At 44.4% G+C, this 144,179-nt stretch overlaps 1 protein-coding gene across 1 annotated transcript; it reads right to left on the reverse strand.

The window, feature by feature from the left end:
• Positions 1-38,839: 38,839 nt before the first annotated feature.
• Positions 38,840-107,414, reverse strand: LOC147725955 (cytochrome c oxidase assembly protein COX18, mitochondrial-like). Its single transcript, XM_086963402.1, has 5 exons — positions 107,248-107,414; positions 45,356-45,519; positions 41,641-41,762; positions 40,984-41,091; positions 38,840-39,142 (listed from the first exon to the last, which is right to left on the reverse strand). The coding sequence occupies exons 1-5, from the start codon at positions 107,412-107,414 to the stop codon at positions 39,101-39,103; spliced, it is 603 nt and encodes a 200-aa protein (XP_086819528.1). The 3' UTR covers positions 38,840-39,100.
• Between the last annotated feature and the right edge of the window lie 36,765 nt (positions 107,415-144,179).

A 144,179-nucleotide genomic window follows, 5' to 3' on the forward strand; every position in this document is an offset into this window, starting at 1 on the left:
TGCCCCACAGGAGCCATTGTGAGTGAACGGGTACGGAAAGAGGGGAAGGGCTCCCTTGTAATTCTGGTAGGGAGGGAGTCGGCCACATATCCAGCAGTCTGTAGCATTGTTAGTCTGATGGGAATGGTGTAACATACTAATGAATGTATTGTTGCGCAGCGCAAGTCTGTAAGAGAGTTCGTGTAGAGGTAACTTGCTAAAAGTGTGTTCAGCAGAGACATTGTAAACAGATTGTTCACGCCTGAAAATAGGCCAATAGATAGGTAGCAGAATGCTAGCAACAATAACTAAAATACTTAGAATAAACATGATTAATAGTGTCACTATACAGTGACTACGGAGTGATTTACAATATGCACTTTTCTTAACTTGTCTCTCTCTCTCTCTATCTCGATCTAGGGGATACATGTCAGAAACTATTTAACCGATTCACCTAGGGGAGGACTTAAACAATTAAACTGTCTGACTTGCTAGATCGGAGTTTCGACCTATACTCCTCTTGGGGAGTTTTGTCTCGTTCGGTAACGGTAAAGTCTTTTGGCTCAACACAGTCTTTGGTGGGGGTGGACGAGTCTCGATCAGGTTTCAGTTCACAAAATTTTTTCACATGACTCGTGTGGACCCACCCCTTTCTCCCTTCGATCTTCACGGCGGTCCTCGTGGTGAGAAGGACGGTCTTCGGTGCTTTCCAGCGGGGCTCCAGCGGACTCTTCCTGTCGAAATTTCGGACCAGTACCAGGTCCCCAGGACGGACCTCGTGTGGCTTTACATCAGTGTTGTCAGGGAAGGCTGCGGCAACCTGTGAACGACATGATTGGAGTGCAGACATCAAGGAAGCAAGGTAATCTGTCAACATGTTACAATCAACATCAGTGATCCTTTTCGGAATGGGCGTCCCCCACATATTCGGTGGTCTGCCAAAAACCACTTCGTACGGGGATAGCCCTGATCTCGAGTGGGCAACCATCCTCATGTAGAATAGTGCCACTGGCAGGGCGACTATCCAGTCGACCCCTTTCTCCTGACATATCTTTGCAAGGCGGATCTTTAGTGTCTGGTTATGCCTTTCTACAAGGCCTGCGGCTTCAGGATGTCGGACACAATGAAATTTCCACTGGTATCCCAGCAGTAAAGAAACCTGCTTCATTAACTCGGACGAGAAGGGTTGTCCGTTATCTGAGTATACGACACGAGGCAAACCGTATCGTGGAAAAAATTCACGAACCAACTGCCTGGCAGTGGTCGGAGCAGTGTAGTCTGGAACTGGGTATGCTTCGGTCCAGCGGGACAGAGCACAAACAACTACAAGAACATACTTGAATCCTCGACAACGGTCCATCTGGATATAATCCATCTGGAGGACTTCAAAAGGGTGATCGGGAGGATGAAATCCACCTTGCTCTACAGGGACGCTTTTACCTGGATTGAACTGACAACAGATCATGCAAGTACGCACTTTCTGTTTTGCTGCTGCTCGTAAGTGTTTATTGTTCCAGAGATTTTGTAAACTGTCTAACATCGCTTTCTCTCCTAGATGTGCTGGGCTATGTGCTGTATTAATCATGACTTGAACCATAGAGTCAGGGAGAAACCATGTAGATTTTCCCTTCGTCATCCAACCTTGATCTGTCTGGATCCCTCCTAGTTCAATCCATTTCTTTATTTCTTCTGGGGTAGCATGTGCCTGAATATCAATTACATCTAGGGCGGGATCCTTGACTGCCATACACTTTGTCGGTACTATTGTCTTTGTCATGTCAGCTGTCTGAGTGTGAGTCAATGCTGTATGTTTCGCTGTCTGATCTGCCAGGTCGTTACCCTGGGAAACAGAATCTGTGACCTTAGTATGTGCTTTACACTTCATGACTGATATGTCCGAGGGCAAATGTATTGCTTCTAGCAGTGCTTGAATGAGGGGACCGTGTTGTATCTTGGCACCATGAGAGGTCAGGAAACCTCGTTCTTGCCATAACATGCCGAAGTCGTGTACGACTCCGAACGCATAACGGGAATCAGTGTATATGTTAAGATTTCTGTTCTTGGCTAGTATACAAGCTCGGGTCAGAGCGATGAGCTCTGCTGTTTGAGCAGACAGTGTGTCAATACGATATGTTTCTTTAACTTCATTTTCAGTGGTCACTGCATATGCGGCCACTAATTCTCCTGTACTTGTTCTCATGCATGAACCGTCCACATAAAGTGTCAGGTCTGGATTTGTCAGTGGGACATCTGTTAAGTCTCGTCGTGGCTTTGTTACTGCATTAATGATTTCTATACAATCATGCGGGCTGGATCTGTCATAATTGTAGGTAACAGTGTTGCGGGGTTCAGAATACTGCAGCGCCTGATTTCTATGTGTGGCTGGAATAACGTTAATTCATAACCTGTCAGTCGTGCTATAGTCAGGTGCTGAGTCTGGGTTCTGTTTAACAGAACCTCTACAGAGTGTGGAACTTGTACTGTTAATTGATGGCCCAAAACAATTGAGTCGCTCTGTCTGATGGCTAACGCTGTTGCTGCTACTGACTTCAAGCACGCAGGGAGTGCCTGGGCTACTGAATCCAATGTACTTGAGAAATAAGCGCAAGGCTTATGTGAACCTGCTTGATCTTGGGTGAGGACAGACAACGCTGTACCATCACGTTCTGTAACAAAAAGTGTAAACGGTTTGCTGTAACATGGTGTCGCTAAAACTGGTGCTTGGCATAAGGCTTTCTTTAATTCTTCAAAAGCTTGTGTGTGTTCCTGATTCCAAGGAAGGGCAGTCGAAGTCGCTGCCTCCTGTGTCGTTAACTGGATGAGTGGTTTAGCTAGAAATGCATATTGAGGAATCCATTGTCTGCAGTACGAGGTGAGGCCTATGAAGGCCCGCACTTCCTTTTGTGTCTGGGGTTGTGGCATATTTACAATTAACTGAATGCGATCGGGAGTGAGCTGTCTCCCCACTTTGGACAGCAAGTGACCCAAGTACACAACTTGCTGAACACAGAATTGTAGCTTCGAAGGAGACACCTTGTGTCCCTTGTCGGCCAGAAAATGTAAAACTGTCAGTGATGCTTGTTCACAATCGGGCTCACCTCGTGCGGTGATCAGTAGATCATCGACGTATTGCAGTAAAGCGGTGTTAACTGGCATTTGAATACAATCTAGTTGTCTTTTCAGTGCTTGACTGTAGATGCTGGGGCTTTCTGTGAATCCTTGAGGTGCGCGTGAAAATTTGAAGCTGCGTCCATTTAAACTGAATCCGAAGAGATATTGGCTCTCTGGATCAATAGGCACGCTGAAGAAGGCGTTCTTGAGGTCAATTACAGTAAAGAACGTTGCTTCTGAATCAATAGCAGTCAATAGGGATGAGATATCGGGGACCACAGGGAACTGTGGTATAATGCATTTGTTCAGTTCTCGAAGATCAATCACCAGCCGATATACTGGCGGTGCATTGGGATCAGCACGTTTAAGAATCGGAATAATCGGTGAATTACAGACATTGGAGTCGGTCTCACTGTCACTCTGCACTCACTCTGCACTCACTGTCACTCTGCACTCACTCTGCACTCTGCATTCACTGTCACTTTGCACTCACTCTCCATTCACTGTCACTCTGCACTCACTCTGCACTCACTCTGCACTCTGCATTCACTCTGCACTCACTGACTCTGCACTCACTCTGCACTCACTGTCTCTGCACTCACTCTGTTGTCACTGTCACTCTGCACTCACTCTGCAGTCACTGTCTCAGAACTCACTCTGCACTCACTGTCACTCTGCACTCACTCTGCATTCAATGTCACTCTGCACTCACTCTGCACTCACTGTCACTCAGCACTCACTGTCACTCTGCACTCACTCTGCACTCACTGTAAGCGAGAAGGATTTAACCCTACAGTCTCTGAACTGCACAATATGCTGTACTGAACTCATATCCCGGCTTCTACTTGACCAAACTGTGTGATCCGCAGCCCATCGATGTACTTGATTACTTTTAATAATTGTCACTCAGTGAAACGATATAATCGTATGTTCTTGAGACACTGTCAAATGTTGAAAAAAAAAATATATATATATTTCAAAGACTTTAAAATGATAGATAGATAGATAGATAGATAGATAGATAGATAGATAGATAGATAGATAGATAGATAGATAGATAGATAGATAGATAGATAGATAGATAGATAGATAGATAGATAGATAGATAGATAGATAGATAGATAGATAGATAGATAGATAGATAGATAGATAGATAGATAGATAGATAGATAGATAGAGGGCGAAAGATAGAGTGAGGGAGATAGATAGATAGATAGATAGATAGATAGATAGATAGATAGATAGATAGATAGATAGATAGATAGATAGATAGATAGATAGATAGATAGATAGATAGATAGATAGATAGAGTGAGGGCGAAAGATAGAGTGAGGGAGATAGATAGATAGATAGATAGATAGATAGATAGATAGATAGATAGATAGATAGATAGATAGATAGATAGATAGATAGATAGATAGATAGATAGAGGGCGAAAGATAGAGTGAGGGAGATAGATAGATAGTGAGGGCCATAGATAGATAGATAGATAGATAGATAGATAGATAGATAGATAGATAGATAGATAGATAGATAGATAGATAGATAGATAGAGTGAGGGTGAAAGATAGAGTGAGGGAGATAGATAGATAGATAGATCGATAGATCGATAGATCGATAGATCGATAGATAGATAGATAGATAGATAGATAGATAGATAGATAGATAGATAGATAGATAGATAGATAGATAGATAGATAGATAGATAGATAGATAGATAGAGGGCGATAGATAGATAGAGGGCGAAAGATAGAGTGAGGGAGATAGATAGATAGATAGATAGTGAGGGCCATAGATAGATAGATAGATAGATAGATAGATAGATAGATAGATAGATAGATAGATAGATAGATAGATAGATAGAGTGAGGGCGAAAGATAGAGTGAGGGAGATAGATAGATAGATAGATAGATAGATAGATAGATAGATAGATAGATAGATAGATAGATAGATAGATAGATAGATAGATAGATAGATAGATAGATAGATAGATAGATAGATAGATAGATAGATAGATAGATAGATAGATAGATAGATAGATAGATAGATAGATAGATAGATAGATAATGTTAAAGTCTTCGATATATGTGTGTGGCGTTTACTGCCTGATTTATATCTCTTGATGGTTCGCATGCGCTTTGGCTCTTGAAGCCAAACTCGACACCTACCTTTGCTCGCCCCAAGCCTGTCACTGTCCCGCCACGTTTCGTGGTGTCTCCTAAGTCCTTGGGTGCACAGGGAATTCACAATACGCCGATTGGCTGCGCTGGTCTTCAGGTAAGGTTTCAACTTCCGGAGCAGGGCACTGAATTCCGATTTGGCACAAGTACCTAATGCACTCCTTAGAGAGCCTGGAGGCACAATAAATCTGGTCAAGCGGTTTGCTAGTTTCAGTGATGGCGAAGCTGCTAACCAAACAAGCAAAAGAATTATCAGCCGACCAAAATGCACTAGTAGTCAAAAACCTACGACATGGCAGCTGGGCTATAAAATCATACGATCCTGGGGTTCTGCTGCGGTATCTTTTGACCCCCTTAAACCTAATAATGAAACGATAGCTAATGAGCCTGCGTTTTGGACTAGTTCCGCTGATGGGGTATTGGTATGGAAGGAGAAACTAAGAGAAGGAGGACAAAAATGGCATCTCTGCAAAACGGGGGGAAAATCAATCATTGAGCCATCGTGTACTCTGTATATGCAAGGAACTGATTGAAGCTGCTGAGAAAATGTTGGTTGCGGCCAATTTGGCGTCTTTTAAATGTGCGAACCTGTCAAAGAGCGCTAGAGGAGTGTTTCAGAGGTGACATCTCGCACCCAGCGGTAGAAGTGGGCGGGGACGGAAGGGCACGGCGTGCCCCTACTTCTAAAAATTATTTCAGTCCGTTCCCCTACTTCTTTCTTTAAATAAAGCATCCCAGGACGGCAAGAATAGTCCTACTTACAACGAGAACTTTTTTTCAGCTTTCAGGGGCTGCTCGCACTTGTCTGTGAACTCCAGAGGCTGCAGCAGCCCCTCCCTGAGCTAGCACAGACTGCGGGCAGGCCCATTGTCATTCCGATTGAGGCTGATTATCCCCTTTGGAATGACAATGCGCCCGCCCGCGCGGCCTGCCTTTAGCATATGCCAGTGAGATCTGATGAGGTGTCTCTGTATCTGGGTGCAGGCCATGGCTCGTTTTGCAACAAATATACGCCAGATAAGAGCTCTGCCAATTGAGGTCAGAGTTCCCAATCTGTCCAACTCCAAGGCTCCTATTCTCTTTAAATAATTAATGATTATAAGCACATTATTTTTTTCTGGCAAGAGCATGTGGGCTGTTGCATATTTTCTCTAGTTTTTCATTTAAACTATTAGCAATTTTAACGTAAGATTAATTGCATCCCAGGAACCAAGTGGCAACCTTGGGTCACACATTTTTCATGTTATCAGAAACAAATAAAAGCACCCCTTCTCTCTTCGATGTATTAACCATATTTTAAAAAAACAATGGGTCTCCAGGTGCACTCTATTCCATTTGTATTTTTAACTAGACCTAAAAACAGTAGTGTCTCGTAAAACCTCCTTAGCCATTAACAGAGAATCAATGGATGTTTAATAGTCGATTTTCAGTGATTTCACACGTTAACTCTTTATAGTGATAAAATATGAGAGTTGTTAAAATGTAAAACAATATCAAAACACTGATTTTACCAGGATTTACGCCATTTCCCATGGATGTGCCCATGAAATGATTACTACAAAAACTTCACATGACTAAGACATAAGAATACAGGAAGTATAAAAGGATTAATCAAGAAATTCAAGTCCTGGCAAGAAACAATGAGTTGTATTTTACTGAGTGATTTATGCCATCTGTTTGCATGTTTCTAACTGCTTTAATGTATAGGGGCATGCTTATCACCTCATTTCATGACTTCCGCAGAATCACTACAAATTAATCCTGTACAAAGGATCCAGTACCTCTATCCGCTGTCAGAAACACAAGTTTTGTTTCTGGGTGATTCATGAATATGTTGCATTTCCTTGCACTCACTGCTTCTTAAACTACTGTTGGTCCTCCCATATGTGACAGAACACACATTTACACTAAGCATAAAGAAGATGTCTTGGATATTGTAAAAGAAGTATGAACTACTTTATGCATCCTCGTGTCCTGCGATGTTATGCAATCTTTTCTTTTCCTTTGTCTATGTAAAGCGCTCTGATACCCACGGGTCTAGCTAGCGCTATATAAAACTTTATAAATAAATAAAATGTACACTCAACTGTGATTGGAACCAAAACAAGGGCTGTTTTCCAATGCATCTTTAAGCAGGCAAGAGATTGCGAGCAAAAAGGGGAATAAATCAACTCATAGCCAAGAACAAATATTGGGAATTTCTGCTGTGTGTATGCTGCTGCTGTGTGTGCTTGGTGTGTCTGTGTGTGTGCTGCGTGCCTTTGTATGTGTGTGTGTTTTTTATTTTGTGTAACGTGATTGCGTGTGTTGTGTTTATATGTGTGCACATTCTTGTTTTTATTGTGGGTGTATTTGCGTTGTTTATGTTGTGCTTTGTGTGTGAGTGTGGATTGTGTGCATTTGTGTGTGTGCGTAGCACATTATACAGCGGTACAAAATGATGTGGGGCTCCTTCTGCCCCCACCTTCCTCTTCACCAGCATCAAGCTATGAGTAATGAACATCAACCAACTTTTGCTCCTTCTGCTCCCAGGGCTCCACTGCTGCCTTCCCTTTTGTGTGGTACAAAAGGGGGTGGTGATGGACGAAGCATCTGAACCAATCAAGCACTCACACCCAGTCAACAGATCTGGGTTTAATCCATCACCGTTCTTTAGCCTACACTGCCACCCCAGTTCAGACATTGCCATATGCAAATCCGTCTGACCCTGTGCCTCATGGGAACAGTCCAGCCCGAACTGCCAAGCCATGCCTTCCCTGGACCGGATTCAAGCTTCGTAGGACCAGTTTCTGGCATTCCAGCCGTCTTCAGCCAGGTTTGCTTGAATCCAGTGGCAAAGTGAGCAAGGGACTCACGTCTGAGCATACCCTGCCAACTTACGGCAAACAAAGGGGAGGAGAGGTGACCGGGGAGGAGAGGTGACCGGGGAGGAGAGGTGACCGGGGAGGAGAGGTGACCGGGCAGGAGAGGTGACCGGGCAGGAGAGGTGACCGGGCAGGAGAGGTGGCCGGGCAGGAGAGGTGGCCGGGCAGGAGAGGTGGCCGGGCAGGAGAGGTGACCGGGCAGGAGAGGCGAAAGGAAAGGAGAGGTGAACGGGCAGGAGCAGTGAACGGGCAGGAGCAGTGAACGGGCAGGAGAAGTGAACAGGCAGGAGCAGTGAACAGGCAGGAGCAGTGAGCGGGCAGGAGCAGTGAGCAGGCAGGAGCAGTGAACGGGCAGGGGAAGTGAACGGGCAGGGGAAGTGAACCGGCAGGGGAAGTGCCGGGGCAGGAGAAATGACAGGGAAGAAGCGGTGATAGAGTAGGAGAAGTGACCGGGCAGGAGAAAGTGACAGGGCAGAAGAAGTGACTTGTACTTATGTTCCTTGCCTATTTATTAGTATACTATTGCATGACATCTACTGATGTGTCTGCAAAGCATACCTGTTGCCCCAAAGTTTTGTCCTGAATTTTGACCCCTTGTCCTGAACTCTTACACTCACCATCCTGAATTTGCACCCATGCTAGTTGGCCACCCTAGTCTGAAGTGCCCACAACCTCCTCCCCCTTCCCTTCTATCTACGGGCACACAAACTAGTTTATTTGAACAAACTGACTACACTGATCTTAGTACCTGTGCGCCCTAAACTGGAAACACATTGAATGACACAAGAGACTTGGGATTAGACAGTGCCGCCAAATCTGGGACTAGTAGAAAGGTCATGAAGAGGCAGAACACACGGCTCCTATTCTAAAGAGCTGGGTGATCCTCTGCCTTGACAAGGCACCGTCTGGGTCATGCTGCTTCCAATCCACTTATGGCAAGCGTGTCTCTGAACCAGCAAGAGGAGAGCTTAGCCTCTGGCACAACACAGGAACCTCTGCCTCAGCAAGGGTTCGGCTGGGAGTTTCCCCGGCCTGGACCCAAACCCATCTCTGCACAATACAACTTCTCTTCAACTCAAAGTCACAGGACTGCAGATGCCATGATTGCATTCTACCTTTACTTCTGTTCTGTTCGGCATGGCCCTAAAAAAAATTCAAAATTGGCTAGAAGTTAAAAAAAACATTATATTGCTTGTTAGAAAGATTATGTTAAAGGTGTAAACTTTAAAACATCTGCCAAAAGATTATGCATAGTTAAGCACAGGCAGGAATTGTACAGGAAGTTCAAAAGGGTAAGTGGTCCTGTGTGAGGGGCCTTATGAATAACATTAATGTGCTTACCTCAGAGGTCTACCCAGATACCTTCTTTTGTGTACCAAACATGCTCATGTGTGTCATTCAGGCAGGAACCCAATTCAAAGGATATTCAGGAAGAATCTGTATCTTACACTAACAGTGATCCATGAAGTTTATATCTAATACGTATACATATCTGCAGTATTGCATTGAAAAAGGTGACTATGCCGGACTGGCCGTTCCAGGCATCAGGCGTTTCCCAGGGCTACTGGAAGGGTAGGGGCCAGTTTAGTTTGGGGGGAACCGGTTTTGTACAAGTGCAGGAGTTTTAAAAACACTGCAAAGTTCTTTGTATATTCAGCAGGTTTTGGTCAACAATACAAGTGCCAAGATAACTTTGGTGATGAATGTACCTGCTGGAGAGAGATGGGAGCGTGTTTTGTCTAGTGGCTGTTTTACTCATCTAAGGTAGCGCAGAGGGGTAATATGCCTGCTGCAAAGAACGTGTACCATGCATATCAAAGAGCAATATGTTATGTGCATAGTTCAGTGGGTACTGCTTTGTGTTCACTTCTCGAATGAAAGGACACTTGAATACATATGACCTGGCAGTTTGGGCTGGACTGGTCCCATTGGGTGCAGGATTAAGACTGATTTGCATATCGCTGGGTCGAAACTGGAATGGCATGGTGAGCAAAAAACAATGGATTTAGCTCCAGATCTCTGTACTGGGGCGAATGTATGATATTGTTCTGCATTCTGTCCATCTTGTTCTTTTTGCTTTTGTCATCCCGAGTGGGACGGGTATGTCCAGACGTGGGTCCTTTGCTCTCCTTGCCACTGGAATCAAGCTATCCTGGCTAATGAGGCCTGGAAGCCCGAAACCAGTCCTAGGATGCTTGATTCCAGTCCAGGGAGGACCTGGCCTGTCAGTTCGGGTTGGACTGTTCCCATTGGGCATAGGATCAAGACTGATATGCATATGGCTGGGTCCAAACTCGAATGGCATGGTGAGCAAAGAAACAATTGATTTAGGCCCAGATCTCTGTACTGGGGTGAATGTATGACATTGTTCTGCATTCTGTCCATCAGTTGTTCTTTTTGCTTTTGTCACCCCAAGTGGGATGGGTATGCCCAGATGTGGGTCTCGTGCTCTCCATGCCACTAGAATCAAGCTATCCTGGCTGATGAGGGCTGAAAGCCCGAAACCGGTCCTAAGATGCTGGTTTCCAGTTCAGGGAGGACCTGGCCTGGCAGTTTGGGCTGGACTGCTCCCATTAGGCGCAGGATCAAGACTGATTTGCATATGTTGCACGCTTTACATAAACCTACATTCTCTATGAGTGTTTGCTTTTTCCTGAATTAAACCTAAAAGAAACATATTTATCCATTGTTTGAATTAAATAACGTTATAAGCTGTATGTGGTCAGTGAAATGCTAAACATACAAAAAATTGGAATGTTTTGCTATTTCTAGCCACACCCCTGACTCCGCCCACTGATCCAATCTTCGGTTATTCCCGCCCCCTGATTCTCCACCCACAGTTCCCCTACTTTTTTTTCCCCACTTCGACCACTGCTCGCACCATCACATTTATGACAGCGGCAGCAACGTTAATGAAGCTCAAAATTTTGCAAGAGACATAGTCTCAAACAAGCATTTGCAATGCAATAGGTCTCGCATTATTTAAGTTTGAGCTATTAGTACTGTAAATGGCAATGTTTTTATTTATGCGCTATTTTAATTTTCCTTGCATAAAAAGGTACATATAAAATATGTGTTGTAGAAAAGTCATTTATGCAGTATTTAAATTTTCTTTGCATAAAAAAGTACATATACAATATTTCTTGTAGAAAAGTTAAACATTTTAATGATGTGCTGCATAATTTAACCAAACATGTTCTATAATTTGATTCTCCGCTGCCGCCTAATTCCACTGGCCCTGGCTACAGTCCATGCCAAGAGGCACCTGGACAGGAAACGAATATTAATCAGCAAGTTTTTTTGGTTGTTGTGCAAATGCTGTCCTCGCCCGCCCATAAAATCCCCATCTGACAAATATCAAAACCACACCAAGGATGGCATTATGCCCACTGGACAGTTCATCACTTTCACTTTCGCAGAAGCTCGAGTCAAATCCGAGCTCATGAAAACAGAACAAAGCACCCACTCTAAATGTTTAAAAGACAAATAAAACGAAAAGCAGCAGACATTTCGCTCTAGGACCAACTGTTTAGACACTGAAGGACATATTTCCAAACTTGCTAAAATCTTACTGTCAATTTCCTGCAGTGATCCACCGGCCAGAACCATTCACCATACCAGCACTATTGATGGTACAATGCATGTTAGAAGTGTTAAAAGATGGTACTCCCCACCCACTTTAAAGTGCGACCCCAACCCAGTCTACTCCCCTTGCTGGTTTCTTTTTCTCCCTCTCCATTCTCGCCTTTCCAATATTCCTAGCCCCCTTCCCCTATGAGCCGCTTAATTTGTAATGTTACACACTCCTGTCGACCCAGCCCCTTTTATTCCACTCTGATTGCAGTTATCGATGTGTGAGCATCTCTCTGTGGCGCTTGATGCTCTGGGATGCTTGGCGTGGAGCTCAGAAGCAGAGAACGCTGCAGGAGTGCGTTACATTGAAGGCAATTAATCCGTTATGGCGCATGTGTGGTACTAGTGGGACTGTCATTTTAAGACTAGAGTACTAGGGTTCTAACCATTCTATCCCCACGATGCTCCTGATCTGACACCCTGTGTGGCCCACTTGCTGACTCTCCATGGATGCCACCCTTCAGGCACTTGCACCTCGTTGTGTGCCCTGCTGAGATGCACCTAAGGAAGATGATGAAATCACCTGGTGGTGGCACCTCGATACTGCGAGGGGATGGTGCAGCTGATCCCCAATGAGCGCCTCAACACAGCAGGAGTCATTTGCCCAATATTTGGATGGGATTGCTATCCGCCATGTTTGTTGTGCTCCACACGGGCAGACTTCAAAAGTGGACAGGTGAGAATGTGAAAGGACTCCCCACGATGCGCAGCCTGGGGCCTGATGAAGTTTACTACAGATGACCTGATATCAGCAGCGAGGGGTGCAGATCGAGCAGCAGACATATCGTCTGGATTGGGTAAATACATGGTAGTTTAACAGAAAGGGACCATTTTTCCCTGAAGAATATTAATGGGTTTGAAGTATGCTTGAGCAGAACTGGGGACATTTAGAGAAGTGCTCTAGCTTGAGGACTAAGCCTTATGGATCCAGGAATGGCTCACATGGTGGAGACACTTTACATCCCCCAGACGGAAGGCTGCCCACCCCGGAGTGAAACGGTCTGATAAGCGCAAGTATTCACTGAACATGGCAGTGGGAAAGCCAAGGCAGAACCGCTTGTAGAGAAAGGAAAAATGTGATGGCTGCTTCAAACCGTGGATTGGCTGTTTCTGAACATGGTTTGAGGAACCTCTGGTTAGCCCTGCATATTCTGGAGACGTGTGGCAGGCCAACCGAAACATGGGTATTCTTTGCTGTAATAAATGAAGGTCGCAGAAACGCCCAGGATAGATTTACAACTTAAGACCCTTCTAAAACACACAGTTCACAGCTTCATTGCAGGTAAGGTTCTGTCTCAGAGGGAGAAGCAAGTGTAGGGACTTGAAGGATTCCGTCCAGTTGCTGTTTTGTGAAAGTTTGTGTTTTGGCTGCAAGAAGCAGGTCTGGGCATTCACAATAGATCGCGATGGGCGGGTGTTGTAAGAGTGGGGGACCTATTGGAAGATATCTTTAAATATCCTACCCTCATTGTAAAATTATTGTTTCTACGTGTGACCCAGCTTGCTTTTAGCTCCTTGGGTGTTTTTGAAGGGTTCAGTCCCTGGTGTCATGTAGACAGGGAAGCAAGGTAGCAGTAGCCTAGATCAAGCATCCCGCCCCATTATCAACAGCTCTCTCCAACAAGGAAGCATACCTGACTCCCTCAAAGTTGGACAAGTCACACCCTTACTAAAGAAACCTACAGCCGACCCCTCTGATCTCCACAATTACCGTCCCATTACCAATATTCCCACTCTCGCCAAACTGCTGGAAAAATGCGCACAACTACAATTGACTAAACACATTGAACAATTTGATCTCCTCAACCCTCACCAGTCAGGCTTCCGAGCAGGACACAGTACAGAAACTGCTATGACTCAAATAATTGACGACGCACTTCAAATGCTAGACCAAAAAGACACCTGCCTCCTCATCCTTCTTGATCTCTCTTCAGCATTCAACACCGTTAAACATGAGAATTTACTAGAACTACTAAACACAAGAATGGGATTATCTGGAACTGTTCTCAAGTGGTTCACTTCCTTTCTTCACAACGGGTCGCAGAAATTCAAGAGCAACAACCTGTTGTCCTCACCAATACCTGTAACGCTAGGCGTCCCCCAAGGATCCTCTCTATCCCCAACTCTGTTCAACCTAGTTATGGAACCTCTCACCACCTTGCTACAAGCATCCAATGTACACTTTCACATGTACGCCGATGACACCCAACTTCATCTCAAATTACAATCCCCCAAAGACATCTTGCTCCTGAACTCAACGATCAGAGGCACCCAATCCTGGCTTGCTGATAATCATCTCAAACTCAATGCCCTGAAAACAGAGTTCCTTCTGATCTCACCTCCAGCGAAGATCTCCACCACTCAAATTTGGCTTAAACACCGCACTCAATGTCCAACCCACCATCGTGGACTCAGCAAAATCTTTAGGCATAACACTCGACACCAATCTCAACATGCAGCAACATATCAGCAAGGCAACAAAGGGAGCGAACTTCCAAATCAATACTCTGAGGAAACTTAAACCCTTCCTCCCAGCCAAAGACTTCCAAACCGCAGTACAAGCACTAGTCATCCCTCGAATAGAATACGGCAGCATCGCCCTCTGCGGACTCCCCCTAACTACAACCGCACCCCTAAGAGCTTCTCTAAACGCTGCAGCGAGACTCATCACTGGGTCAAAAAAGCACTCCCATATTACCCCTGACTTGAAATCCCTAAACTGGCTGCCTTTTGAAGCCAGAATACATCTGAAAATCGCCTGCATGACACACAAGGTGGTACACCTAAACTCACCCGGCTACCTCGCTCAGAAGCTGACAATCTCTGGCGGAGCTAGAAACACTAGAGGCACAAACAATCTTCTGCTGAAACCTCGAAGATTCCGGAAGGACAAAACATAAGCGCTCCTTCTCAGGAATGGCGCCTAGGATCTGGAACTCACTCCTTCCCGAAACCAGGCTTATCTCTTCCACTACACTCTTTAAAAATGAAGTAAAAGCTATCCTCATGGCTAAATACACTTGAACTATTATCTCGAGCTCTGTTAATACTCTGCACCGATCTGTACTACATGTTTGACCCCTTTGCTTATTTGTATTAGTTGTCTTATTACTCACATGATTGGCTTTGCCGCCACCTATTTGTACTGTTAGATCTATTGATTTATCTGTCTGACTATGCTCCCTCATGTACCCCTTCTATGTAAAGCGATCTGATATCTGCAAAGATCTTGTCCGCGCTATATAAAACTTTCAAAATAAATAAATAAATAAATCTTATTAGGTTTCCCACCTTACTTATTTAAGACTGCTAATTCATGCGGGTTCTCCCTCCAGATGTATTGTTAGAGCCTTACAGGGGTCTATGGTATACTGTTGTTACTTGCTTTACCTTTTTATATGAAAATGAAAATGAATTGAACCCAAACAAAGATGTTCAAGGCTGATTTTGGAAGCATGCTTAAATTAAATAAGAAAATATAAGAAGATAATAGAATAACGCGCACACAATAAAAAAAAACTGTGATCTATGTAATTTGAGTTACGCTCACAGTAAAAAAAAAAACCCTATGAGAATCGGTGCTGGGAACGTTTAAGGGGATACTGACCGACAGTGGTAAAATACAATGGATCGTGTTTCAGGTCTTCTGCTGCAGGAGCGACAGAATAATATGGAAAATGTATGTATGCATTGTACTTCTGACAGCGTGCCAGGCCTGCGAGCGCCTCGGTTGTGTTAACTGCACATCTATACCCGCATGATATAACCGGATGGGAGTTAAATAAAAAGTAACATGGATAGAATCATGTGTGTGCATCGCTTCACTCCCTAACCATCAGAAGAAGTGCAGAGATAAAATAATTATCATCTTCTGGTGAATTACACAGCTGACAAAAGACCAAGATATGTAAGAGTACTTGAGAGACGTCATTTAGCTATTCATTCTTTTTCAGGGGATTATAAAAATGTATTTCAAAGAAAAACGGAAACGGCATGCGAAACTGTTAAGACAAAGTAAAAGACATTGCAGTTTCTTACCCTTCAGTGATGAAGCGCTGCATCGAGCTTGGACGCCAGCGATCAAATGCCCAAACAACAAGCATGACAGCAGGATCTGTGAAGCGCGTGCTGCAGTCCGCCGCCGGCCTGCGACCAGGAAGTCAGGCAGGCCGGGCGGGACAACCGGAAACAGGAAGTAGGAGGGCTGGAGCCTACCCCGCCTCCCACGGAAGAGCCGCGATTGTTTGGAGCACCGGAGCAGGCAGGAGCCTACCCTGCGCCCCGGTGCCGAAGAAGGGAGCAAGAGTCCTGCTGCTGGTGAGAGCCGCTGCACCAAGGAAGCCGGTGAGTGGGGCTTCGCCTTGTTGCTGGGCTGCGAGGGCGGGGGGCATGTGTGTGTGTGCGCACATGCGCCGGCGGGCTGTGTATGTGTGTGAGCGTGCGTGTGTGTGTGTATGTGTCTTGGAGTCTGTGTGTATGCGTGTGTGTGACTGTGGGGGGGGGGTTGCCTGTCTGGGTGCCTGCGTGTCTGTGTAAGTGTGAATGCGTGTGCATGCATGCGCGTTAGGCTGACTTGCTGGGAGTATGGGAGGGAAGTGCACGGCGCGGCGCAGGACGGAGCGATCAAATGCCCAAACAACAAGCATGACAGCAGGATCTGTGAAGCGCGTGCTGCAGTCCACCGCCGGCCTGCGACCAGGAAGTCAGGCAGGCCGGGCGGGACAACCGGAAACAGGAAGTAGGAGGGCTGGAGCCTACCCCGCCTCCCACGGAAGAGCCGCGATTGTTTGGAGCACCGGAGCAGGCAGGAGCCTACCCTGCGCCCCGGTGCCGAAGAAGGGAGGAAGAGTCCTGCTGCCGGTAAGAGCCGCTGCACCAAGGAAGCCGGTGACTGGGGCTTCGCCTTGTTGCTGGGCTGCGAGGGTGGGGGGCATGTGTGTGTGCGCGCACATGCGCCGGCGGGCTGTGTATGTGTGTGAGCGTGCGTGTGTGTGTGTATGTGTCTTGGAGTCTGTGTGTATGCGTGTGTGTGACTGTGGGGGGGGGGTTGCCTGTCTGGGTGCCTGCGTGTCCGTGTAAGTGTGAATGCGTGTGCATGCATGTGCGTTAGGCTGACTTGCTGGGAGTGTGGGAGGGAAGTGCACGGCGCGGCGCAGGACGGAACGTGCGCGTTCGCGCACCCAAATCTGCCTTCTAAAGCTTGTGACAGTTTCTTGTCCTCCATTCCCCCGTGTCCGATAGCTATAAGTCTCCGACCCTGGACGCATCCTTCGGATGCGAATTCCAGGGCGAGACCTAAAAAAATGGATTGGGACACTATATTTCAATCGTTGATTGAGCATTTTTACTAAAAATGTTCTTTTCTTTCCTGTTCACATGATTGCAATGATTTTAGGTAATTGTGCAATAAAATGTCTTAATGTAATCAGATTTGGAGAGAAGTTGTTTAACTCGATTATTTCGCCACAGGTTCTATGATCAATAAATGCGAAGATTAATGTGTGCATTTTTGAAAGGCTGTGCTCTTACCTTTAGAAGGCGCTGTCACATGGCCACATGGTGGCGAGGTTGTGACTCGCTCCTTTCGAACGCGTCACAGTGACGTGGATGCTTCTGGATGGAACCTGAAGCACTGTCATTAAACAAGGACATGTTTTGTAACCTTTCATCCTTAGTCGTCTACTCTATCAGACGTGGCCGCTGCACCTGTGCTTTCTGCCTAGGCAGCTGAGAATGTAAAGAGATTTAAACTTCCGCTCAGCGCTCAGAAGCGACATCCTTGCGGTGTAGGCGCTATGTGGCAGGGCACAAATAAACAAACGAACCACCCATGCGCTTAAACGCAAGTAGGTTTGTTTCTGGCAATGTGCGCGTCGTCATAACATTTTCACTTTCAGTCTTCAGGGCTGCAGCAAGAAACAGTATCGTTGGGAAACTATAGAATGTTTAGACGTTCAATGCAGTAATGTACTTATAAATAAAAAATCAGGTGTGTGAAATAAAGTTGGGTTGGGTGTTTCGGTGACATGCTGTGAGATACTGATTTTCTGAGCACAGCTGGACGGGGGGAGGGTGGGGTTCATGCAGATCCTGGGGTCTGCCCAGCCGCTGGTATGCGGCTCCAGATAGAGGCATTCTGGGAAAGCGAGCATTTTGTTATCAAAGGGCAGTCATCATGTCACATGCCTAACTGTCTTCAGAGGAGGCACTCCAAGCAAGGGAGATGCCCTTAGTTAGCTATGGAAAGTAACCCTGCCGCGTGCAGGGAGTGTTTTCTGAGCTCAGCACTTTGACAAAACCTCGGTTACCCAAGGCTAGTGGACAGCGAGCCCAGGGCAGAATCGTGCCGTCTGCCTTAATGTCTACGGATGTGGGCGCTGTGCAAGTTGCGCTGCAGGACAGTGTATCTGGGCGGTAATCACGTCACTTGGTGCAGATCGTTTTTCAGAAGTGATGCTACATGATATCCCACTGTCATTATGCACATGTAAAGCTACAAGGTAATCGCCTATAAGTGACTATCCAATGTGGTAATGTACAGAAGATCGCTTTTCCATACGTCGTAATGTAGAAATGATGCTGCACAGAACACCGATGGACACTTACAGTATGCGCTGGCCTGAGCACTCAGATTACACGCTGCAGACGAACGCGCGCCCGATACATGCAATGCAGAATGGTGAACGCGCTCCCACCATCTGCATTGCATTAGAAGGGCACCCTGACAGCTCCTAATTAAAATTAATGGACTGCCGTGCGCGAAACCGCACAGAAAATGCCAAAAATGACGGACGAAAAAACATATGCCCTATCACATCAAGACTACTAAAAAGACAGCACCGCGAGGACCAATCACCATTCAGATTATAAAAAAAAGCACTGCAAAAGTACGAGCACAGAGAAATTTTTCCAGCACGAGCCAGAAAGCCCGTTACAATACGGCTCGCAGCTCCTCCCCACTTCTGACGAAGTGGTGACGTCGCCGAGCCCGTAAAAAGGAGGAAGGGCAAGATGGGAAAATATCAACAAAGAAGAAATGAAAAAACCTGAGAGAAAGTGGAGGCTGGTGGAAGAAAGGGGCATGTATTATGACAAATGCCTTGGTATTTGGAAACAGGGCATTCAATAACATGGCTCTATGAAAACCTTTGGGCCCTTGCACTCATATTTTTTTACAAAGTAAACACTGCTTTCAGACTATCAAGACGGAAGTTACACTGACATATAGCGGACCTTTAATTACACCTGAACCCTGTTACAAAAATTGTTTAGCATCAGACACAAAACCCCTGTACTGAAATTCCCATAACCGAATGACATTTGCTCAGGCTGTTTTTCTGCTTTTACATTAATTTGTAACTTAACACAAAATATTATGCGCAAGATGGCATGTACTCATTCTACTGTACATGCAATGTTTTCAGAGGTCTCCCCATTAGTGCTCCAAAATACAGCCCGCGCTCCATCATGGTTGGCCTGAACCTGTGACTTTCTCCCAGTCTAGCACAACTAGATGACCATGTGTATGCTTTTAGGTGCTATATTTACCTACAACTTTGAAATTGAACGTCTCCAGTTCTATAGATTGAATTTTGCTGCTCTGGTCTCTATTTATTTATTAACATAATCTATATTTTTGTAAATTTGTTTGCAATTTTTCTTGTGTTGTATTTTCACTTTATTACCATGGGTGTGTTTAATAAATACTTAACATATTACCTCTAAGTGCAGTCTGGCTGTTTTATACCAAGCTATCAGAGGGGTAAACATAGATTGAGTGACTTTTGTTGCTCACCTGGACAAGGATTGTAATGGTTGCTTCAGTAAGTTTTCACCACCCTCAATCAATATTCTAGTTTCTTACACTATATGTTCCCACTCAAAAATTAGCACTTATTAAATGCAAGAAGGTAACCCAATGTTATCCATTGAGAGAGATAGGTCTCACTGTAGTGAAAAACAAATTTGCGAGTTTTCACTACCAGGACATATACAACTTAAAAACACGTCCTATGTTTTAAAAACAATGCCCCTGCCCTGTGGGCTTTGTAGGCCCTACCTTAGGGGTAATAATAATAATAATCCTCATTTGTAAAGCACACAATCACCCGTAAGGGTCTCTAGGCGCTGGGGGCCATCAGGAAGATTAAGCAAGCTATTGCCCAGAGTCACATGGTGCTGGGCTAATCTGCCACCGGTGCCGGGGATCGAACCGTGATCCCCAGATTCCAGAGTCAGTCACCCTAGCCGTGGCGCCACACCTCTTGTATGTATTAAAAATGAAGGTTTAGCCCTGTCAAAAGTTTTATTTTGCCAGGTCGAACTAGCAGTTTTAAAACTGGAACACAGACTGCAGTAGCAGGCCTGAGACATGTTTTAAAGTGCTACTCAAGTGGGTGGCACAATGAGTGCTGCATGCCAACTAGTAGCATTTAATTTATAGTATATTTCTATATTAGGGACATATAAGTAAATTAAATATGCCAATCAGGTGTAAGTGTTCAGTAAAAGGTTGCAGTCTGTCTGGGTCTAGTCTATGTTAAATCAGCAATATTGAGGGCCTTATCTTTTATATCAAACTTACGCCCTCCTTTTCTTTTGCCGGTATGCTGGTTTATAAGACATCGGACTGCTTAATAGCTGTCTTCTAGAGCTATGTGACGTCATCGCCCAATTTAACACGCATGTTCATGTCTTGAATTGCTCTTGGGCGTCCCAGCTAACTCTGACTTTAGCTGGCCTCAACCTAACCCAGTTATTTACCTCCTCTACCCATGGAGCGGGCCATATTTTGGAATTCATCTTCTCATGCATCAACAGTCTGAACTGAGGCCCCCGTACGTCTGCTATGGACGGATCATTTTCTAGTTCCGTTCAGCTTTTGTGACAAGGGCTACCAGTCAATGAATCACAAAATATCGGAAAAGAGGAGGAACTAGAAAGTTACGAAGGAAGCCTATAGGTCTGCCTTTCAAGCGACATTGCCGCACCTTACGGGTAATCCCAACAGCATTTCGATGCGCATTCTTCTATGGATCGCTAATGCTCTGGACAAGCTGGTCTCTCTAAAAACTGTTATTGTCGAGAGCAAAGCCATCTGCCTCTTGGTTCTATGATGAACTTAGAGTAGAGAAAAGCCTATGTAAGAGTCTGGAGCGCAGCAGGAGAAGGTCTTCCGATCCCACAGCCTATAAGGAGGCCCTTAAAATATTTTGCACACATTGGATAAATTGGCCCCTTCACAATTGGCAAATCCAAGCATTAGATAAAGTTGGCCCCATGGTTTACTGATTCCCTGAGGATTGAAAAGACTGCTTGTAGGAAACTGGAACGTAAATGGAGGTCATCAAAAAAGAATGAAGACAGATTACCCTAGAAAAAGGCTCACAGAAGATATTTTGACAACATCAAAGTTGCCAAGAAAGCACATATTATAAACGGCATTGACAATGCAGCTAACACACACAAAGAGTTGCATAAGATCTTAAAGAATTCACTAATCACAAATCTTGTGAGGAATCTACCTTCGCCTCACAAGAATTTTGGTAGAAGATTTGGCACCACATTAAATATTTCATGTAACCAAATGCCTGCCTACAGACTTTAACACAGTGTAATAACAATTGACCCTTAAACGCCTATTGCCATTAATACATGCTTTTCACAATAAGTAGGTCAGCCCTACTGACCTTGTCAGAACATTTCATAATAAATAGATCAAAGCCATAAAATCTGGCAAGACTTTCCTCATGAACCGATGAATCCTTTACCCTTGAATACTCTCTTTACCCACCACCAGTCCAATCAAATACACAAAAACTGGCAACAATCATCCTTACAATTATAACATTACAAATATGCAGAAAATAGAGCTTGCAAACAATATGCATTCCCAGTCAACAGGGCCCAAGAAGAATGATCATATTGAAAACTATTAGGACTTGCCAGAGTGAGAGGCCAAAGTTAAATCCGTTGCCCACTATGGTAATCAGTGAAATTACATGTAACAAAATATCGGTCTTCATCCTGTAACACAATGTGATAACAATTGTTAAAGTCTTACTGGCCTTAAGATACACTTTTCACAATTAACAGACTGGACCAAATGCCATTGACATGTTTTATAAAAAGCAGAAAAGACCTACCAACAGACACACAAAGATAGAAAGGTGTACAAATTACAGTTGGCTAAGCAAAATACTATCTCTCCTAAAACGGCCTAACACGCATTCTCACATAGCAAACCTTCTGCATTCAGGGTTTGTCACACTGGTTGACCAACACCACTGCCAATCATGGTAATCTGTGAGATCCTTGTAGGAAAATACCTATCTGCAGGTTTAAGTAGTAGCAATCCACTCCTAAATACCTATCAACTTCAACATGTGCTATCAAAATTAATATGAAAGGCCTAGCTCCATTATGATAACATTTCATAATAAATAGACCAGGCCTTTAGCCATGAACATTGACGTGCACCATAACCAACTCAGTCCTGCTGTATTAACTCCAAACTTTGCCACAAGCCAAAATGTACAATATAGGCAGTTTTTTTAGTGGAAGCAGATGGCTTCGGCCGCATCAAATGTTGAGCCCAAGAAAACCTACATATGGGTCAAGCCTACACTACTCTCTCAGTGGGACTCTGAAAGCTTTTTTAGGCCTCGCCTAGCGACGCAGCGAATGCGCTGTCGCCTTGGTGAGATCTATTGTCGTCGGTTTGTTGGCCGAAGAGGGACAGGACATGTGCACGCATAGAAAGGACAGGAGTTGTGCACGCGTACAGCGGCGTTAGCACAACTCAGAGGACAGGAGATGTGCACGCATATGGCATGCGGCACATTATCACAATTCCTGCTCCCTCGCTACGCTTCCTCCCTCTCCGCTTTTACTTTGTACCCACCCCCCTCCCGTTGTTCCTGTTCTCCTTCCTCCTCTTTAGTTTGTGCCCACCACCCTCCTGTTGTTCCTGTTCTCCTTCCTCCGCTTTAGTTTGTACCCACCCCCTCCCGTTGTTCGGGTTTTCCTTCTTCCCGCTGTCCCACAATAGTAATAGAACCTTGTGTGAATCACACCAGTCAACCCACCCTGGATGCTCCTGGGTGTCTTGTTTTCAAAAATGTATAGGTGTGCTAGGTTTTACTAGGTGCCGGCTGAGCTAGGGTCCAAAATCCAGCTAGGCACATCGGGAAAAAAGGTCAGTTTTCACTAGAAAAATGCGATATATATCAATGTTGTGTTTCGGGCAGTTTCCTGTCACAGGCACTAGGCCTACCCACACGTTTTTATCGGAAGACTTAAAGGAACACAGAATAGTAGAACACGTGTTATTATCAATTGACTTTCTTTGCATTTCTGCTTTCCAAATGTAAGACAATTTGTAAAAAAGTAATTTTTAAAAATGGCCTATAATTCAGATGTTTGAATGGGTACCTAGAATTTTGGAGATGTGCAAATAACCACTGCTTCTAAACTCTATATTTTGTTCGGATTTCAGAAATATATAGGTTTCCTTGGTGCCTATTTTTCACCCTTTATATTTTACCAAATTAATCGCTATAAACCTAGTACACAATGAAAAACCATTGCAAGACGCAGCTCAGTTATTGGCTCTGGGTTCCTCGGAATTTTTGGTGAACCTACAATTCCTATATATCAGCACAGCCAGAAGGTTCCAGCAGATGTAACTGTATATTGCTTTAAAAAATCTGGCATACTTAGCAGAAGTTACAGGTGAAAATATTGGCACAAACGGCTGTTTTTTTCAACTCATTTTTAATATTTCTTATCATCAACTATTAGTTTCTAGTAAAAAAAAAAAAAAAAAACCTTGAATAATCTACACAAATGACCACTTGCTGAATTCAGAATGTTGTCTACATTTCGGAAATGTATAGCTAACCGTGATCCATTATTGCTTTCACACATTGGAGGGAGCAGCGAAAAAGTTAAGGAAATACCATCCTGTTTTTTAAACTCTCCAGCTGTTGCCTGGAATTCATGGAAGGCAGCATGCAGTGTCTTTGACAACAAGCACCATTTTCAGTATTTTATTGATTTAAAAAATAAATACAGACAGGTTAACCCATTGTTTTCTGTCTCTATTAATATAGAGAATGGGACGGGTAGTGTTAGGTAATAAGTAAGGTGGATAATGAGTAGTGGTATAATATGCATACATCATGTTTACTGTAAACTTTAATGCTGTTCACACGGCTATAAAGGAGGGAAAAAAACCTTAACACAGTCAGTTGCATCAATTGCAGGTGCATCCACCACATATGCTTGTGTATGCAAAATGAAGCAGCGTTTGTTTTTTTTTTTTACTGATCCTAGGTGGATTGGCGCTTCTAGTAATAGCTATATCTAGATAGAGACGTATCATGTGATAGTCTTTTTTCGAAATCTTCTCTCAATATCCGCTTTAGTCGAGCAACGTTCTAGTTCTTTGAAACCGGATGTATTAGTGGTAACCGGAAGTAAATATTTGACGCTCTATGCAAATGCGCTTCAGGGACGGCATTTAAATCCGATCTCATATGGCGGATTTCTCAGAGATCAACTGAGGCGTATGCCCCGATTACCTGTCTCTCTGGATTCAAGCAGGTATTATAGCTGATAATTTGGCTCTATGCTTCATATAAGAGAACTCTAACTGAAATGAGAGAATGTTTTAATTTGGTACATCTCTCTTGGTTTTATTTTATTTTGCTTTGGCTTTAGACTGCTGGCGGTCCTGCCTCCAAGGTGGTCAGGATTACGGCGTAACCTGCAACGCCGCTAATTATTCTAAACAAACGGTTATTTTCGTTTGGGACATACGGCCTGTATTGAATGACTGTAGTAGTAAGGTAATACCTGCAATTTATTTATTCATATGGAAGCATGTTAATCAAAAAGCCATTTTTTTTAACGTCACCAATGTTTTCGTGATGTATAAAGATGTCTTCAATGTTTTCATGAAGTGTAAATCTATCACGATAGGAGGATGTTATTTCTACAACCAATCATCTATGATTCCCTCCATTCGTACATGATAGACCGTTGCCAGTGCATTATAACATCACGTGTGACAAATTATCACGTGTGATGAATTATCTTGTATTTTGCACAGCAAGCATCATAGGAAAGATGTAGATCCACATGTGATACGCATAATTCTCGTTCTTGTGGCAAAATATCTATGTCAGACATGTGTGCGCTATATGTTAATGTGTATAACGGTCACCCAGAAAGGGACACACACTATGCAATGTGCAATATACATTTTAAAGAAGATGCCATTTTTAACGTGGTCATCGGTATATAACATGCTGGCTAAGCTGTAGGAACATGGTTTATTTTATATTCCAGACTGAAGGTTGGCGGTTATGATGGTGAATAATGACGAATCTTGACTCTTTGAAGTAAATTTGGGAGCAACTATTTTTATAAAGGTGTGTGGTATAACGATGTTTAGATCGTATTCGAGCACTACAGATTGGCTCATATTAGAACAGTGTTTTGTTTTTATTCTTCCGATACTTCGATAACCATAAACTGGTATCGCAGTGACAGTTCGGAAATTCTGAGGTTCTCTGTGATCCCATACGAGGTAATCATATGTAAATTACCATCTGGACATAGTAGTTAATATGCATCTATGTCCAGCGCTATCGCACAATATGTGCATAAAATACCTACATGTCTATCGACAATAATAACTACAACATTGTTTAAAAATGAATGTAGCAGGGTCATGGTAGAAATATCCCCCGACTGTATGAGCACAAATTTTAGGAAAAATGCTAAAGACATATATGTGAGAAAGTGTGGCTCAAGTGGTTGGAGCGGCAGACCCTGATGCAGAGGTCTGGCCCGGACCAGGGTTCAATTCCTGCCTCGGTGGGTCTTGGGCTCAAAAATTTCCCGGACCTGACAATTCTTGCCTCAGTGCCTATTCCAATCATGGAGTCCCACTCTGTAACTCTGGGCAGTAGCTTGCTTAATCTCCACAAGGGCCCCTCGCGGCGGGATGCCTGGCTTTCACCTTAGGGATGCCCAGAAAATGGGTTATCGCGCAGGGGAATACCAGGACGGGTTCCCTAAGCAAGTGCCGGGAAACCCACTGTGGGTAGCTGTGCGCTATACAAGCTCAAATACATTTACATATGTATTGTATGACCTATTGATCTAATTATAAAGCGGTTTTGTGCACTTAATGGCAGGTAGTGCGGGGCTGTCCAACTAGATGCCTCTATGTATTTCTTATGATATGTTAATGAGATCAAAGTGTAAAATAGATTTTTGATTGTGAATGGGTATTATAAAGTTTGGAGCATTGAGGATTTGTAAAAGTATAATTCTGGTTCATGATAATGTTTTAAATGAGATTTTGTTAGTTACGTATCTTATGTTGTTCATTGTTCTTTTATTTCAGATATTAAATGTTTATGTGGGATTCAAATATTATATCCTGAAGAAGGTGTTGGCTCTCTAAATACATGCCCACTGAAACGCGTTGATGCATTTTTTGAGTTGCAATACGCTAAGTCTATAAAACAACAACTCTAACTACAAAAGCTACATGTGTTAAGAGTGTGATTGCGTTTTTGACTATTATATTTGCCTCATTATAATAGGAACCATTTATTCCTTACTTCTGTTTCCCACTTTTGTGTTTTTATTTTGTACAACTGTATATTTTTATGTGTATCTTTTTTTTATCAATTAATAATGTAGCGCCAAGTGAGCGCCAAGAAACCGTCTCGGTGTACGTGCGCGGTACAAATTGTTTTACATAACATTTTACATAACATAACATTGTGTTTTTAATATATGCTTGAATTGATTGTACATTTTCTATGAAGTTATTTTTATATTTTCCTCTTTGTTCCTCTTTGAATTTAATGCTGTGTATGCAAGTATAGAAGTTTACCCAAAGGGGAAATCCTGTTTTGACATTTGTCCAAACTGGAAGATCCCGCAGACACTGCTGGGTGCAATAATATCCCTTCACACAGACACTTGGGTGCAGATCAAACTGGGCGACAGCACAAGCCTATCTAGGCGAATTCTAACCAAAAGACTCAAACAGGGTTGTGGGCTTGAGCCGACTCGGTTTAACCTCATATGGCCGACCGGATGCAGACCTTGAACCAAGGCAATGCACCCCCTCCAAGGTTAGGAGGGAAGGCTCTAACCAGCATCCTGTACACAGATTATGTAGTATTAGACAGTGACACGCATGTGGGTATGCAACATCTTTTAAACACTCTTCAAACTAACTGGAAGCAAATCTGGGTAAAACTAAAACAATGTGTATTAAAAGATGAAGTGAAAAACCCCACCACTGGCACTTGGGGAATGACCAGCTACAAGACACAACAAATTACAAATATCTAGGGGTAATATTTGACAATAGAGGCCAGTTTACAAGCCAGCTAGAGTCAATCAAAAGGAAAGGTGCGGCCCTGGTGACGATGCTGAGGCAAATAAAAACTCAGCTCATGGGCCTGAGGCTCTCTCCACTTCTGATTGCGCAAGCCAAATCCTGCCCACGATCACATACAGCAGTGAAGCGTTAAAAGGAAGAGACACACACACACCTTAGACAGCACCTTAATCATTGCTTATAGAATATTGTTTAACATGATCTCAAACGCATCTGCCGCCCAGATTCGGCTGGAATTTGGCCTCATCAAACAGTTAGGAAGGCAGGGGGGTACATAACTTGCTGGCACAAGATCAAGAACGCCACCGCAAACAGTCTAATCATCTACTGTGGCAGGAGCTTAAACAGAGAACAGCGGCTCCAGCAAGCAAACACCTATATCAGTGTCTAAAGAACACCGGCATTAGTCAGGTCTGGGAAATTCCGACCACACATGCAGTCTTGAAGAAAATTGTGGAGAAGACGATAAGGAGTATGGCGCTTGTAGAAGACAAAGTTACCTTAGCGCAGAAAAAATACGCTTGGATGATAATAAACAGCTATGTATCACTAAGGCCACAACCATATTTCAGTGCAGGGTACTCCAGGACCATCAAGGAAAATTTCCTGAAACATCGATTAGGAAAATTGCCAGCTGCTCAGCATTTACCACCATGGCTGCGGGGCCAAAAGTCTCCAAATTGCAGCTAGTATAGTAACGGTGTCGAGGACATGGCTCAATTGATATGTCCCTGCCCCCGCCTAGGAAGAGCATGATCGTGTCTGCTCAAGTTTCATTTTAATCCGCGAGGGATCCAAGCACGGAGGCAAGCTGTGATAGCATGCTTTAACTCAGACGACCCACAGATAAATTGTAAGCTAGTAAATTTCTTAGCACGGATAGACGAGAAGCTGGTCAACTGTGGTTACACCACAGGCAAATGTTAGAACTTCGCTGCTCAGTGGGAAAAACGCATATGATTAACAACCTGTTACAAACCTTTGCACAAACTGGTTGAAGAACAAATCAAGCAAAGGCGCAAGAGGGTCAAACCCAAGGACTCATGAATTTTGTCTAAACTGGGCCTGACAATTTGCACAATAATTTTTTTTAACCATTAAATGTTTTTCTATCTGGTTTTAATTCCTTGTTTTAGTCACACACAAGCTTCATTTTCACACTCTTTTTATGGTAAAATTTGTATCGTTTTTTTCTTTTTTAAATATCTATACTCAGATTTTTAACCATTGCTTACAAAATCCCACCCCCCTCCGTGACGGACAGGTAAATCATACTACACATGGTCATCAAGAGTATTACATTGTAATTTACCATGATTATATAACAATTATATAAAACATTTTCAGCATACATTTCCCAAAATCATGTATATTATTTTGAGATTAAAAGGAAAAGAAAAAAAAAGGAAGTAAAGAGGAAAAGCTACAAAAAGATATCCAGGAAAGCTAGTTAGAAAACCCTAAAGAAAGCTGAGAGCAGGAGGATAGTATCATACCGCTGTATTACTAATTTTGTATGGCGCGCCATTGTGTGAGAAGTCCAGATTCTCAGTCCCCTTTTGCGGCGCGGTTTACCTTTCCGTTTGTAAATGGCCGCCTCAATGTTATGTATGGCCAATAGCCTAGCTAACCACTGTTGAAATGAGGGGGCTATAGGGTCTAACCATGCAGATGCGATGCATAGCCGCAAAACCGCCATTACAACAAAAATGAACTCCTGGCCGCTGCCGGGATTGTCTGGATCGTCTGCCCCAAGTAAGATTACATCGCTTGTCAAAGTGACCTCTCTATAGAGGACGGACGTCAAGAACCTCTCTATATCTTGTTTTAAAAATGTTAGTGCAGAACAAGAGGCGAAGATATGAATAGAGTCGGCATTAAATAATTAAATCTTGAACAGTAAGTCCCTTTGCCAGTTCCCCACTTAGCGATTTTGTCTGGTGTATAGTATAGAAAGAAAAACCAAAGGGGATGATGGACGGAGCGTTGACAATACAAACACTCACCCCCAGTCAACTGATCTGGGTTTAATCCATCACCGTTCTTTAGCTCACTCCGCCACCCCAGTTCAGACATGGCCATATGAAAATCAGTCTGACCCTGTGCCTCATGGGAACAGTCCAGCCCGAACTGCCAAGCCATGTCTTCCCTGGACCAGAATCAAGCTTCCCAGGACCGGTTTCTTGCATTACAGCCGTCTTCATCCGGGCTTGCTTGAATCCAGTGGCAAAGTGAGCAAGGGACTCACATCTGAGCATACCCTGCCAATTTAGGGCAAACAAAGAAAAACCAAAGGTTTTATAAAATTGTGCCTGAAGCTTGGTGGAAATAAGAATAAGAATGCACTAGCTGGTAGGTGTATAAAAATCCCTCGTTTGAAATCTCAAGTTTGCTTTGCCACTTCAGAGATGTTTTATCGAAGTCATCCGGGAATATTGCCATCAAAGAGGCATAGACTCCGCCGATAGTGTGGTCCCTAGAGTGAATAATTATCTCAACCAGGGTTGACTTTTCCCCTAATGTCCTCCCCGGAGGCTTGCGAAGCAAAAAGTCCCTGATTTGAAGATATTTTAAAAAGTCCCGCCGATCTAGATGAAATTCTTCTTTCAGGACTTCGAAGGATTTAATCCAGTGTTGTAAACAGACATCCTAGCTGAGTTATTCCTATCCTGTGCCATTTGTTTATGCAGTTACCCCTGAAAATACTTAGTGGAAGAATTGGATTGTTCATTACAGGAGTATAGTGTGAAATTTGTCCTATTCCTAGTATTTTTTTTACGGCTTTCCATACCTTAAAGCAAATGTACAAAGTCTTGAGTCTAATTTTTTTGTGGTAATTATCATGTACATGCCTCCACAAATAACCTCGGCTAGAGTTCCCCAAAAGCAGCTGAAATATAGATGGTGTGTGTTCATCTGCACTTCTTTCATCTTGTAGTAACTCCCTGCTGTAGAGTAATACGGACGCCCAATAGTACCTTCTTAGGTTGGGGAAAGCTAACCCGCCTCTATCCTTGGGGAGGGGGGATATATATATAGGCTCGCCGGGGTTTGATTTGAGAATTCGAGACAACTGCCCTAAATAAATATAGGATTTTGGGAAAGAAAACCATTTTCACTGCATTTGCTCTTCCGATTAAGGATGGGTGGAGGTTATCTAGGCGTTGTAGATCTTTTTGTATTGAGTCCAACATTGGTTTAACATGAATATCCACCAATTCCTCAAGGTCCGAAGAAATGGTAACTCCCAAGTATGTCGCTTTCCTCACCACTCTAGGATCGTCCATTGCGCTTTTTTGGTTCAGGACAATTTGAGTCTTCCCTTGATTGAGCGCATAGCCAGAAACTAGGCCAAATTTCCTAGCTTCAATCTCGATTGAGTGCACTGCAGTAGTGTCTATAGCAATGTCGTCTGCAAATAGTGGAGAAGTGTGGCTCAGGGGTTAGAGGTGGCAGACCTGGAGCTCGAGTTCGGCCCTGGACCAGGGTTCAATTCCCCGCTTCGGCGGGTCTTGTGCTCAAAATTCCACGGACTCGTTAATTCTCGCTCCGGTGCCTTCTCGACTCACGGGTTCACAATCTGCGACTCTGGGCAATAGCTTGCTTAATCTCCACAACGGCACCTCGCGGTGGGATGCCTGGCTTTCACCTTGTGGATACCCTGCCAGGGTTATCTCACAGGGGAATACCAGGACGGGTTCCCTAAGCAAGCGCTGAGATGCCCCAGGGTAAGTCGTGCGCTATATAAGTTTCATTCATTTCATTTCAAATGCTAATGTTTTTGTGGAGTATCCCTGTAATATGATAGGAGCTATTCTGTTGTTCTTTTCTAGGCAGCGGATAAAAGGATCTATATATATTGCAAAGAGCAGTGGTGAGCATGGGCAGCCCAGGCGTGTTCCTCGGGACATAGCAATTTCCTTACTAATGCGTCCATTAACCAATACTACAGCCTTGGGATTAACATACATTTTTTGTATGGCCTGAATGAAGCTTGTTTGGAATCCTATCATTGCCATTGCTTTCCAGAGAAACTGCCAGGAGAGACTATCGAAAGCCTTCTCTGCGTCCAGAAGGATCAATGCCATAGGGTCTCCTGCAGTCTCCGTTCCGTCAAAGAGCGTGATAACTCTCTGGATGTGATTTATTGTTGATCTCCTAGGAACAAAGCCATGTTGGCTTTTGGCAATCACCTTATGTGTTATAGGTGCAACCCTGTTTGCCAAGATCTTTGAATACATTTTTGAGTCTGCATTGATAAGAGTTATGGGGCGGTATGATCCTAGGTGTTCTGGAGGTTTACTTTGTTTAGGGAAAATAAATTTTTTTAGCGCAGGACCAAGAATTGGGAGGCTGACCCCCAGAGAATATATGTAAAACCAGATCAGTTAAGATATGCTTGCTTTGTTCTAAAAATATACCATAAAACTCAGAAGGAATACTATCTAGTCCAGTGGCTTTCCCTTTTGGAAGACTTTTAACAGCGGTTAGGACTTCTTCTATTCGAGGGGATTCCTCCAATACCTTCTGATCGTTATCCTCTAATGTTACACATTCACCCCTATCTGGATACCTCTCTATTTCAACTACGTCCCCCCTACCATCTTCGGTATATAGATCTCTGTAAAACCGCCAAAAGGCTTCTCTGATATGTTCTGGGTCCCTAATTGTCCAGCCACCCGATCGTTATTTTCCCTGATTAAGTTAGAGTTGGTCTGTTGTCGAATTCGAACAGCTAATTGGTGGCCCACTTGCTCATTAACTTCGTATACTAATTCCTTTCGTGCTGTGGCTTTCCGAATTGCTTTATCTGTAAAGATGTTAGTGATGGTTGCTTTAGCAATTGTACCTGAACTAGGATGCTGGAGATTTCTATGGTTGTGTCTCCTTCACGCGTGACACTGGCCAGTTTTTCTTTTGCTAGCCTAAGTTCATCCTGTAAACTCTGCATGGTATCCCTTACTTGTTTATTTGCACTAAATGAGTACTGAATAGTCTTTCCCAGAATCCCGGCTTTCAAGGTGACACAAACAATATCTATTGAGGTGCTGCCGATATTCTCGTCTAGGAATTTGGGGATCCAATTTCTCATATGGAGAAGGTACTTCGGGTCACTCAATAGAGCTTTTTCGAATGTCCAGAGAGTAGGCTCTAATTTTGCAGATCTAACGGTTAAGGTACACAAAAGGGGATTATGATCAGATAATACTCTGGCATTTTCTCTGTTTGGCAGTTATTTTTAAGTGAATTTGGTAGTAAAATATAAACTATTCTTGCATGTGTGCGGTGTGGATTAGAAAAAAAAGGTATACCCTGAGTCATTGGTACTGGATGTCTGCCAGCTGTCAACAAGTCCATGTACAAGACACATATTTCTTAGGGAGTGATATACCTTTGGTTTGCGCCCCTTGTATACCCAGTCATCTTTCAAAGACCAATGGGCAGGGAGGTTTAAGTTGAAATCCCCACAAACCATTAACGGGAGAGGCTAGTGGGAGAGCTCATTAGAGATTTCATCAAAGACCGCTGGATCGTCTGTATTGCTCCCATATATAGCGCATATCGTCAGTTTTTGGCCTGTTTGATATTGGCATTCAGTAATAGCCCATCGGCCAAATTGGTCAGCTTTAGAATGGCTAAAAACATACCCACTCCCTTTGGACAAAATGCCACCCCCCGTACCCGAGCTCCTTGTGAGGTAGCACACACCAATTTGAACTCTAGGGCATTTAACAGCTGGCTCGGAGATCCTTCGATGTGCGTCTCTTGAATGTATACAATATTCGCCCCCCAATTCCGTAAACCAATTGAGACTGTCTTTTTTTAGGATCATTCAGACCACATATTTAGGGATAGTATTTTTAACCCACCCATTGAATTGAATTGAAAGAAAATTTATAATGCGCAAAACAATAACCCGCAGGTATCAAGGCGCCTAACAAAAGATCAGAGAATGATCAGGAAAAAGACATAAGACCCTAGACATATGCTTGCTGGAAGAGAAGGGTTTTTAAGGCAGTGCGGAAGTTCTGTAAGGACGGGAGAGATCTCAGATCCAGAGGAAGTTTGTTCCACCACTTAGGGGCAAGAGTGGAGAAGGCTCTGCCGCCCCATTTGGCTCTTCGTACACGGGGGGGTGCCAGAAGCAGTTTCCCAGAGGAGCGCAAGTTCCTTTGGGGGACATAGTGGGAGATGATGGATCCTATTCCAGTGTCGCTCTTTTTGGCGATGGCTCTGTAGGTCATACATAGGACCTTAAACCGGATACGATATTCTACCGGCAGCCAGTGCAGCGTTTTCCTGGCTGCAGTGGCCGAAGAGCGTCTGGGGATATCCAGGACAAATCTGGCTATGGCGTTTTGGACTACCTGTAAGCGCTGCAGCTGTCCTTTGTTGAGTCCAGCATACAGCGCGTTACAATAGTCCAGACGTGAGCCGATAAGAGCAACAGCTATTTGTTTTCTTGCCTGGAGGGAAAGATATTTCCTGACCCTTCGTAGGGTGTGAATCAGGCCCCAACAGGTGGAAACGGTTCTGCTCACCTGGCTGCCTAGGTCAAGGGCAGGGTCTATTAGCACCCCGAGATTTTTAGCAGAAGATGTGGGGGAAGGGCATGTTCCAAGAGAGTCAGGCCACCGATTGGCTGACCAGATGTTTTCTTTCCCCCCAAACACCATCACCTCCGTCTTCTCCCCGTTCAGTTTCAGAGAGTTCTGGATCATCCATTTACCAACCGCCTCCATGCAAGATCTAAACTTGGAGGCGATTAGTTCATCTGAATGGGGAAGAGAGACGAGGATTTGAGTGTCGTCTGCGTACGAGACTACCTCCATCCCGAATGATCTTATTAATTTGGCTAGTGGGGTAACATAGATATTAAAAAGGGTCGGGCTGAGTGCTGACCCTTGAGGAACCCCACATAGCACAGGACGGGATGGAGATAGGAACTCCCCAAGCTTGACTCTTTGTTCCCTCCCCGTGAGGAAGGAGGTCAAGAGATCCAGAGCTGTGTTCTTCACCCCCACCTCCCTCAGCCGCGATGTAAGTACTGAGGGGGAGAGGGTGTCGAAAGCCGCAGTTATATTTCTAATGGAGTAGTACCAGAGCTATCAGTGTAATTATGCAGGTTATAACATTGTTTATACCATTTTTACCCTTATACCTCTCCTTCTGTCTTTCTATGTCCCTTAAGTGCTTGTTCCTATTCCTTCTTGACATGAATATTACTAACCTGTCCGTCAGTCCCACTGCCCCCCCCCGCCCTCCCTGAGGTCCTCCCCCCCGCCCACCACCTATATTGGAGGTTACCTGGCTGCAGTGCCAGGGGTTTGACTTCCATCCAACTATCCCTCCGTGAGCCCCCTAAGCCCTCCCTGTGTGTATAAAAACCTTCATTGTAGTGGTGGCTATGAGAAAAAAAACAGTATTTACGCAACGTGTTTACAGACCCCATTTTTTTTATAAAAACATGGCATTTCAAGCTGAGGAGGTTCCCCCTATTCCCATAGCACATCTAGCTGCTCTAACAAAACAAACCATCTCTTGATGTGCTTTTAGTTAACTGTTTAGCAAGGGGTTTAGTGGAGTGAGAAAAAGCACAGCAAAGAGTTATGATAATGGAAGACATATAGTTTGGTTTCCAAATGTGTCTACCTAAGACAGATCCATTTATATTAATGCCACATTAATATCGTATTTGATCATGGTTTGTGGGCTGCAATTTCCTCTAAGTAATTTTGGGCCTGGATTTCGGAGATGAAACTACGAGTAGCCCCATTAAAAATAACCTTGAGTATAGCAGGATTTTGCAGGTATACTGTAGCCCCCAACTTCTGAAAAGGGTCAAAGAGTACTCTTAATCTCCACCTACGCTCGACCGTGGCATGTGCAAAGTCTGGTCGGGTGAAAAAAGCGAATCCTTCAAATGACTGTTTGTTGTTGGGTCTTGCCAGATCAAATAGTGCTTGCCGGAGCAGAACATTTCCAAAGAATACCAGCATGGCCCGAGGAGGTTGTTGTGATGCCTGGGTTCGCTTGTTAGAGAACATTGGAAATCGATGGGCTCTTTGTACTTTTTTGTCCCAGTCCCAATCCTTCAGCTCAGGAAAAGTGCCTTTGAGAAGAGAAATCAAACTTCCTAGGAACGTCCTTTTCAACTCCCACCGGGACCCCCAGGAATCTCAGATTGTTCCGTCTCTGCAGGTTTTCTTGCACCTCTACCTTCCACATCAGATCCTTAACCGCTCCCTCGTGTTCCTCATTTGTTTTCTTGAGCTTGATGACATCCTCTTCGAGTTGTTCAGTTCTCACTTCAACGGATGCCATACAATCTGCGATCTCTGCGCAAGTCTTTCCAACTTTTCTGACTGCCCCCTGTAGCTTTTTAGCGGCTAGGCGGGATCTGCGGCTGTCGATTTTAGCTTCAGCCTGGAAGCTCTTGATGGTCTGCAAGATATCCGTTAAAGCAGGTTCCTGGTTGTGCTCGAGGCAGGATTTCTCTCCTAGCAGTATTTCCAATGTTAGTCTGGGGTCTATCCAAAGGTGATTCAGGATTAGAAAGTACTGTAAGAGTAGTCTCCTCATAGTCCCAGTTTAGCTCAATATTGTCATCACTGTTAGAAAAGTCATATTCATTTGTTTTGCGTGGACCCCGGTGGTTCTTATTTCTGGCCTTTTTAGCGGGCTGCCTGTGTTTCAAAGGGTCTGTATTTGAACTGCTATACCATTTGACTCCATCTCCTTCCCCGCTGGGAGCAGAGTCATCTGTCAGAGATCCCTACCGACACGAGAAAGACCGTCACCCAGGCCCTCGTCACCAGCCGACTCAACTACGGGAACGCCCTCTACTCAGGAACTACTAACAAGCTCCTGAAACGACTACAATGAGTCCAGAACACTTCAGCTCGACTAATCCTTGACGTCCCCCGTCGCAGCCACATCACACCCCACATTAGGCCTGCACTGGCTCCCCGTCAACAAGAGGATCTCCTTCAAGCTCCTCATCCACGCACACAAAGCACTTTACAACACCGGACCAACCTACCTCAACAGCCGAATCAGCTTCCACACCCCCCCCCCGAAGCCTCCGCTCAGCCAACCTCGCCCTCGCTACAGTCCCTCGCATCCTGAAAACCACAGCCAGCGGAAGATCCTTCTCCTACCCCGCCGCCAAGACCTCGAACACCCTCCCAACCACCCTACGACAGACTCAGGACCTACTGGCCTTCAGAAAACTCCTCAAGATCTGCCCCCCCCGCGCCTTGAGACCCTAACGGGTAGGTAGCGTGCTTTAGAAATGTATTGATTGATTGATTCTGATTCTCAGGGGTTTTAAACACAAAGTCTGCTTTGGGGTGAGCTGTGCTACCGAGATTTTGAGATGCAGTCAAAGGAGTTGAATTTCTGCTTTGGCTATTGTACAGGGTATTGGAGCACTCGGGGCTCTTTGTCAGCTCCTTTGTCAGCCCCTCTGCCAACCCCCCCCCCCTCCTGTTGATTTGTAAGGGTGATAACAACTGTGTGTACAACAATAACAGGGGGAAACAATGTATTTGTATCTTCTTGTAGCAGTGGCGGCAGCACTTGGGCCTCACACACTTCTTTTTCCTCCTTTTGTGCCATTAATACCAAGTCATCAGCGTAGCTTTCCTCTACCATGGGGCCATTTCCTGCATTCATTGCTTTGCTTGTAGTGCCAAAGCTCGTAGTTATTAACGGTTGTGTGCTGGTATTGTCTTTGATGAGGCGCGCTGTGCCTTTCTTAGTAACAGCAGACTTTATCACCTCGCACTCAGTGCCCTCTGCGCTAGCAACTTCCACTTTTCTTCCTTTATCCCCCCGCACTTTGGCCTCGCTCCCAGGGACTCAGGTTTATTTTGCTGTGTCAGAATCGGCGCTGTGCCCCCCTGGGAGGAGCTGGGGACATTCTTTATCTTTCCTCCGCGCCCCCCCTTACCGGTCATGCTGTACTTCCCTGCGCTGAATTGTAGGAGCGCTATGCCGATGCTGGAACTTCTTTTCCGAGGCTGCTGAGTCCCCCTACGTGGTGCAGCAAATCCGTGATTCCTTTCCGCGTCTCTCTCGAGCCGTGATGCGAGCTCTGAGATCGGATGGAGGTCACGCAGGGCAGCGGCAATCAGGGATACCTGAAAGGTGCAAGAATCCTCGCGGCGGCAAAACCAGCGTATCTTGAGACAGCAAGTGTTGCGAATGCCTGTGAGGTCTGTTAACTGCATCCCTTCGGTTCGCCAATATCCAGTGACATGATACGATTTTCCAAGGTGAGTCATAGCCCTTGCAGTCGCTCTTCACACGGGGGAAACATCCTTTACAACGCAACTTTTACCACGCAGTGCTATTACAACGCAGGTTTTACAACAAAAACCATTACAACGCATTGCGCTGGGGGGCGCTCTAGGATAGGGAATAGATTTAATTTACTAACCAACACCTTCCCTAGTGTCCACAGGGACTGGAGTTGGAATAGTAAATTAAACTATTCACTATCCAGCACCCCAAAGAGCTATGCGTTGTAATGGTATGCGTAGTAAAACCTGCGTTGTAACAGCGTGCGTGGAAAAACCATGCGTTGTAACCTCATACATCCTCACACTGGGATGCCAGCGAAGCTGCACTACGGCACAATCAGCCGGATGCCATCTTTGCCTTAGGGGTCACATGATGCACCAATTTGTATGGTTTTAATTAAATAAATACAATAAACGTATTTAAATAGGCCATGCGTCAGGCGAGGGAAAAACACAAGAAGAGGAAGGGAAGCTCAAACATCCCAAGGAAAAAATCTATCAAATGAGAATGACGAGGAAGCTAGCCAATGGTAAGCAATGGTGCCTGCCCATACCTCTTTTTGCAAACCGCTACATAGCGCTGTCCGGTAGGAAAGACCTAAAACAAAGCCTATATCTGACAGGAAATGTTCTCTAAGGAAGTGCTCGATATACACACATTAATATGTAGGATATATGTTTTTAACTTGGGGCAGGCAGGCATACATACAGTCAGTAAAGAAGAAACTTGCAAATCTAAATAACAAGGTAGATAACATGTGAAAAATATTTCCCATAATTCAAGTAGCATTAAGTTGGTCACCAGCATTTGATACATTTCGATGAAATGAAGTTTTTCAATGGAGGAAGTAGCACCTCCTTCATCACAGGCATTTGCAAGTCTGACAGACCGACTGGTCTAGTTTAAAGTGACACTTACAGTCCCCATTTGTTCTTTTAACAAATATGCTGGAGTGAAGTCTGAGAGGACCAATCACTTGATTCAGAGTATCTCTTATCCTAATAGAGTGCCCAATTTTATTTATGATTCGAAGTGAAACCACTCATCAAATGGAGAAACTCAGTGTTTCTTTGGAATTTGAATATTTACAAAGCACTCACTAACATAGTCCATACAACTGTATTTTTGCATACCAAAAAAATAAGCATGCAATGAAAAATCAATATGTTGCATAATTCTAGTCTAAATGACAAACGGAACTGAAACATATTTCATTATTAAATTTGAAGGGGATCTGCAGTAATGACAATGTGTTTGAAGGTAATTCTTTAACAACTTGCCCTGGATATTAAAACAAATTGTAGATTAAACTGTAATTCTAGTGCACTACACATTATTTTAAATTTGGAGGCCACATAGTTCACCAACAGTGGTATCCCGACCAATACAGGAGGGAAAAAAAAGACATCTCCTGAGATGGTTTATTGGATTGGTTATGTTGCTCCACTTTGGTGAAGGAATCATTTCTTTAAAAAATATTTTGTGTACAAAGCAGTTGCTATATCTTGGTACGGAGTGTCAGAGTCCGACTTGGTGCTGGGAATCCGGAATGCCTGGTGCAGTGTTGGAGAGCGGAGAAGAAGATTGTGTGCTTAACCCACACAACTGGAGGATAACCAGTACAACGCCATAGACTAGAAGGAGAGAATAATTGAAACAGGAGTCATTTCTCCGACTTGTCATAAAAAAATAGTGTACAAAATCTGTTTTGGATTCCTTTAACAAAAGGAAAGATCCAACAGTCAAACAAACACAATATCGAGAGAGCTCACAAACACACATTAGGAGGATTGTCTACCTGGCACTTTCCTCTAATAATAGCGACCTCGTGATTTTGTGGTGCAGTTCAGGCCTAACCAAAATAAATGCATCAATACTGCACTCTGCCAGCTAATTGGATAAAAAAAGTCTAGCTGGTCGCTTTTGGAAATGTCTCATGCTGAAAAAGCAGACAGAAGTTTTTGCTTGGAAACAGCATTGGGTAGGACTGGTTTCTCAGTAGTATCGCACAATTACATTGTCAGGAGGAGTGTGGCTCAATGGTTAGAGCGGCAGACCCTGATTCAGAGTTCTGGCCCGGGGCCAGGGTTCAATTCCCGCCTCGGCGGGTCTTGGGCTCAATTTCCTCGGACCTGATAATTCTCGCCTCGGTGCCTATTCTAATCATGGGCCCCATGCTGCAACTCTGGGCAATAGCTTGCTTAACCTCCACACTGGCCCCAACAGCGTTAGGATGCCTGGCTTCACCCTGGGGGTGCCCAGCAGTGGAAACTTCACAGAGAAAGCCAGGAGAGGTTCCACAGCGGTATGAGTAATAGCGCCAGGAAACCGCTTGGTGACAGTGCGCTCTACAAATACCTTGACATTTACATTTCAGTTTGCTGCTCATAGCAGATGATTTTAAATCACTCCTTTCACTAGGCCACTTTGGGTCTATAACCCAGCCGCTCAAACTCTCCTAACTGTACATCTGAAACACCAGCTACTTGGGCCCGAGAGACCCTGTCACCTTTCAGTTGTCCACAACATGGAGCCCACATTTTTACCATACTTTTTGCCAACCTCAGGACCATCACGCCTCCATGCTACTAAGACTCCTCTTTTCTAGTCCTGGTCTTTTCTTTCAAGTCACTGTCTTCAAGTCTAATGTGCCAGTGGGTTGAACGGGAATGAACCAAAACAACAAGTCTCAGAACGGACTAATGTGATGAATGAAACTCTACACTAAACAAAGATATCTTCACGACAAGGCATCATGTGGCAACCATAAATAGGAGTTATCTAACAGGCCATGTACAAGGACAACCCAACCCAACATTCCTTACAAACAAGCTTCCCTCAGTTGACAGCACCCACAAGGTCCTTCAAAACCTGAACCAAAGACAATCCCTGCAGGATGAGGACATTCATTTAGTGTTGTGTCCCTGCATGTTTGCAGACAGACCTTCCCCCACCTTGTTGCATCTACGTTAACTCCCTAAGACTAATTTCAAGGTATAGATCTATTAAAAATCTATGGGAGTTCTAAACTACCAAAGCAACCCGTGACCAATCCACATACGTTCAAGCATATAACTTACCAAATGATTCAGCCTACCCAGCCAATATTCCTCTGTGCCCAGCCCTCCTGCGTCTCCTCTTATTGTTCCTCATCTGCAAGACCCAACTTGGATCCTGGATCCCAAAGATCCACCCATCAGACCAACCGTACTAAATAGAGACCCTTGGCTCCTGCTGTTACATTTCTGGAGTACTGGAGAGTACCGCAAGATAATTAATATTTCTAAAACACTAATAAAAGCAGCACCACGGTCCATGTGATATATTTGGCATGTAAGAAGAAACAAATAAATATTAATGAGCACATCTTCGATTCAGTGTGAGGGTTCTACATGGTGGATAAGCTGCCTCAACAGGGATTAATGGAACGATGCTTAAGGACAGTGGATCATACAGACCAATCAATGGTACTTACAGAAGGAACAGTGGCAGCGATGGGGATCATAGCTACAGAGACTGCACGGATGAAGTTGGTAACATACTTCTGAAATCTGGACAGCTCCATTTTTCTTATTGCAAACATCTGTAGAAAAAGATACCTTTGATTTCAAAATGGGAAATAGCTGGTTGCTGGAATAAGAATGGTTTCAAAGTTCAAAAGCAGCAGAAATCCACGAACACAAACACCACAAACTTCAGATAGAGAACACCCAAGTGTACAGTAACACATGTACATCAATATTGCTGCCTATCACACTGCTCACAAATATGCCCGCTACCCACTTAGGTCATACACTACATACAATTCTTTAGACTGTCAAATACAAGTTTTTCCCAACACTACAAACCACCTAGAAACACAACAGAACAAGGCAAATATCTTGCAATCTAGGAAAACAATGTGCGGAATATTTAACATACTTTGAAAGGCTCTACAGAAGATGTGCCTCCTTAGAGCGACTCATGGGCAGGCCCAGGGACCCTGTGAGCGAGGCAGAGAGAGGGTGGACATTTCGCAACTCCGGGCTTGTTACGGAGACAAACATAGGTAGCTGTTTTGTGTACACCTGCCAGTGATGAAGACAAGAATTGAAAGCAATCTTCTGCATAATGAGATTTTAAAAACAATCACCTCCACGATGAGCAAATTCAGGACCCCTAGCGAGATTGGAATAATCCACGTGGAATCAGGAAGAGTGAGGGCAGGAAACCACAAGGTGCCGCCTTCTGCTAACTGCATCCGAACAGATTCAACTGTGAACCAAAAACAAGTATTCAACTCTCTTATTGAAACAGGATTATGCATAGAAGTGTTTTCAGTAAGAGACACACATCCAGTAAAAGAAACAACTCACATTAGAAATATATGTTCCCTCTCAGTGTTGCATTGATGGCTCAAACACGTGAGTAAAACAAATATTTGATCTGTCATGCAACTGAGTTGACCTAATGTTTGTTTGAGTGTGATCAAAGGCTTGCAGGCGTATCTTCAAAGTGTGACATTACAGTGGTCAAATATGGTAAGTGTGTCCCTGCAGTAATGACACTGAGTCCAAAAGTATTCGTCATTCAAAATCTTCCTAGCTAATGAATGCATTGATGATAAAGACAAAGGGCCCTATTCAGAAAAGTAACTTACACTTTTGAGTAAAGTTACACTTTTGAGTAAGTTTACTACGTTTCGGTAGTCACAAAATGCAGTTTTGTAGTTACTCCACTTTTGTGGCAACCACAGGTACTGCAACACCTTCCCATTTCAAATAATGGAGATAGAGACTTGAAATAAAACCCTATTCGAAAATAAATGTAAATTAAATGTAAAACAGTGAACCATATTGACATAATTTAATGTTCAAAAAGTATACAAAATATGTATTATTGAATTATAAAATATTTAATGTTTTGAATTTAAAAAATAATGTAACCATTAGTACAAAACCGTACGTTACTACAAAAGTGTCATTTGTGAATACCGAAATAGTAAACTTCCTCAAAAGTGCAGTTTTTTAATCAGGCCGATGATTCGCTCTGTACTCTCCCAAAAAGCTTTTACTTTTTATGTCTCTCTACCGAGTTTCCCAAAACCACAAACCTGCACAGGACATTCACTGACACAGATAACCTGGTCATATGGCCTAAAATAAGGAAATATCCAAAAAGAACAAAGGTTTAAAATAATAACTTGGTTAACTGTACCTCCATAACAGAAAGCAAAGCTAAAGTGACAAAGTATAGCAAAAAAAAACAACTACAGATATCAAGCCAACAAATTTGAGTTAATAATGGAAATCCTTTAAGATGGATGCCTGAAAGAAAGCGTTACGATAAATTCTGCCACTGAAAGTGTAACTTTGTGACTCGTTCTTGGCGACTCCGATAGGAAGGATGAATTTAAAGAAGACACTTATCGCATGGAATTTCCAGACAATGTTACCGTGTTATCTTGAAATGTTTCCAATCCTCTCAGTCTACATTATTAATCATATATGGGTTACCTCAGTTACCGATAATATACGCAAGCGTAAATCATCCAATTGTCTATGGTAATGATTACCACATACACAAGTTTAAGGTTAGAAAATAATGGACATTCTCCTAAAAAGCATTTATGAATTTGAAAAATAAAAATGCAGATTGTACACTTTAACATAATATACATGTAAAGCGTAATATTAGCAGACTGCTCCAAAAGATGAAATGTGAAAGTGGCATGGTGTTTGTGAGAATCACACATAGTAAGTAGTATCAGGGAAATATAGTGCGTATTTACATACAGGTATGGCTACTACGGGTTTATATGCACGGGCTCCAGAGGCTAACAATTCCCTCTGGGTATTGTAACTAAGGAGTACTGGCGGTTCATAATGGAGGAAGCGGACTCTTTACATAGTATACCAAAAAGAGGTATACTGTGCAAAGAGTCCAGGTTTTCCCTTATGAGTGGACAGGGTGTTTGCTCTAGCAATCACAAGGAGCTCTTCTGGGGTGATGGGGGTGCGGTCAAGCATCTTTGGGCTTAACAGAGTAGTGTTGGACTTCTGCAATACACACACAGTCAATAAATGATGCACATGGCAATAAGGAGACCCAGACCAATTTATAAAAATAACTTATCTTTACAAGTTTCGGCAACAAGTTTATCAAACTCAGGTAAATACATTTGGAGATAGAAATACTTTTTGGTCTCAAAAGTGACAGTGCAATTTTCAGAGGCAGCAAAGTTTTATTGTATGGAAGAAAAACAAAAACTGCATACAGGTAGTTCACAGCGACTTGTGGGACCAATTTCCTGGACTTAACATAAGTATAGTTCAAGGTCCAAGGCAGCACCAACAGGTAACCTCAGACAGCACTGGTGTGGCTGGGTACAGAGGTGCTTTTCAGCATCTTGTGCCCAATGTTATCCTATGGGGAAAAACATGTACTGCATTCAGGCACTTCATGGAGACTTACAGGACCAATGTCCTTGACTTAAGGAGAGTATGGGGAAAGGTCTAAGAATAACACTGGACTTTGTTGAAAAGTTTTTAAATGTCAATTTTTCAAAATGAAGTATTTTAAATTTAAAAAGTTCGTTATTATGAAGATCTTGGTCTTAAAATTAAATACAAACAAAGTATAACTTTCTAAAATTGGTCTGGATCTTCTACTCTAGTTGTGTCTCCATCGTCTCCATTATTGATCACGGTTGTGCAATAAATGTCTTACACTCCTCTGTGTTAGGGTTAAGGCTGCCCGCCCACACTACCACTAATGGAGCACTTTGGGTTGTACATGGAGCCCTGTACATTTTTGGAGAACCCCTGGATGGTGTACGGTATTACCACCTAGTGGCAATATCATTTACGGAGCCAGCTTCCTACAAACACCTTGTCAAGCCTGCGGTGGCTGTCTGTAAGAGTTTGGTGCTGGGTGCCCTTAGAGTGGAACAAAATATTCTCAGCTCTAAGGGACCCTCTTTAGTCCCTATGCCCTAGGTACCAGAGGTAACACTCACTAGGGACTTACAGAGGTGCTGGAGGCCTGGTCACTTGGGGATCAAGTGACCAGTTGTCCTGTTTTGGGGAACAACACCGACATTAGGGGACATGATTTCAGGAACCCTGGGCAATTCAGCTAAAGTTGCATCCAGGCAAAAAGTAGAGCGAATACTGCTACAAGATCCGAGTTTACTTCAATAATCATCAAGGGAAAGGCACAGCAGCGGTGTCTCAATGTCCCAACTGGCGGCTGGATCTCTACCCAACGGGCAGCATCACTCCATGTTACCTTTCCTGCCCATCCAGGGAATTCTGGGGCTTCCTTCCCCTTCTGCCTGGATCTCCACTGTTTGTGCCCCTTTTCTTTGAATTCATTGCACTTCGGGATACATTCTTTACCCTCGGTTTTCTTTGACATGCCAGAATCCATTGCTGACTTTTACACTTTGTCATGGATGGCTCTGTCTACTGTCTCGACACTGGTCTGATGAAGACCAGTAACATTTCTGGGGGTTTTTTTGGGAGGGGGTTGTTTGATGTTCAAAGACTGACATATTGAGGATTATGGACTGCCAATGTGCCTTAGTGTACATACCGCATTAAGTTGGCAACCTATATAGACAATGCTTTAAATTGCTGTTGACGCCTGACAGTACCATAGGATACACTTGGAACCCATGAGACGAATGTGCCTTAGAAATGTTCAAATGTCACCTTTTATTCATCAAATGAAGCTAGCTCATACTCCACATCACATCTTACAAACCTAAAAAAGCCAACATAGCATCAAAATGATTTAAAGTGAAGTATTATTTAAAGCCCTATGTGCTAAGGTTTACCAGTGCAGTCGTTTTCATGAAGGCTTACCTCCAAAGCTAGCAGTAGGAATGCTGAAGTTCCTGAGGGCCAAAGAAACAAAGACCCACATTGGGATCTGAATCCAGATCAGGAGGCTGGCCTTGAACGGATGACAGTTATCGCGGACGTACAAACCAGATATGATCCTTCGGAGATTTTTCCTGAAATGGAACCTAAAAGGAACGCAAAATGGTCGAACAGTGAAATAGCTCATAATTTATACTTATTTCAGAGACACACAAACGTTTTAGAAATCTATCACTGTAAACAAACAAAACAAAGAAGATCCTTTTCTTAGGAAACGTAAGAAATGTGAAAAGATGTTATAACACAAACCTTTATCCCTGACAAACAGTTGTTCGGACACCCAGGTTGTCATGTGGGAGTAGAAAGCCTCTGTAAACCACACACACAGTAGTAGTATGGCAAACATCAGAGCAAACATAGAAACACGTATGAATGAGCAGGATGCAATAGGTTTAGTGAGATAAAAGTGAAGACTCTAATAACTGTACAATTTCTAGTTAGTTGGGAGATCCGGACATTCTCTAGATAGTGGGAGGGTCTGAGATTAGGTTGGTCAGGCAGCAATAAGACCCGGGAGGCAGTTCACCCATGGAAATCTAGCAACTAAGCCACAATCTCAGCAAGCCCTGACACAAGAACAACCCTATGCACACGTAGTGAGCTAACGGCAGGAGAGATAAGGGTCCTAGCAAGGTGTTGGTAGAAACACGGACTGTGTCAGAAACAATAAGATAAATCAACATGATATAAAGTACTTCTGTATCATACAATCACTTAGAACAACAAGTGGTTTGAATATTTTGAAGACACAGCATGAATAAAAAATAAATTGAGACATTTCAGAACAAAAATCTACAGAACCAAAGGCACACCAGCAGAATGAGGTGACAAAATTATATGTTCTCAAACTCACATAAAAGAAGTGAGGGCACATTTGGCCTTTAGTAGGCTGCTCAGGGTGGTCTTAAGTAATTGAAGTGTCTTGGAATAGTAATCACCAGTACAAGCCTTTGTTGTAAAGGTCTCTATTGGATACTGGACAATATATTATAACACCATTATATTGAAAATAGAAAAGAAACCCAATCATTAATGAGACTTGTGGGTAGGAAAAAGAAAGAGTGTGTGACATCGGGATATGAATGGACTCGACATCTAATACAGAAGGCCCTTTAAAGTACAAGCCAGGCAGCAACTGATGAAAACACAACAGGTGCCCTTTCCAGAAGACCATTTTAAAGTACAGCGACTGCAACTTTTCCACCTAACTAGAGAAAGAGAAGATTTTGTAGGCAATTATTTAGATGTAGAATTTGATACTCTATATTGTTAGAATAAGTATTATGTCTACCACCTAGAAAAATGGTACACATTTCACAAACCCAGCACCAAGACAGTAGCTGGAAATACATGACCTGTGTTGAGTATGCCAATTTGAATGAAGGAAGTGTGTTGGATTTGTCGGGATGACCATCGTCGAGGTATGGATGTGCGTTCAAGAGGCAGATCCAAATGACTGCTAAAGCACCTAGAGAAACACAATTCTGATTACACTTCACAATGAGAGTCTAAAGGGTGGAGTACTACCCAAAGTGATTTTAGCTGTCTGAGAAGATTGACCCAAACGATTGTTCGGTATAAATAGTGGTGGTATGTCTATGCTGACACAGGCATGCAGTCTGTACATTAACCAAGGGAAATCAATTATATATTCAGAAATTGATGCACCATTTTAGAGAAACACATTACAAGCACAAATGACATATCTGTTTTTTTTAAAATTCTTTTGTTTAATGAAAATAGATACATCTGAGGGTATGTGGAATATTATTTGCCCCCATAGTCTAGTCTTTAAATTAAGGATTTTACCATGAATCGATTTTGCAATCAAGTAAAGGTTTACATCGATTTCTGACCTTACTGTTAAAAGGTTAGGAGTTCATTTCCACTGGTCACATTCCTATGGTGTTCAGGTGAGGAATACCATGGGTTAAATACAAAGGATCAGGAAGTGAAATTGCGTACAACGATAGATGTAAGGGAGAATGATTTTTAATACGTTTTACACTCAGAAGACGGTAAATTGAAATCACAACAGGGTAAATACTTAAAGAAAATGGTGGTCCCTAATGTGTTGAATGGGTGGCAGATACTACTGAAGATTTAAAGGTGAACAATGCTTCCAGCTATGTTGGGTTCCCCTGCAAATATTATAACACCTCTGCTAAGATACCGTTGCCCATGTGAAAGAACTGCACAGGAACTTAAGAAATTGAGGACAGTTGCACTCACGATATCCAAAGTGGTCAATATTATGGTTCAAAAACAAGGAAAGGCGCATCAACCTCAAGCACCCAGCCGCGGACGGTAGTGGGAGTACCTGCCGGGCGGTGACGTTGGGAGGGGGAGGGGCAGGTTGGGGGGTAGTAATGTATGGATTACGGACCTTAACAGGTAAGTAAACATGTAAATAAATAAAACGAATTTCGTTGCATGTACCAAATGCGATGCAGTGCGCGCAACGAAATGTTATGTTATGTTATGTTATGTTACGTGGATTTGTACTGCGCACAGCTGCCCCAGCGAAGGGGCGTCCCGGCGCATGTCAAGGTAACACGCAACAACCACAGGGAACACAACAGCTAAAAGAAGAGAAAAGGTTAAAACAGAAAAGTTTTTATCGCTTTGCGGAAGGAAAGAAGGTCTTCAAGCAGCCGAATCTCCACCGGGAGAGAATTCCAGAGTTCGGCCGCTTTGACCCGGAAGGAGCGTCCACCAATACGGCACAGCTTATATCGTGGAGTGATGGAAAGAACTTGGCCCAAGGATCTCAAATGTCGAGTGGGGACATACCAGGACAGAAGACCCGTAAGAGTTTGAGGGGCCGTGCCTTTTAGGATCTTAAAGGCCAGGCATAGCACTTTAAACTGGATTCTTGCTCTGACCGGGAGCCAGTGCAGCGCTTTTAGAGTACTGGAAACAGGGCAAGATCTGGGAAGACCAACAATGGCTCTGGCGGCAGCATTCTGCACTCGTTGGAGGCGAGTGACTCCGGCCAGATTAGCGCCAACCAGAAGAGAGCTGGCATAATCCAGGTGCGATGTAACAGTCGCCTGGATTACCAGCTGCCGCATATGAGAGTCAAAAAACTTCAGGACTGGACGCAGAGCCCGGAGAATTCCAAAACAGCAGGCTGCCGTTTTCTTCGTGTGTCCCACAAAACTGAGAGTGGGATCCATCCACACTGCCAAGTTTTTTAGTTCCGTCACAGGAAGGGGGGCCGGCCCAAGCTCCGAAGGCCACCACCTGTCCCCCCAGAGATCCGCCCTTCTACCGACGATCATGATCTCGGTCTTCTTTGCGTTGAGCTGGAGGCAGTTGGCCTTCATCCAGCTTGCCACCGCTCTAAGTCCACTCTGAAATCTGGGAGCATCCTGGTCCGCATCCCCGCTGATGGTAACCGCTAGCTGGGTGTCATCGGCATATGACACCATTGTCATACCCCACTGCCTGACAACCTCAGCTAGCGGTCTCACGTAAAGATTGAACAACGTGGGGCTCAGCGAGTATCCCTGCGGCACTCCCTGTTTCAGAGGATGGAAACTGGACTGGAATGGCGGAATTGCAACGCTGAAGAGACGACCATCGAGGAAGGACTGGAACCACTGGAGGGCAGACCCCACCCACTCCAATCTCCTCCAGGCGGTGCAACAGGATAGGATGGGAGACAGTATCGAAGGCGGCGCTAAGATCTAATAATACTAGCGCCGCCGTCTGTCCTGCATCCATCACTGTGCGAAGATGTTCAGCCATGGTGAGAAGGGCGGTTTCCGTGCTGTGCCCAGCAAATTCGTTTTATTTATTTATATGTTTACTTACCTGTTAAGGTCCATAATCCATACATTACATCCCCCTGACCCTGCCCCTCCCCTTCCTCACGTCACCGCCCGGCAGGTACTCCCACTACCGCCGCGGCTGCAAGCACCTACACCAGGAACCTCACAGAATCATTGTTAGAAAATGTGAAATGATCATTCAAGTCAACACCATCACAACTTCCTGTCCCCCCCCCCCAATGACTATTGAGTGGTACCTGCAAAATGATTACAGACGCCCTAAGCACTAGCAGGTTGGGCTACAGAAACTCCCTCTTTGCCGAGATGAGCAATTCACTCACTAGACGGCTGAAAACAATTCAGAACTTGGCAGCCAGAATTGTTCTCAACCTCCTATGCAGCACATTCACCATAATGCACCTATATGAGCTCCACTGGCTCCCGATACACAAGCGTGCACAATTCAAACTCCTCACACCTTTAACGCACAACACAATCCTGGCCCAGCCTACCTCAAATGCTGCATCTCTTTTCACAAGCTATCCAGACGCCTTTCCCGGGGAGATAGAGAACTGGTGCCAAAAGCCCACATGCCTGAAAATACTTCCAAGTGAAGGCAGTGGGTCACCATTAATAAACAACAGATAGAGGTTCTGCATGACACAGGAACCAGTATGACAGTCAGGTGTCAAATGGTGACAACAGAGCAGGTCCTGCTGAACACATTCCACCAAGCCATAGTCGCCGGCAATCGTCGAGCCATCTACTGGTGATTCTGGTTCTCGTTGAGTGGGGAGTGGGGGTCTCAGGCTCTCTGGAAGTTGCTGTGAGCCCTGCCATGCATCTAGATTGTCTGTTAGGAAATGTCCTGGAGGACACCACCTGGAGGGAGGTAGAGCTCAAGTCTGCCTTGGAGATGATGGGATTGCCACAGTGGGTCTGTATGACCACTCGGTCCATGGATGCCCGGGAAGGGCGCCAATGATGTCTGGAGCCTGGAACAATGGCCCAAACAGCTGCCAAGAAATGGTCACGGGTGTGGGAAACCAGCACCTGATGTTCCTGGTGTGGAGGTTGATGGGGTCCCTGAAAAAAAGGCCCCTGAATCAACTGGGAATGACATTGTCGCCCTGAGTGACTTACTGTAGCATGCTGCCTAGCAAGTTGAGGGTGCGCCCACCAGGGGGAACATTTTGCTAAGTGCAGAGTTAGTGTTCCACTTTTGGGGCTTGAGGTGACAGGCCTCAACCAATGCAGCAGGTGAAGCCTCTTGGGATCACCTACTCTCCTGGGAGAAAGACAGTGAGTGGGGTAGCCCCTAGTGCCTGGCACCCATTGGGCACTCTCCCTCCTACCAGGTCAGGTAAGGTATCCTGACACTGGTCCAATACCCCAGGATCTCTACCCCGAGTCGGACAGGAGACTGGGTAGAGATCCACAGCTTTCATTTTCTCCATCCCTTAGTGGGGCTCAACCCAAAGCAATAGACAATCAAAATATAAAGCCTTACCAACACTTTACAAAGCAGTTGCAAAGCAGGAGTGATTGTCAACACTTTAAACAGACTGGAAAGTGTGTGCTTTCTAGAGGCCATGACCCACCCAATAAGGTGACTCGAGTGCAGCAAACTTCTATATCATGGCCTCCTCCAGTAAGCAAATGTATAGTGCTTGAAAAAATGATTGGTAACAGTGAGGTGAAATAGCCGGCACATGGTTGGCGAACCACAAACTACGTTAAATACTCAGTACCGGGGGGCAGATTAGAATACAGCTGCAGAGAAAATTAAATTGAGGGGGATGAGGACCCAAATCCTGTTCCTAATCCAGCAAGAAAAAAACAAAAAAGTTACAGTGGAGCGGCAGTTGATCCCCAAGAAATGTCAGGAGACCAAACTCAAAGCGGGTGGCCCTGCCCTGCCTCTTCCTGGCAATGACGTGCAAGGACGGCCCCGGCCTTGGCCAGGGCTTTGCCCAGGAGCAGCCCAAGCACATCCCAAACTGTGGGGGGAGAGGCAGAGCTTTGAGCGCATTATAGGCACCTCCCCTTCGACGGTGGCAGCAGGAATTAAATTAGTTGCACCCTGGCACCACTAGCGTGTTCTGCAGGCTGGCATCGAAAGGGGAAAAAGCGAAAGTTGCACCCTGGGACTGGAGTCCTACAAGTGTGTTGCAGCAGGAGGATAGATGCCCCCAGCAAAGCCCCAATGATGGAAGCGTATAACAAATCAAATGTCATCAATTCACAATCAATTTGTAGGCGTCAACACTGCTACAAACAATTGATCTTATACATCTATTAGAAACATCGGAGTAAACTTAGCTACCAAATTTGATGATTTGTGGTGCGTTGTTAGCTTTCTCTATATCACACTGTGCAATGCCAGGATGGAAACGCAGGGCTGCAGCATTTCAACATAAGTTTTTTTGCTGCACTGCTTTTCAACTTGTGCCAGTGTGAAACTCTTCATGCTAGCGCAAAGGCTGGCACCCTTGCACAATAGTGCTAGGGTGTCTGAATTTAGTAGAAGATAGTTCATGTGATGGAAGGATCGCAGTCATGCACATGAACAATCATTGACCTTTAGCGTTTTTTTAAGTGTGTCGCACAATGCTGCATACTTCTGAACTCATACATTGATGAGATATAGATCACGTCAGAGTCCAGAACATGTTCTAAAACATGTTTTGCACAGTCTTACCTATTACACACTCCCCCCATATTCATGCTGCCCTTGTGGAAATGGTTCTGCGTAAAAATGAATGTGCTCAGCAGTGTAACAATGCCCTCCCCTCTCACCCTTAATGTTGTATGAAAGGTAACCCTGGGCGGAGTTCGTGAGTTGCACTATGCGGAACTCCGCAAAGTGGAAAAAACTCTGCTGCACTACACGGAGCTCCATAAGCGGCGGAGTTTGATAGAAAGATGCTTTTTGTGGTGATTGCACAGTGCAGGATGCTTGTCCTCACTGTGCAATCATTGCGAACGGCACAGTGCACAGCGCAAGTGGTTCCTCCTTTCCTTTTCTGCCACTCAGTACATTTTTACTCAAGCTGCAGCTTTCTCAAAGGGAATGGGCAGTTTCTCAATGTGAGCGGTTGCGAGCATATGCGACCACTCGCAATGAGAAATCTGATCCCCCCGCGTTAAGAAATCTTGCTGGGATGTTGATTTTAAATGCTCGCACTCGTCAACTTGATGTTGATGATTGCAAACGAGGAAAAATCTCGCCGGGAGGTTGAATTTCCATCTGTGACAAAAAGAAATTGACGAGCCAGAGGTAGCCCTCCTATGTCCCTTCGAACAACCTGCCCTCCCTACCCTAACCCAACATCTCAAAATACACAAGTAAACACACTAATATGAAGATAAACCCCCCAAAATACCCCAAATAACCATAAAAAATACAAATATACTCCTAAGACAAACACCCAACTAGATAATCACGAAGATGCAAAGAACACGTAAGGACAAAGACACAGGACTCATCAGGGTCAGTAGAATAGGCACAGAACCACTCACTAACACACCAACACCAGCAGACACCTCGCAACACCTCCAAAACTCTCAACAGACACTAAGGGGGCCATAAGGGCGGCGGTCCCATGGGGGCCATTAGGATGAGCCCGCCACACTGGCGGGCGCATCCCGCATTTATAACATTGCAGCAATGCTAAAAATGCACATTGTGCACTTCAATGCACAACGTGACAGGCACCTTGCGGTACCTGCCATGTTGTACAGTGAAGTGCAGGGGAGTATCATAGGTACCCCCCATCCCCCGAGAGTCCCTGGGGGCCCGCATTGGGCCCCCACAACACATTCCCGCATGCCTTTCAATTGCGGCATTGCCGCCACGGAAAAGCATGTCATCGCTCACACCCTAATATGGATGGCGGCGTCTAACAGACACCGCCACCATATGAAACCCTTTTCGGCCCGGTCAACTCCTTGACCGGGTGGAAAAACGGCGGAGAGTCCTTCCGTCCGCCGGGGTCCCCCCCCCGCCATAGTGATATGGCGGGGGGAAATAGGTGGTGGGCGGGGCAGAATGTCGGGTGGATCGCCACCGCCCGCATGGCGGTGGCGATCTGCCTGACATCCTAATGGGGCCCCAAGAGTGTGGTTGAAAGAGAAAATGAAAGTGTACAGTACTCCTCCATGGAAATAATTCAGAATGACATCACTTTCTGGGCGTTTGCACCCATTTTTAGACTTTGAGATTCAATTTTAGCCTCTAAGGGGTAAGTGGGAATATTTCCCTGTGGATATATGTATTTTGTGAGTGTTTTCCATGGCGGCTATGAAAAATATTATCGCTTGCGAAGAAAGGTGGTAATATTTTTGCCGAAATTGCTAGTTGATCAGCAAATGTACCATGTTGCATGATTTAGTGTTCCTTTCAACACCATATAGCTGTGGGATGTGATCTGTGTTGTGCAGTTGGCTGTAGGCAATCTGTATTGTCTTGATATTAATGATCCAGAGCATATGAAGAGGCACTTGTTCCTCACATTGATGCCTATCCAAAACTAGTCATTTGTGTATAATGGCTAGCATTGGTCGTATGTGTTACTACAAGTGAGACTGTTACATCACACATTAATGGGTTTGCGACACACATGTGCTTGAACAGCAGGCAGTCATTATCTCCTCGTAAGTCTTCCTCTCCACCAGAGTTACAATTGAGCTTCAGCACCACACCAGAACCCTCCAAAGCAATTCAGCATCCCATCCCGCATCAACATGGCCGACCACCATCACCCTTGATCCAGTATAAGGGGAGTGTTGGCCCACTCCACTTCCTTTTTTTTTGTTCTGCACTGCATTTCAGGTCAGTCCCAGGCCTTGCTCTAGCAGGACCAACGACCCTGAGGAGGAGGCACTGTCCAAACAGGCTCATTTCCTGGGGTTATCCCCACCCCCATGCCTTGTGGATTTATGCCCTGCTCTAGCAGACTCTGGGGTATGGAGATCTGCTATCTTGAAGCTCTGCACAAGCGGACTTTGGGGTCTGGCCGGAAGTGGTTTCAGCCCTGCACTAGTGGCTGCTGTCGGCCTATCCCATGTTTTGCTTGCGTCTTGGCTCCAGCTGAGACATGAGCATGCGGTGGCTCAGGGTGAACTTCTTGGCTGCCTGGCTCCTGTTGAAGCTCTGGTCACAGCCGAGTAACAGCGAGGCACGGTTCATGCCTCCCAAGCAGATCATCTCCGGCTCTAGCCAGCTGCTGTTTTGCCTGCATGAGATGCGAGACGCTCGCTTACACGTGTTTTATCCCAATACCGCGGTGAGGTGATTGGAGGTCTTTATGACCTCCTGTCTTCCTGCCTATTAAATCCCCAAGAGGCGGAGTCTCACACAGCCGGATACCCGCTTGATTGGGTGCCTAGCAACGTGTGCTGCCAGCTGGTTTTCGCTGCACAATGTTTTTCATGACATAGTTTGGCTATTGAAGTGGATAGTAGAGGTGATTCCTCTTACAGACTGCGTGTTACCGCTTGAGTGGATATTTTCCCTGCTGTTGTCCCATTGTGTGCCTAATCTATGGAGCCGGCTGATGATCCTCTGGTGGAGGCTGGGCAAAGCTCTCAAGCAACAGCTGATTCCCTGTCTCTGCAGGCTATCCAATATATGAATCAGGCTGCGGTGGTGGCAGCCTTTAAGGAGTGCAATTGCCCTCTTCCCCAAACAACAGTGCCTGGACCCTCCATCCTGGGTTGAGGATGAGGGGGAGGATGAGGATCTTAGAGGAAAGTATGTGCATGGCCAGGAATTGAAGGAGATCCCACAGCACATTAAGGGCAACATGGCCTTTTTGGTTCCTCCAGTGGAGGAGCTAGCAGAGGACTTCTTCATGCAGTATCAGAGGAGGGAGCCTGAGTCCTTACCCTTCCATCCCTCAGTCAGGAGGGTGATCGGCAATGAGTGGCAGGAAGTGGACAAGCATGTTACCTCTCTAAGGGCTACGCCATTCAGGATTTTGCCATGGATTTTCCATCTTCCGTGAAGGTTGATTCTCCGATGGCAGGACTCGCATTCCATGGGTCCATCATTTTGGAGGATGCCTCTCCCTTGGATCCTGTCGATAAGACAGTCAAGGCGGCAGTAAAGCGTTCCTATGTGGCAGCCAACTTCTTCCCCCTATTTGGCATATACTGTCCAGTCTTTGATGAAGGACTTTCAATCGCTGGCCAAGCTGTTAGAGCAGGGGGCTGATGTTCTGTCTACTCTAGTGGTCATGGAGCAACAGACACGGGTGTTGTCAGATATTTCCTTCGGTACCTGGGGGTGCGGCAGCCGGGGTGCGGCTATTCAGGCTCATCATTAGTTGTGGCTGAGTCTTTGGAAGGTGGGCGCTGCACAGACGGCCCTGCCTTTTTCAGGGACCAAACTCTTTGGTTCCTCCCTGAAGAATATGGTGAAAAAACACACTGAAGACAGGAAGCTGTTGTAAACCAGTCCATCTTTCTTAAGGCCATTTCTTTAGTCTCAAGAGGGCTTTTGCTCCTCCTTCTACACCTAGGGCATACCGTTTTGAGGACTGGGTAGCAGCTAGGGCATCCCGTTCTCTAAAAAATCCCGTTCCCAGCAAGTTGACTCTACCCTGTGTCCAAATCCAGACTATCCACAGGTCCCGGCTGTCAGGACTACGGTAGGGGTGCGACTGTTATATTTTGCCTAGGCCTGGAAAGGCTCAGTTTTGTATCAGTGGCCTCTGCTGATTGTGAAAAAAGGATACTCGATTGTTTTTGACTCCCTCCCTTCAGACGCTTTCATTTTCACCCCACTGCCTTCTGCAACACAAAAGAGGGTGGGACTATTGGCAAGCATTCTGGATCGCCTTGACAAAGGTGTCATTCATCCAGTTTCAGCTTGTCAGAGGGGTCTTGGAGTTTACTCCATCCTGTTTCTGGGACTTGCTCCCAGTATTGGATGTTTTTGCATAGTTTTGTATAGCTCGAACTTGACCCGAATAGGGTATCAGAGCACTTTACATAGCACCAGTTACGTTACATGAGGACACACATTCATTTCTGTTAGGCACGGGGAGATTAAGTGATTTGCCCAGAATCACAGGATGTTCAGCGTCATTGCCTGGACTCAAACCCAGTTCCCCAGATTCGAGGTCGACCGCCTTTGCCGTTAGGCCAACTCCTCTCTCTACTTTGAAGAGGGTGAATTATTTTATCCATGTGGTTATATTTAAAATGCTCTCTTTCCAGGAAATCCTTTAATTACTGGTGCAGGGGTACGTGGTGGCTTCCTTGGATCTGTTGGATACATACCTCCATGTGCCCATCCACCCTTCATCTCACAGTTTCTTCCGGTTTTTGCTATTTGGACAAGCACTTCCAATTTCAGGTACTCCTCTTTAATTTGTTTCTGCCCCAAGGGTTTTCACAAGGGAGTGGGCCCCCTTGGTCGGGATCCTGCACAGGGAAGAGATTCAGGTGTTCCTGTACCTTGATAACTGAATGATTTCTACATCTTCTTTTCCTAAGGGAAGTCTTCACATCCAGAGGGTATGCAAGGTCCAGGACCATCATGGCTTCCTGATCAACCACAAGAAATCCCACCTGGGCCAGCCCAGGACTTGATGTGCCTCAGGGGTCACCTGGTCATTGTCAAGGGGATGGTGTACTTGCCTGTGGAAAGGAGGGCTACCGTGTAAAGGTCCAGTATTTGTAAACGTACAGTATTTGTACAGCGCAAACAATTACCCGAGGGTGTCAAGGCACTTGGGGCCGTCATGAAGATTAAGCGAGCCGTTGCCTAGAGTCACATGGTGCTGGGCGATCTGCTGCCGGTGCAGGGGATCAAACCATGAGCCCCGGGTTCTGAAGTCAGCTGCGCTGGACGCTGCGCTACTCCTCTTCCCTTGATAAGGGACCTAGGGTATCTCCTGGCCTTGGATTATGCCCCTGTCCATCAGTGGTTGAGGGTTCAGGGGTTGATGTCAACTAATATCAATGTGCTACCCTGGGATTGTCTCCATCTATACCCATTAATGAACCATCTCTTGTCCTAGTGGCCTCTTTGTTCTGTGGAATACAATCTGCCGGTGGTTGTGTTTCTGCAGATTCGGACCAATCTGGGTTGGTGGACTCCAATCTCTCCAAGGGTCTTCCATTTCTGGTGTCCTCTTCTTGTGTGGTTACGACCGATGCCAGTCTCATGGGTTGGGGGGGCAACATTGGATTTCTGGACAGTGCAGGGTTGGTGGGATCACCTGCGCTTGAGTTGTTCATCCAACATTTGGGAGAAGAAGGCCATCCTTTTGGCTTGTCTAGAGTTTCCCCCAGTAACATAACATAACATAGCAGGTGTGTTTGTAAAGCGCACAATTACCCAAAGGAGTCCTGGCGCTGAATAACAGATGTTTATTGTTACCCAACTCAATGGTACTCATTTTATGTTATGTTATGTTATGTTATGTTATGATTTCTTGTATAGCGCATGACTCACCGGGGGGCATCTCAGCGCTTACCAAGGGGATTCCAAAAGGGGAGCTGAAAGATAATTCTGTAAAAAACTAATTTAAAACAGAAAAGCTTTTAATTGTTTCCTGAAAGACATATAAGAGGTGGATTTTAGCAGGGCCACAGGTAGCGAGTTCCAGTATTTAGGGGCAATATAAGAGAAAGCTCTGCCACCTGTACGAGTTAACCGGATACGTGGGACCTTCAAGAGAGCCAAAGAATTTGATCTTAGATTGCATTCACATATTTGTTTGAAGAGTTTATTTTGAAGATAGCATGGTCCCCAACCTTTATGTGCTTTAAAGGAGAGACAACAGACCTTAAAGAATGGTCTTTTTCCCACCGGTAGCCAGTGCAGTTGTCTGAGCAGGGGGAGGGATTTAAGACCATTCTTGCGGCGGTGTTCTGTATTACCTGAAGTTTTGCTCCCTTCAGCCAACAGGGCGTTTCCGTAGTCAAGCCGACTAATAACCATTGCCTGAACCACAGTTCTACGATGTTTAAGTGGTATATGAGGGAGAATTCTGCGTAGTAGGTGCAGGCTATAATAACAGGACCCTGCAATGTTCTTAACGTTGTCTTTCATGGTAAGCTTTGAGTCCAGCTGAATTCCTAAACTCTTCACTGAGGAAGACGGAGTTGGGGCTTCACTCATTGGGGAGGCCACCAATCGGATGTCCAAGGGGCATCTTTGCCTAAGATCATAAGATCAGTTTTTCCCAGATTGAGCTGAAGACAGCGCTCCCTCATCCAGTCCGCAATAGCTAACATTCCACCCGAAAAACATAGTTTCTCATCAGTGGTATTTTGGCCTATTGGAAACAGCAGCTGCGTAACATCGGCGTACACGACTATCTCGAAGCCGAAAGTTTGGACTATCTTAGCTAGGGGGGCCAGGTATATATTAAAGAGGGTGGGACTTAAGCAAGAACCCTGGGGCACCCCTTTGTCCAACAAGAATTTTTTGTGGGAGACAAACAGTCCTAGTGTGGTGGTTTGCCATCTGTCCGTTAAAAAATTCCTCAGCCACTGCAAGGCTATATCCCCGATACCACACTCAAACAATCTCTCCGCGGAGAGAATGCTGCGGAGAGATCTAGGAGGATCAAGATGGAAGATCCTCCGGCATTGAGGGGGAGTCTCAGCAAATCAGTAACAGCCAAAATGTCTGTTTCTGTCCTGAAGCCGGGGCGAAAGCCCGACTGGGATGGATCAAGCATATCATTAGATTCCAGGTACTGACTGAGTTATGTGTTTATTACGTATTCCAACATTTTTCCAAGCAGGGGTAACAGGGATATTGGCCTGTAATTGCTGAGCCCCTGGGGATCCGCTGATGGCTTTTTTAGGATGGGGCGGACATAGGCCTCTTTCCAGGTACTAGGGATGAGGCCAGTAAGAATGGAGGCGTTGAGAATTTTTTTTATTATGGGGGCGCATGTTGGAGAGCCATAATGCTAGGTGGGCATAAATCTGCTGGTGAGCCAGATTTAGCTGCTAGCAGTAATTTATTTGTATCGGCAAGTGAAAGGATCTCAAACTGATTAAGAGTACCTATAGTAGAATTTTTCAAATTTGTTTTTATACTGGGGTTATTTATATAGGTGGCCGGAAAGTTATCATAAATGTTGGTCATTTTTTCATAGAAAAAATTTGCTAGAGAGTCACATAGTATTTCGGATTCAAGCGGAGCTTGTTTGCATGCTAGGGGGGGAAGAGAAATCCTTGACAATGTCAAATAAGGTTTTAGAAGAGTTTCCGGATTGTTCAATTTGGCTATGAAGGTAAGAGCATCTGGCAATTTTTATTGATTGATGACAGTGGGATAATGACGCTTTATAGGCACTCTTATCCTCGGATAATTTTGTCCTTCTCCATCTTCTCTCATGTGCTTTGCACATGGACTTTAAGTTTTTTAATTTGCCAAAGTACCAAGGGGCAGGAGGCCGCCTCGAAGAGGAATTGATGGTTTTTAAAGGAATAACTACGTCAAATGTTTTAATTAAGGCAGAATTGAAACTGAATAGCATGGCTGTAGGGTCTTGGCCATTTTGCTCTAAATCAGAGAAGACTTGGGTAAATGTCTGATTGAAAGTATCCAGTGTTAATTTATGCCATGGCCTTTTTTTGTTACCTTTTTTTGCATACGATGAATCCTATGTTTTGGCCCGGATTGGAGCAAAAGGGAGAATTGGATCAAGCAATGATCTTCCCAGATGAGGGGGAGCGGCTGGAATACTCTTAGCTGTTATGAGCTAGTGAAAATAAGATCCAAGGTATGGCCTGCTGTGTGAGTAGGGCCGGACACCTTCTGTGAAAGTCCGATATCGCTCAGATTAGAGATGAGCTTCATTACTTCTGGGTTTATCATATCCTCTCCATGGAAACTAAAGTCTCCCAGAAGGATAACATTGCTAGAAGCCAAAGTCTGCATGGCAGTGAGTTCTGTCAGGGCAGTGGAGAAATTGGATTTGGGACCAGGTGGTTGGTAAACTAATGCCCCGTTCCAGGATATTGACGGGGACACAGACACTTTAAAAATGCCTAGTTCCATGAGGTCATTGCAGATGGAAGAAATCCATTGCACTTTAAGATGATTTTTAAAGGCAATTCCTATACCACCCCCTGACTTCCACGCTCTGTCAAGATGAATACATTTATAATCCGCTGGTATTGCGAGATTAATGGGCGGTAGATTGGTAGGGGTTAGCCAGGTCTCTGTTAGGAAGCATAAGTCTGGGGAGAGGGTGGAAATCATGTCCCAGATCTCTATGGAGTGTTTTACGAGAAATCGAACATTGCACAGAAAATAGTTTGGGTTCAGCTGGTTTTGGAGGGGGTTGGTTTGTAAGTCAGTTATAGGTAGGTCCCCCTGGAGGCTTTGAAAACAGCATGAGATGCACGATTCAGGGCCCTCCAGCATGGCAGGGAATGAGGCATTACAACAACTTCCCAGCCCATGCCTGCTGGGTGTGACGGAACCTATATTGCATAGCTCTGCTCCGGTATAGGTATAATGCATAGAGGCTTGATCCCTTATGGTGTCGTGAGCAGCATCTACTGCCTCCCGGCTCGGTCTGGAGCCGACGGCCACAGACGGGCTTGCCTTTGGCGTGCCGGGCAGCGGAGCTCATATTATAGAAGTGTGGTTAGGTCAGGTGTTGCCCCAACAGCTAGCCCGCCGACCCTGAAATCCCCCCCATGATGGCGGCTCCGTGTTAGTCCGGTCCTTTGCCCAGATCCAAACAGCACCTAATCGGCTGCAAAGGAGGATCAGGAGGATCGGGGAGAGCGCGAGCAGGTAAGCAGCAACAATCAGTAAATTAAAAGTCGCAATCCAAATTTGGCACAATTTTTCTCATTTTAAAAACAATTTCTAGACGGGGTCCCGGCTTTCGCCTCAGGAGTCCCCTGAGGTGCAGGTGAGTGTTCTGGCACGCAATATATACCTTTGGGCCAGGTGATGCCCCTACAGCTAGCCCGCCGACCCTGAAACCCCCCCCCAAGATGGCGGCTCCGTGTTAGTCCAGTCCTTTACCCGTATCCAAACAGCACCTAATCGGCTGCAAAGGAGGATCGGGAGGATCCGGGGGAGCGCGAGCAGGTAAGCAGCAACAATCAGTAAATTAAAAGTCACAATCCAAATTTGACCTCAAATGGATGAAATACTGAGTGGACCCTCCGGGATTTGAACCTGTGACCAAGAGGTCAAACACAGGCCCCTGCAGGGGCCCTGCAGTGGCTGCTTTAGTCCACTGAGCCACCAGTCCTTCAGGGGGAATCATGTTCTGGTCTGAACGGGCAATCAGGTGGTGATGGGCTACCTCAATCATCAGGGTGCGCTCCCTTTGGCTCCTAGCTCAAAGGGAACCTGTCCTGGGCCAAAAGGGCAGTGTTGTCACTGAGGGAGATCTATCTCCTGGGGAAGGACAACTGTGTGGCAGATTGCTTGAGCTGGGTCTTTCCTGCCATGGCTTCCATTTCCCTGATGGTGGCTGTGTTCAATCTGTGTTATAGACAAAGGTGCTTACAAGGGAATTATTATTTAGTTATATTCTGAAAACAGGAGGTTGGTATGAAAAAGATTCTTTGTACCACCTTCAATCAATTTGTACCTGTTTGTGTCAAATTTAGAACTTATAAATTTCGACGTTTCGGCCTAATACTTGACCAATCCTTAAGGCCATCATCAGGACTTACAATCTTTTATAAAATGTGACCCCTTCCTGGGTCTCCACTTGATCGTTGTTGACCACGTGGTTCGTTTAGGACCCTCAATTCAAGGTTTTACCTGTCTGCTGCATAGAAATTAATTCTTGGAGAGGTTGAGATGGCGTAATTGATCCGCATCCAGAATTAGGGTTTCCTGGTTCACCAGAGCCTCTAGCAGAGTAACGTTCGTCGTGGCGTAGTCTCACGAGATCGTGAGACTACGCCACGACGAACGTTACTCTGCTAGGATTGGTCAAGTATAAGGCCGAAACGTCGACACATCAGTCCACATCTTTTGTTTGTTTTGATCAAGTCGTCACAGCGCTACCTTTGTATTCATTGATCAAAATCGGCTGTGTTAGACGGGGACCCGGAGGGTCGGCCGAGGACAGGGGGAGAGGCCTCCGGTGAGGGCCGTTTCCAGCGATCGTACAGACAAGTAACTTCCCCCCCACAGATGGACACCACACAAGGATGGGGTCAACACTCTTTATATACGATTCTTGAAGTAAGTTATCAACGGTACAGTGAGGTCGGGACACGAGGGTCCTCTCAATTCTAGTCTCTGAGGGGGAAAAGGTAGCGGGACAGTCTTGGTACCGGTCTGGTATGGGGGTGGCAAGATGGGTAGCTCACAATCCTCGAGCTTGGAGTTCTGGAAGGTCGGGCCGCGGCAGCGCCAGCGGGCTAGGATGATAAGTCTCGTTTGAGAAGGGCTGCGGCAGCGCCAGCAGGCAGGAACGATGGTTCACGAGGATGGGCCGCGGCAGCGCCAGCAGGTCCCGACGAAGGTGTAGGTTGCAGGGGGCCGCTGCAGCGCCAGCAGGCAGGAACGATGGTTCACGAGGATGGGCCGCGGCAGCGCCAGCAGGTCCCGACGAAGGTGTAGGTTGCAGAGGGCCGCGGCAGCGCCAGCAGGCAGGAACAATGGTTCACGAGGATGGGCCGCGGCAGCGCCAGCAGGTCCCCACGAAGGTGTAGGTTGCAAAGGGCCGCGGCAGCGCCAGCAGGCAGGATCGATGATTCACAAGGCAGGGCAGCGGCAGCGCCAGCAGTCCGTCAAGGATAAGTTCTTCAAGGTGTCTCTCGACTCCAGGATACAACTGCCTTCCTGCTCTGGAGCTGCCCCAGTTATAGGTCTGGGCTCCTTTGATGTCCGGACCCTCACGCTTGGAGGTCGGGAGGTCTGGGGTGAGGGAGTCCAGACACCCAGCAGGGGGGTGGAGCCAGCGCCCGGGGAGGCCGGGGGCGATCGGCACCTGGCGGGGGAGAGCCATCGACACTCCTTTCTCCCATTGACTTGCCAAGTGGTCTCTTCACCTCCTGGGTGGATGGTGGTGCCTCGATGTCGGGGCCTGGCCAGGCCCAGGGTTGGGGTCGAGCTGAGGCCACGCGGCCTCGTGGTGCAGTGTCCAAGATGGCGGCTGGGCCGGGGCACTGCTGCTCAAGGTGGCCCGGGCCGGCCGATGTCGTGGTGTTCGGGAGCAGGCGTCCCGTTGGGGACAGGTTGCGGGTTGCTTCTGTGGGTTGCCGGGGTGGTTCTTCTGGTGACACCGGGAGAGCCGGTGTTCGGGTCTTATTATGCGGGGAGGGAGCGGCCCCTTCACGAGGCCTGTCCAACATGCGTCCCCCCCAGCTGAAGGCAGGGAGAGTCACCCATCTTCTTGGGTACTCTCCTCGCCGAGGCGGAAAAAGCGTGACAGGCCGTCCGCGTTGGCGTAGTCTTGGCCAGGGCGATGCTCCACAGTGAAGTCCATCCCCTGCAGGTAGATGGACCATCGCAACAGTTTTGGGTTCTCCCCCGCATCTGCATCAGCCATTGCAGGGGTCTATGGTCTGTTTGTACCCTGAAATGGGTACCGAAGAGGTAACGCCGGAGTTTCTTGAGGGCCCATACTACTGCGAAGGCCTCCCGCTCGATGGTGCTCCAGCGCTGCTCTCGGGCCAGCAGGCGTCGGCTGATGAAGGCCATTGGTTGATCGTCTCCCTCAGCGTTGAGTTGAAAGAGTACTGCCCCAACGCCATGATCTGAGGCGTCCGTCTGGACGATGAATTCCCGGCTGTAGTCGGGGGCCTGGAGCACGGGGGCGGTGCACATGGCGGCCTTCAACTTCTCGAAGGCCGCTTGACAGTCCGGAGTCCAGTTGACGGTTTTGGGGTTTTTCTTGGAGGTGAGTTCTGTGAGGGGCCCCACAATGCTGCTATAGTCCTTTACAAACCGCCGGTAGTATCCGGTGAGCCCTAGGAAGGCTCGGACCTCGGTTTGGGTGACAGGAGGTTGCCAGGACTAGATGGCAGCGATCTTGAGCTGAAGGGGGGCCACCAGACCGCTCCCCACTTGGTGTCCGAGATAGGTCACGGACCCCTGGCCAATCTGACATTTGCTGGCTTTGATGGTGAGGCCGGCCTGCTGGAGGGCGTGCAGGACTCGGAGTGGGTTCTGGGGGGACTCCATGTCTATTAGGTAGGTGACAGGGCCCTTGCGCTCTATCACCTTGAAGGGTCTTGTCCATTTGTCCTGCAGGGCACAAGGTTCGACTGGAGACATCACCCATACTTGCTGGCCTGGTTCGAACTCGATGGAGGAGGCATGTTGATCGTACCATTTCTTCATGTTCTCCTGACTGGCCTCAAGGTTGGCTTTGGCGAGTTCCCTGAATCACCGGGTCTGGTTGCGGAGGGTCAGGAGATACTTATACACGTCCGGAGGGGTCTTCTGGGGGGCCATCTCCCATCCTTCCTTGACCAGGCTGAGGGGGCCCCGGACGGGGTGTCCGCACAGGAGCTCGAAGGGGCTGAAGCCGAGGGATTTCTGGGGAACTTCTCGATAGGCGAAGAGGAGGCACAGGAGCAGCACGTCCCATTGGCGACGTAGGGGTTCTTCCAGGCCCATGATCATTCCCTTGAGAGTACGGTTAAACTGCTCGACCAGTCCGTTTCCTTGTGGGTGATAAGGGGTCGTGAACCGGTAGGTGACCCCGCACTGCTGCCAGAGAGACCTCATGTATTTTGAGATAAAGTTTGTGCCCCTGTCGCTGACGACCTCCCGGGGGAAGCCCACTCGAGAGAAGATCCCCATCAGGGCTCGGCCTACCACGGGTGCTGTCACGGTCCGAAGAGGAATGGCCTCGGGGTACCGGGTGGCGTGGTCCACCAGGACTAGGATGAACCGGTGCCCCTGTGCCGTTCGGGGGTCTAGGGGCCCCACAATGTCTATTCCCACCCGTTCGAACGGGGTGGTGACGACGGGAAAGGGTTGCAAGGGTGCTTTAATCTTTCGGCCGCTCTTCCCGCTGGCCTGGCAGGTGGGGCAGGCCCGGCAGTGGTTGGAGGCATCATTTCACATTTTGGGCCAGTAAAAGTGTGTTACCAGGCGGTTGTATGTTTTGTCTTGTCCCAAGTGTCCAGCAAGGGGGACATCGTGCGCTAAGTTCAAAAGGAAGTCTCTGAAGCGGAGGGGCACCACCAGCACCCGACTGGCCCCCAGCTCAGCAATTCTTTGCTCGCTGTAGAGCAGGTCATTGTCCCAATAAATCCAGTAGGCCCCTGCGGTGTCTCCTGCGCTCTGGGCGAGGGCTTGCTGCCTGAGTCCCTCGAGGGAGGACAGGTCTTCTGTTCTTGTCGGAATTGTTCCTGTGTGGGACCACCCTCTTGCCGCCACTGGGCCAGTTCGGGAAGGTCCTGGAGTTGCACGGGCCCTTCTCCGTTTTGTTCTGGGGGATTGGCACTTAGGGCGTCTCCCTCCGGGACGATCGGGGGAGGAGGTTCTGGCCATTCGGGTTCTTCGGGACTGGAGATGGCGCGGGCGGCCATGGACCGGGTCGTTATGCAGGCCCATTCAGGGAGGCCTAACATCCCCAGGTGCTCTCTTCTTTCAACGGCTGCCCAGGGGGAACTTTCGAGGTCGTTCCCCAGGAGGCAGTCCACTGGGGCATCATCGCGGACAGTCACCTTCAGCATTCCGGACACTCCTCCCCACTCGAAGGGGATGCAGGCCATCCGACACAGGCTTTCTGAGTTGTCGGCTGATCGGACGGGGCAAAGGACGTTTGGCAGGATCTGCTCCGGGGTTACCAGATGACAGCGGACTGCCGTCACACTGGCCCCGGTGTCGCGTAGGGTTTCAGCCTTGCGCCCATTTATGTTTACCCACTGGCTGTATTTTCTCGTATTGGCGGGTAGGGGAGCCCGCGGAATCATATCTCTTTCCCCTAGGCAGACCAGGGACATGGCGGCTGGTTCCCACTCGGGCTGTTCCTGTTCGTATTCTTCATAATCCCCTGGGGCTTGCTCTTCTCCCAGGGCGGCGGCAGCGACCTGGCGGGGTATAGGATTCTGGTTCTTTGGGCAATTAGGGTCGTTGGCAAAGTGGCCGGTCCGCTGGCACCGGTGGCAAGTAACGTTGGCTCGGAACCCCGGACGCATCGGGGGGTTTCCCCTGTCGGCCGGGGGCGGGGTGTTACTGGCGGGAGCCGCTGGGGCGGCGTCTCTGCCCCAACCCTGGCCTCCTCCTCCTCGGGGGCGATGGGGACCTTGGTTGGTTCTGTTTGGCTCGCTGGGCCCGCTTCGGGCAACTCGAGTGCTTTCCCATCGGTCAACTTCGGCGGCGAGCTGCCGAGGTTCAGTCAGTTTACTGTCGAGGAGGTGCTGCCTGAGCTCGACGAAGCAATTGTTGGAGAGGTGCTCCCACACAATGAGGTTAAAGAGTTGTTCGTAGGTGGTTACCTGGCTGCCCTTGATCCACCCCTCAAATGCTCTGCTGAAAAAGTTCACGTACTCCACCCAAGTTGTACCCGGGATCCGTTTGCAGTCGCGGAACCGCTGGCGGTACATCTCGGGCGTGAGTCCGTACCGAGTGAGGAGGGCTGCCTTCATGTGGTCGTGGGACGTCATCTGATGGTCCGGCAGTTGCAGCAGGGCGTCGCGCCCTTCGTTGACGAACCTCCCCCATAACCCGGCTCCCCAGTCACTTCGCGAAATCCGGTGGGAGGTCATGGCTATCTCGTAGGCTTTGAACCATTGCTGGATATCGTCGTTCCGATAATATTCTCTGACGACATCCTTGGGTCTGTAGTGCCAGGAGTGTTCGGGCGCTCGGGCACCCCGAGATCTTTATTTTGTTTCCGAATTCTGCTAGATTGCGCTCATGTTCGTAGGCCAGTTTTTTCTCTTCTAACTCTCTCTGTTTTTGCTTCTCTTCCCGCTCCTCTCGGAGCCGCAAGTGTTCCAATGTTATCTTCTGTTCCGCCAATTTCAGTTCTCCGTCCAACCGAAGTCGTGCCAACTCTAATTCATGGAGTCTGCTTTTCTCTCGTTCTCGGATCTCCTCCGGGGAGAGACCCGATCTCCTTCCTTCTGTCGGAGTGGTGCTCGTTTCTGGCGCCTCGAGGTTTTGGTTTTGGGGTACGGTCGTACCCGTCTCCGCCCAAGATTCTAGGGCCTTTTTGAAGTCTTCTTTCGTGCTCAGTCCTGTGGTAGCAATGCCTAGTTCTATGCAAAATTGTTTTAGCTCTCTGTGGTTGTACTCTTCTAATTTCTCCATCTGGAATTTTTCTGTGGATCTGCTCTCTTTGGTTGTCATTGTGGTTGAGTCGTGGGGTGAGTTACTCTCTGTACGATTACGCGTTGGTTCGGATCGTGCCGCTGGCCACCAATGTTAGACGGGGACCCAGAGGGTCGGCCGAGGACAGGGGGAGAGGCCTCCGGTGAGGGCCGTCTCCAGCGATCGTACAGACAAGTAACTTCCCCCCCCACAGATGGACACCACACAAGGATGGGGTCAACACTCTTTATATACGATTCTTGAAGCAAAGTTATCAACGGTACAGTGAGGTCGGGACACGAGGGTCCTCTCAATTCTAGTGTCTGAGGGGGAAAAGGTAGCGGGACAGTCTTGGTACCGGTCTGGTACGGGGGTGGCAAGATGGGTAGCTCACAATCCTCGAGCTTGGAGTTCTGGAGTTCCGCGGCAGCGCCAGCGGGCTAGGATGATAAGTCTCGTTTGAGAAGGGCCGCGGCAGCGCCAACAGGCAGGAACGATGGTTCACGAGGATGGGCCGCGGCAGCGCCAGCAGGTCCCGACGAAGGTGTAGGTTGCAGGGGGCCGCGGCAGCGCCAGCAGGCAGGAACGATGGTTCACGAGGATGGGCCGCGGCAGCGCCAGCAGGTCCCGACGAAGGTGTAGGTTGCAGAGGGCCGCGGCAGCGCCAGCAGGCAGGATCGATGATTCACAAGGCAGGGCTGCAGCAGCGCCAGCAGTCCGTCAAGGATGAGTTCTTCAAGGTGTCTCTCGACTCCAGGATACAACTGCCTTCCTGCTCTGGAGCTGCCCCAGTTATAGGTCTGGGCTCCTTTGATGTCCGGACCCTCACGCTTGGAGGTCGGGAGGTCCGGGGTGAGGGAGTCCAGACACCCAGCAGGGGGGTGGAGCCAGCGCCCGGGGAGGCCGGGGGCGATCGGCACCTGGCGGGGGAGAGCCATCGACACTCCTTTCTCCCATTGACTTGCCAAGTGGTCTCTTTACCTCCTGGGTGGATGGTGGTGCCTCGATGTCGGGGCCTGGCCAGGCCCAGGGTTGGGGTCGAGCTGAGGCCACGCGGCCTCGTGGTGCAGTGTCCAAGATGGCGGCTGAGCCGGGGCACTGCTGCTGAAGGTGGCCTGGGCCGGCCGATGTTGTGGTGTTCGGGAGCAGGCATCCCGTTGGGGACGGGTTGCGGGTTGCTTCTGTGGGTTGCCGGGGTGGTTCTTCTGGTGACACCGGGAGAGACGGTGTTCGGGTCTTATTATGCAGGGAGGGAGTGGCCCCTTCACGAGGCCTGTCCAACAGACTGTGTCTTAAATATAAAGAGTGGACCACAACGCAAGTGGATTTCAAGAACAACTTATCTATCTATTATCCACTTGTATTTTTTGTTGATTAATTTTTCACAGATTTTAATGTAATTGTACCCTATGAACTGATATTTTGATATAAAGTGATATTCTACAAATTCTACTTCCTGTGTAGCTTTTTCTATTTTGAGCTATTGCCCCTTACTTAATTTTTTATTGTCATCATGAATTACTACTTCTTTTGAAATGTATAAGTTCTAAATTTGACACAAACAGGTACAAATTGATAGAAGGTGGTACAAAGAATCTTTTTCAGACCAACCTCCTTTTTTCAGAATATAACTAAATAATAATTCCCTTGTAAGCACCTTTGTCTATAACATATTTTAGCCCAAGCTCGCATGGGTTTATTGGGTCACCCACACTTTCTCCAACTGTGTTCAATCTGTTGCAGGACCGGCTTGGGTGCCCATCGGTGGATCTGTTTGCATACGAGGTCAATGCTCACCTGCCTTGCTTCTGCGCACTCTTCCCGTGCATGTGGGCATGGAGGCTGGATGCATTGTCTATTGGCCAGGCTCCCTGCTTTATGCCTTTCCTTCAATATCTTTGGTTACACAAGTTCTTTGCAAGATTCGCCAGGACAGGGCTGCATCTTCAGGCCTGACTCATGAAAGGATGAACCTGATGGCTGGGGGTTGCTCCTTGGGGGTGGTGGAGTTCCTTCAGGGCTCCCGTTGCCCAGCTACTCTTCTTTCTTATTCTCACCATTGGGGGTCATTTTCTCAGTGGTGGGCTTCAAAGGGATTGGACTCAGTTTATGTGGATCCGATGAGGGTGCTCCATTTCCTTTCCATTGGTTTTGCTTTGGGGCTGGCTCCTTCTACTCTGAAGGCTCAGTAGATGGCTTTGCTGGCTTTCCACATTCCTCTGTTGGACAGGTTGGATCCTTTAGTGGCAAGGCTGCTTAAGAGTTGCTTTTTGCAACGTCCCAGGGCTATTTGCCTTTCACCATCCTGGGATCTTCCATTGGTGTTGTGGACCTTTCAGGAGGCTCTTTGTGAGCCCCTGGGGTCCATGGGTATCAGATTCCTCACCATGAAGGTGGTATGTTTGGTGGCCATTGTCTCTGCTGGTCAGATAGGGGAGCTGAGATCTTTTCTGTGTTCTCCTCCATTCTTGCAGGTCCTGCCAGACCGTATTGTGTTTTGCCCGGATCCTAAGTATCTGCCCAAGGTCCCTTTAGTTGTCAACTGTTCCCGGAAGGTGGTGTTGCCTACTTTCCCTCCAGTAGTTGGGTCTGAGGTGGATTCTGCTCTCTCACTGTTGGATGTCTGGCTTGCTGTATTGTTGTATTTGGAGTAGACCGCATCTTTGAGCTGCTGTGACAACTTGTTTGTTACTTCTGGTCTGGTCATAAACCTTACTGCTCCACTCTGAGTCGGTGGATCAAGCAGGCTATCTTGCTGGCCTATACTACTCAGCGTTCTGAGGTGTCGGCCTGGGTGCAGGGTCGGTCTACCAGTAGTCTGTCTGTCTCCTGGGCCTGGTTCAAGGGGGTGTCAACTGAGGATAGCTGTAGAGCCATTACCTTGCCCTCCCCTCACCTGTTCATGAACCACTACAGGGTGGTGTTGGGTGGTGCTTCGGCTGGTGGGTTTGCTGAGACGGAATTCGGCTGGTTCTTCCAGCTCTTGATGTTCCCACCTTCTGTGCTTCTTTTTGATTGTTTTCCGTTTGTTTGATTTTTGGAATAAACCATCTGTTTTGCATCATCCCATTGTCTGTGACCTCTTGTGAGTTAATGAAGGCGCTGGGCGTTAGTATGTGCTCACTTTGTGACATAGGTGGTGAGGAAGTCTTACAAGGAGGTAATGCCCCAGTTACTTATTGGTAATCTTCATTTCTCTGAGTATTGTCTTCCTCGCCACATGAGTTCCCATTCCTCCCTCCCTGTTTTTCTATTGGCTTCATTTGTTCTTGGGGCTTGGTAGTTCTACAGGAAGTTGCGCCGACCCTTCCCTTATACTGGATCAAGGGGGGAATCATCACTTACAACGCAACTTTTACCACGCAGTGCCTTTACAACGGGGTATTTACAATGCAAACCATTACAACACATTACGCTGGGGGGCGCTCTAGGATAGGGAATAGGTTTAATTTACTGTCCAACACCTTCCCTACTATGCACGGGGACTGGAGTTGGAATAGTAAATTAAACTATTCACTATCCAGCGCCCATAAGCACTATGCATTGTAATGGTATGCATTGTAAAAACCGCATTGTAAAAGCATGAGATGTAAAAGCATGCGTTGTAATGTCATACATCCGATCAAGGGTGACGGTGTTCAGCCATGTTGGGGAGAGATGGGAGGAATGGGATGCTGATTTGCTTTGGAGGGTTCTGGTACGGAGCTAAAGCTATATCAAAAACAACAAGAGAGGTAGGGAGTAAGGACACTCCTGTCCCACACAAAAAACAATTTAAATAACAACAAAGGAGTGACCGAAATGTAATAGGAGAATCGTCAGTTCCAATATTTGAGTGTGCACGTAGTCATGAGAACTGTGAGTCTCACATTAAGTGCAGAAAAAATTATTATATACTTAACAAAGACACAGGAAATTAACTATGTGGAATAATTAAAATTTTGAAAATAAAACCCTCACTCATCAACATGGTTGATGACATGCTTCATCATAGGTTTTTACCAAGGAGACAGAATGTCTCCCTGGACTGCTGCTATGACTGTATTACAGCGGAGCAGATTCCAACTATATACAAAGTGAGAAAAGTGTTAGGAGTGAAAGTAAAAAATGGCAAGCTGTCCTCCGCAACAAATTTAATAAGGAGTCAGATTGTCATTATTAAAAACAGTGATTCGGACATTCAATTGCCATCAATTTGTGTCAACTATGTCCTTGGTGCTTTTCTTAAAAAAAGGCCGACATGTTTCTGCTTACAGGGTGCTCTATTTCGCATAGCTTTCATCAGGACCAAAGAAAAATAGAAGAAGAAAGAGAAAACAACTTCCAGGCGTTCTACGCACTCTAAGGCGTATCCTAACCTTGGGAAGTTAGATACAAACGTTGGTAAACTCACAGTTTTACCCAGTTGTTGGTCATGCATGGGATTTCCAGCATCTACCAATCTGTAAAGAAAAGTCAAAGTTCAAACAGACATCCACTCTGATACAAAATACACAATTATGTCAGTATCAGTGATCAATTTGCATGTTATCATCTATAAAACATGAGTTGCCTGTGTCAAATCACGATGTCATCTAAATCTGATACATACGTTTTATAATTAAATGCATTTAAGGTATATGGTGTGATCTACTAATCCCATCAATTCTATAAAAAAAAATCATGTCACTCACGCAAATATTGCAACCATATCTTGTTGCAAACTGGTTATCTTTTCTTACCAAGGGGCTTACTCTCGGACCCACTCCCAGGCTATACTTTCAAGGTAAATTGACCCAGAAAGTAAACAAATATTAATCCCCATTAGCCTTATTAAGAGCAAACAGGGAGAAATCAACTTACGCTACGCACTCATACATGGAGGACAATGTTAAAATCAAGGATTAAAAACGAGGACTTTCGTATCAGCAATAGAGACTTAATTTCATAACACAAGGGAATTATTCCCTGGGCACTGAGGCAGGGGTATTCTTCACGACTCGGGATATCTACAAAAGACGTGAGAGGACCCTACCGTTAAAGTTGGAGTAAACTCTGAGCGTTCAGCCTCTTTAAATAGTGGTTGTTGTTTAACTTTTAGTGACCACAGCAATAGATTATTTGCTGTATTTGTCCGACAGAGTTTAAACGGGACAAAAACACTCCCGCAAGCAATCTTGCAATCGGGACTGCTAAAATTAGCAAAGTATATCAATGCAGCAAAATAGAGACAGCCAAAATTAGAAAACTGTGTGAAAGCGGCAAGCTTACTTTCACCGAGTCAGCTCCCCACTCGGTACCTATTTTGTCCACGTTCGCTGCCCGAATGGTAATTCGGTGTCTGGACGCAGGAGTTAAAAAGATTCCGTAGGATTAGTCTACAAAGCCCACGTGACCGGAGTCCTGCATTGCAGCACTATGTCGATGTAAAAGGCACCGCAGGATAGGTTTAGAAGGCCCACGTGAAACGGGGTCATGTCACCCATATGTTTATCGTATTCTAAAACTCAGACTGACCAAACTTAACCCTTTCGGATGTTTTAGGTTATTTTTGAACTTTATTGTTTCAGTCATTTAACGCATGCTTATTAGCAACAAGCGTCATCATTGGGACACTATTATTATTATACTCCTAAATCGAACACGTCAGTGCATCTCCGCAGTCCAGAAGTTATATGTCATTTTTTTAAAACGGAAGATGCCAAATTCGTAAGGAAAAAGTTATAAGGGCACCCATAGGTCTCAATAATACATAACAAATATATTCATTTTTGCCAGACCCATCCCTCATTAGTCAGCATAATTAAACTCTGTTCTACTGTAATGGTATTACGGTTGACCAATTTGCATTCAGGAATTTGCACACAGAAGTTAAAAACTTCCTTAGCTATACTGCACTTACTGGTATGTTTGCTCAGGAATACATTTTGGCACACACAATTCCTAAGTGAAAACAGCCCCCATATAACCTCAAATTTTGTGTTCCAACCTTGCTTCCCAAACCAAGGAACACCAAAAAGCCCACGCTCGGAGTGTGCGTTAGGGGAGAAAGGGGCTAATTTCAACTGACCATCAACCCAAGTGAGATGTATGGAATGTGTAAATTTAAGACATAATTTTATCTTTGGTTCTCATCATGGCTAATTTTTTCATAAGGGTCCCCCAGGGGATATCATCATTCAATCCAACCCGATGTGATGCTAAACGATATATCCATCGTTGTTCTTTCTCAAATAGAGAAACTGGTGAAACTCTCTCTCCTGTGAGTTATTCTATAACCGTCCACCTCAAATCATTGGGTGAATGGTTGTGTTCCAGGAAATGAGTAGTCAATTTTGTGGTGGTTTTCCGATAGCGAATAGTGCTACGATGTTCGAATATGCATTGTTTCACAAACCTAATGGTCATTCCGACATATTTTAAGTCGCATGGACAGGTGATGAGGTACACAACGTGTTCAGAATTACAATTGGTATGACTACGTTGCTGCCATTCCCTTCCTTCTTCCAAAATCAAGGTTTTGGTGGTGGTAGTCAAGTGGCATAGGCTACATCCACCACACGGGTAGCGACCCACCACTGTGTTGTGAATGAATCTAGGACCCTAATTTAATATTCCTGATTTATGCCCTTATATAGTTATATTGAATCATATCCTTATATAGGCACAATAATCATACCCATATTAAGACATAGCCAATTTAGTCCAAATACGGCAAGGCTACTTCCACAGACTCCTAGAAAGTACAACATGTTCTTAGAGAAACCAAAACATCCAGCAGCCCGGGACATTCCCCTGCCTCTGCTTCTGTGTTGATTTGTCCTAGAACGCCTGGAGTCCTGAAAGAACTTAGAGTTCTTATTGACGTCTTATATCCAACCTTACGTCAAACTTGGCACCTACCAGGTATAAATATACCAGCATCTGCCCTAGCAAACATACAGCGGTTTGGAGCAGATCGACCAACTACTTACCCGACGCCCTGCTGTTGCAAGTGCTGAAGGAAGCCGACCCTCCCGCTGTTGCACTGAGAGACGCTGTCTTTTCTCCTGCCGAGAAATCCAGCTCCAGTGATTCCCTGCTACCCTTGCGGGTTGCTGGGAGATCGAATCCTGAGAGAGAGATACAAGACCTCCTACATTCTGTAACAAGGTACGGAGCTGATTAGACCCTTAGAGAATTCTTGGATAGATTCTTGGCAGAAACTATTTAACTTAAAACTACTTCTCCCTTACTTCTTCCCATGTACTAGGCTTAGGTTAGGTACACCGGGGTAGGCGTATCTTAGAAGCACCAGTTGAGTACGTTTAGTCATTATTTTATCGTTGTATATATGTTATCCGTTTTAATGCATCTTATGGTTTAGAAACTATATCATGCTTTTACAGTATTCTTTCATAATACTCTTTTTACTGTACGCACTTTACTTTATGACAAGTATTGCGATTGTAGCAATTCACTTCTCTTTTATGAGAAAGAAGACTGCTCAATAAATAACATATTTTATTGAAAACGCCCGTCTCACTATTTCTCTGCACTTCTGGTGAAATTAAGCATGCACGATTGACTGAGTAAAATAGCCATCTATTGTTTCCGCGACTCTGGAGATTTCCTCCTCATTCTAGGTGAAGCAAAGTTGTCATGTTATGCGGTTGTCAGAAACTAATCCGTTTTTGTCTATTCAGGAAGATTAATCCCTTCATGTTTATTCGAGAAAGTTTCTAGTGATCTCTGAGTTAGCTGGCGTTCATAATTAAGTCTAACATATTCAATAGTGACCTAGTCGACCTCAGTCCTACGTCTACACTATCGTTTATGTTATTCCAATGCGCAGAGCCTATTGGGAATATAGGAACTACACTACATGGCGCCCAACGTTTGGTAAGGCGATAATTTAACGCTAGTTACTAGAGTAACTCAGTCGTGCTTTTCACACAGACCACTTTTCCGTAAAACTCCAAAAGACATCTGGAGTGGGAACAAAAGGTTAATATCCTCCAGAACTGAGTAGGATGAGAATCCTATGAAGAAATTTTGGTTTATTCAACGTTGAAGGATAAAGTGTTCAAAAATATTATGCACCTTATCTTTGTTTCCTTGAAACTTGCTCTGCAAACCTTCGGTCAACAAAATAACAAATAGTGACGACGAAAGAGAGGAAGCTGCAGCAGCTGCTCAAGCATTGTTGGATGACACAGCTCTCCAACAAAATGACCCAGGTGCTATATTCATTCCGGTCAATGTAAGGAAGAGTGTAACTTGCAAACTTATAAATAACGGAGTATCAGCAAGAAGTGGTACAGTTATCTTTGTGGTAGAGGCACATGAGTTTCGGCAGACAGAGGTATTCTATTCATGGATAACTTTTCCAGCAGCAAATGCTGTAACAAAGGAGTTCTACTACTACAAAGCAGAGGAACACCTAACGGAATACGTTGCTTTCGAGGTAATTGAAATTCCAATAACTTACCAGCAGCATCAGCTCTGGTTTAATGGCGCCCTAAAAGATCGAAAAAACATTACCAGGCTCGATCCACTAGGTACACCAGGAGCTACATGGCCGGTATTAGCTGGCTATATACCAAATCCTGACATAGAGACTATGTCAGACAGAGATCTGTTGATCCAGCTACAACAATTAATTAAAATACATAGACAACTAGTCCAATATGTCATGCAGACTTTAACAGTCCAGCCAACAAAAAAAAATTCCACAGCACACCCCTCACCAGGGGAACAAAAACAAAATTACACCACAGACTATACAATCAGTCATTGGCAAATTACTCGCAAAACGGGAACAAATTCCGTTCTGGTTAGCTCAAAAGATTACTCAAATAGAGGCAGTATTCCATGATAGTACACCTCATGAAAAACACAGAATTCTGACTATCTGTTTACCAATGGGGATCGCACAACATGTTGAAGACTGTGACACTTGGGGTACGGTCTTTGCTTCAATCTACACAAAAACACATGGCGTTCCGTCAATAGCGGTAATACCAGATGTTCTAAGACAGATTCAAAATGAATACGGTCCAGAACCTGCTTTAAACTTAGGTATGAAATTACTGAACTACTTTAAGCAAGTCTTGGCTATACTTCTAGCCAATGTAAGAGGAGAAGCAGCATCTGTGGCGATCCGCCAGAAATTAAAAGAAACAGAATTAGCAGACCAGCCTTTTAAACATGCCAGAATAATTAAAAAGTGCTATGGAGAATTGGGTAGAGATAGTTTAGGTGGGAAACCACTGAAACCACAACTACCTGAAAATCCTGAAAAATCTTTTCTCAAAAATAATATCGCTACTCCAATAAAGAAGTGTGAGGGTAGTAAACAGACTCCTCCCAGGGAAAAACAGTTTAAGTCCAGAGGAAGGTCTCCCCAAAGGAGAGATAGATCTCCAGAACGGGGGGTAGGTCTCCACAACGAGAGCCCTCTGAAAAAAGATACAACCTTAGGAATAGGGATAATTTGAAGAAACATGACAGATATCAAAATAATGATACACGTCCCTCTCGATCTTTTCAGACTTCCTCACAGAAATCGGAAAGAAGAGGACGGTCAGAACATAAAGAAGAGCGTGTCAAGTCCAAAGACAAGGAACCTGCTCATCAAACTAAAAAACTACAATTTTCCAAAAAGAAGGTAACTAGCATAAAAATAAAACATGCCAAGGATCCTGAGGATACAACTCAAGAACAGAGAGTGGGCCCACACAATGCTAGACAGTGCAGCAGAAGTCACCATAGCTCGGAAGATCCTGATGAATCTTCTGCAGACAGTGGACACGAATGAATACATTCAGGTGGAAACTGCAGACACCAGAGTCAGTGTTCCCCATAAATTATATGAAATAACATTACGTATAGAGGGGGACATAACTAGGAAAATAAAAACTCTCTTTTGGGAGAAGCTATCTAAAGGCTATGATATCCTTCTAGCTGAGAAAGACTGGTCACCAGAATTTGTTAGGGAGTGCCCACATGGCGAAGTAATAATTAGACCTGCCTTCTCAAAACATGTTCCAATTAATAAAATACACACTTATGCTAAGAAATGGGCTGTAGCACAGGATCCAGCCTTATGTAAAAATCACGTAGGATGGGATGAGGATTCTCCTCATCATAAAATCCAGTTAAAAAATAACCCCACTGCACAAAGGCAGTACCCAGTTAAGCAAGAAGCTAAAAAACAAGTCAGGGAGATCTTAGATCTACTTGAGTATCAGGGGGTGATTGAAACATGCACCTCCCAAATGAACAATCCTTTGTTTCCTGTCTCCAAACCAGACAATTCATATTGTCTACTATTGGACTACAGACATTTAAACACCTGTTGCTATACATTTGAAATACCAAAATCACACAGTGCGGCACTGATGAATAACATCGTGCGCAAAAAATATAAAACACCATTAAAAATTTCAAATGGTTTCTTTTGTCAAAACATTGCACCAGAAAGCAGGTATTTTACCGCTTTCTCAAGCATGGGGGTCCAAAAGAAATTTTGCCGTCTCCCCCATGGATTCAAGAACAGCCCAGGATTCTTTTCAGCAAGAGTAGGAGAACTATTACACATGTATGATGATGAGGCATTATCTTATGTCAATGACATCTATCTTACAGACGATAACTTGGTCAGGCACTTAAATAGGGTGAACACCATTATACTTGGGTTCACATCTGAAGAATACAAATTCGACTTTAAAAAATCATGAATTGCCCACCTCTCTGTCCTATTTTTAGGATATGAGTTATCAAGTGAAGGAGAAAACCTGGCAGCCAGCTTCCTAGAAAAATGTGCGCTGCTCCAACCTCCAAAAACACTGAAAAACTTACAATCAATTCTGGGTTTCCTGGTTTTGGGAAAAATTTATGTTTCAAATTATGATAAAAGGGTTTCACATAATCACGATTTGAATCACCCTAATTTTAAACCAACTAATTGGACATAATTGCACACTGAAATTTTACGTTCAGTACAAACAGACATTGTAGCAAAAACACAACTACAAGCACGTTTTGAAGAACGCAGGCTTGTGATCCAAGTCATCCCAAGAAGATGCGGATTTACGTACCTAACCTCTAATGAGGGTGAAAAGGTACCAATAGCATACAAAACACACTTGTACACAGAAGCTGAAATAAAGTTCACTTCAACAGAAAAGATTGTGACAGCTGTTCAAACTGCTTTAGCAAAAGAGAGAGCCTTAGCAAAAGGGAATCGCATTACAGTGTTTTCACCTACACCTGCCTTAGAGGCGGTAACACGACCAGGCTCTGAAATTATAACAGCCTTAAATCCAAAATGGATACAATGGGTTAACTCTCTTGCTACAACAGACGTTGACCAACATTTTGATCCCAATCTGACAAAACTAACATTTCTAGAATACGAACAAGAATATCCTCTGCCCGTTGAAATTCTGCCTCTCGAACAGTACGTCTGTGTAATTTACACAGATGGATCTGCACAACACTGGATTGTGGAAAAACAAGTATACAATGCAACATGCGCGATTGTTAAAAGTCGCTGGCGCATAGGTAAATTCAGGCCGATGGTCACTAAAACTCAATCACTCAAAAACTGTACAGCTAGCGAGCTGAACTACAGGCTTTAAAGATGGTGCTTGAAAATGCTGACTTCGAATTCCCCACACTAATAGTGTGCGATTCACATTACTGCGTCCAGTCTTAAAATAATTTCTTGCAGACCTGGATTCGAAATGGTTACAAAGATGCGAAAGTGGCACAATAAAGCATAAAAAGCTTTGGGAACAAGTAGTTCTTTTAAAGAAAGAACTACGAAAGACTCACGTGATACATACGCAGAGTCTTCGACGTGATGGCGTTCACGTTGCAGGGAATTCATTGGCAGATAAAGCCGCAAAGGCAGCTGTTAAACCGGCTTCCGTAGCTACAATAAAACATTCTAAAAAACGAATAGATGGTGAAACAATGTTAGCAGTAAAAGCCTCAATGGAAGGAAACTATGCAGCATTACCTCTAAATTATCCACACGGAAATACATACATTATTTATGCAAACTCCGTTCCTTTTGCTCAAATCCCTGGAGTGGGAGACAGAGTAATTCCAAACAGGAACCGGAGGGCTTACTTGATTCAAGAAGCACACATGGGATTGGGTCTGAGGCATCAGGGGATCTTGAAATCACTATCTGAATTACATATGAAATTCTGGTGGCAGGGAATGAGCGTGCAAGTTTACAACTTTGCAATGGATTGTCAAAACTGCAGCAGAGATCGCAGTTATGAACCGGACCAGATAACTGACTCTAACACATTCAGACCAGCCCAGACACCTCTGTTAGATAGCATTAGACTATCTACATGCAGACATCCCCACGGACAAAAGCGGTCCTATAAATATTAAGACAGGATTCATTTGGATGTGGCCCCAGCGCTCGGCTGATGCCAGAACTGTTATTAAAGATCTGCGAGTCTTTATCGGCACATGTGCAATTGGCACGCTACATTCTGACCAGGGTCCTGCGTTTAGCTCTCGAGCTTACAAGGAGGCCATGGCCAGCTTGAGCATTGCATTGCGGTACTCTTCTCCCTTCCATCCTGAGGGAAATGCGGTAGTGGAAAGAAAAAACCGTGACATAAAGCAATCTATAACAGCGAGGGTATTAGGTTCAGGTGATGGGTGGGTCAAACATCTAACAAGTGTCCAGCCAAGCAGGGGAAGGCTCCCCAGTCCCAGCGGAACCCCATCTCGGGCCCCTGGCACAGCGGCAGGCCAGGAGGCTGAGCCTGGGGCCCCTCAATCCCATCAGAGCTCCCAGACAGAGGTTAGGCCTCCATGGGTCTATGGGCCCCCATCTTAGGCACCATGACACACATTGGGCCTTAAGACGGAGCCCAAGGCTGGGGGGTATCCTGGCACATCTGGCTGCCGGCTGAGGACTGCTAAGCTGAGAGGGGGTTTGGAGTAACCTGTCCCCAGTAATCCAGAGGAAGGATATCCCTCTTTCTGGTAACCTGTGCGCACCTCAAGACTAAGAGGTCCCAAGGCCTCCTGGTGGCCTGGCTGGGATAGGGCAGGCAAACAAGCCCTCATTGGGACTTCCAGGGCAGACCGGCCATCTGTTCGCCCTATTGGAAAGCATTGCGTGCAAGCAGATGGCCGAGGGGGGAGGCGCAACAAGATGGCTGGGCCCAAAAGATGCCAATCTGCCCGCCCGCAGCCTTTGCTTGAGGGTTACTGCCTGCCCATGCAGGGCTCTGGGGTTCTGCTTCCTGGAGGCTCATCAGAGCCCTTAGCTGGGTCTCGGGCATAGGGCTGCAAGGAGGGCCCCAACGGAACTCTGACCTGGGGCCCCTGGCACCTTGACACGCAGGCGAAGCAGGGGTGGCATGCCCTGACCTGATGGGCTCCCATGAAGGGCACCCAGACCCTCGGGTGGCCACAGGACATGGGCTACTCCACCCCAGGGCCTGTCGGAGCCCAGGCCCCAGAACCAGTCCCTGGTTCTGAACCAGCCAGGCCAGGGAGGGGAACCTCCCCAGGTACCAGGTACCAGGTACCAGGGACCCCTGTCCCTGGCAGACGGACTCTTGGCAGGCAGCAGGATGGGGGCTCACAGCCCCCAGGCCCTGTCCAAAACCCAGGCCCAGAGCCGGTCCCTGCATCTCAACCCAGCCAGGCTTTGGGGATCTGGGAGCCTACCTGGGCACAAGGGACCCCCATTTGGGGCACAAGGACTCTCGGATAGCCGCAGAACGTGGACTCCTGTTCCAAGGATTTTGTTTCATAACTCCATGGAACTACGCATAGTAGCACTAAGCCAAATATGCCCAGGGTCAAATACATAGATGTGTGTGTGTGTGTATATATGTTTATGTATCATCAAGATATGTTTATATGGAGATAAGAATAGTAAATACATACCTCCATGTGTGCACTTTCTTCTTCAATAGTTTGACCCTTCTTATTCCTGTTATGATATTGTGAATGCTTAAAATTGTGGCCTCGATATTTACTACCCAAATCCTTATAAGAAATTCCGGGGAATCGTTTCCAGTTACAGAAGTACTTACAAATATGCATTCCATTGTATAGCAAATCTATGTAAAGTCCTGTAAAAGGGACATAGCTAATATATGCAGCTGCAGTATTCCTGCAATCCTGTCATCTCCATCCTTGCAAGCAGCATGCTGAATTGTGCAGTTCAGAACACAGCTCAGGTCCTCTTCTGAAACTTTCCAAGAAACACATTGAGCAGCTGTTTCCAGTAAAACAAACAGCAGCCGCAGCTTCACTTGTGCAAATAATGGTCAAACTGTCTGTGTAAAAATTTGCAGTTTAGTTAGACAGGAATTCATTGGGGTGGTGCCCGCAGGGCCAGACTAGAAACGTAAAGCAGCCCTGGCAATTTTGATGGACCAGCCCCGCTGTTGCTTTTGTTACTGGGGGTCGATAAAGCAGCACCGCTGCAAAGCCAGCCCCCACTAAAGCAAAATCATCCCCACCCACTGCGGCCAGTCCAGCCATGGTTGCCCTTGGCAGCAAGTCCAGTCTGGTTAGTGTCCTCCAATCTGCCAATGTAAAAATACAGATAGCGACTACTTGTAAATGCAGTTGAATATAACAATGCTCAGGTAGCTGTACATTTCTGTTACACTAAACCTTGGGCCGTATTTATGGCCTTAGTGGCGCAGGGCAGCGCAGAACCTCACCTTGCTGCACTTGCCTCCATTACAGGGAAAGGCCAGGAATGTGCAGTATTTACCCAATACTGACCATCCCTGTCCTTTTCACTTGAACTAGTGCTGTTTTGGCAGCCAAGCACCATCGCAGGCACCCTTGCAGCATGGTTCAATGGTCCCTGTGTTGTAGGTAGGATTGTTTTTGTGCAGGAAGAGGCTCCTTCCTGCACTAAAACAATCCTGAGAGGCTTGCAGCACACATAGAAAGATGAAGTAACAAGGAGAAATAGCCATCTCTGGGATCGTATATTTTTGGTGCATTCCCTGTTTTACAAAGTCTTGTAAATCTGGCAATGCATCAAAAACCATAGGAGTTGTGGTGGAACACCCGCGCAACAACCATGGAACTCCTGCCCAGGTTGGATTAACGCAGCGCAGAGAATATGCACTGAGTTATATTACACAATATTTTTTAAGCCATACAAAGTGACTTAACACGGCTTAAAAAATTTGACTAAAGTTTTGCGTCCCTCTTACACAACATTACGTGGTTCAAGAGCAACAGAAACTGGGTCATAAATATCGCCCTCGTTTTCAGATTCAGAAGCTCTGAAATGCAAAATGAGCTAAGGAATAAAAGAAATGCAATTCAGCCTTACTTTCAAACCTAATTATAATTTCCAATATTGACTCAGAGGTGTTCAACATATTTTCATACACATCTATTATATTCAGCCTGTCTTCTGTTCTGTCAACACATGGTCACCCTAGCATGACCCTGGTGTGACAACAATTTGCATTTTTTTGTGTCTCTGCACTTTTTAGGGCATTCACTAAGCAATGTTAATTGAATAATTGTTTAACATGAAATATATGTTTTGGCATGACTGGGTCCAAACTGGAATGGCATGGTGAGCAAAAAAAACGATGGATTTAGGCCCAGATCTCTGTACTGGGGTGAATGTATGACATTGTTCTGCATTCTGTCCATCAATTGTTTTTTTTGCATTTGTCACCCCAAGTGGGACGGGTATGCCCAGACGTTGGTCCCGTGCTCTCCATGCCACTGGAGTCAAGCTATCCTGGCTGATGAGGGCTGAAAGCCCGAAACCGGTCCTAGGATGCTTGTTTCCAGTACAGGGAGGACCTGGCCTCGCAGTACGGGCTGGACTGTTCCCATTCTGCACAGGGTTAAGACTGATTTGCATATGGCTGGGTGCAAGCGGTAATGGCATGGTGAACAAAGAACCGATGGATTTAGGCCCTGATCTCTGTACTGGGGTGAATGTATGACATTATTCTGCATTTTGTCCATCAATTGTTCTGTTTGCATTTGTCACACCGAGTGGGACGGGTATGACCAGACGTGGGTCCTGTGCTCTCCATGCCACTAGAGTCAAGCTATCCTGGCTGATGGGGGCTGAAAGCCCGAAACCAGTCCTAGGATGCTTGTTTCTAGTCCAGGGAGGACCTGGCCTCGCAGTTCAGGCTGGACGGTTCCTATTCGGGACAGGGTCAAGACTGATTTGCATATGGCTGGGCCCAAACTGAAATGGCATGGTAAGCAAAAAAAATATGGATTTAATCCCAGATCTCTGTACTGGGGTGAATGTATGACATTGATCTGCATTCTGTCCATCAATTGTTCTGTTTGCATTTGTCACACCGAATGGGACGGGTATGACCAGACGTGGGTCCTGTGCTCTCCATGCCACTGGAGTCAAGCTATCCTGGCTGATGGGGGTTGAAAGCCCGAAACCGGTCCTAGGAGGCTTGTTTCCAATCCAGGGAGGACCTGGCCTCGCAGATCAGGCTGGACTGTTCCCATTCGGCACAGGGTCAATGTTGATCTGCATATGGCTGGGTCCAAACTGGAATGGCATGGTAAGCAAAAAAAACGATAGATTTAGGCCCAGATCCCTGTACTGGGGTGAATGTATGACATTGTTCTGCATTCTGTCCATCAATTGTTCTGTTTGCATTTGTCACCCCGATGGGATGGGTATGACCAGACGTGGGTCCAGTGCTCTCCATGCCACTGGAGTCAAGCTATTCTGGCTGATGAGGGTTGAAAGCCCAAAACTGGTCCTAGGATGATTGTTTCCAGTCCAGGGAGGACCTGGCCTTGCAGTTAGGGCTGGACTGTTCCCATTCAGCACAGGGTCAAGATTGATTTGCATATGGCTGGGTCCAAACTGGAATGGCATGGTGAGCAAAAAAACTATGGATTTAGGCCCATATCTCTGTACTGGGGTGAATGTATGACATTGTTCTGCATTCTGTCCGTCAATTGTTCTTTTTACATTTTTTTTTTGCATGCATGCATTTTTGACAGAAAGCAAGCATACCAGAATAAAACACTGTAGGTGACCAACCATCAGCACCGCTATCAGTAATCATAACTCTATGGAGCATCCTAGACAATCCTATGGTGCATGTAGACATGAAATGGGTACCAGTTACAAATACAGATGTATTTGCTGTGTGCTGCAGCTGTTTTTCATTCACACAACTCCTTTTGCGCTGGAAGAGGGGCATTTGAGGCCTAAAAATGATGAAGTGTTACAATCTTCCCTGGTATTTTGGAATGCATTTACAAGTAAATGGACCAATGGAGGGGATAAACTATGCCCTGGCTGCAATTCCTGTGATGAGGAGGAAATCCATGTCCTGTTTTTCTGCTCCACCTATAGGTCTCCAAGGAAGTATTGGTTGGTGCCTTTATGCAGAAACATGGCAATAAGAAACTGTTCAACTTCTTACAGAATATTGAAATCTGATTCCTCCCCTCACATTGTTTTTGCTGTCGCCAAATATCTGTTCGCCATGTGGCGTATTAGGTCCAAGTTGATTAAGGTTTTACCAACATAGGATGAGAGTTACGGTCACTGTCTTAAACCAAATTTTAGCCCCTTATGGCAAAGTTTTTTATATTATGTCATTTTATATTCAATTATTATAATTGTGATGCATCTCTCTTACCCATTTCTATCTCGTTTAACCTCTATTCTCAAAACTTGTATCCATTTGTATAACATGTATCAAATGTAGATTTAAATGTTGTATGTTTTTTTTATGCATCTTTTATGGTCTTAATGGCCGAAATAAAGATTTTTTGGATTGGATTGGATAGGAATGCATTTACTTCATCACAAGAGCAGGAACAATCTAAAGGGAAGATTTACTGCTATTTCTTGCAGTTCTTGATATAAATTGTGTGTGATGGATAGACCAGGACAGCACTGTTTGTACTAGGATATGGTGATGCTGTTATCTTCTCAAGTTCTAGATCACTTTCAGGCTGCCTAGCACCACACTCAGACACCTCTGCGCCAAAGTGCAAAGGTATGTGCTTGATGTCTTGCACTTTTTTTCAATTTCAAAGTAATATGCTTAAACATACGTTAAAACATTTCCCACTTTGTTTGCAATAGTGTGCAGCCCACATACAAAGTCTGAAAAGGGTAAAATAAAATATCTCCTTATTGCACTTGTCCCAAGAACTATACCTTTTACATGCGAAACTCTGTCTACCATCATTATTAGATGGGGCTTTACATCAGACAACATAGGTGACAGAATCACGAAAAATGACTCTGGAAAGTAAACACTTTATCAACGCTTGCATTGGTTTATGTCACTTTGTTTACCTTGATAGATCTGCACCACAATCTCACCAGTCAGTAACATAGCTGTCACTTTCTACTGCCATACTCTTCACAGTGCAACTGGGGCTGTACTACAATTTTGTGTCTGCACTGTGCCAATGCAGAAGGTTTCTAAGCATTTCTTTGTAGTGTTTTGAACATATACCCTAACTCATAAAATCCTATGCCTAGACAAACACTGAAACATTCCACACATAGTATGTGTGTTGAAAAGTGCAGCACACCTTGAATGTATGGAAAGTTTGGCGAAATATAAACATTTCTCATTTAAGCAATATTTTTTACTGATATCCCTGTCTTAATATCCCAGTAAATTGGGCTTTGTGTCTAAAGCTATAAGTGCTGGTGCTCTAACTCCCATGTTTAACCACAGTATTGCCCCCTTGATGCATGGTGGTGTAAAGCAGTGCAAAACTCTATGGAGCAGATTTACTAAGCCCTTGTATTGCCATTGTGTCACTTAAGGAAACACTCAAGACAGAGTTACTACTTGACCTATGTAAGGTGTATTTGTGTTGTATAATAAATATGAAGTACTGCAAGGTGACTCAAGTCTGCTTTGTATTCTTTCACATTCCCAGAATTACTAACACTAGTAACCCTGGGGAAGCTATGTCTTCCCAATGGAGATGTAACAAGGAGAAATATTTGTATGTCTTTCCGTTACTTCCTCTTTCTATGTGTGCAGCACACATGGAAAAAAGAAAACGCCTTAGAGGATTGTTTTTATGAAGGAAAGTGCACCTTAAGGAACACAAAAGTAATCCTGCCTGTAAAGCAGGCACCCTTGCACCATGGCACTAGATTGACTGTATTGTTGCGTATGGCAAATTCCTGCTCTCTCCCTGTCACACAACGCAGTGCAGTAAGTTGGATTGCTATGTTGCGTGACATTTTAGTAAATCTGTCTCTATATGTGCGGAAAACGGGGACAGTAAATACCTTTACATGACACTGCCTGCACTTTATTTGGACCAGAATCTTTGAGACTAATCCTGTACAAAACCAATTAAAATAAATTGATACATATGCACAGTCATTAAAATTTACAGTATTTACAGCGACCAACTAGAATTCAAAAGCATTGGTTCACATACCGTTTTTTATCAATATTTTACAGGAGTAAAAAAGGGAAGACAATGGAAATCCAAAAGCATAGCTGAGAAGAAGAAGTAATGCTGATTTAAGGAAATAGCAGCACAAAACTACTGAATTCCAATCCATTTATACCTAACTCCATTTCAGTCCCGATCTCACAAAGCAATGTAAATGCCAAGGTTGGCAGCACAAGCATGCACTACTCAAAGCAGACTTGCCTGGTAAAAATTGCAAAACAGCAATGTAACATTGGACTGCAACACAATGATGATTTTGAAGTTATATACATGTTAGAGACCCTATTTGATGGTCCCTCTCCTATGCTGATGACACTCAACTCAACCTATACTCTCCCTCTCTGACAAGACATCCACCATACAGAACAAGTTCACCGCCTGCTTGATAAAGTTGCTGACTGGGTGAAGATCAACTGTCTCAAATGCTGGGTCTCCAGGTGGTGGCCGGCCAAACTAGGACCAACACCAACCTCAAGCACCTACACCAGGAACCTCACAAAATCATCAACTGTAAACTTGACATGATCATTCAAGTCATCGCCATCATAACCTCCTGTTTCCTCCCAGAATGGCTATTGAGCGGTACCTGCAAAATGATTATAAATGCCTTAATCACTAACAGGCTAGGCAGCAGAAACTCCCTCTTTGCCGAGATCAGCAATTCACTCACTAGACAAGTGAAAACAATTCAGAACTTGGCAGCCAGAATTTTTCTCAGCCTCCTATGCAGCACATACACCATACTGTACCTACATGAGCTTCACTGGCTCCCAATACACAAGCGTTCACAATTCAAACTCCTCACACCTTCAAATCACTAAACAGCACTGTCCCAGCCTACCTCAAATGCTGCATCTACTTACACAAGCTATACATACACTTCTGCTCAGATTCCAGACTACTACTTGCACACATCCCACACACAGAAAACAAGATCTGATGGTCCTGCTTTGTCCTCTTAATATGTAGAACAACTTGCTACTACACATTAGAGTATTCCCCATAACTCTTGATTTCCACAAGAAGCTGAAAACTTGCTGGGTGAGAGTGTGCTCTTCAAACACACTTAGCATAGCATGCCAGTCACTTTGCACTGCAGTTCAATACAGGTGAAGGCCTCTGTTGGGGTTTACCTACTGGACCGAGGACATAGTTATATTTTACTAGTCTAGATTTGTGTGACCAATGCTGAAGTTTGTCAATATCTGTGTTTATATATTTATTTATTTATTGTGTTATACCTTTTTGTACAAAGACGGGTAGAAAAATAAATGCCATTCTAGCTGCTCCATGTATAGTTTGTTGAATGATGATTATATGGTAGTTAAATGCCTGCTGCCTAAGGATTACTTTGTAAATGGTTGGGTGGGGTATCAGAGTTTTTGTGAAATGTCTAGATGGAAAAACCCTGGTTTTAGTCCAATAAGCCATGAGTGCCTTAAAACATCTCTGCCTGGATGAGCAGCAACATCCTAAAGCTTAATGCTAAGATGGAGATCTTGTATTTTAACTAAGCAGTCTCCCCCAACGAACCTTTCGTGGCCAGCTGAATTGGGAGCTGCTCACTCTCAGAAGGACTCTGTCAAGAACTTGGGCGTCAGATGGGACAAAGACCTATCCCTAGCCACCCATGTTCAACTAGTATCTGCGGCCTGCTTTGGCAAAATTGAAACCATCAAAAAATGTATTGAATTCTTGCCAGAGTCAGCTCGCAAAACCATGGTCCATGCTTTAGTCACCTCCCACCTTGACTACGCTAATGATCTGTACATGGGCCTGCCGATTGGCTTGATATATAGACTCCAGATTATTCAGAACATGGCTGCTAGACTGCTCTGTAAGGTCCCACTCTGCCAACGCATCTCGCCCCACCTCAGGCAATTCCATTGGCTGCAGATAGCCAAGCGTATCAATTTTAAGACCCTTACATTTTGCCTTCAAAGCCTATCAAGGGAAAGGGCCTAACTACCTGAGGAAGGGACTTCGCCCATATCAACAGGACAGATCCCTAAGGTCTAACCACAAATTATATCTCTCCACCCCATTTTACGAAGGCAAGAATGGGGGGTAGGACATTTGAGATGGGGGCCACCAAGTGCTTGAACAAACGACCTGCCCACCTACGTATGATGCATTCCGAACATGAATTCAGAAAGGCCTTGAAGACCTGGCTGTTAAGTCGTAATGACTAGATCTGTGTTCTTCTCTACTTTGGGTGCTGCCTGTATAAGCGCAGGGACACCCCATTTGGGGTAGCTGCATGCTTTATAAATGTCTTTATTATTATTCTTATTCCATCTGACAATCAATTTTAAATTAGAGCTGATGATTTGTGCAGGTATAGGGTGCAGAATTCCAAAGTGCCTACATTTGAAAGTGCAAACAGATCTTTGAGTTTATATAGATGGATTGCTGGTGAGAAAATGCTCTTTGAGGCATATTGATGCATCCCCATGGAAAGAATTGGCAGTTAAGTATTGACTTGTGAGTTGTGATCTTTCTTAGGATAGCAAGTAATCATACCTCAACCCACATACGATACGATAGGTATAGTGTAGCAGAGAAGCTCTTCAATGTAGCATACTTTCAATCTGTACTAAACAGAACCTACTGATATTTCACAAATCAATAATCTCTGAACACATAGCACATAGGCCAACTGGCAACATGAAACAGTGTCATATTGAATAAATTGCTTCAACAACTCGACAACCCTTGGAGGCAATTGGGCTACACCACCAAGACAAATTGTCATTCCTGACAATTTGTAAATGTATGTTATCTATGATGCCAAGAACCCCATCAAGCATAGACTCCCCAATTCCAATCTGACCTAAAGAAGAAGGGGATCCTTGACCATAAGACAGGTTAGTACCCCAATGTATGCAGTGCTATAAGTATGGTCCCTCTAAGGGCAACTCCAAATGTCCCAAAAGGGCCCAGCTCTCTATCGTTGAACAAACACATTGGTTGGTGAGTGTAGCGCTCAGGCAGTAGGTAGTCCCAGTTAGTTTTGGGGAACAGATGGAGGTGATCCTAGTTTCCCTGAAAGATAGAGAACTGGTGCCAAAAGCCCACATGCCTGAAAATACTTCCAAGTATATTGCTACTTTGCATGACATTTTAGTAAATCTTGCTCCATTTCTGCTGAAAAAATGACTTTGTGCCTGCAGACCAGAGTCTTTGAGATTAATCCTGTGTTCATCGTCAGAAATCATGAAGACTAAAATACACCAATAAACAATCATTATAATTTACAGTATTTACAGGAACCAACTAGAATTCAAAAGCATTGAGTCACATATCATCTTTTCATTAACATTTCACATTGGTGTGCACAGGGAATGTCCTTTTCATGTGTTGTTGTTAGTGTGGGAGCCTCTCTGTGCTTCTCCCACTGTGTTTACCTTTTTGTAAGCTTCTTATCTTTTTCATAAATATTTATGCTCTTCCAGTTTTATTGTCTCTCTTCTGGTGTAATGTAGACCCAGAGTCTCAGAGGAAAAGTAGTCTGAGTGGAAACAGGGGCAGACAGAAGTCATGCCAAACCCAGAACACATGGGCATGTATAATCCTTTCTCCTAGTTTCCCCTTACAGATGCAAGGTAAATCTGTAGTTAATTTACAGTTTTACCCCTATACTTACAATAATGTTAGTCAGAAAGAATGGTAACTCAGTTGGGAAAAACCTGAGCCACCTCTTTCAGGACCACCCCAGATGCTCCTTCAAGCACTCTGGGATCCACCAAAAGTTCTACCTCCGGTGCTTGCTCCCTGGGGTCAGAGAACTCACAATCCACCAGGTTTTGGCATAGCTCTGGAAAACAGGGACTTAAAATATGCTCTCCAACAATTGAATCACACAGCCCCACACAGGTGTTAACCAAGTTACTCCTTGCCTCACCATCCAGAACGTCTCACAAGTACCCCATATCACTCTCCTGAGCTTGTCAAGAAAGTGTCAGAGTATCTCTGTCACTCAACCCACACTCTTCTGAGTGGTCTCCACACTCACATACCAGGACTTCAACCATGGGAGAAACCCTCTCCCTGCACCTCTCATCTAGAGTCAGTAGAGTGTCCCTCCCAGTACTAGGTATGATCCCCTGTGCCAGTTACCCAATCCACCTCAGGGGCAAGGCGCACCACTGGAGGCACCTCAAAAAACAGACCCCCCCCTGGTGCAATTTCGACCCCCTCCTTCAATTCAGGTACCACATCTCTGGGTGTGCGTACTTCTTCCTCAGCACCTTTTTTCTGCCACCATCTGAGCTGGACTCCACCTCCAGTGCAGCCAAGCTCACTTCCTGAGCTACACACACTTCATTTTCAGCTAAGGATCGCTCTATCTCCGCGCTCTCCTGGTCTAGTTGCCTCAGGCTCCCGTCACAAACACGAATCCTATTTCTCTCTTCATGTGGCACTCTTTCCCAAAATTGTCTCCTCCTCAGGGCCACTGCTCTCTTGGTATTATGGCTGGGGATCTACCCTCTGATTCCTCCTCAGAGTAATCTGATAGTGTTGCTTCCCAACTTAGTACCTCATACCTATGAAGGGCTGCCTCAAGATCCTGCCTTGTGGATCTCCTCTACACAGGTAGTCCCATCTACTTGCAAAATACCTTTAGTTCCCTCATCTTGTAGACATGCAGCTGCCAAAAGTTGATTTCCATATTGACAATGCCCCACAGGTGCAACCACTAACCAGAGTTCCAACTACCAAATTCTGAAGGAAAACAGGGAAAAAATTGTATGTGGTTGCATAATGATCCACACTATACTTGTAGTGTACACCAATAACTTTGCGTACAGCACAAATGCAAGTCCTAATCATCACCACTGACCACCAATGTTAGAAATGGGTGTTTCTAGTTGGTAATGGTTTGCACCTTTGTCCAAGTAGGGACCCTTGCTTCTAGTCAGGGTAAGAGAGTTACGACCTTAGACAACCCCTGTTCAGCCTCTTGGTAGCTTGGTACGAACAGGCAGACTTATCTCAGGGGCAGTGTGTATAGCATTTGTGCACACATACAGTAACACAGTGAAAACACTACACAAGAACATCACACCAGTTTATCTAAACCAAACAAGACCGAAACGACGAAAATCCAACAAACTATTTTTGTTTGTGAATAGAATATTGTGGGATACTGAGCATACAGTTTGGATAAACAACAATGTCTGGTAAGGGGTCTGTTTGATCCCCGGCAAAAGTGTGTTCTCTCATATTTAGTAGAGTGTGATTCATCTCAATCAAGAGCAACTAAATTACAGCTTGATGGTGAATTTTGAGATAATGGATTCCTTCCCCTTGTAGTTTTTAGGAGGATTAAGGCAAGTTGCACCGATGCTATCTTCCAGAAGGGTAGTGTGCCCCTGGCCACCAAAGATCCAGCCCCCATGTCTGCCGAGATCCTGTACCCAAAGGGTCAGTCACTTGACTTCTGTAAGTCTGTAATAATCCAGGATGCATGACCACTGTCAGGCAAGTTATGGTAGTACCCTCAGGGCATGAGTGCACTTGGACACTTTGCTGTGTGCTCAAAGCCACCCGTACATGTGAGAGGAGCTCGTAGTAAACTCCTATGTTCCTTTAGGCTCCACTAGGCTCTCAGTTCCTCGGCTCACAAAGGCTGAGTTCGTCCCTTTCTGGACTGCATCTCCTCAATGTTGTGTATGTGTTGGACTCAGGATAGAATAGTGTGCAATTGAGGGCTGTTGACTACTGGAGGCTCTGCATTTGGAATGTTGGAGCACTGCAAGCTCTGATTGGAAAGAGGTAGAGTATATGTTTTTGATAGTTTTTCAGAGTTAAAACTATAGAGTGTGCATAGCCCTTTGAACTGCCCATATTCAAAACCTCACTTTGCTGCATCATAATCAGCAGAGTATAAAGACCAACCACAGGCTGCGCAGAGTCATCAATTTAGAACATACTCTCCTACTCATATATGGGTAATATGTGTGGGCCCTCATTATTAGTGCCCTGCTGGGATGGAGATTAATTATCACATCTTTAAAAATCTGATACCATGGGGATTAGAATTTAAAAGCTGTGATAATTATTGCCTATTACAAATTGTGCCCTTTAAAATGAGGCATAACATGCAGCATTGATAATTTACACACTTAAGATGGTACTTATTTTAAACATGGGGCTCACTCCTTGAAAGAATGGTGGAAAGCTGCCTGTGTTGGCGGGATGATTGTTTTTGTGCAGGAAGGGAGACACATTCCTGCACAAACACAATCACAATAGGTGATTTCCTCCTTCTATGCATGCTGAAGAATGTAGCATGTATAGAAAGACAAAAAACAAGGGAAAAGGAAAACATTTCTTCTCGTTGTGCCTCCTTATGCGTCCCCTAGGGAGGCTAAGCATTCTGACGCATTTCCAGGTTTACAAATTTCTCGTAAATCTGGAAATGCGGCAAAAGTCATGGGTGTTGCACATAGAATCATAGAAGGCTGATGGGTTTGTAGAGGGATAGGCTAGGACGTTATCTACATTTATCTACATTTAAAAAATATATATATTTGATTAATACTATGTTTTATATTCTTGAAACCTTTTTGAAGTGATTAATAATTATACAAATGTTTTGTGTTATAATGTATTTTGATTATAATATTGCAATTGTGTTTTTTATTAGTAATATTTATAATTGTAAGTTATATTTTAGCATCAGTATTATGTGTTTGTAAGGGTATTGGTTAGGAAAATAATTAATTACTAATTAATAAAGAATTAATTCTTAATTTCTAATCAATTACTAAATTGAATATTAATTGTCTAATTTGTTTACTATTTTAGATGAAGTTTGCAGGGTTTGTAGAGGTTTTGGGTCAGAAGTGAAATAGATTTTAATGTAACTTAATTTAATATTTATTTTAATGTTTATTTTTACATTAACGCAAGGCCAAAAAAGCATTTTGGAAAAAATAAATTCAACAGGAGTCATGCTGGATCGAAGCTCATGCCAACCCCCTCCCCCCCAAAAAAAAAAACACTCACCTACACTGGCTCTCACAAACCCATGTACTCATCTATACACCACTGACACACCCACTCACTCACCCACACGGCCACATACAGTAACTCACTCACCCATACAGCCACTCATACAGCCACTCAAACAGCTACTCACTCACTCATACAACTACTCACATACCCCTAAAGCCCCTCAGACACCTACTTACACATGGATGCACAGAGTATTTATTTATTTCAAAGGTTTTATATAGCGCTACTGGACCCAAGAGTATCAGAGCGCTTTACAAGGCAGGTGAAAACAAACAATGAAATAAACTAAAAATTTAGCAAGAAGCAGTTACAAAATGATAGTGTAATCAGCATGTCTAATGGGGCAAAGAGAATAGAGATAGAAATTAAGATGGAAATGAATAATGAAAGTTAGGAGAGAGAGGGGGGTGAAGAGAGGGGGAGGAGGAGTATGAGGGCATAGAGAGGGGGAGTAAAGAGGAGTGCATAATAGAGGAGAGAGGAGTGAACATGTAAGGTGTCATTAACATTAGATACCCCAATACCTGGAACATGTACAGTGTCAGTAACATTAGATACCCCAATATTTGTTGAGGAGAAGTATTTTTAGTTCTTTTTTGAAGAGAGGGTAAAAGGGGTTGCAACGGATATCTTTTGGGAGAGAGTTCCAGATTGTGGGAGCGTTACCAGAGAACGCACGGGATTGGGTGTTTTGACATTTTAGTCTAGGTGGGATCAGGACAAGGGAGTTTGTGCTCCTCAGGGATCTAGAGCAACCTGCTTTTTGTAGTTTTGCTGCAAAATAGGAAGGGGTGTTTTGGTGGAGAGCTTTGTGAGTGATACAGGCAATCTTATAGGTGGATCTACCTTCTATTGGGAGCCACTTGAGATTTTTGAGGACGGGGGAGATGTGATCAAATTTTCTACAACCAGAGATGAGTCTAGCAGCAAGGATGAGGACAGATTTAATTGGAGCAAGATGGATTCTTGGGGTGCCAGCCAAAGTGGCGTTGCCATAGTCAATCCTGGAAAGGACCAGCGATTGGACAACAAGTTTGAAATCTTCTGCAGGAATAAAAGGTTTAAGTTTCTTAAGGTCGAAAAGGGTGAAAAGAGCGCTTTTGGATGAATTTTTAATGTGGAGGATGAGATTAAGATTCTGGTCAATACTGATGCCTAGGGAGTTTACAGAATTAGAGGTGGAGAGAGGGCAGTTTAGAGCGTTGATGTCATTTAACCAAAGTTGAATGGGAAGAGATTTATTTTTGGGGAGAAAATTATGATTTCTGTTTTTTTGGGGTTCAGTTTGAGATGGTTCAGATGGAACCAGGTTTGAATTTTTTTCAGGGTCTCATTGAGGTGATGGATGTCTTTGTGAGATTTGATCTTGTAGTATAACTGGGTGTCGTCAGCATATAGGTGGTAGTTGATATTAGAATGTTTGAGGATGAGGGTGAGTGGTTCTATGAACAGATTGAATAGGGTAGGGGCGAGGATGGATCCTTGAGGGACGCCGAGTGAGACAGGTTGAGGTTTAGAGAGGAAATGGCTAAGCTTTATTTGTTGAGATCTATTTTGTAGGAATGAGGAGAACCATTTCTCTGTGCCTTCCAAACCGAATTGATCTTTGAGAGTGCTGAGAAGGGTGGGGTGGTGGATGGCATCAAATGCAGCTGAGAGGTCTAGAAGGATTAGTACTGAGGATTCTCCTTTGTCAAGGGAACGATGAATGTCATCAATGATATTAAGCATAGCTGTTTCTGTACTGCATCCCTTTTTAAAGCCGGACTGGAAGACATCAAGGAGGTTGAAGGAGACGATATGTTTCTCTAGTTGTAATAGGACACATTTTTCAAGGGCTTCAGAGAGGAATGGGAGATTAGAGATTGGACAAAGGTTGTTTGGATCATTGGGGTTAGCTGTTGTGTTTTTGAGAATAGGCGAGATTTGACCAGGTTGAAGGGAGGCAGAGACACATCCAGTGGACAGAGAAGAGTTGATAATTTTAGTCCATATGGGGGTAATGATAGATTTAAGTTTTTGAACCAGACGGGCGGGGAGAGGATCTTTGGAGTGGGCAGAAGGTTTTAGTTTGACAATGATATTAGTGATCATAGATTCTGTTACTGGGCTGAAATTGCTCCAAGAGGCATTGTTTTAGTAGGGGGGGTTGTTTTTGGAACGGTATCCTGTTGGAGTAGAGCAGGGGGGGAACAGAGGTTTTGAGCGGAGTGGAAAAGGTGGTCGAAGGAGATTTTTGGCTGTTGGGGAGGGTTTGTAGGAGGTTGGCGGTAGGTTGGAGTGAGAGTGGGAGCGAAGAGAAGGAAAGTTCGATCATGTTGATTTTGTTCGTAAAGAAGCTGGCAATTTCTTCGCATTTGTCAAAGGAGGCTAATATTTTAGGAGGGCCAGTGGAGGTTTGTTTTTTTACAATGTTAAAGAGTTCTCTAGAGCGGTTTCTGGCCTGATCCAGTTGGGAACATAGGACGGAGGCTTTTTCGTTAAATATGTGTTTTTGTACTGGCATCTAGCAGTTCTAAGGATAGCCAGATTGTCCACGCTTGGATGAGTTCTCGAGATCCGTTCAGAATGTCTAAGGGACCGTCTTTCATTATTGAGTTCAGAATTGAACCAAGACTTAGGAGGAATGTTTTTTTGTTGTTTGAGTTTGATTGGAGCAATTTGGTCGAGGGTTTCAAGAATAGAATTGTTATAATGGTTGGTTAGGTCAGTGGTGCTGTCAGAGAGAGGGGTTAGAGCTAAGTGAGCCTTAATTGCGGTTTCCAATTCGCCCGGAGGAATAAGGTGAAGGTTGCGGGTGGATTTCTTGGATAATATGATGGTGGGGTGGGGCGAGTAGTGGATTTGGTCATGGTGAAAAGGATAAGGTAGTGGTCAGACCAGTCTACCGGAAGAATATTTGAGAGAGAGGCTAGATCGTTGTTAATTATAATAGCATCAATGGTGGCACCTTTGTTATGTGTGGGAGAATGGCAGAGTTGGGACATATTGATGATGACCATGGTATTGCTAAGTAGTATGACAGCAGGATCAACACTATTGTTTCAATGGATGTTGTAATCACCCCATCGCTCCCTCCTGATTTTACCCCTCCCTCTCCTACTCCCAATGAACAACACATTAGCACTATATCCCAAACCCCTACTCCATCCCCCTCCCTCTTCCCTTAACTCTCGCGCCCGCAATCCATTGGTCATGATGTCACATATTACATCATTCATGACATGGTCAGTGACATCACTGATGACATCACTGATGCCATCTCAAATGACATCATCCAGTGAATGTGGTATGCTTTGATATTTAAATAAGTATTATATATATATCAATCTGCATTGAAGACTGAGTGGATGTATAAGTGTCTGGATGGAGGATTTAGTATCAGTTTGATTGACTGTCTAAGTGACTAACTCAAAGTGTCTCACTCAATATATGGGATAGTGATTAAACTGTGGGCATATCTGAATGGTGGAAAGCTGCCTGTGTTGGCGGGATGATTGTTTTTGTGCAGGAAGGGAGACACATTCCTGCACAAACACAATCACAATAGGTGATTTCCTCCTTCTATGCATGCTGAAGAATGTAGCATGTATAGAAAGACAAAAAACAAGGGAAAAGGAAAACATTTCTTCTCGTTGTGCCTCCTTATGCGTCCCCTAGGGAGGCTAAGCATTCTGACGCATTTCCAGGTTTACAAATTTCTCATAAATCTGGAAATGCGGCAAAAGTCATGGGTGTTGCACATAGAATCATAGAAGGCTGATGGGTTTGTAGAGGGATAGGCTAGGACGTTATCTACATTTATCTACATTTAAAAAATATATATATTTGATTAATACTATGTTTTATATTCTTGAAACCTTTTTGAAGTGATTAATAATTATACAAATGTTTTGTGTTATAATGTATTTTGATTATAATATTGCAATTGTGTTTTTTATTAGTAATATTTATAATTGTAAGTTATATTTTAGCATCAGTATTATGTGTTTGTAAGGGTATTGGTTAGGAAAATAATTAATTACTAATTAATAAAGAATTCATTCTTAATTTCTAATCAATTACTAAATTGAATATTAATTGTCTAATTTGTTTACTATTTTAGATGAAGTTTGCAGGGTTTGTAGAGGTTTTGGGTCAGAAGTGAAATAGATTTTAATGTAACTTAATTTAATATTTATTTTAATGTTTATTTTTACATTAACGCAAGGCCAAAAAAGCATTTTGGAAAAAATAAATTCAACAGGAGTCATGCTGGATCGAAGCTCATGCCAACCCCCCACCCCCCAAAAAAAAAAACCACTCACCTACACTGGCTCTCACAAACCCATGTACTCATCTATACACCGCTGACACACCCACTCACTCACCCACACGGCCACATACAGTAACTCACTCACCCATACAGCCACTCATACAGCCACTCAAACAGCTACTCACTCACTCATACAACTACTCACATACCCCTAAAGCCCCTCAGACACCTACTTACACATGGATGCACAAAGTATTTATTTATTTCAAAGGTTTTATATAGCGCTACTGGACCCAAGAGTATCAGAGCGCTTTACAAGGCAGGTGAAAACAAACAATGAAATAAACTAAAAATTTAGCAAGAAGCAGTTACAAAATGATAGTGTAATCAGCATGTCTAATGGGGCAAAGAGAATAGAGATAGAAATTAAGATGGAAATGAATAATGAAAGTTAGGAGAGAGAGGGGGTGAAGAGAGGGGGAGGAGGAGTATGAGGGCATAGAGAGGGGGAGTAAAGAGGAGTGCATAATAACAACACATTAGCACTATATCCCAAACCCCTACTCCATCCCCCTCCCTCTTCCCTTAACTCTCGCGCCCGCAATCCATTGGTGATGATGTCACATATTACATCATTCATGACATGGTCAGTGACATCACTGATGACATCACTGATGCCATCTCAAATGACATCATCCAGTGAATGTGGTATGCTTTGATATTTAAATAAGTATTATATATATATCAATCTGCATTGAAGACTGAGTGGATGTATAAGTGTCTGGATGGAGGATTTAGTATCAGTTTGATTGACTGTCTAAGTGACTAACTCAAAGTGTCTCACTCAATATATGGGATAGTGATTAAACTGTGGGCATATCTGATTTACTCTATCTCTTGTTGTGTAAACTACTACATAAGTTGGTTACTAGCTATGTGAAAGTCTATATAGCAGGTACTGGGCACACATACAATCCTACAGTATTGATACTGGGAGAGTTACAACAAAGTAAGTCGACACTGGTGGTGTGATAAACACGTCGTTTTATGTTGAACTTTTCTTCAGAACAAATAACGCCAGCCAACACGTGTTTCGTTAAGTAGGGTGATACCTGTGTCTCATCAGGGCTGCAGAAGGCGTGGATACTAATGCAGTGAACCAGTGATAATTCTGACCCGGTCGACAGGTAGTTCCTGGGCCGTAGGTACAGATATGAGGATCAAGGCGGGAAACACAGGCGGGTACGTCTGTGTTGCAGGGAACGTCTGTGTTGCAGGGACCTAGAAGTATCAGGTCCTTAGTGCGGTGCTCGTCTCGTGCGTATGGATCAGAGCATTACAATCCACGCCTTCTGCAGCCCTGATGAGTCACAGGTATAACCCTGCTTGACGAAACACGTGATTGTACGTGTGCCCAGTACCTGCTATATATTTCCCCATTGCCAAGGTTTCGCTTCTTTGGCTCTTCAAGAGGTTTAGGGTATTCCTCTATACTGGTTGCACCGTCCTTAATTTGTAAAAACTGACCACTCCCCACTAACTCATCTACTGTTAGAGCGCCTAAGTCCTACACACTCCAAACCCTAAGCAGGCTTTCTATATGTGAAAGTCTATATTAGTTATTAAATACTTAAGTAAGTAATTGCATAACCCTGGGCAAAGCACTACGCTACGCTCGCGTAGTTTGTGACGTTTTCGCAACTTCGCTGTACGCGAACTGCACATAGCACAGTGTGAACATGCGTAGCTTAGTGCAGAGATCATTTTTTGCTTGCTCAACGTCAAGTTGGCGACCGCGAGCAAGCAAAATTACATCCTCGCGAGACTTTTTCCTTGTTTGCGATCAGCAACATCAAGTTGCCGATCGCGGGCATGGAAAATAAACCTCCCGGCGAGATTCTCAACGCGGGGAGGTCAGGTTTCTCATTGCGAGTGGTCGCGCATGCTCGCGATGAGAAACTGCCAGTCCGCGTTGAGAAAGCTGCAGCTCAAGTAAAAATCTACTCGAGCAGCAGAAATGTACAGCTTGCACTGTGCAATGTGCCGTTTTCAATGATTGCACAATGCCGGATGCTTGTCCGCACTGTGCAATGATTGAAAATGACATCTTGCACAGTGCGAACATACTACTACGCAGTTTGCGGTGTGCTTCACGTAGCTCGCGTAGTGCGTCACTTTGCATAGCTACGGGTAGCTCTACTTCGCGAACTATGCCCACCCCTATAATTGTATGGGATAGTGAATGGGTGTGTGATTGGGTGGGAGGTGTGTGACTGTCCAAAGATGTGTAAATAGTTGATTTAGTAAGTATAGTAGGTTAAGACTGTATGCGGAAACAGTTGTTTGGGAGAGTGAATCTCTTTATGGGTGTGGTGATGAGTAAATATATTTCTCAATGATACATGTCCAACAAAGTAGAAATATAAAAGGCAGTGTATGTGACAATTGCTGTATATAAATAAGTATACATAAGACTCAGTGATTGTATGAGTAACTGTATCGAAAACTGTACACTGTAATTGTGATTTTATAACATACGTATGAGTTACTATCTATATGAATAAATAAAGTGTTTTTTGTATAAATATGTAGCTTAGTAAATCTAAGTATGATCAATTGTTTGCATAAGTGAGTAGGATGACTGCATAAGTGAATAGGATGTGTGCTGATGTATAATGTCGATGTAGGTGTATAAGTATATTTAATAGTGTTCTTTTTTTTAAAAAATATGTTTATTGGGTATTAGACATGGTAAACAATTCATTCCTAAACATTTTCCGTCTTTACAAAACATAAATGTCCATGCCGAATACCCCTCTTTTTAAAAAAAATTCCATCCACCCCCCCTCCCACCCAAGGAAGATCGCGGGGAGTTAAAGACTGAGGAAAAAATATATACAGAAAAGGAAAAAAAAACAATTCATAAAGTAGAGAAAAGAAGAAAAAGAAGGTCAAAAACCAAAGCGCTAAATCATTTTCAGTTATCTGTCTATTTCTCCATTTTTTGGGCCCTAGCTTCCAAGGATCATCCAATCATTCAGGGGTTTCCAAATTCGTTCTCCCTCCCTCCGAGCCCTACTTCCTCTTCTCTTAAATACCGACATTTCCCATCTACATACATTGACAAATTTGCCCAACGATTCATATACATTTGGGGGGGTAGGATCCAGCCAGACAGTGGCAATTGATAACTGAAAAATAGCCATAGCAATAAATAATAATTTACATTCTGGCTCAATCAAATTCTGATCCGCTACCCCTAACATTATGACCTGTAGTGCCAAGAGTATCCTACATTTAAATATTTGTTCCAAGTATTGTTCAATCTTATTTAACCCTTTCGATGCTCATGACGAGCTCAGCTCGTCATGATGCACAGTTGAGCTGTGCTGATGACGAGCTGAGCTCGTCATGACACCAGCACAATGGCATTTTTCAGCACAGGGGGGGGAAAACGCCTAGCAGCCAAGGTGTTAAAAGAGGAGTAAGACAGGGGCAACTTGCAAACATATGTATACTGTTTACTGCATATTCTCCACAACGTGGACAGTTTACCCCTGTCGTACCTCCCCACTGTTGTATACGATGAGGGGTTATATAAAGATTACACCATGTCTTGAAACACTGAACCTGAAGATTTGCTGACATAGTGGCCGTTTGGCTATAGCCTAAGGATGCTTCACATGCCTCTTGTGCCGCGTCTAGTCCAGTCTGCCAGCGAATAAAATGTTTGATTAAATCGTCACTCCGCCCCTCATCCAATAATATATAGATCTTAGATATATTTGACTGTCCTCCCTTGATTACATCGAGCAAAGGGATTCGGTTCCAGCTAAGTGTTTTTCTCAAGAAGAAATCACGAATTTGTAAAAATTTGAAGAAGTGTCTGTTGCTAATTTGTAATTTGTAATTTGTAACTGTGTTTTGTATCGCGCCAACTCACCTACAGGTCTCAAAGCGCTACTGAACAAGTACAGCAACAAAGAAGGAAAGGAATATAGAGGTGTCTGATCTGGTAGCCGACTATTGAGATGGGAATGCGTCTTTGAAAAGTAAGGTTTTCAGGGACTTCCTAAAAAGGAGGAGATTAGGTTCTCTGCGAAGCGCCTCCGGTAGCTTATTCCAGATGGTCGGAGCCTGAACTGAAAAAGATCTGCCTCCTTTTGTTGCTGAAGTCCAAAAGTTACATTCAGATTCCTCACCAACAAACAACAGGCTATGTGTATGACTTAATCTGGGCATTTGGGAAGGCACAGGAGAGGATTTGATGCATGACATGTGTATATAAAAAAATATAAAACAAATAATAGCTAAATCTCTAAATAACACCTACAGAAAAAAAGAGATACAACTGTCAAAGTTGAGCAGTAGGGGAGTTTTGTTTGTACCGTGCAGAAAAGGATCCCCCATTTAGCATTGCTGGGGGTCTGAGGGAGTAAATAGGGGCACACAGGAGTTAAGTAACAGCAGGGACAAGTGCCCCAATGTAACATCCTTATAGAAGTGATTTGCCCTTGAAAGTGCACAGGGCAGCATGATTCCACCCCTCTGTTAGTAATTTGTAATTTGTAATTTGTAATTTGTAATCCCGAACTTCTGTTTTATTTCTTCGAATGTCAATAGCCCAGATTCAGACACTATGTCTCCTATTACAACAACCCCATGCTCCACCCAATCTCTAAAATATCCATCTTGAAAAATTCCAGGAAGTAAATTATTCCCTACAAAGGGTGAGTATACATGAATCCTACTAATATTACATAGTTTCCAGACCGTAGACCAAACTTTAAAGGCCCCACATAATACCTTAAACTTAACCCATTTGAAATAAGCATATTCTATGTGTCTAAGTAACAGCCCCTGAGATTCTTCGCCAAAAAATAAATGATAGATTGAAATGTCCGAGCCTTCTTGGACCTGAACATTTAATAATACAGCAATATGCCTCACAGTTATTGCCCAATAGTATAATTGAAAATTGGGCACGGACCATCCCCATCTCTCCCTGGGCAATGTCATATATTTCATGGCACTCCTAGGCTGTTTCCCTGCCCATAAGAGCCAGGAGATGACCCGGTCCAATTTTGTAAACCAAATTTGCTCAAAATACAGAGGAATGGCTCTTAAATAATATAGAATTTTGGGTAAAAATAACATCTTAACCAGATTACACCGACCCATCAATGTTAATTGCAAATTATTGATCTGGCGGGCATCAACTTCCAGTTTACCTATCAGAGGAGACAGATTGATCTGTATTATCTCATCTGTTTTAGCACAGATTTCGATCCCCAGATATTTAGCATGGTGCACTACCCGTGAGTCGGCTAAGCATATTTTATCATTGTGAATAATTTGAGTTTTGGCCTCATTTAAGTGATACCTGGAGATCGAGCAAACTGAGTTGTAATGGTCTGAATTTCTTGTAGGGCCACCAGCGGGGAATCTGTCAGGATAGCGAGGTCATCTGCATAGCCTAAAACTTTAGTCACCCCCCCCCCCCCCCCTTGGCTTGAATTGGACTGATCAAATTATCAAAAGAAAGTTTTCTCATTAAAGGGTCAATATAAAGTGCAAATAATAAGGGGGAGCAGGGACAGCCCTGCCTTGTACCTCTCAGACTATTAATTGTACCAGTCTGGATCCCCATTACAGAAATGTGAGCGATAGGTTGTTTATACATACTTCTTATAGCACCAATAAATTTGTGCCCCAACCCATAATGCCTTAAAGTAGCCCATAAAAAGGCCAGGAGACCCTATCAAAAGCTTTCTCCGCATCCAGCAGAATTAAAGCCATAGGGTCCCCTGAAACCTTGGTAAAATCAAACAGTGCGATTGTACGGCGTATGTTATCTATTGTATCCCGTCCGGGAACAAACCTGTGCTGTTGTGGGACAACTACGTTTTTAATAACCCCAGAGAGTCGATTTGCCAATATCTTGGCGTAAATCTTTATATCACTATTTATCAAGGTTATAGGTCGGTAGGACCCGGTGTCTGACGGTTCTTTGCCTTTCTTCAGAAATGTAACTATTCTGGCTCTTCTCCAGGATTCCGGAAGTGCATGCCCATTCTGAATCTTACCAAACATATCCATCATCACTGGAGCCAACTGAGAACGGAAACATTTATAAAACTCTCCGGGCAAAAAATCCGGGTCGACGGCTTTACCAGCCGGGAGGGAATCGATAGCACCCAAGATTTCATCTATTGTGATATCAGTATCTAACAGATCCCTTTCCTCGGAAGATAAAGTATCGACTTCGATATCATTAAGATACTCTTGAATTTCTAATTGTATTGCCTCACTTTCCCTGATTTCCTCTTTATAGAGTTTTTGATAACATTTTTGGAAGGCAATAGCAATAGCCCCTTCTTCCGAGACTAAACCAACATCGGGGTCAAGAATTTTTTTAATACGTGTGGTCGTGTCTCTCTCTCTAGTTCTAATTGCCAATAGATGTCCCGCTCTCCCGCTATTTTCAAACATCTTAGAACCCAAGCTATATATTTACATGCAGCCTTTGTGAGATTTCTATTATAGCAGCTTTCACCAGAACAACTTGTGTCTGGGCAGCATCGCTATCCTCAGTCCGGAAAAGTGCTCGAGCTAAATTAAGCTCTGCCTCTTCCAGATCTCCATATAGCGCCACTAATTTCCTTTTCACTTTTTTTTTATTTTCCCACCCAAAACGGGTAGTCTCATCCCTTATCCCAGCCTTCAGCGTATCCCAGTCGTTTTGTATCCCGGTGCTGCCCATATTTTCTTCTAAACATCTTGTAATCCAAACCACCATAGACTCTAGATATAGGCTATTGGTAAGCAATCCCCTGTTAACATCTTAACCAGATTACACCGACCCATCAATGTTAATTGCAAATTATTGATCTGGCGGGCATCAACTTCCAGTTTACCTATCAGAGGAGACAGATTGATCAGTATTATCTCATCTGTTTTAGCACAGATTTCGATCCCCAGATATTTAGCATGGTGCACTACCCGTGAGTCGGCTAAGCATATTTTATCATTGTGAATAATTTGAGTTTTGGCCTCATTTAAGTGATACCTGGAGATCGAGCAAACTGAGTTGTAATGGTCTGAATTTCTTGTAGGGCCACCAGCGGGGAATCTGTCAGGATAGCGAGGTCATCTGCATAGCATAAAACTTTAGTCACCCCCCCCCCCTTGGCTTGAATTGGACTGATCAAATTATCAAAATAAAGTTTTCTTATTAAAGGGTCAATATAAAGTGCAAATAATAAGGGGGAGCAGGGACAGCCCTGCCTTGTATCTCTCAGACTAATAATTGTACCAGTCTGGATCCCCATTACAGAAATGTGAGCGATAGGTTGTTTATACATACTTCTTATAGCACCAATAACTCTGTGCCCCAACCCATAATGCCTTAAAGTAGCCCATAAAAAGGCCAGGAGACCCTATCAAAAGCTTTCTCCGCATCCAGCAGAATTAAATCCATAGGGTCCCCTGAAACCTTGGTAAAATCAAACAGTGCGATTGTACGGCGTATGTTATCTATTGTATCCCGTCCGGGAACAAACTTGTGCTGTTGTGGGACAACTACGTTTTTAATAACCCCAGAGAGTCGATTTGCCAATATCTTGGCGTAAATCTTTATATCACTATTTATCAAGGTTATAGGTCGGTAGGACCCGGTGTCTGACGGTTCTTTGCCTTTCTTCAGAAATGTAACTATTCTGGCTCTTCTCCAGGATTCCGGAAGTGCATGCCCATTCTGAATCTTACCAAACATATCCATCATCACTGGAGCCAACTGAGAACGGAAACATTTATAAAACTCTCCGGGCAAAAAATCCGGGCCGACGGCTTTACCAGCCGGGAGGGAATCGATAGCACCCAAGATTTCATCTATTGTGATATCAGTATCTAACAGATCCCTTTCCTCGGAAGATAAAGTATCGACTTCGAAATCATTAAGATACTCTTGAATTTCTAATTGTATTGCCTCAGTTTCCCTGATTTCCTCTTTATAGAGTTTTTGATAACATTTTTGGAAGGCAATAGCAATAGCCCCTTCTTCCGAGACTAAACCAACATCGGGGTCAAGAATTTTTTTAATACGTGTGGTCGTGTCTCTCTCTCTAGTTCTAATTGCCAATAGATGTCCCGCTCTCCCGCTATTTTCGAACATCTTAGAACCCAAGCTATATATTTACTTGCAGCCTTTGTGAGATTTCTATTATAGCAGCTTTCACCAGAACAACTTGTGTCTGGGCAGCATCGCTATCCTCAGTCCGGAAAAGTGCTCGAGCTAAATTAAGCTCTGCCTGTTCCAGATCTCCATATAGCGCCACTAATTTCCTTTTCACTTTTTTTTTATTTTCCCACCTAAAATGGGTAGTCTCACCCCTTCAGCGTATCACAGTCGTTTTGTATCCCGGTGCTGCCCATATTTTCTTCTAAACATCTTGTAATCCAAACCACCATAGACTCTAGATATAGGCTATTGGTAAGCAATCCCCTGTTAAATGTCCATGAATCCGGTTTGCCCTCCCTCAATTGAACATTAATTTCCAACAGAAGCGGATTGTGATCTGACATCACTCTAGGATACCTTGTGATGTTAGATTTAGAGGCCAGAGCTGAAGATATGAGAAAATAGTCTAATCTGGAGCAGATTTTATGAGGTGCCGAAAAATAAGTAAATCCAGGGACTTTAGATCTAAAAAATGCCCAAGCATCTATCAACCCATGTAGATCCATCATATACCGTAAAGCCTTATAAACCTTCAGTTTCCGACCCACATATATTGCCCCAGATTGATTCATGAGGTCACTATCAATATTTATATTTAGATCCCCACACACCACCAAAGGGCCAGGCCACCCTACTAGTTCAAGATTCAGCCATCTATATATATCGGGATAATCTTGTACAGGGCCATATATTGAACATAAAGTGAGTTCCAAATTAAAAAATGTACCATGAACAATGACCCAGCGACCATACGGGTCTGCTGTAGAGCAAACCACATTCACCCTGACCCTTCTTGCTAGAAGGGCAAATCCCTTGGTCTTAGCTTCCAATTTAGTCCAGGATACTAACTGGAACCCCTCAAACTTCAAAGATGTATGCCGACTGGCCTCGATGTGCGTTTCTTGTAGGCAGAGTACATCTGCCCGCAAGAAACGAAGGTCCTCTCTGATCCGGCGACGTTTATTTGGGTCATTGAACCCACAGATATTGACTGATACTATTCGAATATTAGCCATTCCCCTAGGAAAACATTTCTCGGATTTGACCTTCCCATAAACAAACTCATATTTAGCCAGATTCCTCTTTCTCTAACCGCCCCTCTGTCCCCCCCCCCGTGATTTTCCCCCCTCCCCACTCCCCAACCCCCACCAAACCGGCAAGCCCCCCCACCAAACAGGCAATAGGGGTCCTTAGACCCATGTGATGCCTCCCGCTTCCCTAACTGCCCGTGGTCGCTCCCTGTCTACAGCACATTCAACTTAAGAGTGAAGAGATATACAAATAAGCAATCAAAAAAGGATTGACAAATACCAGAAAAATAAGAAAGAGAAAAAAAGAGATATAAATGCCACCTCTGCAATATACCAATGTCAGTAGCCATTAAGAGGGTACATTCAGAGTTTATAAAGCAGCAAGTCTATTGATCATCAGGAAGTTCTTTCAGGTAGTCCCCGGCTTGAATTTCTGAAGAAAATACCCGAATCTTGCCACGGTGGATGACTTTTAATCGTGCGGGATTTAATAAATAAACCTCACATCCCTTCTTTTGGAAGGGAGAAATCAGTGAGCGGAGACGCCACCTCCGTTCCACGGTGGTGTAGCAAAAATCGGGCCGTACATAAAATGAATGTCTCTCTACAGATCTTTTCGCGTCAGGGCGAGCTTTCTCAAAAATGGCCTGCCGCAACAAGAAATTGCCAAAAAATATCAATATCGCTCGTGGCTTAGCTTCAGGATCTGGGTTCTTTTTAGGTGTAAACGGAAATCGATGCACTCTTTGGATCTCTAATTCCCAGCACCAATGTGAAAGTTCAGGAAATGCCACTTTAAACCACTTGACCACAAATCCTCTTATATCCTGCCCTTCGGCCTTCTCTTCAATTCCTAACAATCGCAGGTTATTTCTGCACGCCCGATTTTCGGATTCTTCCAACTTCCACATTATATCATTAAACTTTTCATCATTGGCCGTGATTTTACTTTCTGCCCCATGTAGCCCAGCCTCAAGCCCAATAATCCTTTCTTCAAGGGCTGCCATCCTTGCAATAACCTCAGAGCAAGCTTTTGTGTTCTTTCGAATGGCCCCCTGTATTTTCATAGTCGCCAGTTGGGCCCTCTTGTGTTCTTGCCGAGCTTCGCTCTGAATGTAATACAGCATTGCATATATCAAAGAATTTGGGGGAGATGAGTCCGGCTCCCCTCTGGGGGCCCCTGTTGGTGCTTCCTGTGTGCTCAACCCCTCTGCCCCTGCAAGGCTAGTAGTAACATGAGAATAGTCCCATTGGAGATTATTTGTGGGCTCAGAGCCCTCACTCTCAGAAGCTATAAGTTCCCGTCCCGCAACCTTCTTCCATTTAGTATGTCGCGGAGTCACCCTCTTTAAAGTATTCCCAGTGTTAGGAGGGCTGCCACTCTCTTCATCCGAGGTATAATCTTGATAGGCAGAGCTCACTGTTGATTCTGAATCTTCTGCTACCGAAAAGAAGCCATCGCCATCCAGAGCATCCTGACTGACTCCCAAAGCTTGTTTTCCTCCAGAGGGAGTTAGAAAGTTAAGTACTTCACTTTGTTTGATCTCGTTGGTCTCCGAGATCTGCGGAAAGTTAAAATCCTCACTCTCTCCTGGGGTAGTGTCCACAATAACAGGGAGTTCAGAAGTGGCAATATGGGAGCTTGTCTTGGACATTGCGGGTTTCCATATCCGTATCTTTTGAGGCTCCTAATCCAGCTGTAGCATTTTCCTCTTTTCCCACCTTTTCGGTTTTTCTGCCAGTCCCAGTTACGCTCCCCCCTGCTGGTGGGGTTCTGACATTCTGTGGTGGACTTTTCAAGAGTGGAGCCTTCCCCGAGAACATCTCAGGGACTTTAATTGGCCTCACTCGTCCTGTACCCCCTGCAGCTGCAGTCCCCTTCCCCTTATTCGTAACTATATCACTGGTAATGATACTGGGAGGGTGGGGAGGGTGTATCTTCTCCCCAGGCTTCCCCTTTAGTGAGCCCTTCTTTAGACTCACCGTTGTAGTTGTAGTTGCAGTGGCAGTTACAGTCCGAGGACCCCCTTTCTCAGTTTTTTCAATTTTACCTGCTCTTTCCTTCTTCAGCGCAGACATAGCCATATTCTTGCGCAGAGCCGGGGGCGAACCCTCCGCAGTTTCTGATGCTTTAGCCGTCCCCATTTCTCCGAGGCGGCATTAGCTCTCTCGAACCATCGAGCTCCGCAGCCTCACACCGCTGATCCGCAGCAGACCACACCCTCCAAGCACACAGGTGAGCCCGGCTCCGAAGGAGAGTTACGGAGAGTCGCGCCACCCTCAGCCACGGCTTCTGGTCTCGGAGATCAAACACCTTCGAATTTCTGCTATACAGTCCTCCAAACAAGTACCGAGCAAGGTAACTGCAGGTGCTTCTGCTTCGATCCTTTTACACAGCTTCTTCCTCCGCACTCTCAAATCGCCATAATACTTCCCAGTGGGACAAGGAGAGACACTCACTCAGGTCAAGCGGCCACCATCTTGCCCCTCGATATTTAATAGTGTTCTAAGGATCTTTGTTAGCATGCATGAGTGAATATATAGGTATGTGTTTAGATGTATGTGTAGATGTAGGAATCACTGAGTGGGTTTTTAGAAACTTGTATTGGTGTGTCAATGGTTTCAAATATGGAACTCCATATTTTATGAGTGTTGAAAGGTTACACTAGTGTATGATGAGATGTATCAGATTGTCACATGGATGATGTCATCAGTGATGTCATCGGTGATGTCATTTGAGATGGCATCAGTGATGTCACTGACCATGTCATGAATGATGTAATATGTGACATCATCACCAATGGATTGCCGGTGCGAGAGTTAGTAGAACTAACTATAACAGAGGATTTTCAATGGTTTTGTATTAGTGAAATGTCCAGCTAACTATAACACCCCGGAAACCTGTTTTTTTTCAGTGAATTTCTAAGGTTTTTTGAAATGCTAATTCCTAACTATAACCTGCCTGAAACCTATCTTTTTTTCAGGGAATTTATATATATATATATATATATATATATATATATATATATATATAGCCTACTGGTGGTCACCTTATTTCAATTCCCAAAAGTTTTTTTGCCCATATCTTTGGCGATTGTTGATGAATTTTCACGAATTTTGAAAACTAATGGTTCACTCGGTTCAGCTCCTGTCTTGTTGTCAAGAGGGCAAACAACAACTAAACAACTAGCCTCTGCCAAGCCTCAGAAGGTAGTTTGAGGTACCGACGGATAGTGCGGGCCTCGTACAACCTGAGCATGGTCCAGGTGAGGTGAGGTCCATTCCCCTACCATTAAGGAATTCACAGTAGTCAAAGTGATATGGAGGGTTAATGTCCACGGTTGTTACAGGTTGTACCGTATTCAACTACTTTTATCATACTTTATTCTTTTGGTGATGGTGGTGTTTTCTTTGTTCCACTACTAGGAGTGCAACTATTATAAGAACAGAGGCCCTGATGAATGCCAAGGGATTAAATACCCGTCAGGCAGAAACATGTTGGCCCATTACTAGACAGATATTTGTTACTGTCTCTCTTGCACTGTTCTGGTTTTTTAATTAGGAGGTGTGTCTTGTCCACAGAATAAAGCTGTCAGAAGAAGGGCATTCCATCCTATTTTAAGTCACTAAGTTTTCTGTTGCACTGTTGTTTACTTTACCATCAAAAGATCAGTCATCATGGACCGTTCGTTTATTTTGGTGAACCAAATCCCTAAACAGCAATAAGGTGCGGTGTTTGATGTCCCTATGATCAGGGGACCAGCCTGATATGCACCTGGGTTTGGCCAAATGATAGGACTGATCATTGAGTCAATTTGATGGGAACCCTTTACTAACTGCTTTGGATTTGTCAGCCATGTATGAATAACCCATGATGTGCCGGTTTCTTTTATGCATGTAGTGTTCACCCCCTTTTTTCTGAAATACGCTGTCTTTATGTGATACATACACTGCGAGATCCTGTGGACTCGGCATGACAGTGCAGCTTTATAATTAAGCTGGTAGACCCCCTGTGTTTTGTGTGTTATACATTGTTGTCAAGCGGGTCAGAGAATAAAGGGGGTCCCAAAATGCGTTTCCCTATGTTAATTTCTATAGGAACTTTAATTCCTAAATCTTTGCTGCTTGATCCCCGGTCCACCATTGGTTCGCCCGCTTGTTGTGGAGGGAGCAGCGGTCCTTCGACTTCCGGGAGGAGGTGGGGGGAGGTGGTGTGCTGATGTCAGCAGCCACCTGACTCAGAGGGTTTAAATGATGTGCCTAGCACTCCGTGCAGCGGACGCGAGACAATAAGATACATTTGCGCTAGCTGCCTAAATTTTTAAAACTATTTCTGTCTAGTTCTTTGTATTTTAGCATTCCTATATTACCCTCACCTGCTTAATCTTTGCCACTTGCTCCCCGGTCCCCCATGGGTTCGCCCGCTTGTTGTGGAAGGAGCAGCGGTCCTTCGACTTCCGGGAGGAGGTGGGGAAAGGAGGTGTGCTGATGTCAGCAGCCACCTGACTCAGAGGATTTAAATGATATGCCTCGCACTCCGTGCAGCGTACGCGAGACAGTAAGACACATTTGCGCTAGCTGCCTGAATTTTTAAAACTATTTCTTTCTGGTTCTATGTATTTTAGCATTCTTATATTACCCTCACCTGCTTAATCTTTGCCACTTGCTCCCCGGTCCACCATGGGTTTGCCCGTTTTTTCTTTAGGGAGCAGCGGTCCTTCGACTTCTGGGAGGAGGCGGCGTGCTGACATAAGCATCCAGCTGACTCAGAGCATTTAAATTCTATGCCTCGCATTCCGCACAGCGGACACGTGCAGCAGGCGTGCCGGCGGTGTGCCGAAGGCGTGCCAAAAGCAAGTCCATCTGCGCCGTCCGCGCCCAACCGGGGCCAAGGACCACAACTCCTGCCCCTTTTTCTAAAGAAATAAGGAAATATTCTCCCAGTTTTTTATACGGACTACGGAGGAGATTGCAAGATGATTGCATTCCCTTCAAACCTGGCAGACCCCTCATACCATGCCCCTGCTGTAGCTTCACTTGCACCTCTCTACTCAATAGGCTACTGTTGTGTAATACTGCTATCAATTTGAACTCTAGCAAGCAACCACCTATTGGGGGAAAGGCTATAGAGACTCATACTAAAGATTTTACATTTTTTAATCTAAACTGTAGATCCCTCGCTAAGTATAAAGAGTATATTTTTGACCTTTTACAGAAATCGCAAGCAGATGCAAGTTTCCTTACGGAAACTTGGTTACACGAAAACTCTGGGCCCGACATTGCAGCGGCCTTACCTCCAACTTACACAATTGTTAGAAATGACCGAGAAGATAAAACCGGTGATGACATTGCAATCATTTTTAAAATAGATTTCTCGTGTAGATGGGAGACGTTACCCTGCGAAGGTTGTGAAGCTGGCTTTTTTAAACTCCTCCTTACACCTCAGTTCACGCTTACTGGGTTTCTGGTGTACCGCCCACCCGGCTCAGTGGGGTTGTGAGCAGCAAGCTTTCCAGAAATCATTGCTTCTTTTCTGCTTGACACAGCCAACTTCACCATCGTGGGTGCCCTTAATATTCACTTTAACAAACCTATATTTAAGATTGGCGCCACCTTGATCGCTGATCTAGAAGCCATGAATATGTCACTCTGCAATTCGGGCCCGACCCGTAGGGCGGGCCACTTGATGGACCTCATGTTTTCAAACTTACCTAAGATCTCATGCCAAACAGCCTTTCCCTTACTTTGGTCCGACCATTTTTTGGTGAGTTTTTCAGGTAGTGATAAATCAGCTGCCAAATAACCCTCTCATCAAGAGCAGAAATTGGAAGAACTTGAATGTTAATTCTCTAAATCCACATTTAGCAACCAATATTCTGGTTATTCCTTCCATTAAGATTTCGGATGCAGACACTATGCATACTTGGATTACGACATCTGTGAATACTTGCCTCCCTACATCCCTTAAGAAATTAAATAATCATCGCCCCCCTGCTCCATGGTTCACTGAAAAGTTAAAAGCCAAAAAAACTAAATGCAAAGCCTTGGAAAGATGCTGGAGAAAGGACTAGGCTTCGTGGCCCATGCCGAATACGTGAAAAATACTATTGTATTTGCACATAATAACTCCAAAGTGCTGTTTTAAATAGTTGGGGAGCTCTCTGAAGCATCCTGTCAACTAACACCCCCTGTACTTGATGAAGCACACTGTGAAGACGTGGCTAAGTTCTTCATTGAAAAAGATCCATGCAGAATTTAATACGGTAACTACTAATGCTGAACAGCAAATAAAGAATTCACCCCCCATTTTGGGTTGTAACATGCCACACGGACCTTTGATTCTGTGTCTACTCTCAAAATTACAAATTGGCAACCATTAGGCATAAACCAGGCTCACGTAACAACACACTCCCAGTCCATATTTTAAAAAAATTAAAATCCACCTCATTGGATCCTATTATGGAGCTGCTTCATTGAGGGAAGCTATATTTCCAGCTGAGTGGAAACACTCAATGGTTATTCCCCTTCTGAAGAGACCAAATGCTGACCGGGCCGAACCTTCAAACTTCTACCCGATCTCTTTGCTCCCCGTTTTCTCAAAGATCTTGGAAAAACATGTGAACCAACAGCTCACGCAGTTGTGGAATCCAATAAAATCTTGTATGTGTCTCAATCAGGCTTTAGAGCTGGGTATTCCACAGAGACCACACTCTTGGGAGTCACAGAAACATTACGTCAGCATCTGGATAAAGGGGAAACAGTGGCACTCATTTGGCTAGATCTGAGTGCCGGCTCAGCTCTGAATTGGATTACAAACGTTCTCACTGGAAGGACTTTTCAGGTTTTCTCCTCATCTGCTAGCTCTAAGACCTATGCATCTCCATATGGAGTACCACAGGGCTCGATTCTTAGCCTTGTGTTATTCAATCTCTATGTCAGACCTTTGCAGAAGAAGCTGGGTTGTCTATCTTCTCTTATGCTGATGACACCGAGCTTCTCTTCTCTTTATCTTCCAATGAAACCTCCACAGTTTCATCGCTATGGGTAGGGCTGCGTAACATAGCCGGCTGGATGCACACCAACTGGCTAAAGTTGAATGGCCGAAAGACAGAGGTTCTGATCCTGGGGAAAGATAAAGATCTCTGAGCCCTCACCACTGACTGCCAGAAATGGGTGAACTACCCCCACTGGCGCAAACCACACGCAATTTGGGTACAGTGATTGATGATCAGCTGTCCATTTTAGCCCATCCACTGTACTCAATGGACAGTGGGTCAAGTTTCTTCAAAGTCCTGGCTATTAAGGGACTTAAACAATATCAACGAGAGAGGGAGGGTATGAGTGGACACTCCTGTACCCCTATCAATATACCAACAAACAACTTAGGAGTGACTCAGTGGCAATAGTAACCAAAAAAGAAATACAAATACATATGTGCTAGACACTACTCGAACTCCACCAGACTACGGTAAAACAAATACTGGCAAACCCCAAAGTGGCAACCAGCAAGTAGCAACCTTTGTCCTAATGTGTTTACAAACATCAGATGGGGCAAGTCTACCTCTTTAAAAAAGGACCCTCACTCACCACTAGTTGGTGACATGCTTCATCATTGGGTCCCCGCTGGGGTGGCCGAATGCCCCCCCAGCGTGCTACAACGCCTGATTTACAGCGGAGTGGGATAGTGATGAGTGTAACAGTAATATAACTCAAAATGTGATATTCAAATGTGAGTGCAGAATTAAAAAATACAAGGTTGAAACCCGTACAAAATTTTTAATGAGGGTCAACCTGTATTAGGATTAAAAACGTGTATATGCGGACCAAACTAGGTTCTAAATTAGGAAACCTGTGTCCTTAGATAAAATAATAGGTCAACATGTTTCTGCTGGAAAAAATTCAGGTTCGCTCAACATTCGTCAGGACCATAACAAATAGCACTCCGGTGGTATGCACGCACTAAGGTGCACCCTCCCGTGAGGCAATTAGTGTGAAAAAGAACAGAAATTTTTTGGGGTGATATTACTCATGGATATTACCCGTGTTAGCTCACTGTAATTCACAGAAGCCAAAGTTACCTGTAGAAAAAGCAGAGAAAAAGACATACTAACACATAATGACAAAGACCAACATTCAGTTCATTTTTGAATAATTGTTTCCATGTTTAAAGCGACATGACATTTTCACATAGCCTCTGTATATTGTAGTGCTATCAATATGATATAATAGAGAACCCTCCTTGTCAATGATCTAGAGGGAAGGGTACCTCATTCCTTAACAAATATGTAATTAATCGCAATAAGGAAGAGGAACCACAGGTATTTATGCCACACAACTAACAGGTTAATTCAACCAGCGTTTTTGCCTAAGCAACATAAAGCAGAAATATTATAACCACATCTATCGCGTGCTTAAGCGAGGATAAAAATGAAAAGGGAAAATGTAGCAGAGACATTTGGTCATCAGCAATAGCCAACCGGCGTTACTAGATGGAGAAAACATGGTTTGTAATTTTAGTAGTTCGATATCGCTTGGACAGAGGACAAAAGCACTCACAAGTCAAAGGAGAAGTGCTCTTATCCTGGGTTATGACGGCTCGGGATTGTTTCACGCGGTGTCAAATCTAAATGAAAAAGGAAGACTTGGTATTACCTCCCACTTGATTTCCTTCGTTTGTTAGCATCAGAAAGATGAACCGCTCGATCGCGTTGCGGTCGGGTCACTTACTAGTACACACGCGACTCCCCGTGTACTACCTACGTTCAGGGATACCGTCAGCCCGTAAGTGAGTGCAGTTTCCGGGCATCAACTATTATTATCTGAGTTGGTTCTGTTCACGTGACAGATGTGACCGAACGGCAGTAGGTAGGAAGTCGTTTTCTTAATGGGGAAGTGTCCCGAAAACCCTCTTAGCGGATCACGGTTCGAATCCCCTGTCAGCCAAATATGTTTAATCGCATTTTAGAATATTTAAGCGGGGACAAATACAAGGAATTAGAAATAACTTCCTGCAAAATTAATTCATCATTGAAAAAATTGGTGGAGACAACGATTAATTGATGGTAACCAAGTAAAGTAGATCTAAATACAACACTCCGGACATTGAAATCAGGGTTATAGTAATTTTGTTATCTAAAGTCCATCCGAGTATAAATAACATTATGGCCTGAGTTTGTAGTTTGAACTGACCAAAAGTTAGCACTGAAAGTACTAATAAATACTCACAGTAACACATAGGGAGGTGAGCTAATCTATTCAACAAACAGAGTCGGAAGGCCCTAGTCAGAGTATTTAGCATCAAAATACACATGCGTTGACTAGATAGTTTGTTAATTAGATGGTGTGTGAATGGGGGCCACCCTATGTGTGAGGTAGGAGACCTTAAAGTACACCCAAAACGTTGAGAAGTGCTACGTGACCAACAGTTTGACTCATAAAGTCTGGTCAACACCTCATGACTGATGCCCAGGGAATGCCGTCGTTCAGCCCGTTTTGGTTTGTAGCTAGACGATAAATCCAACGTTGTTCTTTTTCAAACAACTTGGTCTCTGATCCAGCTTCCAGGTGTTCGAGAATCGTCCACTGCATGTCATTTGGGGTATGTTGTTTTTCCAAAAAATGGGCAGTCAGCTTGGTTGTTGATTTTCGGCAGCGGATATTGCTGTGATGTTCCCCTATCCTAAGCTTAATCCGCCTAGAAGTCATACCCGCGTACTGTAGGCTGCAAGGACACGTTATTAAATAAATAACGTTGGCCGTATTGCAATTTGTATGACAACGCTGTTCCCATCGTTGACCGTTAGTCAGGTTCAATGTTTTTGTGTGGGTAGTGAGATGGCTTATGTTGCAATTCCCACATGGGAAAAGGCCAGTCACTGCTGGTAGGCCCCATGCATTCAAAACGGTTGCATCCTGTTTACTGGTTGTCATATCCTTTGGACGTGTGTGAACGAAAGAGTCTCTCAGATTTGTAGCTCTTTTATATGAAAAAAGAGGCTTCTCCCATTTGTGTTTGTTGCTGGTAATTATTTTCCAGTGTTTTGAAATACATTTGTTCACAGCATTTGATAGCGGGTTATATGTGGTTACACATGTTAGGTTGATTTCATTGTTATTAGTCTTGGGGTGGTCATCCAGAAGTGTGTCCCTCTGTTGATTCCTTGGTCGTTTTTGACTCTTGTTAATTACTCTTTAAGGGTATCCTCTGTGTTCCAACTTCGTTGTTAGATCCTCTGCTTGTTGTTTGTAGTCAGAAAGGTTACTACAATTACGGCGTACCCGCAGATACTGACCGTAAGGGAGGTTCTCACACAGAGCCCGAGGATGATAACTCGTAAAATGTAACAAGTTATTCTTTGCAGTTGGCTTGGAGTATGTTTTTGTCTCCAGATGGTCATCCTGTCTGTTGATGGTAACATCCAAAAATGTGATGGTGTCTACCGCATAATCATGTGTAAATTTAAGATGTTGGTCACAGGTATTAACTCAAGAAAAGAAGTTGAGTAATGAGTGCACTTCCCCCTTCCAAATCATCAGCACATCATCAATATAGCGTTGCCAAAAGATGATATTAGCAGAAAATGGATTAGTAGGGCCCAGTATATTGTTGACCTCAAAGTTGAACACATACAGGCCTGCCACCGAAGGGGCAAAAGTGCTGCCATTGAAGTGCCCGTGGCCTGGAGATAGATCTTACCCTCATATTCAAAATAGTTTCTCTTAAGAGCCAAAGTGGCACAGTCCACCACAAAGGAACGTGATGTTATGAAATCCCATGGTGCTTTATCCAAAGCCTCCTTCACATCTTTTATGGTTTCATCCTGTGGGATACAGGTGTAGAGACTTTCTATGTCCATTGTGACAAGAAAGCAGGGTTCATCCGGCATAGTAATGGCTCCTAGCATGCAGAGGAGGCTCTTTTTATCCTTTAGATAAGTACTAGTGCACTGTATGATCGGTCTTAGAAAAAAATCGCAATACTTGGAGAGAGGTTCAAGAAGAGAACCAATCCCCGAGACGATGGGGCGCCCTGGGGGTGACAACACATTTTTGTGGGTTTTTGGCAATCTATAAAAATATGGCACCCTCCTTTCCGATGTCGTGAGGAAATCCGCCTCTTTTTTGGAAATCAGACCATCTCTCTCAGCTGTAGAAATTAGTTCACAGATTTCATCCTGTAAGTCGGTTGTAGGGTCCTCTAGAAGTGGAATGTAATTGGTGGAATTATTCATTAAATGTTTGCACTCATTATCATAGTCCACTTTATCCTGAAGGACCACGCCACCCCCCCCTTATCAGCACTCTTGATAACGATTCCTTTGTTTTGCTTCAAAGACTGGATGGCCTGAAATTCTGCTGCAGTCAAGTTTTTGAAGGGAGTAGGTTCATTTAACTGCTCTACTTCCTGAAAGATTGCTTGTTCAAAAGCAAGGATTTCAGGTGGAATTGTGGTTGGTGGAGGGATAAATGAGGACTTAAGTCTAAAGTCAGTGTCACTTATGTTCAGTTCAGTTGAGTCATTCTCCCTGTTTTCAAAGAAGCTCTTTAGTCATAATTTTCTGAAAAATTCACTCAGTTCGCATTGCAGTATGAACCGGTCTAGTTTGGGAGCGGGTATAAAACCCAATCCTTTTTCCAGGACATCTCTCTTAGCTCACTTAAAATATGGGATGAGAGATTGGTTATTAGGGTTTCACACTGCTTGGGCCTGCTCTCTGGTCCCCTGACTTGCTCTGGGTATTGTCCCCCACTGCCTCCGGTTGTTCCCAGTGTACCTGGGTATTGCCCTTCTGTCGTCCCCTGCCCCGTCTGCCTCTGTCTAAAAAAGGATGCAGGTATGTTTGTGTGTTAAACTGTGGGTGTGGAACACAGTGTGGATTCCAGCCCATCATAGGGGGAAAGGGTGATTGGAAGGCATTTTGCTGGTACGGTGCCATACCTTGTTGTGGGAACGGAGGTTGCCAACCTTGAAAAGAGTATTGTTGTTGATGTTGCTGTCCTCGTCCTCTACTGCGTCCCCTACCTCTACCTCTCTTGCCTGTGCTGTCGGTACTCGACCCACTGGTGTTGGAGTCCACAGAAGCATCAGAATTGTATCCTGATGCTGGTGTGGGTCAGCTTTTGGAGCCCCCCCCCCCAGGCCAGCCCTCAAGGTTAGGAAACTGGGAGTAATTTTTGATGTGGACCTCAACTTTGTGGCACATGCGAACAAAGTAGCAGCAACAGCCCATCACAAATTAAGGTTGATCAGAAAAATCATCCAGTTTCTGCCTGATGCAGCTGCCAAAACACTGGCTAGTTCCTTAGTGTTATCGTCCCTTGATTATTGTAATGGACTATTTTTAAACGCCCAGGTCAGGGTAACTAATAAGCTTCAGACAATACAGAACGCAGCAGCACGCTTGCTCTCTGGAACACCCACGTTTTTGCCTATATCAGATACCATCAAGAAATACCATTGGCTGACAATCCGTAATCGGATTAAATTTAAATCACTTTGTATAGTATATAAGACACTCCATGATCAAGTGGTGTGGCTCACTGGTTAGTGGCTGCAGACCCGTAAGCAGAGAACGGCCCAGGACCAGGGTTTAATCCCCGACGCGGCAGGGTCGTGGACCAGGGTCAAACAGACTCGATAATTCTCGCCTCGGTGCCTACTCTAACCAGGGAACACACTCGGCAACTCTGGGCATTAAGCTTGCCTCATCTCTACAACGGCCCCCCACAGACGCCGGGGATGCCTGGTTTCACCTTGGAGATACCCAGAAAGGGACCTTCTCACAGGGAAAACCAGGACGGGTTCCCCAGCGGTCTTCAGCGCCAGGATACTCCTTGGAGTCACAGTGCGCTTTACAAGTACACCCACATTTACATTTACATTTACATTTACATCAAGGGCCACATTACTTTAAGGATCAGCTGATACCTTATAAACCGGCTAGACAGCTTCGATCTGCCACTCTTAACCAACTACTGGTCCCACGATCTAAAACAGTTTCGTGGGGTGATCGTCGCTTTTCAGTCGCCTCACCTAAATTATGGAATACCTTGCCGCAGCACATCAGTATATGCCCTTCACTTTTGCAGTTTCGCAAAGGACTGAAGACTTGGCTTTTCGATCATTAATCAATGACTCCCAATCTTTATGAGCCTCTTGGGGAAAATTAGGTGACTTATCTAGCGCCGAGACGCCTACGGGTATTAGTTCGCGCTTAACAAATTGCAAAAATAAATAAATAAATAAATATAGTCAGGGCAGGAGTAGGGGTAGACCTACACATAGGACCAGCTCTTCAGGTCTTTTTGTAGTTTCTGTGACTTTGATTGGGCTAGATTTTCTTTAAACTCATTCTGCTCTTTGTTTAATTCCTCAAGCCTTTTCTTATAACCAGTGATGGTTGCTTTGATATGAGTTTCTGTAGTTTGGATATCAATAAGGAGAGTCTCTGATAAACGTAGTGCGGTTTTTATTATAAGTAGCACCCAATCCGTTGTGCAGTGCCACGCAATCTGCGCCCACTCCTTGCGGAACACTGCATCATCGAGGTACATTCTTGGGGCATTTGTAACCAACAATCCTTTCGGTGCCGCATTATTGTTAAGATACTCTTTTATTCTGGTGCCATGTAAAATGGCCCTGATCCGACTACATTTGAGGTCACTTAATTTCTCCCACTCACCTGTCTGGGATATGACATGTGCTAATAAGGGGTCAGAAAATAGGGTGTTGTCCCCTAGTAATGCATCTACCTCTTCATTCGAAAAGGAGAGGCCTTGTTCTTCCATGATTGAATTCTGTGATTGACACAAATGACTCTGCTACTATCAAAACTATAAATCCCTCACAGCTGCACGCTGCTCAGAAATCAAACAATATCAACGAGAGAGGGAGGGTATGAGTGGACACTCCTGTACCCCTATCAATATACCAACAAACAACTTAGGAGTGTGTTGTATTTTGATCTACTTTACTTGGTTACCATCAATTAATCGTTGTCTCCACCAATTTTTTCAATGATGAATTAATTTTGCAGGAAGTTATTTCTAATTCCTTGTATTTGTCCCCGCTTAAATATTCTAAAATGCGATTAAACATATTTGGCTGATAGGGGATTCGAACCGTGATCCGCTAAGAGGGTTTTTGGGACACTTCCCCTTTAAGAAACAACTTCCTACCTACTGCGTTCGGTCACGTCTGTCACGTGACCGGAACCAACTCAGATACTAATGGTTGATGCCCGGAAACTGCACTCACTTACGGGCTGACGGTATCCTTGAACGTAGGTAGTACACGGGGAGTCGAGTGTGTACTAGTAAGTGACCCGACCGCAATGCGATCTAGCGGTTTATCTTTCGGATGCTAACAAACGAAGGAAATCAAGTGGGAGGTAATACCAAGTCTTCCTTTTTCATTTAGATTTTACACCTCATGAAACAATCCCGCGCCGTCATAACCCAGGATGAGAGCACTTCTCCTTTGACTTGTGAGTGCTTTTGTCCTTTGTCCAAGCGATATCGAACTACTAAAATTACAAACCATGTTGTCTCCATCTAGTAATGCCGGTTGGCTATTGCTGATGACCAAATGTCTCTGCTACATTTTCTCTTTTCATTTTTATCCTCGCTTAAGCACGCGATTGATGTGGTCATAATATTTCCGCTTTATGTTGCTTAGGCAAAAACGCGGTTGAATTAACCTGTTAGTTGTGTGGCATGAATACCTATAGTTCCTCTTCCTTATTGCGATTAATTACATATTCGTTAAGGAATGAGGTACCCTTCCCTCTAGACCATTGACAAGGAGGGTTCTCTATTATATCATATTGATAGCACTACAATATACAGAGGCTATGTGAAAATGTCATGTCGCTTTAAACATGGAAACAATTATTCAAAAATGAACTGAATGTTGGTCTTTGTCATTATGTGTTAGTATGTCTTTTTTCTCCCCTTTTTCTACAGGTAACTTTGGCTTCTGTGAATTACAGTGAGCTAACACGGGTAATATCCGTGAGTAATATCACCCCAAAAAATTTCTGTTCTTTTTCACACTAATTGCCTCACGGGAGGGTGCACCTTAGTGCGTGCATACCACTGGAGTGCTATTTGTTATGGTCCTGACGAATGCTGAGCGAACCTGCATTTTTTCCAGCAGAAACATGTTGACGTATTATTTTATCTAAGGACACAGGTTTCCTAATTTAGAACCTAGTTTGGTCCGCATATACACGTTTTTAATCCTAATGCAGGTTGGCCCTCATTAAAACTTTTGTACGGGTTTCAACCTTGTATTTTTTAATTCTGCACTCACATTTGAATATCACATTTTGAGTTATATCACTGTTACACTCATCACTATCCCGCTCCGCTGTAAATCAGGAGTTGTAGCACGCTGGGGGGGCATTCGGCCACCCCAGTGGGGACCCAATGATGAAGCATGTCACCAACTAGTGGTGAGTGAGGGTCCTTTTTCGAAGAGGTAGACTTGCCCCATCTGATGTTTGTAAACACATTAGGACAAAGGTTGCAACTTGCTGGTTGCCACTTTGGGGTTTGCCAGTATTTGTTTTACCGTAGTCTGGTGGAGGTCGAGTAGTGTCTTGCACATATTTATTTGTATTTATATTTTGGTTACTATTGCCACTGAGTCACTCCTAAGTTGTTTGTTGGTATATTAAGGGACTTATTTATGGTTTGGCAAAGCAGAAGGAAAGCTGCCCATGCGGCCTCCCCGTCCAGTTAAACTGTTGTTCCCCTATTGAATTATTAAGGGATATCGCTGGATTACCATCAGCAAAGCCTCTGCTGGCTCCACCAGCAGTAGCGTCTGACCCAGCGGGACCACCACAGAGGACCTCTCATGAAAGTGGCGGGCATCCATACCTAATAATGGCGGGACAATCAGTCCCACAACCTCGGCATCATCCTGGACACCAAACTCACCATGAAACGCCAGATCTACGCAGTCACCTCTGACTGCTTCAACACCCTTTGCATGCTCTGAAAGATACGAGCCATGAGACAGGTATGTAGGCCACTGTCGGTCCTAAGAAATACATCTTGATACCCTGGCAGGATAATATCAAAGGAGGTGGATTCCTTAAGCAGATCAGCCTTTCAGAGCAGTTCAATAGAAGCAAGTTTGTTCGGAGTACAGAAACATTTTCTCAGTACTCTGCCCACCAAGGAATATCGTCCGAGCACACTTCCATATATTTATTGTAGAAATCAGAAATGGATGGTATTTTATTCCTGAAAAAATATGAATTATTGGTGAACTGCCTCCCTTGGCCCAAATGGTGTTTTTCATATAATTAGGTCTAGACCTAATATAAATTCAGCAGGCAAGTTTGCAAAATTCTCACAACGCTCATTGAAAGACTTTGTGAATTGTCCACCTGTAGGAGACTGGTTTATTATGAAAATGTCTTGGAGAGGGACATTTCAGCTCAAAGCTGTTTCCTGCACATGTGGACAAGTATTGATACAAATAGTGGACAAGCCTTTATGCTGCTTGTAGGCAGCACGGCTAAATTAAGGATAGTTTTGATATTGGCCTTTACTCAGTAATTTATCATCCTTAATGATTTGTAGGATTTTTAATTAAAATAAGATGAATTGGCAGACAGGAGTCAAAAATATATCGAAATATTTTAAGGTTGTTACACAGTACTGAAATTATCACTTCTTTAAAGCTCCCCAATAGTAGAATCGGCAATCCAGGCAACGGCACCGACATCTTTGTCAAAACATTTAGGGCCTCGTTTATGAGGCCGTGCGTCACTTTTAGGCCGCCGGTGTGTCACTTTTTGTGACGCACCAGCAGCATAAACAATGTGCCGTGTTGCACCATATTTACAAAGTGATGCATCTAGGTAGATGCGTCACTTTGTAAACCCCTGCGCTACATTATACCTGCACCAGATATAATGTATGGAGTGGGGCGTTCTGACGCAAGTACGGGTCATAGAAGTGGCGCAGTGAAATCTATAAGATTTAATAACTAATAATTCAACCTCACTTCACTGAAGTCTACACTTTAACCGATGTTAATCTCCTTTAGTATACAATTTCTCCTAAGATATACACTATCAATTTTAAAGGCTCACCATAGGCCTTATGCCGTGTTAAACTGGACAGTCGTTACCCATCACCTGTGTAGTGCACCATTATTGAAGTTGTACTCATCTTTAATTATACAATTTAATATAGGTTGACTAGGACCTTATGCTGTAATCCAAAAAGTTCAGAGTGGAGTGCCGGATGTGCCGTGTGAGGAGGGGTGTGGCTGTAGAAGGGGAGTGCCCTTTAGCCAAGAACTACATAGGAGGCACTTCTGTGCCCACCCCTGGCATCCCTCCTCCTCCTGAAAAAACAAGCATGCTGAGGTTCGTGCCAATGTTGTGGGGTGTTTTTAGTCTCCAAAAATTAAAAACACAGCTGTAAATCACTGGTTTCGAGCTTGTTTTTACTGATACCTTGTGATATCAGCTCCTCATCGGGTAACTGCAAAGAGAGCAGATATGTGTGACACAAAGTAGCACCTTGTGAGTTGACAGGACTGCAGTACCTGTGCTCGGGGTTACAGACATGTTTCCATAAGAAATTACAATTCTTAACAAAGAAATATGGGAAACGGTTTATGTTTATTAAATTAAATTATTAAAATAAAAACATGAGAATGGACTTCAGTCTTCTCATAGAGGTCAGGTTTCCAGACAGTCGGAACTGCAGTAATAACATAGCGCTGCACTTTTTATCATGAAGAAAAAACTTTAGGCATTTGACACTTCTCCCATGGTCACAAACCAAAAAAGTTTTTATTGGAATTAAGAAGAATATAAGAAATTACAGACAGAGTAAAATAATATAGTTGAATACAACTCTTAGAGATTAAAGAATAAAATCTTAACATTAGGATGAAAAAAATATAATATGCAATCTAATGACGAGATACAGAAAAATAGATAAGATATATGTCTAACAATAATTAATTTTACGTTTTATAGTAAAAGATAGAAAAGGAAGATAAAAGAACAAAGAAGAAAAGATAGGAGAAAAGGTGAAGAAATTAAAAGAAAGATAAGGAAAAAGAAGGAGAAGAAAGGAGGAAGGTATGGAAGTTAGAACAAAGATGAGTGTGAAGATAAGAAAGCAGTGAAAGGTATCCATAGTAAATCAGACTCAATTTTCTGAGATAACGATGAAGAAGAAACAGTAGATATTCTATGTTGATCACAGATAAGATCCCACCATGTTACAGACATCATTCAGAATGATCTTTGCAATAAGTAATTATAACCTTTAAGGTAAGTGCAATAAAAAGGTCAAATAACAGGTTTCAAGGAATGGTTTTGAAAATAATCTGCCATAGTAGTAAGACAAACATTTTGAATTGAGAGAGGGATGTAACATTTAAATACTGTTGAATATTTGGATGAAATAGATTTCGTGAAACTAAAAACATTAAAACAATATTATAATAGGTGTAATAATGTACCATTGGAGAAAGGACAGGGCCAACATAAAGGTGAAGCAGAAGAGTTAAATTTGTAAATAAAAGTAAGAGTAAGCACAGCTCTGTTATACACAAAAGATGAAGATTGATTAATATTTTGCAGCTTTGGAGGTAGTAAAGGTTTTATGCCATAGTTTATCCCACTGTTAAGTAGATAGCAATACAGGAAGATCTTGCTCCAATGTCAACTCGATAGAGGATTTAAGTCTACCAGAAATAGGAGCAGATAACAGATTATATAAGAGATGCTTTAGGATTAGAATCACAAACAATTGGATACAGGTGTCAAAGGAATAAAAGGAATAGAATCAGGGGGAAAAATATTAGTAACAAAGATTGAAATGCATGTGAAAGCTGAGAATTTTGGGGTAAGCAAGAGTTAGGTAAGTCACAGAATTCCTGTAGTACAATAAAAGGAGTAACAGAACTTTGGGATATTAACTGATTAACTTTCAAGTACTTAAAATAGAATGATTTGTGACAAAACTTAATAAATTCATTGTACCAAATAGAGGAAGCAAGAAAAGATTAATAAAGATCAGATTATAAAAGAAGTGTACAATTAGTCAAAAATAACATCGTTAAAAGAGAATTCATGTAGCAAAGAACGTTCAAAATTAATCCAGCTAGATATAGGGGAATCCTGGTCGTTTCTGGTCAGGAATAAAATTGTCGAGTTAGAAAAGCAGTATGATATAACTTAAAATTAAGAATATGGATACCACCTTCTTGGTTAGGTCTAATACATTTTAGGACAATACAAGCATTTTTAATTTACCAGAGGAATTTGGTACATAGGGAGAAAATTTGGGAAAAGTAATAATTAGGAATTTTTCATGGAAGCATAGAAAGTAGAAAAGGGACATGCAGGACTATCATCATTTTAACAGTGTCCAATCTACCCCACCAGGATAAAAGGAGAGAAGATCAGGTATTAAGTAAGTTTGGGATTTTAAGTTTTAGGGCATTCAAGTTATAAGTGAGAGTATGAGAGATAGAGGGTGAGAACCAGACACCTATGTATTTAAACTTGAAGGGACACCACATAAAGTTTGTACTAGAGGACATATATTGATAGCAAAAAGAAATCAATGGTAACATTTCAGTTTTAGAGAAGTTTAATCTATAACCATATGTTTTAGAGTATAAATCAATCTCTTGCGAAACGTGAGGTAAGGAGGACAGTGAATTGAATATATAGATCAAAATATCATCCGTATATGCAGAAAGTTTGATTTCAAGCAAATTGTAAAGAAACCCTATTATAGAAGGAATACAATGAATATGTTTCAAGAAAAAGTTCTAAACAAAGTAGATATAGTAAAGGCTAAAGGGGACAGCCCTGTCTAGTGCCTCCATGTAAATTGAAATAAGGGGAAGAACATCCATTGACAGTAAAATAAGTATGTGGTTCTGAGTACAGTAGCTCAATAAAGGAAATTAATTTAGAGCCAAAACCAAACCATTGAAGAGTTCTAAACATAATTTGCCAATTTATATGATCAAATGGTTTTCCAGCATCAAGTGATAATGCAGCAAGAGTAGAGGGATATTTTTCTCCAATGTAAGAATATTAGAGAACATCCTAGCATTGTCTGAGGCAAGTCTGCCGTTAACAAAAGCAGAGTGCTCAGGTTTAATGAGAGAAGGACTAACACCTTCAAGGCTAGAGGCAAGGATTTTAGCACAAGTTTTACAGTCATAGTTATTAGTGAACTTGGATAATAATTTCTACAAAGGGTGTGCTCTTTCTCTGGTTTAGGAATAATAAAGATAAGAGCATCTAGGAAAGAGCCTTTAGGTTCAGATTTCAATAAAAAGGAAGCATTCAGGCAATTTAGGAGCAAAAAGAGATGAGAAATAAGTAAATAGCTCAATTGAGAAACCATCAGGACCAGGGGATTTGGATTTCTTTAAAGATTTAATAGAATCCAAAACCTCTTGGAGAGTTATGTCCTTTTCAAGAATATCCATAGTGTCTGGCATCGATAAAGGATTAGGAACGCTGTTGAAAAATTCTTGGATATTATGTTCAGAGGGGTAAGTAGCTTCTGTATATAATGATTGATAATAAGATTAAAAAACATTACCAATATCAGAGTCAGAGTGCAATAAAGTATTTGTATGGGGTATCGGATAAGTCCAATATTTTTCTTTTCAGATTTAACTTTTATAAAGTTAGCCAACATTTTGGCAGCTGTGTTTTGACCCCATGATATTTAGATTTTATTTTGAGTAGGATGTTACATGCATCATCAGTAGCTATTGTATTTAGGGAGGATTTAGCTTTTTTTTTTACAGAGTTTTTATTTAGCGCGAACTTGACCCGAATCGGGTATCAGAGCGATTTATATAGCACCAGTTGCATTACATGAGGACACATTCAGTTTTTTGTTAGGCACGGGAAGATTAAGTGATTTGCCCAGAATCACATCATGTTCAGCGTCGTTGGCGAGACTTGAACCCAGTCCCCCAGATTCAAGGTCGACCGCACTAGCCATAAGGGCAACTCCTCTGATTAGATCTTGTAAATGAGAATGTGATTTAGAAGTGAAGTAAGTATGTTCAAGTGTCTTAATATGTTGTAAAGAAGATTAGTATAGGGAGTTTAATCAGTATTTGTTTCCTGGCAGTATAAACAATAGTGAAGTCTCTAAATGAAGCTTTAAAAGCATCCCAGTTATTATCAACGGAGGTGTCAGTAGGTTAATTAAATTGAAAAAAAAATGTAATAAAAGAGAAAGCTCCCAAAATAAAAGTTGGATCAGATAATAGGGAATTGTTTAATCTCCAACAAGCATGTTTAGTAGTATTAAGGGATAATTCAAAAGTAGATAAAACAGGGACATGAGCAGAAATACAAAGCATACCAATTTCAGAAGATTGGTTAGAAGGAAGTAAAGATGTAGAGGTTAAAATATAATCAATTCTAGGCATAGTATGATGAACATTCGAGAAAAATTAAAATTCATATGTGTCAGGATTACAAGTTTTCCATACATCAAAGAATGTACGAGAGTCAGTAACAGATTGTAATGTTTTATGCGATTTATCTAGTTTAAATTTACATTTAGATTTCCTATCAGAAAATGGGTCTAACCAATCATTGAAGTCACCTGCCACAATAATGTTAGGATTACTACTGGAAGATCATTTTAATTTAACATTATGCCAGAAATCTGGACCAGATTTGACAGGGCGTTAAACATTGAAAAAAGTAATTCGTTTTTGAAAGATTATAGCATAAACCATTACCTATAGTCCATTTGTATCACATTTGGTTGCTAAAAGTTGAATATTTAACGATTTCCGACATAAAATAGCAACAGCACCCGGGTGTTTAACAGCAGGAGAAAAGGCAACTTGACCCACCCAGTGATGTCTAAGTTTAAGTGATTCAGTTTATTACAATGAATTACTTGAAAAGAGCAATATGAAAATTTGTTGCGATAAATGCTAAGGTACCTTTTGATGCTTGACGGGATGACCAAAATCATGAACGTTCAACAAGACAACTTTAAACATGTTGTTGGGGAGGAATAAGGATACAGGAATAATGAAGACACACGGCAAAAACAATGAGGGAAACAGAAAGACACCAAATATCAACGATACAATAACATGAAGGTGCTGCTAAAAAAACGAAAAATAGGTACAAATAAACACTCATACAATTTTACAGAACGCAGGAAGAGAAAAAAACAAAATGGAAGACATAATGAAATTAAAAAAATAAAGACAAAATAGAAAATGAATGGGCACATGCATCAAAGGAAATTGCATTCGCAAATGGTGCGCATCCCAAAATTAGGCCGTTTGCGAATGCAATTTCCATTTTTGGGATGCATTAACATTTTTGAAATTTTCGCAATTTCAGAAATCGCAAAATTGCGATTTCTTAAATTGCAATTGCATTTAAGGAATCTCAAATTTAGATTCCTTAAATTCAATGCAACAAACTTTAAAAAATAGCGAATTCGCAAATAAGGGGAGCAAATTACCATGAAGTTGACCTTCATGGTAATTTGCGAAAACTTTGAAAAATGCACTTGGGGCATGTGAGTGTGCAAAATGTACTTCTTAGCAGATCTCAGGGGTGCAACAGGGTGTCCTTTGGACACCACTGCACCCTTGAAATTGCATTCTTAATTTGCGAATTTCTAATGGTGAATTGCAAATTAAGAATGTCTTTCCATTCATTCCTATGGGCCTTTAAGGCCCATAGGAATGGATGAGGAGGTATTCCTCAATTGTGATTCTCAATTAGAGAATCACAAATAGGGAATTTTAAGAAATCGCTATTTTTATAGTGATTTCTTGATGCATTGCAGTTTGCGATTCCTTAATTGCGATTCCTTATTTTTCGCAATTAAGGAATCGCAAAATGCAATATTGATGCATGTGGCCGCAAGAATTAGAAAAAGAAAGAAGTAAAGAAACAGATCAAGGAGTAAGGGGCATATGTAAGTAGGCGTTTGCGATTCGCAAACGCCGAAATTCAGTGAATTTCGGCGTTTGCGAATCACAAACGGCGTTTCAATATTTAGGTGCCACTTAGCAAAATAAGGAATCACAAAAAATTGCGATTCCTTATTTTGCTCAAGCATTTAAGGAATCGCAATTTTGAGATTCCTTAAATGCTATGTAGGGGTGCTTTTAAAATTGCGATTTTGGCTTAAGGAATCGCAAAATACCACCTACTTCAAGTAGATGGTATTTTGCGATTTACTGTCCAAATGCATTTTTTTTTAAAAACTCAAAGTGCCATGTAACGCACGGACATGCCCTTAGGGCATGTATGTGTGCCACATGTACTTACAGGCACATTCCAGGGGTGCAACAGGTGTCCTTTGGACACCCTGGCACCCTTGGAATTGCGATTCCCAAAATGCGATTTTCTCATACAAAATCGCAATTTGAGCATGTGTCCCCATTCATTCCTAAGGGCCTCTTGGCCCATAGGAATGAATGGGACACTCATTCCTTAATTGCGATTCGCAATTTGCGAATTGCAATTAAGGAATGTTAGAGATTCGCAAAGAAATTGCGAATTATTACCTACATTCAATTTTGCAATTCTCAAATAGCAATTCCTTAAAAATCGCTATTTGAGAATCGCAAAATGGAAATTACCTACATATGCCCCTAAAGCCAGATCTGAAGTAAAAAGAAAGGAGAATGAGTACACACCATATCAGCACCAAAAGCAAGAAAGACAATGGAGAGAGAAATAGATGAAGATAAGAAAAAAAGAGTAGAGCAAAGTAGAATTAAATTAAGAAATCATCACGGAGAGAAGCCATTCAGGAAATGAGCACTTTCAGAACATTGTGCCTGATTCAAAAACGTAATCTGAGTCAAAATCCTAACTTCACGACTTTTTGTATTTACAAAAGGCATTTAGGAGTAGTAAAGTTAGGATTTTGTCTTAAGTTTGTCTTACGTTTTGGTCTTAAGACAAAATCCTAACTTAAGTTTAATTTAAGTTTAACTTAAGTTAGGATTTTTGGTCCTTAATTTCCCAAAAACTACTGAATGGATTTCCACCTAATCACAAAAAGCTGAGGGGCATATTATCAAGAAATGCAATACAATTATCGCTGCTTTAGCGGCAGGAAACTGCCGCTGAAGCGGCGATAATTGGCTTGATAATATGCCCTTGTGAATTTCCATAGTAGCCCAGGTTCTGGTGTTAACCTGGGCTGCTATGGGAATTCACAAGGGCATATTATCAAGCCCATTATTGCCGCTTTAGCGGCAGTTTCCTGCCGCTTAAGCGGCGATCTTTTTATTGCCTTTCTTGATAATATGCACCTATAGTTTTCTAACCAAGGGGCCGATAACGATGGTGGATGGACTTCTGTTGGTCTGCCTCCATGCTGGGGCCAGTAATGCGGTGATCTTGCCATTGAGATTATAATGCAACTGCTACCGTGGTGGTCGCATTGTGTATCTCTGACATTGCTGCTGGTGCTGCTGGCTGCAGCACCCCCGCAATGAACTGTTCGGATTTCCCTGCACTATGTTCAGGCACCACAAGGGGCCTGCCACCGGATGCAGCGAAATGTAGGGGGGTACCTACCCCCCCAGTGCACACCCACTTCCCCCAACTCAAGTGGGGCCCGCTACGGGCCTCCAAATGCAATCCCCACCAGTCTGTGAATGGCGGTTACAATGCCATACAACAGCTGGTAGAGAGGCAGCATTGCAATATGGCGGACAGTGCCTGCTAGGCACCGCCACCATATTGTGGATGCAGGGTGGATCTGCCAGGCAATCGTAGAGATTGCCTGGCACACCCGTGGTGGACGACTTTGGGTCCACAAGCACATCACCTGCCATTGTGATTTGTCAGCAGGAAAAGTGCTTTACGATGGTGGTGAAACCGCCACTGGCAGGCTGCCGCTTGTGGTCACTGCCATCGTAATGACCCCCCAAGTTACAGCTTCCTGACCATTATTTACCTTTAGGGATAAAGAATCCACCGCGCATACCTTCCAGGTAACTGTTTGCAGCTCCCCACTTTGAAAGCTCCAATAGCACTTAGATTCATTTTCAGATCGGGTCCCTCAAACCCAGCACCGATCGATTGACCAGCATCGAAGAGAAGTTGGTATTTTAGATTGGGCTTTATCAATCCCAGCACCAACGCAGAATCCATAATAATTCATGGGATTCTTTATCCCTAAAGGTAAATAATGGTCTGAATGATACAATTCTTCTGATCCCGGTTTTTGACGCCTTTTTAACCCCATTTATTTGCCAACAGAATAACTTGGCTGACCTATCAAGTAATCCCCCATTTGAAGACAGGTCCGCTTTCAAGCCACCACTTGGGTAGGTCCACCCTGACAAACCTCATGTGCCCTCCGAACCCGCGGCCCCCACCAACACACCTCAATTCTCACTGTCACAAATGTCACCAATTGCACGACTCGCTGAAAATTCCAAAGGCACCTTCACTCACAAGCTCAGTCAGTACCCCCCACACCAGAATGGATGACTCCTTAATTTTTAAAAAAAATTTTGTCTCAATTGCATGACTATCAAAGTCCGGGCATGGAATAAGTCACGCCTCACGGCAATACCTACCACGGCAACACCCACCACCGCGTTTCCGAATGAAAAGTCTGTAGCAATAATGTGAGCCTTGACTGCATAAGTATTGACTGTATATATATCTTTTTGTTTCTCCTTTTCTGATTTTTCTCAAAACAGGTGTGTTATATAACTTTGTTCAGGCAATATTATTTCACTTGTCCTGATGATGATCCCGTAATACCCGAGCTGGGGATCGAAACGTCGACCTTAGAGTAGTTCATACATGTACTTCCCTGATACTATTGGTTGTATGAATGAATTAAGGATACACTGCTAAATGTATAACTTATACCAGTGACCTGCAAGCTCACACTGTTTGCCTGATAAATTTTCTTCACTTACCTTTACTTTTTCACCTTTCCCCTCCTTGCATGGCACAGGACTGTGCCCCAATGTAACCCGTAACACTCGGGTTATTTGTTGTATTTGTTTGATTATAAATTTATTGAACCAATAAATATTCTTTGGCCGGCTGGTCAAGGAATTTTGAACTATATAGAACTCCATTGTGATCTATATATATCTACCGTTTTTTCTATTTTTCGTATGCTCAGGACCACATGTTGTTTTGATAAATATGTGAGTTATGCTATTGGCACAGTTGATGATCCAGTTGTTGAAGTTTCTAACTTTCTGATCTAGATTGTTAGAGGAGATGAGGTGGGTGATGTTAAAGGCATTAATCCATGTCCTATGAGATTTTTTGCTCCAGCTGCGGTGGGGAGCACCGGACAGACTATGGTCAGAGGTCCATGAGCTGGTGATGTTGAAGTGGATGATGGAGTGGTCGGTCCAGGTGGGTTCCATGGTAGGGCTGTACCCGTTGCAGTTGCTGGAGGTGATGATGGGGTCCAGCATTGCAACCTGCGGTGTGTGAGGGGTCATGGATAAATTGGATGAGTGTGAATTTGTTAATGCTGTGGAGGAGATTGGTAGTGTTAGTGTCATTGTGGTAGTTGAGATTGAAGCTGAGGTCACCAGGGGAAATGTAGTTGTAATCTATGGTGTAGGGGGCTAAGGTCAGTGGTGAAGTTGTAGAAATCAAGACATGGTCCAGGAGAACAGTCGGCAAGGGTGCCCCTGGTGAAGGTTTTCCTGTTTGTTGGGAGTCAGGAGTTGAGGTGCTCCATGGCTAGGGTTATGTCATAATTTGTGGTGGTGCATTGGATTTATTCCTTGTGTAATATGGAAATACCTCCGCCATGCTTGTTGGTGAGGTCATGAGGGGTGATCTTGTATCCTTTGGGTATTGTGGTGGCGATGTCGGTGAGGAGGTGAGGTTGAGCCAGGTCTCAGTGAGAAAGAGGATGTTGGGTGTGAGGGTGGAAATGAGGTTCCAATTCTTGGTGGGGAATTTGCATAATGATTGTGTGTAGAGTAGAGTGCATGCAAGTTGGTGGTTTTGTTCAGGTGTGTCTGCATTGTGTTTGGGGTAGAGCTGGTCCATGGGCTGATGGGTGTGCTGTGCCAGGTGAAGTGCCAGTGGTCACAGGTGGAAGGGGAGACAGCGTTTACAACGCTGTCATTACATTGAGCTACTATTACAACGCAGTTGTTACAATGACTGCTTTGTTAGTACGAGATGCATTTACATCGCAAGTCATTACAATGACTTGCACTAGGGGGCACTGAGGCATTGGAAATGAATTCCACACCTTCCCTACTGTTGTGCAAACTGGAGTAGGAATAGTAATTAATATTATTCCTAAGTCCAGCGTGCCCCCTAGTGGAAGTCATTGTAATGACTTGCGATGTGAATGCATTGCGTACTAACAACGCGGTCATTATAACGACCGCGTTGCAAAAGCACGCAATGTATTACATCGAGATGTAAAGAGCCCTATTCAGGTGGAAGGTCCTACTATTGCCATGGGTGGGCGTGGTGGCAGTGTATTTTGCAGTGTCCGCTGTCGAGAGTCTAAAACTCGGTGATGGAGTATCTGTGTGGGGCAGGAGGATCAAGGGTTGTGGTGCTGGTTGCAGTCCAGGTGCTGACAGGGGCAGATGGCCTTGCCTTTGAAAGGCCTTTGGTGTACCAGAGGTGCAGTCATTATGCGGCCTGCATTAAGTAGATCCTGAGGTGGGTGAGGCTTCTGTTGGTGGGAAGAATGATGATCGGAAAAACCAGGGCTGAAAATCCAAGGCAGCGGTGATGTCAGATGGTCAAATGGCAGCAGCAGGCTTGGTGCCCAGATGCCTACTGGTGTGGTCATGCTATGGCCTTCATTAAATATGTCCTGGGATGGACGGGGCTTCTGTTGGCAGGAATAATGGCAATGCTTCTGTTAGCAGGAAGAACGGTGAGCAGGAAAACGAGGGTGAAAAAAACCCAGGTGAGAAAACCTGGGCAGTGGCAGTGTCACTCGGCCAAATGGTGGCAACTAGATCAAGCTGGAACAAGCAGGAAATGGAAGCTAGAGGCAAGATGTAGGCTAGATGCTCATTTGCCTACTAATGCACTTGCGCTGCGGCCTGCGTTCATTAGGTCCTGGGGTGGGCAGGGCTTGTGTTGGAGGGAAGATTGGTTAGCAGGTGGGAAAACCCAGGTGTTACTTGGTCAAACAGCGGCAACTGGATCAAGCTGGAACAAGCAGGTACTAGAGGCCACAGGCAAGTGGCAGGCTAGGTGACCAGGTGCCTATTACTGTGGTTGCACTGTAGCCTGCATTAACTAGGTCCTGTGGTGGGTGGAAGTCTGTTGGTGGGAAGAACAGGGAGGGGCATATGTACAAGGAAAGTGGCGGAGTAAGGCAATAACCTTCCTGGCTTAACGCCTCACTCCGCCACTTCAGAAACGCAGGGCTGTACCATATTTACAAGAATATGGTACAGCCCTGCATTTCCTCCTACACTGGCACTACACTTTACAGCCTAGCGCCAATGCAGGCACCCTTCTACCATAGTGGAGAGTGCCTGCATGAGGGGGACAATTGTTTATGTGCACATAAACATTCTTTATATGCCACTTTGTAACTTCAATGTGTGTTGCATAATGCAGCACACACAGAAGTTGCAAAATGGCATTTAAAATAAATTATTTTTTATGTGCAGGAAGGGGGACCTTCCTGTACATAAACAATCATTGGCCTTTTGCTGTTTTCATGTGTGCTGTACAATGCAGCACACATGAAAACAGCAAAAACGAGGAGAAATGAAATATTTATCCTCATTGCACCAGGGTAGGACCAGGATTTCCCTGGTCTTAATTCTGGCACTCCCTCCTATTTGTGCCTCCCTTGTAAATAGGAGGCCGCATCAGAATCAATGGGTGTTGCGGTGGAACGCCCACCGCAACACCCATTGCCCTTCCTTTCAAACTAAGCATAGTCTGAAAGGGGGCCTCATTTACAAGGCAGCGTTAAGCAATGTTAAGTGGCTTAACGCCTCACAATGTCACTGAAAGTGATATTGTGATGGTGATAGGAGCTTGTACAAATGCCCCTGAGACAGGAAACCCAGGTGGGAAACCTGGGAAGTGGCTGGAAAAAGCAGGAACTGGAGGCTACAGGCAAGTGCCAGGCTGGCTACCCAGGTACCTATATATGTGTATATTTGTAGCAATCAGGTCTACGTTTTGTGAATTGGGCCCAATGTCCATAACGCTGATTCTAAATTCGACACTTCTGGTAGATTATATGATATTAGATGATAATTGAGGAATTAAGAAACATTTTTGTGAGGATTTGGGTGTATCATATTGTATGGCTGTGTGGCCTTACCATGTAATACACTAGCAACAACTGTCTTGGGTCTAGTCAGGCTAATTTACAAAAAAAAATTCTTTACCTCAACCCACCATAGCTGTGGCTGTGAGGAGCAAGGCTTAATCAAAGGAACTAGTGTAAAACATTTAACAGTACCAAACAACGAAATAGGAAAGCCACATAACATGAAAAAAATCCCACACTAATTTTAAAAATAGAATGTATTTTTATGGATTTCTAGAGACCAAGATGAGCAAAATTCACTAGAGGGTTCCAGAGATACAGAATTTTAAAGAAAACGTCAATCTTGAGTTAACCACAAACAAGCACTGGCAACTGCAAAGTTTGTAAAAAGAGTTTGACAACTCTGGTCCGGCTTGAGCAACCAAATCTCACAGGGAGAAGGTCTGGGGGCCAATTTGTAGTTTATAAACTCGGTGTCTTCAACCAGTCAAACATGAGTAACCAAAAGCTCCCAAACAACTTCAGAGTAGCTCACAGACATGAGTTCATGTTTAAATAAGCACAGGGTAATATTTTCCTTTTAAAGTTATACAGTTAACTGACCACCAAACTGTTTCCAGTCCTGTTCCAAATGTTACAGCATGACCCCATGAAAGACGTCCTGATGCTACAGATGCAAGGGGGAGTAATGCTAAAGGATGCTCCGGGTGCTGTGTGGTCAAGGGGGGTACCTCTGCATTTATTTGTTAGTCCATGGGTCAGGTGGGGCAACCTTGGCCACAGGGGTCAGAGTCCCTCAAAGACCTCTTTAGAGCAGCAGAAGGACAGCTGCAGCTGGGCTACTGGTCACCATACATAGCCGTCCCAGTGATATTCTTTGGTAGAGGCCAATGAGCCTAGCTGACTCATGAGCAAATTTTGGCCATCGCGGACCGGTCTCTTGGGGCACACAACAGTTGTGGTCATTCTCCTTAAGTTGCTACTGACTTGACAAATTAGGTATTTCAACTTAAATGGCCCCAGTGCAGGCTCCAGGGGGTCAGCTGACTGACCCAAGGAGTCACCTATTAGGTCAGGGGATTGGGACGAACTTTTCCCCAAGCCAGGAGCCACAGGCAGAGTCCTCTCTTCACTAGCCCAAGGTGTGGCAGATGCTGTCCGGCAGACGATGCAGCCTCAGTTTGCCAAGTCCCGGGGTAAGCAGGGCAGTTCTACTTCAGTTTTATTCCCAGTTCCAATGTGATCTGAGGTTCAGGTTGCCAGAAGTGCCATATGTATCCCTAGAAAGTGCCCGGGGATTGATGCAATCACTAGCCAATGGGAAACCAGGTCTCCTCCCACTTAGTAATGTCTTTCCAGGTGTGTGTGGCATCTAGCAATACAGGAGTGAACTAGTCTGCCCACTAGCAAAATGTTGTGACCCTTCCTCAAATGTTAGGAGCTTGGTAACCCACCCTAGAGGGGTTGGTTCCTGTGTGCACAATGCACATAGCAAAACCAGTCTTGCACTGGTCTCCCCTCTCTATTTTCCTGCCAACCTGTCTATCTGAATAAAAGGAAGCCACAGGCACAGTTCTCTCTTCGGTAGCCCAAGGTGTGGCAGTGCAGTCCAGCAGACGTGCAGTCTCTCTTTGCCAAGTCCCAGGATCACCAGGGCAGTCCTTCTGCAGTTCTTGTCCCAGTTCTGATGTGATCTGAGGTTCAGGGTGCCATATTTATCCAATGAAAGTATCCTGGGTGGATGATGTGGTCACTAGCCAATGGGATACCAGGTCCAATTCTACTTGTTGGTGTCTTTAAAGCTATGATTGGAATCTAACAATCCCAGAGTGCACTATTCTGCCCACTTTCAAGATGTCTGGACCCTTCCTCAGATGTTAGGAGCTTGGTAGTCCACACTAGAGGGGCGGGTACATGTGGGCTCCACACCCATGGCAAAATACGTTTGTGCACCGGTCTCCCCTCTCTGTTCCCCCACCAGCCTGTCTATCTGAAAATAGGGTGGCCACAGGCGCAGTCCTCTTTACAGTAGCCCAAGGTGTGGCTGGTGCAGTCCATCAGACAAGGCAGGCTCTCTTTGCCAAGTCCCAGGACCAGCAGGGCAGTCCTTATTCTGTTCATGTCTGAATTCCAATGTGATCTGAAGTTCAGGGTGCCGGAAATGCCATTTATATCCCTAGAAAGTGGACTAGGGGGAACATGCGGTCACTAGGCAATGGGATACCAAGTACCCTCCCAGTTGGTGATGTGTTTCCAGCTATGTGTGGCATCTAATAATCCCAGAGTGCACTATGTTGCCCACTCACAGGGTGTAAGAACCCTTCCTTGGATGTTAGGAGCTTGGTCGCCCACCCAAAAGGAGTAGGTACCGGTGGGCTCCAGGCCCATGACAAAACCAGTTTGTGCACTAGTCTTCCCTCTATGTTCCCCCACTAGCCTGTCTATCTGAATAAATGGCAGCTTTTCAAGAATGTGATTGCCTTTCGCCCACCAAAGGCAGATTCACCTTTCAAGCACGCCTTTTGGAAAAAAACCCTGACTTCCTCATTTCTGTTTGCTTTTTATTGAATAATGGATTCAAGGTAAAAAAACTAAGTAAAATGACAACTTCCAACAGACCCGATTTTAAGACTACAAACTAAAGAGACCATAACAATCTAATGCATGGCCATCTTATCCTCTTTACTTTTTTTTAATTAACTTTATTGGCATTTCGGAGTTGCGGAGACATCATTTCAAAGGAGTATACTGGAGTGAAATCAGACTCCACATCCCAGCCCCCCTCAACCAAGAGAACTAAAGGACGGCAATCCATCAATACCATATACAGAGCATTCCATTTCTCGGATGAGGGTATGAAAAGAGAAAGAAACAATGTTGCATATGACTTTTTTGCAATGGAGATACATAGGTATACATAATCCACCTCTTCATTCTTTCCAAGGAGACCCATTCCAACTTTCACCATGGTAACGCCCATCCTAACTCCCCTTTCATCCCCCTCCCTCCCCCTCCGTGTCAGGTACCCTGAGTGACTACCTGTGAAGGAGAGGTAACGCCTCACCCGGTAGCAGGTTGCTGTTGTTTCTAAGCCTGGGAGTCATTCACACTAATTCCCAGGAAGGCTGCAAGCTGTCCTGTGGCCAGTGAGCAAACTGGATCACAGAGTGACAACTTTCTAACCATTGTATTTCTCTAATAGTCACTTTAAATTTGACTTGGGCATCAAATTGGGTGTAATGCCATGATTAATTTGATACCTTACCGTACCATTTCAGAAGTCTCATTCAGGAGTTAGCCAGGCTGAGTGTTTAGCCGGTAACTCTGTGTTAGCCGATGGAGCTACAAACTCTACCACAGCATAACGACAATTTGGAAAGTGTTGCTACCTGGACATTTGTATAAAATACAAGTCCCACTTGATAGTATACAGCTCCCTGCCTTAGGGCTTGATATGTCTTCTTTAGTAGAGACCTATGTATCGTCAAGGGAAGTGCAGGTTTTGCCATTGGTTTAAATGGCAAAGTTGAACTAGCAATGTTACCATTGCCCTACCAGTCTGCAGTGGCTGGCTTGGAGCCATTTTGTACCTTGTCACCACAGGGTGGCACAATATGTGCTTCAGCCCTGGATGGAAAATCTGCTTTATATGCTGAGGGTATCAAATACTAGGCACTTATAAGAAAGTATATATCTGCCAATTGGGGCTGGCCAATTTGACAAATACTGTGTAAGGGGTTAAAACGCTGACACTGAGGTCTGGTGAGCAGGCCTCAGTGCACTCTCAGAGTCGAAACACCAGCAGCTAGTTGTCCAAATGGAGGTAAACACTTAAGAAGAGCCTGCAAAAAGCCTGTTTCCTCACAATTTTTTATTACATAAGTTGCTTCCAATTCAGAAAAATCACAGTTCCTGAGATTGCCAAAAAGTACATTTCTAAACCCCCTGTAAATCTCATTGTATTCACCACTGACCAAATGGGATGTATGAACATGTGTGTGAATTAGTGGGGTATATTTTTTGGGATGACTGAGAGTCTAGGTCATATGTACTTGCAGCGGAGGACACACCTTTAGCAAAATGTGGCACTGTTACATGTATAACACAAACATACAATATTTTTTTATTAAATGGACGAAATTTGAGGTAAAGAAAAATAGCCGCAGCTCCTTTATTAGAGCATGAGGGCATTACACCCGACCCGAATTTTAATGTAAATAAATCTCCAGTTTAAATATTGTTTTCCAGCCGTGGGCGCGGTGCATTTAGTTTTTTTCTGCCCATGGGCTGGATTTATTATTGATGAGTGTGTGGGGCTTACAAAATACAATGAAGGTTCACCTGGTAGTAAAAACATACAATTCAAAGTGTGCATATCAGGTTGGCCACTTGCCTTTCTGCGACCAGCCCGACATGGGCACTAGAGGCCTGTCATCATCTGTGCATAGTAAGGAGGGTGGGGGGCAGCCGCAGCCCAATGCACTCAGAATGAGCACTAAGTTTACATGTCCAATCAACTCCTGGTGCTGCTCTCAGCAAGGGTGCAGCATCTGGATTGGCCAGGACTTGTGGCACTAATGCATTGCACAAGGAGTCCATGGAGAGAGTTGTGGTGGTTCCAGAGACGTCCCATCCTGAACATAAATGCTATGGCTCTTGCTGTTAAGGTAACTCCGGAGAGTGAGAAAAGTAAGATTCCAACTATGTACCTGTATACATTACCCTCATTTAAATATTTCATTTGACCAGTAGATGGCACCAGACAATCACATTTGCACACATTGCGAAACACATGCATAATTAATTGCAAATACATTTTTGTGTTATTTATTGGCTTGCATCTCAGTTTTCATTGCTGACTAATGCTTGCATAGATATTGAAGAACAATTGAGCAGTCCTCTTCTTCTACAAAAAACATCTTGCTCTCAGTTAGACCTATAATGTTATAGGATACACCAGGGGTTTACGGCGGCTGTTCCACCTACTGATGTGGCATTAGATAGGATCAGGGGTGTAGCTAGCATTGGTGGGCAGGTGCAGTGGCACCAGGGCTCAGTGAACCTTGATAAATGCTTTCGTTTACTACCCCAGTCAGAGGGGCAGCAAACGTCAAAGAAGCTATTTTACATACTTCCCCAGGACCAATGGCATCCTTGCTACGCTGCTGGACAGTATCAATGAATAATGCGCGACTCCCTTCTCCTTCCCCTCCTCCCAGGCCCAAAAGAGCACGTGTCCCACAAGCACTAAGTCATACGTCAATTCAATTACAGTTAGTGTTGCTGTACCACACCTAAGCCAGACTTTCAACACATTTATCCAGGGTCGTTTACGAATGTGTAATGCTTCCCCTGGGCTTCAAGCACCTCAATACATTATTAATGCTGGTTGTGTTCTCTGACTCAACTGTTATATTCCATAGAGAAACCCCAATATATCCTCTCTTCACCTATATTCTTCTCTACATTACATACATAACAGTTCTTAGGGATTAGACCTTTTACCTAGATATGGCACTGTACACAGAACGCGTGATTTTCCCTGGTAAAGACCTCGTACATTATGCATGAGGATTCTTAAAAACTCAGCAGGACTGGCATCTCCTGTATAATACCTATGTATGAAGTTAACTTCACGCTGCTCCCTGCTCAGAATTTGGTATCGTAGCGCTATACTGCCAGACTGCTCTTTGCCATTGAAATCAATAGCGCATTGCTCGCATTGCTCCTGCAATTATTTGTGCCTGATTCCTGATTATATTTATATCGTAGCGCTATACTGCTAAACTGCACATTAATTATTAATCAATTGTGCATTGCTGTCTTTGCCTGCTTAATTTATTTGTGCCTGATTGTGCCGGTGCCACTGCCCATTTCATAGCCATTATTAAGGTTGTGCCCCAATCTCGTCCTGTTTGGCTTTTGGCTTGCTGCCATTTTGTTGTTTGTTGTTGTGCTCGCCACCCGCTCCCGCCTCCCAGCTGCTCCTCCCTCGCTCCGCTCCCTCCACTATCCACATATGACAGACGCATTTGCGCGTAGCGTTCACGCGCAGCGGACGCGCCCCATGCGCGCCGAAGGTGCGCCAAAGGTAAGCCCGTTGTAGGAAGGTGGATATCTGACTATGGTTACCCCCAAACTTTTTGCCTGGTGTTTAGCTGGTTTTTGACTTAGTTGGCCTGGGATCCTGCTATTCAGGGCCCCAGGCTGATTGCTCTCTCCTTAAAATGGACTCCATGTACCTTAGGTGCATAACACAATTGGAATTGGTTCACCTTATAGGCCCCTGTAACAGTGTACCATAGGTACCCAGGGCATAGGTGTAGCCAAGGCCTGCCAGGGGCTGCAGCATGTATTGTGCCACCCCTGGCCTGGCCTCCATATTTGACACAACTGGCTGATCACTCAGCTGGGGTAAGTTGGTGTAATCACCTCTTACTTAGGTACAGTATGTCTGTGCCTAACCCTAAACTGGACACATATGTTCCTATCAGCCACTCCTATGGAAGGCCTCATCAATCCTGGAGGCAGAGTGCTTGGAAATATGTGAGATGGTGCTCTAGCATGAGCTGAGCCTGTCTGCAGCTGTCGGGAACCACTCCCTAAGCTGTTCCGGGATATTGCCATACCATATACTCTGAAGTGCATTATAATCCTCGCGGTTAAATGCTATCTTTGGTTTGGCTTTATCAAAACATGTCGAGTAAGGTGTCATACGAATTGGAATACTATCCCCTCGCCAATTCTGGCGACGGGGATAGCATTCCACCCTTCTAGAGGGACACGACATGTGTGTAGCCTTAACCCCGGTTAAAGTTAAACAGAGCCTCCGCTTCACAAAATGGACGCTGCCACCACAGACACAAGTCTGGCCTCCTGCTGCTGACCGAAACTCGGCAGATGGTGGCCTGGACAAAGGGTTTCCTGCCTTGGGAGGTGCGAGCACCACCCCAGACAGGATTTTGTGTATTGGGTAGGACAGGGCTGAATAGAATCAGACATGCCCGGGGCACACAAGGTGTCCCCGTGCATAGGCCAGTCCAAACCGGTTCTGGGGCCTTCCAGCCCCAGTCCTGGCAGGGAGCTGGACAAAGGAAAGGGGGTGTAACCGCCCCCCTTCCTGGTTCCTCCCAGAGGAGGGACCTAGTAGGTGATCCACCCCCAGTTTGGGAATAAGAGGGGGAGCAGTGCCATTGCACAGCAGATCATCCTGAAATCAACTTTAAACAAGAAGAAGACTGGACTTCGACATTCTGCTGCACAGAAGACTGAAGAGAATCTCCCTTGTGGCCTAGGAGTGGCCACCCTGTGAACACAGGTACCAACCAGCAACTCGACGTCTGCTTTGCCGCCGCCTCCCGCCAGAGACCGAGCCCAGAGCCCGACAAGAACCAGACTCCCAGACCTCTCAGAGCCCGATCCACAGTCCCTGCAAAGAAGGGACCCGTGGAGGCACCGAGT

This window comes from Lissotriton vulgaris, chromosome 3_1 (assembly GCF_964263255.1).
Source record: "Lissotriton vulgaris chromosome 3_1, aLisVul1.2, whole genome shotgun sequence".
Lineage (NCBI taxonomy): Eukaryota > Metazoa > Chordata > Amphibia > Caudata > Salamandridae > Lissotriton > Lissotriton vulgaris.

What these genes read in the sequence shown, in the direction of transcription:
- LOC147725955 (XM_086963402.1), bottom strand. Translation starts at nt 107,414, where the DNA reads ATGGCTAATATTCGAATAGTATCAGTCAATATCTGTGGGTTCAATGAC. An exon ending in TTGAAGTTTGAGGGGTTCCA is followed by an intron (nt 45,520 to 107,247) that starts GTTAGTATCCTG and finishes CGTTCCTTTTAG; the next exon opens with GTTCCATTTCAGGAAAAATC. An exon ending in TGAATTTGCTCATCGTGGAG is followed by an intron (nt 41,092 to 41,640) that starts GTGATTGTTTTT and finishes CTTTTTCTACAG; the next exon opens with ATGTTTGCAATAAGAAAAAT.